Raw genomic sequence first — 144,179 nt, 5'->3', positions numbered from 1 at the left:
GACTTTCCCATCAGCAGGGATCCTCAGCTCTGGAGAGGCAGGGGCAGAGGCGTGGTAGGTGACACTCAAGGAATACACTACCCCACATCCCCCACAACTGAGAGCCTCTGCCAGCTCTGGTCTCACACACAGACCTGAGAGCCCCCGAATCCAGCTACTGTTCCACCAAAGACTCCCCACTGATTCCTCCCTGAGGACCCTCTATGCACAGGAGGTCCACTACAGGAACACCTTTCAAGGAAATAGCCCCTTGTACCCCAGAACCTCTTAGTTCACGTTGGACCCACCAAAGAGAAACAGCTAGACTTTGTATCTGGATTGGTCCCCAAAGACTCATGTGTTCAAGGTTTTCTCCCCACTGCAGCAATGATCACAGGTGGGTTTGGGGAAAAGCACTTGATGGTGGGTGCCTCCACCTTGCCAGTGGATTCATCCACTCATACAGGGCTACACTAATTTGAGGGGTGTGGTTAGGAGGTGTGTTGAGCTTGGGTGGAGGATGTCCACAGCAGGGCTGTGCCATCCAGAGCAATATATTTCTCTTGAGTTCCCCACTTCTGCATTTCCTCCTCATGAGTATAATTCTCATTCACATTTTTAATCAATTTATTGTTATACTTCTTGTTCGGCTTGTGCTTCTCCTTCTTGTTCTTGTTCTTCTTCATCTTCTCCTCATGCTTCTTATAGTCATCTTGACCTTCTTATTCATGGTCTCCTCCTTCAACTTATTTTCATTTTTCTACTCCTCCTTCTCCTCCTCCTCATCCTCCTCCTCCTAATCCTCCTCCTCCTCCTCCTCCTCCTCTCATCCTCCTCCTCCTCCTCCTCCTCCTCCTTCTTCTTTTCTCTCTCTCTCTCTCCTCCTCCTCCTCCTTCTTCTTCTTTTCTCTCTCTCTCTCTCTCTCTCTCTCTCTCTCTCTCTCTCTCTCTCTCCAAGAAAAGTTTACAAGCTGTGAAGGTTTCTATTCTACCACATACTTCTCTCTAGAAATGGCCTCTGGTCCTAAGTGGACTCAGTTTGCAATGAACAGAAAGATTGGAAGCCAGAAATGATTCTTCATTGAACTGCTTTTCTCATGTACTCGTCTAGGTCATGAAAGGCTGCCAAAGTAGGCACCCTGTGGTTGTCTGTCTTCTTTGACACAAGACAAAGAAGCCTCTCTTCTTGGCCCCACGTGGATAATAGCTTTGCAATGCCTCCTCAGGCCAAGGAAAGAAAACATGATAGGCAGGTCCACAGCCCATGGGGAACATGAAGAACCTGCAGATTTATGCCCCATCATTACACTTTGTTTTGTGCACAAGTCCCACCATACTCTTCCTGGGCATTGGGTCAATGCACACTGTGTTTTCGCTCCCAGTTATCGTGAGCCCACTGTGACTCACTGCTCCCTACCCTCTGATGGTTCCACTTACTCTGATGGTTCGAGACAATTTGCAGAAGCTCATAGTTTTCTGGATCCTCCTGCTGGAGCAAGTGTGCATCTAAGGCCCTGCGGATGATGACTGGAGTGCTGTCCTGGCAGGTCACCTGAGCAGGGTTGGAGAAAGCTCATCAGAGAGGTAATTTGGGAGTAGCTACCAAGAGGACCGTGCTCAAGGACAATCAGAGACAAGAGAGCTCTCAACACAAGGGCACCATCTTGTTACCCTGCTACCTGAGGCCTTCATGTGATCATGTGGGGTCTTCCTATGAGCCTCTAGTCCAATCTTGGTACAAGAGTTTGCTTCAACCTGCTATGCCCTACAGGGACAAGGGAATAAGGACCAAAAGGCTTTGTACAGACACACTCTAGTCCCATCAAGATGGGAGGAATGGTCCAGTGGACTTCCATATCCCTGCTCTGGTCTGGGATGCAGCTGCATTTTTGTGTGGACCAGGCACAAACCCTAGGTGCTTTGGTCATGACAGCCAGGGCACAACACACACTAGGACTCTTTAATGATAGGCATGGAAGTTGCTGGGCTCGAGAGTGTCAGTGCTTGCTGGGTGTCAGGAGGTTTGGACCCAGCAGGTGCAGTGGTTCAACATGTCTCCCCTGGAGGCAGACACCAGAGTCTTATGATGGATACTCCACACCCAGGAAAATTCTGCAGAGAGACCCACTAAATCTCTATTCACATACATGCAAACTAGGACACTAATGGGCCCCTCCAAGGCCCCCAGTTGTCTGTGACCCACACCTACCCACCCTAATCATTCTACAATAGCTCCCTTCAACAACCAGCAATATATCCCCTCCCACACACAAGAAAATGACTGCCAACTCCTCTGCTTCAACCTCCACGGTTCAATATACTCCTCCTCAATACCAAAATCAGTAGAGGATGGCCTATACCCTCGATATTTCTCTGACCTCCTCTGAACCCAGCACTCAATCCTGCACTTCTGACCTGCACACCCCAAAACACGCAGGCCCACTTGCACCCAGACCTGGCATGCTTCAGCCCTCCCGCCTCTCTCTTCCTCTTTTTATGCTCTCCTTCCTGACCTTCCGTAAGCTCCAGTTCAAGAAGACAGGCCTAGTCCAAGGTGTTTGCTGTGGACTCGCTCTTCCCCAGTGTGGGCTCCCAGGAGACTCCCCTGCTCGAAGACTCACCAGGATGCTCTTATACTGTGTCGTCCTTTCATTTTCCAGGTAGACGTGAATGAGGCACCTGCCTCTCACCCGCCTGTTGTACTGGGGCCGTGGGGAGTACCCAGTGGAGACCCCTGATGTCCTGGACTCTGGCTCTGCCCCTTCCCAGGGAGAAGGCTCTGGCTCTGGGGTTGGCTGAGGAGCTGTGACAGGAACTGAGCTTGTAGCTAGAGGAGAAAAGATGCCAACATGACTGCCTTGCCCTGAGCTTCGCACAGACAGACAATACCCCTGCTGCCAGGAAGAACTCAGGCCCTTAGCCCACACAGGACCTCTTTGCAGACTGGGGTCACTTCCTGAATGGACAAAGGTTTATCCTAATTTCCAGCCCAACACCAGGCATACAGACTCCCCACAGTGGGACAAGAGTTGGACCTTTCCTCATATACCCTTAGGTACTCACCCCGGTCCGCCTGGCTCTCAGGCTCTGCCTGGCTTGATATGCCATCTTCAGTTGGGGCCAGGAGGTGGTGTGCTTGATGCTCCAGGTACAAGCCAACCAGCAAGAGCCCCATATATGGCAGCAGCTGCTGCAGACTCAGAGAGCCTGGAGGCTGATGGGAAGCCTTGGAGTAGAAGTTCACCCAGGTCCCCAGGAAGGAAGGTGAGGCACTGTGGGGAGGCAGGTGTGGAGTCAGAAAAACCCTGGCCTTGCCTTCACCACGGCCTCCAGAGAGAACCTCTGACCCTACACTTCTGAACCGTCCCTGGTTCTGAACACACCAGTCCACCTCAGACAAGACACAGTGGCTGTACAGGCAGGGACAGGACAGATCTCTACAGGCAAAGAACCTTCAACCAAGGAGCGTTAGATCCATGGTATGACCAGCTCTCCCCTCCTCTGGGCAGGCCTGACACTCTTCTTCCCCTTGGCGACGTGCTCTCCAACCTGGAATGCACCTTCTGGGAGTGTCTGTCCTCCTGCCCACTCTTCTCGGGGCTCAAGAGACACCTCCTCCCCTGGCGTGGGCTGCAATGCTACCTCATTCTCTGTGAGTTCTCACTGAGTCCCCCTAAGTAGCGGTGGACCTCTCTTTTTCCATGAGTGCAGACCACATCTCTTTTGCCCTGGGGGAGGACAGGGAGGTGTAGTGTGGGGGGATCCCTTGTCCCAGGGGCTTCCCAGAGGACCATGACTCCACCTACAACTCCCCGCCTTATCCCTCCTACTGTTGAAGCCCCACACCTTACACTGCAGGCAGAAAACTGAATTTGGGAGAGCAGTCTTTCCTCAGCCTTCCCAAGTCAAATCACCTTGCAGGTCCCTATTCTGGAAACAGGAGCCCACCCTCTTGACCCCAAGCCCATTCCATGTTGAAGTTGGTCCAGGGGTACACCATAGTCACTGAAGAGGACAACGTGCAGTTATGCCTCATGGAGTCAGGGATGCAGTCACATGTAGGATATGTACTCATGGCACCTGCGGTTTTAGGCTGACCCCCATGAAAAGGGACACAATGGCAGTCATTTGCACCCCATTTTTCACTGAATTATGAAACGTGACTGGAAACGTGTCTTCACACAGTGGGTGCTTTCTCCATGTTCATCAGTGAATGAGCCCAAACTGCTGATTCCCACATATCTCTGGGGGTGGGAGCTGCCATGTCCAAAGCCCCTGTCCAGCTATGTCCCAGCTAGGACGCTCTGTCCCACTATGTATACTAACATGTCTTTATTAACCCAAAAGTGCTTTTCCCAAGGCCTGAGTTTTGAGACGCCTCTGGCACAGATCTATGTTCTTCACAAAGCCAACATCAACCAGAAAGGCTACCTGGCCTTGCTGAGTCCACCTGGGAATGAGCTCAGTGCACACCATTGAGCTGTGGTGCCCAGTGTGTGGGGACTGCTCCACGGACCTCTGTGGATCAGCTGGAGTCAGGATGGTTTCTCTGCCTGAGAGGGAAAGTTCACTCCCCTTGCAAGGCTGTGGCAGGCACCTCCAGGACTCGTCCCATTCGGGGCTGACATTCCACTATGAGTGTGGTCCTCTATCTCATTAGTTATCACAAACCTTTGGGTCCCTGAGAGGTACATGGCAGCCCCAAGACCCAGGCATGAGGGGGCTGCACACTTGGGCTTGGTGGTCTGGTGCTTACCTTGGGAACAAGAGATCCAGCACCTGCTGGGTGGGGATGGAATCCCAGGAGATTAACCCCATGTTGCTGCTGAAATGTAGGTTCCTCCCACCAATGACAGGCAGAAGCTCATTCCTAAGCTGATCCTTCCTGTAAGGTTCAAGGCTCTGTACCCTGAAGGGCTCCTCCGTGTTCTGATCATTTTCACCCTGGGTTGGAACGAAGAATGGTAGGTTCAAAATGGAAATGGTGACAAACAGAAAAATGACTTGTGCCAATACACTAGAGTCAAAGCACAATGGGACAGTTCCCATCAGTACAAACACACACACGCACACAAACACACACACACACACACACACACAAACACACACAGAGTAAGAATAGAAGTCTTTTGCCATTCATCAGGGATCAGACTAGAGGGCCTGCTGGGCTCACCTGCCCTGTGCTACTCACTGTTACTCTTGAGCTCCTCTGCGACAATTGCCAGAGGATCTGGCGTCTAAGATGAAGCCTCACCCAGTGTAACCACAAAAGGGCTAGTTGGCCCCCCTGAGATTCCTGGGAGCCTGAGGCTCGGCATTGTTTGCAAGGACAGGGGAACATCCTTCTCACTCGAGTGTCTCCAACCAAGTGAGCTCGGATGGCTTGGTCAGTGAAGTGGGTGCCTGGATACCAGGGTTCCATGTTCTGTTTGATCCATTGTCAAGGCAATGATGTCATTTTCTGTGCCCATACCTGAGCCTCTTTTCACATAAGACCACTTTCAAAAGCCCTATGGGCTGCTGATTTCTCCTCCATGCCTACCCATCTCAGGTGTGCAGGTGTTCAGCAACAACTACCCAAATACCCCCACCAGCATCTGCCCTGCTTGGTGCCAATAGAGTTCCAGCTTGGAGGCTTCAAAAATGCATTCACAACCAGTCCTTCCCTCTCAGCAGCTTTTGGACCCTGGTCCCATCATTGTGCAACTCATGGTGTGCCCAGTGTTTTCTGGAAAGTAGGGTAGCATCTAATCAGGGATTGGTGTCCCTGATTCATACATAGCATATGGTTTCTATGAAATCCAGTGAGGGAGCAGGAGTAACGAAGCTGATTGCACAGATGACCTCAGGGAATACTGACAGGCCAAATGAAAAATATGTTCCAGCTAACCATTGGTATTTGGGCTTCTCAGCCCAGTCCTGTTTTTAAAAAAGGTGCAGACAGGCAGTGTTCATTAAAAAAATGTCTACCATTTAAAAGTGGGTAATTTAAATGGCATCTAGTTACACATCTGATAGAATGGTCTGGCAACATATGAATTTCATCCTAACAACAACAACAAAACATAGAAAAAAACATAGACATAAAGATAAAACCTTGTCTTCACCAGGATGCCTAGAAATAGGTTTTATTTGGCTCATGCAAATATCTTTCAATAGAACTTCTAATTTCTGAATGAACTCATTCAATTTTATAATGTCTGAAACCCTCTGTGAGCATGGGAAGCACTGCTGACAAGACACCAGAGGGCTAGAGCACTTGTGCCCCCTGTATGGGTGTCTCTTGGCTATCACCAAAGACCGTTCCCCTCCCGGGGCAGCTGAGAGCAAGCTGGGCCTTGGAGCAAGGATTAGTGCTTCAGGTATAGACTATGCAAGCAAGGGACAATGTCTTTAATAAAACTAAAATTAAAAAGTCACTTTGAAAAAAAAAAATTTTAAAAGAAGAAGAAAATAAGGTCAAGTAGAGGAACGGGCAGAGGCATCCAGAGGAAGCCCATTTTCACAGGAGAAAATCCCCCAGTGAAAAGCATCAGAATAGATACCAAGAAAAATACCAACAAAAACAGTGTGCTCCCACTATGTATCTACTCCACATGCAAAAGTTAGAAAGCTAGATAATACAATCTTGGCCACAGGTAGAGCTATTCAGAAGAGCCACCTGGCAGTGCTTAGTCAAAGAAGTAAACATGCACACTTTGACCTAGAAATTCCACCTGTGTGTAAACCAGGTGGTGCTTAAGCAGTTTCACAAGGGGACATGCACAGGGAAATTTATCCTCAGGTTCCTTATAGAGTTGTCTGTGCTTACAGAAGGTTGAGGGCTGACAGGGTGCCCACAATTGGGAAAGTGAAATGCTTAAAAGGTAATGGATGCCAACCTGGATATATTAATAGAAATCAATGAAAAACAATAGATTTACATGACAGTAAAATCCCTGAGTTCAAGTTCTTGCTAGCCTACCTCCCAACAATCATGCTTGGTTAAGACACTGACATACTTCAAGGCAAAAAAAGGAGAAAATATAATGTCATTATTACTTTTCTTAAATGCAAAAAAGAAATGGTAATATTTACCCAGCCATGACCTGTTATGCATAATATGTGAGATTATTGTGGACATGTTGGTAAATGATTATCTACTCAGATACGTTCCATGACTCACCAAATGCAAAGGTCCATGAAGAATTACCGTCTCCATACATGAATTCATCGTCAAAAGCCTTGAGACAACAGGGGCTTCACAAAATGGCTTCTTGGCCAACTTGATGGCCAAGGACAATTCTTCCACCTGAAAGATGTCACCAACTTGTTCTCATTCACATTTCCACAGTGCCCCAAAAAAGAAACAAAATCTGATACTCTATTGAGTGAATCCTCAAGTGGACCAAACACCATACTTCCTTCCATATTTTAGAATTAACAAATGCAACTTCAACTCAATAACCTGCATTAGGCAACATGCAACCACAACCTCTTACACGTACTCTTTTACACACTCACGTGTCCTAGGTTCTGATCTAACTGTCCATTGAGCATTCAGAACACGTGCTACTTCACATTCCTTACAGGCAACCATCCCATTCTCTGCCAAGCTGAATACAAATCCCTGGTCACAGGAGAATGGAAGCCTATCTCCCACAACAACATGCATCAGGAAACATCGGGTTCTCAATAAAAACTCCGGGGACACCCTTTTGAAAATCACTTAACCCCTGAAAAGGCGCCTGCCATTCTCCTTGCTGTGGGGGGGGTGTATTTGAGTGGATTTTCAAACACCTCTTCACAGTTGAGAACATCACTGCACACACACAAAATAACAACAATTATTATTATTATTTTAAAAAAATCACTGCAGAATGGCACGGAGTAGGGAAGCAGCTCAGGACAGGTCACCCGGGAAGCTGAGAGAGTGCTCCCCTCACCAGGACAGAGTAGCAACCCCAGGGGCAGTCCCCAGAGACCCACCTCCTCCAGCCACACCCTACTGCCTACAGTTACCACCCAGTTAGTCCCCACCAGGGGTTCAATGCACTAATTAGGTTAAGGCTCTCCTCACTTGCACTGTCTCACACTGGAACTTTTGAGGGACACCAACAAACCATCACATCTGTGAGCTACAAACATCTGTACCCTCACCCTTTCTCATAGGATGTATTCCTGAGCTGTCAGCCCTCAGGCCTTCTGTAGTTTCATGGATTGGAAATCTCACTTATAAATGGTGCATCCAACTGAACACACTGCTCTACAGGGAGTCAGGTATTTCTGGTCCTATATACACTGGACAGAGAGATGTTGAGGTCCTACTAGGTGTCAGGTACTGTTCAACATTCCGGGATACAGCACAGACCTGGCCTTGGCCTCCCAGAGTCTGTCATTTAGCTACTTGTTTATGTGTAGCCTGAGATTAAGCAAGCTTTGAGGGGAAGGTAGGGGTGTGTGTGTGTGTGTGTGTGAAGGTTGTCACCATTCACAGATTACATTTAACTAATTAGTGTTGGGAGCATCAAAGGCAAATGAAACGAAACCTCTTCCCCAGGGCAAAAGAGGGGAGATAGGGTGCATACTCAAATTTTAGTAATTTTATAGGTTACTTCCGATACACTGTTATAATTTTCCTCGGGTCTCTGTGGTTCTACCCCTCATAAAAGAAGTTTGTATTTGTTGTAGAGGGATCTTTAAATAATATATTATGGAAAACATCAAAAGATAATGCCTTGCTTAAGAAAACAGCAGGCATACTAAAAACATTGGGGTTTTTAAAGTCAGCATCCTGTTTTATACACAGTCTACTGCTAAGAATTACACTTCACACCTGGTGTGGTGGTGCAAAAAATATGTGGTTGGCCATTACTTTTCACATCCAATGGACTGTTTTTTTTAGTGGATTGATGTTATATTTTTATGAACAAAACTTCAGTTTTCATGAAGTCCAATATTTCTATTTTTTCTAGTTGCCTGTGCTTTTGGCATCTTATCAAAAAAAAAAAAAATCATTGTCAACTCGGGTGTCCTGAATCTACTGCCCTATGTTTTCTTTTGTAGGTGTTGTATTAGGTAAGAGTTCAACTTCATTCTTTTGCATGTGTATGTCCAGTTTTCCCCAAAATGATGTGCTGAAAAGACTGTTCTTTTCCTCACTCAATGGTCTTGTGTCCCTTATCAAGAGTCATTTGATCACATACACCAGGGCTTACTTCTAGGCATTCTATTCTGTCCCTTTGGTCTCAGTTTGGCTTCCTGTCAACACCGCCCAAGGAGCGGAGGCCACACAGTGGGCACTGCGGGCCAGCCTTGTGACTGGAGAATGATGTGAGCTCTGAGGCGCAGGCCAGCGTTCTGCCAGGTTTCCACCTTAACACACTGAGGAGACTGAAGTACTTTCTCACACAGCCTGTATTTCCAGAGGTCTGTGAGGCGAGGCCAAATCCTCTGAGTGGGGTCTCACAGGCTCCCATAAATGCACGGGCTGAGCCCTGCTCCTTCCTGGAGGCCTGGGGCTGCCCCTGCAGGTGGAGGTAACAGCTTTCCAACCTGCCCAGGGTCCTTGGTGGGCTTGGAGCGGTTCACCTCCTCTTCTGTCTTCTTCTGACATTAAGAGCCCTTGGGATTCCATGGGGCCAACACAGGTCATCTAGGGTGACCTCCCTATTTTTAAAGTCACTTGATTAGGAACCTGAATTACATCTGTAAACTCCTCATTTGTCTGAAAAGAAATAGATTATACACTTCCAGGGATAAGGGATAGAATCCTTGGGGCTGTAATTCTGCCCATCTTTCTCTCTCTGACCTTGACCTTGCCAACCATCAAGACCTAGAAGATTCCTGCTGAACCATCCAGAAGGACAGTATGTGCCTACAAACCAACCAGCAGACAGACAGACAGACGAAGCAGCTGTCTCCTGACAGAGCATCGCTCAGAGAGGGAAAAGGTGGACTTGCTGTTTAATCATATTTATTGTACAAGCATTGAAGGATATAAAATTTGACAGTAATGGTAGCCTATATTTAGACGGGTTCTTTTAAAATGGAAAGCTACGAGAGGTATTTCTAGATATTCTGCTCTTAAGTATTGGAACCCACTTTCTACTCTGGAATCTTCTCTGAGTCTTGATTTAAGGGCCTGCTCTGTCTTTGGGGGGGGGGGGGGGAGCCATGGTGGGTTCTCCCAAGCATGCTTGTCGTCGTTTGGCCGCAGGAAACAGGAGAGGCAGGTGAACAGCAGTTGGCATCGCCGTACCCTTCACGTGCCAGTTCTCCGCCTGTGTGGATGCTGCAGGGGAGGAAATCCTGTGTTTCTTTCTGGCGTCCTGTTTGTTATGGATCTGCCTGGTTCCTGGGGCTGAAGTGATGGAGCCATGCTGCTCTGAGCAGAAAGCCCTTCCAGAGTGTGGGCGGGGCTCTCCCTGCACAAGTCCCTGAAGTGCGTGGGGAAGGGGAAGGCATCTGTCATGGAGTGATGGGCAGGACCCTCAGTGTGGCTCTCGCTCCTTCTGGGGCTGGCCCTGGTGAAAACATAAGCCAGGGAAGTCCCTGTCCTGCTGTGTTCTCGTGGGTCTTTTCTTCCAGCCCTCCAATCCCTCCTGTAGGAAATCCAGTTTCCATGGAAGTGGTTTAAGTGTTGCATCTCCTCCTGGCCAGGCGTTCACTGTGGGTGCCCCTTTCATTCTTGCTGACGTCGGGGGAATCTATCTGCGCCTCCCGCCATGCAGCGTGACCATGCTTCCGGTTCCCTCCATCGCTCAGGGCAGGTGGCTCTCCTCCTAGGTCTCCATAACTGCATGCGAGGGAGAGAGTTGGACAGCGACATGGCTCAGGTCCTGTCCATGTTGAATGCTGGCGCCTTCCTAAGGCACCGAGAATGTCAGAAGGGCAGGTTTGGAGCGAGCTTCAGCATTAGGGACAGGGATGGCTCTGAGGACCCTTCGCAGCCCACAGGGGAGAGGGAGAGTGGGCAGGTTTTCCAGGGCCTGTGGGAGGGGGGATGTCGCCTGAGGCCAGCCTGAAAGGCCACAGAAGCAGGATGGGCACTGGGAAACATGACCGAATCCTCCTAGGATGCCTCCCTACACCTTGCATTGGTTGTTCTCTTCGTACTTCATGACCTGCATCATCATCAACAGCCACATCTTCATGTCCATCTTCCTGGCCATGGTCTACAACAACAACCTGCAGGTAAGTGCCTGAACCTGGAGCTGGGGGCCGCCGGGAGGTGGGAGCGCCTCTGCTGACCCTTTGGAGGTGTCCCTTATTGTTTACTTGGGTGGAGCTGAGGGCTCCTTTGACGTCTTGCTCCTTTCTGCTCCACGGAAGTCTCTTACCAGTCTTCCTGGTGGGGCTCAGGATGTATCTGAGGAGATCCGAAGGACAGTGGTTAGCCAGGATACCCACCCTTTTGTGGCAAAGCTCCTGGCTCTGCTTGTTGCTTTTAATGCCTCCTGAAGCTCATGGCTCTTTGCAGTGTGCATGTGCAATGGGACTGGGGATATTCTCCAAGCTTCCACCCATCCCCCTCAAATGGAAGGGAACACTCTAGAGCCAGCCCTGTGTGCTCTGCTTGTGACCACTGGCCTCCTGGGGGCAGAGGCTGGGCAGAGGTTTCTGAGTGCCCGGGTGGTAGGGAGCTGCATTTGCCTGGAGCTGCCCAACGCCCAGCCGTCCCACTCCCTCGCTGCATGGACCTTCTTTTACTGTAAAACTTACTGCACAGAGAAACCTTTCCTGAAAGGTCAGTTTTCCTTCTGGCTCTTGACTTTTTGGTCCTGTTTTGAATTTCCTGTTGCTGAGGGGTGTCCCCACTGGGGGCAGGTAGAAAGCTGGGGAGAAAGACAGGGCTTGTGGTAGAGGGCAAGAGAGCAGTGGAACTGAGTCTCAGAGCTGGACTTTGAAGACATTTGGCTCTATCAGGGTCCCAAGGAACCTCGGGGCCTCCTGGCGCCAAGGCCAGGCCTCCCCTGGTGGAAGAGGCTGCTCCTCAAGGTCTGGGTCTCTCTTGGCTTGAACTGCTGGACAAACAGTTGATGTGCCTCCTATGCCTCGAAACCAGCCCTCCTTAACATGCATCATCCAGCACACATGTCTTAGATGTGCTTTTTGTGCCTGGAACCACCCAAGGTTCTGCCGAATCCACAGTGACTGAGACCCTTTAAGCTGGTACCTTCCAGCTGTGGGAGTCCATCACCTGGTTGCTGTGTTGCGGGACAGCCTCAGGGAGCAGTAGGACTGAGCGCAGAAGCTGGACTGCTGGTTCTAACCTGAGGGGCGTTGTTGAGTTTCCTCCCCTTCTGGAAAGTTCCCTGTGGTCAGACCAGATGGCAGCTGTAGGAGTCCAGCTCCCACAGGGGGTCTCAGGAGACGAACAGATGGTGAGGAGTCGTTGAAAGGGGGTGGAGAGACAACGCAGACACCAAGATGAAGGTGCTGAATCCAATCTTTACTTGTGAAGTTAATCATATATACTTTTCATTTTGGCAGGCTCACAGTACTTTGTGGTTACAAAACAGAAATCATTATTCAAAGAAACAAAGTATTACATAGCTACAATTAGAATAGAAGAATGTATCTTGGCTTATGCATAAGCAAGCATTTTTTACTTTCAGTTCACTTTGCTTTGAGTTGTTTCCACTTAGTTTTTAATAATAGTTAGAAATGTCCCAGACTACTGGCCTACACCTTGACTATTCTTTCTTGACTAGAATTGGTGCCACTGTTATGGTAAGCGGTTAACTTTGAAAGAGAGGCTACTAATTTTAATCAAACAAGAGCAAGAGCACAAACCATTGTGCACAGGAACAAGATCAAGTTACCCATTACTAAGCACTAATCTGTCTTCTTAACATTAATTCTTCTTCTTTAGATTTTAATTTAATTTCTCAAAAACTTCCTCGACTGTTTTTCCTACAGGGGGTTTCTCATTAAACATTAACAATTTACGTTCCACAGTTGAATCATTGCATTTAGAGCAAACAGATCTATTCTTTAGAAGTAGTTGCATTAATTGCGAAATTCATGCTTTTTCCTTCATACTTAATGGTCATATGAGAAGTCACAACTAGACTTATTAAAGGAATACAAAACCAAACCAGCCCATTCCCAGAAACATACAGCGCTCCTCCAGAGGATGGACGCCTGGCGCCATCCACCTCAGTAGGGCCTTGCCATTGCCTGAGTCAGGGGAGGCGGGCAGCAGGCAGCCTCAGCTGTCTCCTCGTCTCTCTGGCTGTCTTAATGGAGCCCTGTGTCCCTCTACCTGTGTCTCTCTCCCCTCAGTGGTGCCCCAGCCCCTTCCTTTCTGGAATCCTTCCTCTGGGGCGGAGTGGAGTCTGGAGCCTTCTGCTGTCTGTCTGTTTCTCACCACAGATTGTCCTCCACGGGTTCCCTCATTGACACTTGGTATCTGTGACTGCAGGAGTGGTCAGCAAAATTGACGTGGAGCAGGGAAGGTGACGTCCTGCTCATTGGCTGACCCATCAGTGACTCTCCCTTAACTCCTCCTTGACCTCCACGTGTTTGGTGTTGAAGAAACGGACATCTTCTTGAATCTTCTCTTAAAATACCCAACTCTGCTTTTCTAAAAACGGGGTTTGAAAACTTGCCTCCCTGAAATGTCCCCAGGTGCTGGAGGCATTCCGCCTTCTGAAGGTCAAGGTGGGCACCGAGGTTGCGGTGAAGGAGGCTGCGTGGAAGCAGCTGGTGCCCGACATCAGCACCTCCCACCTGACCTGGCCTAGAGGTGGTTAAGGCCAGAGGGGACTCAGGGATGAGACTGTTGTCACATTGTACTGAGGAGGAAACTGAGGGACAGAGAGGCCCTCCTTAGGGCAGAGCAGGAACTCCCTCCCAGGACTGGGTCTCTCTCTGTGACCCTGTGGTGCCTCCCAGAGCCTGGCAAGGGTAGAATGAGGGCTGACCAAAACCAAGGGAGTCCTGGCTGTGGCCTGTTCTGAGTGAGCAGGACCCAGTGGGGGGAATGAGAAGAAGGAGTCTCCCTCACCTGTGGACGGTGACTGGAGGACCAACACACACACACACACATACACACACACAGACACACACACGCACACACACAACACGTCTCAGGCTCCTGCAGGGCAGGGTTGGCCTTGAGAGAGGCCGCCTCCTTAAAATTTGCAGCCGGCTTGCTGGTTGTCTTCATTCCAATCCTGCATACATGACACACACAGCACTGTTGCACAGATGCGCACATACAATGTGTGTGTACACACTGCTCTCCTGCACACACATTAAACATACTGAACCATGTGTGTGCGTGCACATCAAACACTGTCCTAGGTCCTTCTCCACGAAGGCCCTAGAAGCCCCTGCTGTTATAGATGCCCAGACACTCAGCTCTGAAATCACAGGTGCAACTGAAGAGTCCCAGCTGGACCCGCAGTTGCTAGGAGAAAGTGGTGGTAGGTGTGGTAGGGCAAGTGGGAGTCCCCTAGACACAAGGTGACTGACCTGTGACCTCCCTGGTCTTGCAACCTATGATGCAAAGGAGCTCCAGTATCCCAGCCATGCCCACCATGCCCGCCATGCCCACCCTGCAGATCCAGTCCCTTGTTGATGTTTTGGACACAAGTGGTCACTGAGGCCCTGTTCAGACCTTTGGGTTCAGCATTCTGGTTTTCAGATGAGGTTGGAGGACAGTCAGTCATTGGGCAGTGTCAGCCCCTACCATTACTCTGGGGTGCGTGCTGGTTCTTCCTCCCGGGTGGACAGTGGCAATAGCAGCAGGACCCATCCTCTCCAGAATTTGGTCTCTCAGGTCCCCTGAGGACCTGAGGATGGACATCAAGGACGGGTGGCTGAGGGCTGTCTCGAGCAGGCTCTTCTGCTCAGGCCATGAGAATGTCCTCCCTAACATCTGCCTCACCCAGAATTCCCAGGAGCTCCACGCCAGGGGGACCCTCAGCTTTGGCCCCACAGCCTAACAAGCAGCATGCCCCAGCTCACACACTAAAAACTGAAGAGTAAACACGGAAGCCAACCACAGCTGCAGATTGCCCCAGCACCCGCATGAACGTGTTCACAGCTATTACACCAATATGCTGTCATCCTGGACCTCTTGCACATCCGAGCAGTCAGGGTCAGTGGAACTTCCATAAACCACTGATTCTCTCCCAGGGAGAGCAGAGATACCCATAGATGAAACCTAAAACACTAGCAGGAACAAGTACTTTTATAGATAAAATACCTTTAAATTCAAGGTGCACATTTTTCTATTTAGGAGCCACTACACCATTTTCCCCTTAGGATCGGGGATCTGATTGATCAGCACATTACAGTTTTGCCATGTTGAGCTCCCTGTTCTGTAATACTCTGTGCAGAACACATACCTTCCAGGTGCCCCATGTCCTGACAGGTGTCGGAATAGCGGTGTCAGCTTGAGGCTGGATTTGTCTGATGGCCACATAGTGATCGTAGCCCCCTGATTATGTGAAATGCTGAGCTGGACCTGCCTCTCTCCCTCAGAAGGAATCCCCAGGATACCTTCACTCACCTTTGCTTTTCCTAACCAAGGCCCCCTTCATTCCAGGCATATGGTAGAGCAGGTGTGCAGTGATCTTTTAAGGAACTCAGGTGCTTTGCTGGAGCACAGTCCATCTCAGAGTGTCCTGGGCAAATTCTCACCTTGACCCCTACCATCTCATTTACTCTATTCCTATGACACCCTCTCACCCAATTATGCATCCCCTGGCTGTGCAAACCCTGAGTTCCAACTCCGAATTGCTTCAAAGAGTGTAATTACGTGACCGTTCAGTTCAGTAAGTAAATGTCTACTGGGCCCCTTCATGGGGCAGGCATGGCATTGGGCTTTGGGGTTACAGAGCTCAAGATCCATAGTCTCTGCCTTCACGTTGACATTCAAAAGAGAGAAAAGCAAACTGGACTTTTAGCCACAGTTGGAGAGAGAGCAGAAAGACCTCAGTCTAGACAGATTGAAAATGCTGAGCAAGGGTGGAGGGAAGCGCTGGGCTGGGAGCCATCCCGTGGGACCCCAGCAGAGATGTGTGTGCCCTTGGGAAGGACAGCACTGGGGAGGTGGGCATGGTCCAGACCTGCTGCCGGGGCCCTTTACAAGAGAAGCCAGTCCTTGGCGTTGACTCTAAGCTGCTGTTATAAAGTCTCAGGCCTTTCACTGACTTGTACGTGAAACTTCCACCCTGGCTTGACCTAAGGCTTTGGGGGTTGGAATTTTCATATTCTTTTTAGCTCTCTGCCAGAGCCACCTACCTCCTGGCTGTGCCCCCTGGGCTTGATGATGTTTTTTATTAAGTAGAACAGCTGTGGCAATAATCTGTGATAGCTAGATTATTCACATCATCAAAATGTTCCAGTTTCTGTCTTCTCCTGGCCCTGTTCCAGAGAAACTTCACCTGGTGATTTTCCAAAATCATCTTAGATTCCTGTTTGCACTTTCTCTTAATCCAATCATTAACAAACATTTGGGGGCCAACTGCTGGTGTCCAATCTGACAAAACTATCTCACCTCCCTGACCCCATTTCCCACCATTTCTGTGTGCAGACCCAGGTTTCAGCCAACTGGTCCTTGTTTAAAACACTCCCACCACTGGGCCTTTGCCCATCGGATGCCAGCAGCCTGGACCACCATCCCTACGCCCTGCTCCTTCCACAAATGCTGCTCACGCTCCACCTCTCCACCCTCAGCCCCCTTCAACCTTCAGTGGCCATCCCGTCTGACTTGCCATTACCTGGCACTCAGTACTTGTAACAAACCAAGCTTGTCACTCGGCTTTTTCCAGTGACATCCTACCTCTAAGCCTAGATAAAACACCTTGTTAAGACCCAGCACCTTACACAAAATCCAATCTGGAGTGAGGACTGTGAATGTCTGTGTTGATAATTTTCACCTAATTCTCTAATAACGAGCTTTATTGTTTTACTGGTTGACCTAATTTGCCCACTTGAGTTTTGTCTGTAGTTTTCTCAATGTGAAGCGCACCTGATCCTTTCCTGTGATCTTGCTGTAATTACTCTTCTAGTTCCTTTACCATGAATGAAGAGCAGGGGGCTGAGGAAATGAGGAACAAGGCTCTTTAGAGATGCTAAGGCAGCCATCAGGGCTGGAGCTGCCCCACTATGTCCCCTCCCTGGTCCTGGGGCATCTTTCTGGCACACGAGCCAGGTGGCACACAAGCCTCAATGCAGGGTAGCCAGGTGAGGTAGCAGCGTACCACAGAAGCTGCACACACACAGATTTGTGCAGCTGACCCTGTAGGGCACTTGCCTGGTGGACATGGGCATCAACCTGGCAAGGTGGTTAGTTAGACTTCAGGTGAGGGCACCTGCGAGGACCAAGGGTTGCAAGGTTCTTGTAAGCACTGAGTAGAGTATGGCTAAGACTCCAACCATGTTCGGCGCATAGTAGACAAATACTCGGTACTTAAAAAATATCTGTCATGTGGAGGAACCGCCTTTCCTCCTCTGTCTCTTCCTCCACTCTCTTCTTTGTTTTTCTTGGCTATAGAGAAGGGTTTTTTTTTTTTCAATTTCATCTCTAATCTAGCATCAGAAACCCCTAAGACCTGTTAGTAAATGTAAGACCCTGGAAATCTGCATCCTTCACAAGCTCCTGTGGATGCTTTTGCGGGCTCTGTGATTTGAATATCTGGATTTGGATATGGTTTGTCCACCCAAGGTTCATGTGAACATAAGGGCATTGAGAGTTGGTAGAAACTGTAAGAGGTGGCACCCTGGCACGGGAGAGGTTGGTCCTCCCAGGACCAGATTAGTTCCCTCGAGAGTGGTCTCTGACAAAGTGAGACCCGGGATGTGGTGGGTCGATGCAGCATGAGCACCTCAGCAGAGATGGGCAGCCTGACTGTGCACTTTTCAGTCTCCAAAACCTTGAGTCAAAATAAGCCTCTTTTCCTTATTAGGTGCCCAGTTCTGAGTATTTTGTTTTAGTGACACCGAACAGACTTAGAAAATCCACTTTTGAGAAACTGATCTAGAATCAGAGGCCCAGTGGAGGCTAGCCGGAGGCCTGTCCCCTGTAGAGACTCCCATGAAAGTTCACTAAGTACACAGCCCTTCTCCTTGGACAATGTCTCCTGCTTCCAGAGACTTCCATCTGGTCATGGGCAGGTGCATATCAACCAGGATGTAACCTTAGATTTGCTTGTAACTGGCTATGCACAGCCTACTTACCCCTCCAAGATGCTGCTCTTGTCTATGAGTGGGGCTCCCAGGGCCACCTCCCTTGTGGGCTGTTGTGACTTCCAGCCCTGCTGCAACCGAGGCCCCATGAAGGTTTGCTAAATTGGACTAAACAGGAACCGCTTCCCCGACAGCACGTTGACAAGTCCTGTGGACATGCGGCCAGTGCAGAGCCCCCCTGCAGACTGGACCCATGTGGGAAAGGTCTGAAAAGGAGGAGAGCCTGGGTGTCCTGGCAGCCTGGGGGAACCCAGCCCAGCAGGCAAGGGTGATGGCTGCCTGCCTGGGGCTTTGTTACGCTGGTTCATTGATATTCTTCCATTAAAGAAGAAGTTGGCCACGTGATGGAAGGGTCAAGAATGGAGACCGGATAGTGGCTCCGTGGGGAGGTCATGATGTCAAGAGAAGCAGGTGCCCTGAGGGAGGGTGAGATGTGAGGTAGCCTTCAGGCCTTTCCTTCTCACTAACCTGGCTGCTAGGGAGCCACTTGGGGGGAAGGGGTGGAAGGCCAAACACCCTGAAAAGATGTCCCCTGGGCTTTCCGTGCAGGTTGAGAAGGGGTCCATCTCTGCATTGGTTGGCTAGGGCTGCCGTGACCTAGTACCACCAACTGGGGACTTTAAGCAATAGCATTCATTGTCCCATAGCTCTGGAGGCCAGAAGTGTCCAATCCAGGTGTCAGCATGAGGGGCTTCTGAGAGCTGTGGGGGGAGTTGGCTCCTTGCCCCTCCCCAGCTTCCAGGGGTGGTCTGTGGTGTCCGCCGGCTCCGGGAACATGACTGCAGTCTCCTCCCTGTCTCGCTGTCGCTGGGTCCATGTCCTCCTTTTAACAAGGGCATGGTCACGCTGGATCAGGGCCCATTCTAATGGCCTCATCCTAATGCCATCATCGGCTAAGACCCTGTTTCCAACAAGGCCACATTCTGAGGTTGGGAACTACGCTAGGAATGGGAGGGACACAAATCGATGATAACAGTCTGAGTGTGGCATGTCATTGGCTCAGCCCCCACTGGGCCCTCAGCTGCTCTGGGTCCTGGTTTGGGACTGGCAGAGAGAGGACAGGAAGCCAGTACCTGTTCTCCAGGACCTTCCCTGTTGCCCCCACAGAGCAGAGGATTCTACCTCACAAACCCAGAACCCCAGTGAGAGCCTCAAGTGTGGGTTCCATGCTTAAGAATGTAAAAATGACGAGCAATCACACTGACAAAGAACCCGCGGTCGCCTTGGTTCAGAGCACAGCCCACTCCCTCTTGCCATCCCTCCCTCCACTGTCAAGATGGCCCCAGCCAAGATGGCCCCACAGGCCTCCTGAGGTGGCAGAATGGACACGGGCCCAGGTCAGAAGACATAAGGTCTGTCCTGGCTCTGCCAGGAAGTGGACCTGTGGCCTGAGATGGACAGGTCAGCTTCTTTTCCCTCTGGGGACTTTCTGAGAAGTGTGCTGTGTGGTCACTGTGCACATGACTGCGTGCTTCTCTTGACTTCACTCCTGGATTGTCTGCTGGCCACAGCAGACCAGGGGGCCCACTGTGGGGGCCTTCCCTTGTCTTCTTACGGTAGGGCCACTTCTCTACCAGGGCCACTTGTGGTAGTCTGCTACTTGGGGCACCTGCACGACATATCCCCACAGAGCACGTCTCGCACCCCTTCTTGGGGGGGGGGTGTGGCCTCTGTTCCCAAGCCTGAGGGCAGTCCTGGAGTTGTCAGTATTAGGACGGGTGGGATCAACTGCCCTTTGGAGGTAAGGCACCACCAGCATGGTCACAGGTGACAGGGCCGGCCAAACCAGGCCTCCCAATTCTCAGCACCCGGGTTCCTCCCTGAGCGCGCAGCCTCAGGTGTGTGTCCCTTCCCGTTCCCCCTGAGCCAGGAGTGTGGCTTTGAAGTGGGAGACCCACTTTGCTATGGTGCCAGGTTCTGGGGAGACTGTCAACAGGCGTGGAAAGCACAGATGCAGTTTGGTCGCAGATCTGACTTAGGGTATTGCTCAAAAAGCTGTTCATGCGTCGGCCCCCCGCAGGCGGGTGACCTGTACCTAGTGGTGCACGGGAACAGATCTCTCTCACACACATGCAGCGGGTCACCCACACAGGCACTTGCTGTCTCTCTCAGGCTGAGCCCGCTGTCCCTCCTCCCTGAGCTGGTCACTAGTGACACTTCAGAAGCCAAGAGCCCTGGAGGGAGAGCACAGCTCACGTTATTCAGTTCCACCCTCTTGAAAAGGCAGTGTCTGTGTCCTCTGTCTCTGCGTCCTGTGACGTCACAACTCCCCCACTCCTCCCACCTCTCAGCCACCACAGGCACCCCAGCTACAGATGGCATTTCCTTCCCATCCCCTCTTCCCTTTCCTCCCTCCCCGCCCCACTTCTCTCCACTCTGGTGTTCCCTTGTCCCCACTAGGCCCTCTTCTAGCCAGCTCTGGCCTCCCTCCTTGTCCCCCTCTGGGTGACGTTTAAAGCTGTGCTCACTACACCACATTTATAGCATGGGACCTCTGAGCCAGTGGTTCACAGGATCATATATGTGACCCTAGTTGTTCATGATAGCGCATGTCATGGGGACCTGGATGGTCCACTGACCACCCCCACAGGGTCACACTCTCACTCCCAGCCAGCGGGACGGTACTCCTCAGGGCTTGGGAAAACAGGAGATAGCACGGGAACGGATTGGACATGTCGAGGTTCCCAATGTCAAGGTCATTAGCCTGTAAGACAAGTGTCTCGAGGGCCAGGACTATCTTCCACTCTGAAACCATCTCCCCGCCACCTCACACACCTACTGGCATTTTATCAGGGTGGGTGCAGCGTCCCAACCACAGGCCACCAGGTCAGGGGCACACAGCACAGTGATGTGCATGGATGCTGGTGTGAAAGTGTGTGTCCAGCAGGTGTCCCTGCTCGCTCTGAGCACAGCGCCCAGGCCTGGCTGTGCAACCAGAGGGTCCCTGCAGCCGAGGGGCAATGCCAGGAGTCTGCAGGCCTCCAGGAAGCTCAGTGAGAAGAAGTCAGAGAATGACCTCCAGTAAATCTCCAAGGAACATCTGCCAGCAAGCTCATGGTTAATTCATCAGTTAATAATTTCAGTGCCTAACTATTGACATCTACTGAGTGGATATAAACTGGACGCTCATCAGAGGAACTTTTTAAAACTACAGTTTTGGTGACATCACTCCAAAAGGCTGGGTCAACTGACCCAAGGGGAAGTTCCTGAGCTCTGCTGGCCCTTCCAGTGGGAAGCAGGAGAAGTGGTGTTCTGCGCCCTGTTTGTTGAGCTGCACCGGGCAGTAAGGCGTGGCCTGTCCAGATCAGACCTGAATAAGAGACACAGGCAGAGGGCCATGGGTGGGCCTCCTCAGGAAGGGGAGCGAGTGTGTCTCCAGCTTGGGAGAAAGTACCCAGGCTTAGCCACAAAGAAAACATGGCCCATCTGTTGTTTGGCCTACCATTAAGGATTTAAGAGAGCCGGCAGAAATCCTTGGGAGACCCCAAAGGCCAGCCTGCCCAAGGACCCCTCCTGGACTCTGAGAAGCCTCTGGGTGCCACATGTACCTCCAGCTCTTTGGCTCCTGTATGCCTAAGGCTTGCAAAATGGCTTCCTCCAGAGCAGGCCAGGCCGCAGGTCCAGCACTGCTTCTCGTGGGGAGCTTAGAGGGCTGGTGACTTTTGCAGCAGCTACATCTCTGGAAACACACACCCTGGGGTCCTTCCTGGGAGGGAGGTGACAGGGTTAATCCCAGGGCTGTGGGAGGCGGAGAGAAAGGCCTTGAAACCACCCAGTGAAGCCAACCAGATTAATAGAGGAAGAGAGAGGGGGGTAGACCATTAGGAAGACAAAGAGAAAATCATGCTGGAGCAATAGAAAGGTAAATCTAATATCAACTAGGGAAAAATAAATGGAGATTAGGGCAAACAAATTAGCTTTAATGGGTTCAATGCTAATACATTGTACCTGAAGAGTCCGAAAATTCCAGGGCTGGACTGATCATGTCCTTGACCTTGACCATAGTGTTGAGCTCCCTGGCAACGAAAACTGGAAGCCAGTTTCTTTTATACCAACTGGACAGTGGCAGACTTGAAGGGGCAGCATTGCCACTCAGAGCTGTCAAAAACTCCCCTCAGTGGGCTCTCTGGTTCTCAGGAGGAGCAGTTTGCACTCTTATCCACTGTGCCCCCCAGCTTAGCCTGGCCCTCATGGATCTTCCCCTGAATGCATGTTGACATCGCCCCAACTCTGCTGGAAACCATGAGGACAGAGTCTGTCCCCCCGCTCTCCTCCATAGAGCCTTTATCGCCAGAGTTAGAAGGACAGGTCTTCTTGGCTCAGAATGTAAAGACCTCCATTAATGACAGTTTCCCCGCTGGTGTCAAATGGAGAGAAGGCTTCTTATCTCAGCAGAACATGCTCCCACAGAACACACCACCACATCCAAGTGTGCACACTTGGCTCAGCAAGTGTGCACACCTCCAGTGTTGACGTCCAGGGCTGCGTGGAAGTCACAGGAAGCCCCGCACGCACCCCGGCTCCTCAGCAGCAGGCCAGCCTCTCTCCTCCTGGGCTGTGGGATCTAGACCTCCTTCACTTCGAAGAGCACACGTCAGAGGAAGCCAAGCTGCTGGAGGCCAAGAGCGTGTGGGCTTCACTGACTGACTGTGGATCTGCCTGCCTCCCTGCCTCCCTCCCTCTTCCCCCTGCCTCCCTCTCTGCCTCCCTGCATCCATCCCTGCCTCCCTCCCTCTTCCCCCTCTTTCCCCCCTCCTTCCTCCCTTCTCCCCCTCCCTCCCTCCCCTCCTTCTTCCCTCCTCCCCTGCCTCCCTCCCTCTTCCCCCTCTTTCCCCCCTCCTTCCCCTGCCTCCCTCCCTCCTCCCCCTCCTTCCTCCCTCCTACCCCTCTTCCCTCCCTCTTCCCCCTCTTTCCTCCCTCCTCCCCTTCCTTCCTCCCTCCTCCCCCTCCTCCCTTCCTCCTCCCCTGCCTCCCTCCCTCCTCCTCCTCCTTCCTTCCTCCTCCCCCCTCCCTTCCTCCTCCCCCTGCCTCCCTCCCTCCTCCCTCTCCTTCCTCCCTCCTCCCCCGCCTCCATCCCTCCTGCTCCTGCCTCCATCCCTCCTCCCCCTGCCTCCCTCTCTCCTCCCCTGCCTCCCTCCTCCCTCCTCCCCTTCCTCCCTCCCTCCTCCCTCTGCCTCCCTCCCTCCTCCCTCTGCCTCCCTCCCTCCTCCCTCTGCCTCCATCCCTCCTCTCCCTCCTTCCTTCCTCCTCCCCCTGCCTCCCTCCATCCCTCCTCCCCCTGCCTCCCTCCCTCCTCCCCTTCCTTCCTCCCTCCTCCCCCACCTCCATCCCTCCTCCTCCTGCCTCCATCCCTCCTCCCCCTGCCTCCCTCCCTCCTCCCCTGCCTCCCTCCCTCCTCCCCTGCCTCCCTCCTCCCTCCTCCCCTTCCTTCCTCCCTCCTCCCTCTGCCTCCCTCCTTCCTCCCTCTGCCTCCATCCCTCCTCCCCCTGCCTCTATCCCTCCTCTCCCTCCTTCCTCCCTCCTCCCCTGCCTCCATCCCTCCTCCCCCTCCTTCCTCTCTCCTCCTTGCATCTCAGATCACCTCAGTTCCTCCTTAATACTCTTATTTTTCTCCAACACCCAGAAAACCAATCCCCTGTATTAAAGCCCTCTCCTCCTCCTTGTGGACCTACCAAGAGAATTAAACTAGCACATGAAGCCTCACCAGCCACTGTTCTCCTCCCCCAAGTTCCCTTGACTATAAAACTCCCCTCCTATTGTTTTCAACCAAATTTCTCAAAAAACAGTCCTATTGATCCTGCATGTTGATGGAGGCTGTGGGAGAAAGGTAAAGGATATTGTGAGCACATCTAAACAAGACCCTGACCTGCTCTGCAGGATGAAGCAGAGCCCCTGGAAGAAGTGACCTAGAGCTGAGCTCCACAAGATGCACAAGAGTCAACAGATAAGACAAGAGGTCCAAGCCAAGGCAGCAGCATGTGCAAGGGCCCTGCAGTAGGGGATCCTCCAATAGTTCCCAGGACATGCAGAAGCCAAATCCAGAGGGTGCCACAGAAGGTGACAAGCTCAACGCTTGCAGGGCACTGCGGTCACCAGCCAACACAAGAGAAGCAGCCTCTCTATTGCCTAAGTGGATATTTCCAACAGGAAGCTGAATGTGCAAGTGGCAGGAAGACCTAGAGACACCTGGGACACCCACAATGCCTCGGAAGACGGGTGGTAGTAGAAGAGTGAGAGTGAACCGCCAAGGAGAGCCTCGGAGTGGAGCAGCCCCGAGATTTGAGAGAAACCTGGGGGCGCAACAGACATGGTGGAGCAAAAGCTGGAAAAAAGATTGAAAAGCCCAGACTGAAGGTCCAAGGAGCCAGTGGACAGCCTTGTGTGGAAGCCCCTTGGAAAGAGAGAACATGGCCTCGGGCAGCCCCCACCTGGCCATGCACTACCTCCATGGCCAAGTGCGGATGCACATGCCCAGCAGGAGGCAGCAAGGCCAGTGGGAGGAAAGAAGGGAACGGGAGCAGCACATTTGCCTGCTTCTTAAAATGGGGTTGAAAACAGGAAAGTCAGATGTGGTGCACGCCTGAGACTGAGGCAGGAGGATCTCCAAGTTCAAGGCCAACCTCAGCAATTAGCGAGGCCGTAAGCCACTTAGCAAGACCCTGTCTCTAAATAAAATACCCAAAATGGGCTGGGGCAGGGGCTAGTGGTTAAGCACCCCTGGGTTCAGTCTCATGTACAAGTTATATATATATAAAGAGTATCATGGTCAAGAAAATAATTTTTTTCCAAGGCAAGGGCTGGGGAGGCAACACGGAGTAACTTAATTGCATTTGTAGCTGCAGAGGAAGGACTGAGTAGAAAGGAGATAGACAATATAAAAGAAAGCCTGGCCCCATGGGGCATATCTGTAATCCCAGCTCCCAGAGGCTGAGGCAGAAGCATCGGAAGTTCAAGGCCATCCTGGGCAACTTAGTGAGATCCTGTCTCAAAACAAAGACAAACACAAACCAAAACACCCTGGGGGACACTTTATGGAATCTCAGGTTCTAGAACAGGTTGGAGGAGGAGGAATCAATGAGATTCTGAGGTCTGAGCTTTCCTCAGACCTTCTCTTCTCCAGTCCCGTGAGGAGGACAAAGGGAAGCACAGAGATCCCCAGGGCCACCCAGCACACTGGGGTGCAGCAGACACAGGGTGCTGCTTTCCTGCATTTCTGCTCTTTTCGTCCCAATCTGAGGATCTGTGTCTAGGTGACCCATGACCTCATGGGTGATGGGCTAATCTGCTCTGCAGGTGGGGCCCTGGGGTTTCACGGTTCTGGGACACTTTCTTTGGGAGCACATTGAAGCAGAAGGCATGGACTTGACTCTGGAAAGGGAGAAACTTGGAGGGCGTAGAGACCACAGACCTGCAGGTGAGCATTCGGGGAACGTTGGAACACAGGCCAGGCTGAGATGGAGACCAGGGGTGGTGCTGGAGTCTGGGACTTGGGGGTCACCACAGGAGATCCCCGAATCACTGCCACCACCCCGACAATGCAGAGCACGTTTTTGTCTCATGTGTGTGCAGGCGTTGATTAAACTGTGCACCAGGTGTTAGGGAGACAAAGACAGGCCCTGCCCTTGAGGAATGCACAGGAATCCACACTAGATAAAGCTTCTGTTCACGCAGTTGATCTGTGACGGGAACGTGAGCAAAGAACTCCAGGGCATGGGAGAAGTCTTCCTGCATCTTGAAGGTTTGATATCAGTGCATGTAATGAGACTCTCGGGACATCAGCCTCCTTTTTCTTCTCCTGTCCCTGCTCTTTAGAGTCTTCTAAGTGGTGAAAAAATTATAAAGATGGCCCTACACCTCTCTTAACATCACCTTCCCAAAGGAGAGAGCAAGCCCCACGTAGAGCTAAGGTTAAGTCCCCTTGGACCTGAGAAAGCTCTGGCCCCCTGTCTGCAGCATCCGGCCAGGGCCACAGGTCTTCCTTCTCCACACCCACCCCTCCCCACCCACGCCCCTCTAGAAGGTAAAGGGTCTTTGCTTAAACCTCAGATCTCTTACTGGCTCACACCTTCCCTGCACCCGCCTCGCGCCCAGCCAGGGGCTCCTATTCACTGCTGGCTTCTGGCCTCAGGCCCACCCGTCTGCAGAGCAGCATAGACAGGGGGTCAGCGCAGTGGGCACCAGGCCACTCCCCAGGGCAGGAAGGAAGCCTGCACCCACCTCTGGGTGTTTGGTGGTGACTCACCTAGAAAAGTCCACTCCCCCACACCGGACACAGGAAAGATGAAAGTCCTTCCATTGCAGGGACTCGGTTCAAAACCTCAAACCATAGGAGCCATTTCATCCGCAGCTGCCAGCCCTCTCCAGCTCACCTTCCTGCCTGTCCATGCCTCTCAACTTCTCCAAGTCACCAAGACTTTACACATGGGATTTGCTCCTGCTTCCTGTGGAAATGCCTTCCTGGGTCACCTCCTAGTCTCTCCTCCCTGCAACTGCCCTCCGATCACTTCACAGCTGGACTGACCTCTCTTGGGGACTTCTCCCTCTGACATGGCAATTCCCAATTTATCTGATTGTATCCACTGAAAGGGTTTAAGGACCCAAGGGACAGCATCAAGGTTTGAGCCTCAGCACTTGGTATCTCAGTCATGATTGGCACTTGGTGGATGGGTCATTGAGTTTAAAAGAAATGAAATCCAAAGTACAAGCCCAGCTTGGTGGCACACACCAGTAATCAACGGCTCCAGCGGCTGAGGCAGGAGGCTGGCAAGTTCAAGGCCAGCCTCAGCAATTCATCAAGGCCCTAAGCAACTTAGAGAGACCCTGTTTTAAAATCAAAAACCAAAAAGGGCTGGGGATGTGGCTCAGTGGTTAAGTGACCCCGGGCTCAATCCCTAGTACAAAAAAAAAAAAAAAAAGAAAGAAAAAGAAAACCAAAGTACATAAAGAATACTTGTTAGGAGAAGGGGTTGGAGGAAAGGGGAACAAGCAGAGTCATTCTCTTAAAATTGTCTTCACCAGCCATTACCTGGCCTAAACCAGGGACCTCCGTGTGGTCTCAGACTAGTAACAGTCACACCTTCTGGAAACTTCTTAGAAACACAGATTCTTGGTTCCGTCATAGACCTACTAATTCAGAAACAGCCTTGAGTCCAGCCATTTTTGCCAACCTCCTTAGTGATTCTGACACACACTTACGTTGGAAAGACCTGGGGCCTTGCCTGGGTCAGAGCCCTCGGCCATGTGAACAAAAAACAAAATCAGAAAAACATTCTCATTTCTATCAGGATTTTCAGCCACCCAACACTTCTCCACGTCCATCCTCGTCTTCTTGTGGCACTTGTCCCAGGACAGCAGCAGACACGACGAGAAGTCACGTTAACTGTTCAATAGACAGAAACACTGGGGTGGCAAACCAACCCCAAACCCACCTTCTCAAAGGATGAGATTGGAACGGGTCAGGTGGAGGCAGGAATCGTGGTTCTTGGCCTTGGCACAAACACCCAAGCCTCCTCCTCGTATGGGCATCGGTAGTTCTGGAAAATGGGGGCAAAGCTGGACCTAGCAGGTCGTGTCTGTTTGGGAAATTGTCCAGCACCCCTTTGGTTTAGCCTCGGGGCCCAAAAGATCCAAAGGGCAGTACAATGGCAAGTGGGGGAGATGCGTGGCCCGAGGGGCCAGCGTGAGGGCCGCTCTTCCCACTGTCTGGGCCTCGCTGAGGCTCACAACCCTTTGTTTTAAGAAAGCTGTTCTGCTGAAGGCCGCTGGAGCCCCTGAGGACATGGACAGGCAGCTCAAAACATGCTATCACTGGGCAATGAAAGGCACTCGGTGCCCAGCTAAGACCCTTCCCGCCCGCAGTCATAAATAGACTCCACTGGCTCCCACAGGGGCCTGGTCATGGCTCCTTCTTGCCTGCCGGCTCTCTCTGACTCCCACCCCGGGGTTCTGACCACCTCCAGGTCATCCACCAAATCATGCTCTGGTGTGAAAAGACCTTCCCTACCCAGGCCACAGCACCTTCAGAAAGGACTGCAGGCCAGTCCCACACCTCACCGGCCAGCTCTGGCCACTGAGCCATTGGGTAGCCTGGGAGCAGCTCCAGTCTGAGCCTCAGACTTCGGGTGGATCCTGGCTCTTTCTGGTATAGTCTTGAGTCTCAAATGAGTCATGTAAATCAAGTCGCTAAAATTCTCCTGATCCCAGTCCCCTGGTTGAATAAGTGGAGATCTGAGTCCTAAAATTAGCCCCACTGGGTGGTTTCATGGAGTGGAATATGTCAGGGAGTCTGACCGATGGTGCTCTCTGGCCTCAAAGCCTTTGCATACGCTGTTCCACTGCCCGGAATAGTTTTCTCCTTCTTCTGCCACTCGGCGGGCACCTCTTTACCTTTGGCCTCAGCTTCGACTTTCCAGAAACCCTTCTGTGATTCCCTGACAGGGGCCAGGTCCCCTCCTCTGGTTCCAAGGGACTGTTTGCTACTTTGGGATTCTACTATAATAAAGCCATGAGGCGAGAGCGGGCTGGGGTCTGCCATATTTACCTCAGTGACCATGAGCCTCCCACCACGGCTGGCACAGAGTGGGCACTCAGTCAGCTCAGGTCTGCTGAGAGAATGGGCTCAGAATGGAGGAGGACCGAGGCCAGAGCAGGAAAGCAGCTGAGAGTCTGCGGCCTGACGGGGCCGTCCTGGAGCCCATGGGGTCCCCAGCCAGGCCTCTGCCCACCATTTTAGTGCTCTGACCTGTTAGAGGAGAAACCCTGAGGCTCTCTCAGGCAGGACACCCGCCGTCAGGGCTGGGGTCCACTCCCCCCAGCTCAACCAGAGAAGCTCTGTGTTCATTCTTTGGTGTTTGTTTGTGACCGGGTTTCAACACCATTTCTGTGGTTTAAAGAGAAATGGGGAGACTATGGATCTCCTCCTGAGCCCTCATTTCATAGAAAAGGAAAGGAGACCCAGGGAGGAGAGGGTCCCCCTAGGACACCGAGGACACAAGGACACCCTGAGTATTTCTCCTTACCTGCCTTCAGAGGAAGGAAGGGGCTTGGTGTCTGGAGTGAAGGGCTTGGTCAGAAGGAGACAGGACAGGCCCCAAGGGCCCCCAGGGCATGCTGCTCCCCTCTGGAACCAGCAGTGGGCGTCGGGTCTGAGCATAAGGACCACTGGTGCCCCGTCCAGGAGGTGGGACTCCAAGTTGGAGCTCAGTCACGGCGGGGCTCAGTCATCGGGGCTCAGTCATGGTCGCACACCTGCGGCCTATGCTTCCCCACCTCCCCGCCTGATCCTGACCACTCTCCCCGGGGTGTTGTGTTTCCAGGCCATGGTGGGCTGAACCAGCTGGGAGGGGCCTTTGTGAACGGCAGACCCCTGCCCGAAGTGATGCGCCAGCGCATCGTGGACCTGGCCCACCAGGGCGTGAGGCCCTGCGACATCTCTCGCCAGCTCCGCGTCAGCCACGGCTGCGTGAGCAAGATCCTCGGCAGGTAAGCTCGCAGTTCAGTGCGCCCCCACGCTCTGCAGAGCTGGCCTCCCACGTCCAGCTTCAGTCCTGGGACCCGGACAGGGTGTGGTGGCGCCTCTGCCCGCTATGGCCTCCTGCTGTTTCCTGTCCTCGCTTCCTTCTCTGCCTGTTTCTCCTTCCTTTGGCTTCTCTCTTTTGGGGGGAAAGGGGGTTAACAGGACTGAACTCAGGGCACTTGACCACTGAGCCCCATCCCCAGCCCTATTTTCTATTTTATTTGGAGACAGAGTCTCACTGAGTTGCCTAGCGCCTCACCACTGCTGAGGCTCGCCTTGACCTCGCCATCCTCCTGCCTCGGCCTCCTGAGCTGCTGGGATGACAGGGTGCACCACTGCGCCCGGCTCCTTTTTATCCTTTACCCATGTCTTGTTTCTGCAGCCGTCTTTGCTCTTCATACAGGAGACTCACCCCCCAGTTCCTTCTCTGGTGACACCTAGGGAAATGGGGCCCCTAGGAAGGCCCCACAGTAGAGAAGGCTCCTGGGGTCTAACCACTGCAAGGGGGACGTCTGGGTTTGTGCCCCTGCGACAGAAGCAAGGGAGTGGCTTGCTCAGTCTCCAGGCCCAACTCGGCCTCCCTGAGTAGCCTCTCTGGGAGTCAGGCCTAGAGGCTGGGATTCTTATGAGGTGACACTCAGGACCCCTGGGCACTGTTGCTCTATAAGCACCCAACATGGTGGCCCTCAGCCCCAGCTGCCCTGGAAGAAACTTAAACATAACAATAAAATTAAGTGTCTGTGCTCCAGCTCAGACTGATTTAGGGGACTGGGTCTAGGCCCCCACCTTCCCCCTGCAACCAGGTGGGGAACTACTTCAGGGGGGCAGGGGCAGCACAGGCTTCCAGCAGAAATGCCTCGCCCTGGAGGACTCTGGGTTTTGAGGTAGTTCCATGCACCCGTCCCCCTCCTCCACCCCGCACGTGGATTCAGGGGGACCCCGGGTGCCAGGAGGCAAAGGGCCTGGCTGTAAGTGAACCCTGCAAACCCCGACTCCCTGCCCTGGGCTGTCAGGTTGGGGTCCAGGAGAGGGGATTTCCGAGATGGCTGTGGAGTCCCAGACAGGAGGGGAGCTCTGGTCACTAGTGACCAACAGAATTTGGAAGAGTTTGGCCCCGATGGCAGAAGAGGGTGTCTACAGCAGGGAGGGGAGGATGTCCTGACCCAGGCCACCCATCTGCCACAGCAGAGAGCGGGGCAGAGGCTGGATGCCAGCAGGCTCAGCTTGAGGGACTGAGCCTGGCCAGGGATCCCCAAGGCTGGCCTCCAGAGTCCAGAGGACCAGCCTCACACCGGCAGTGGAAGCAGGATGGTCAAGGAGAAGATCAGTCAGCCTTCAGCCCAGAGAAACCGCCACTGTGCCCCACGGTTCCCACTGGGCCCAGCCAAGATGCCCCTCCTTACAGGGGATACCTCATGACCCTGGCCCTGATGGGGGCAGGCAGAGCCTGGACAGAGGTAAGGCAAGGAGAGGAGCCGGGGCGTCCAGCAGAGGGCTCTGGTTTGGAGGCAGCATGAGCCTCCTCAAGAAAGGGATGTGGACAGTTCTGGCCACGCCAGGTGCCGGAGGCAGCCTTGGGCACCTCACTCCCATGGCCCTCCCCAGAAGCTTCAGACAGACAGAGGCGGGGAGGCTCTGGAGACATCCCCCCCCAAAGACCCCCTGCTTATTGGGTAATTCTTTGGGGTTCTCTATTGGAGTAGGTACTACGAGACTGGAAGCATCCGGCCTGGAGTGATATGGGGCTCCAAGCCCAAGGTGGCCACCCCCAAGGTGGTGGAGAAGATCGGGGATTACAAGCGGCAGAACCCCACCATGTTTGCCTGGGAGATCAGGGACCGGCTCCTGGCCGAGGGCATCTGTGACAATGACACCGTGCCCAGTGTCAGCTCCATCAACAGGTGAGAGACTGCAGCCTCTGGCCTTGGGTGGGGGCCTGGCTTTGGGATCATGAAGGAACCAAGCAGGGGCCCAACCCAGAGGGACTCGGGCCTTGGGCTGCAGAGTTGGCAGGACCTCTCCGTTCCCACAGTTGTTCCCCCACCTCCTCTCTCCACACTGGAGGCAACCTCCCCCTGCCCCACTCCACAGGGACCCCCATCTGCACCTTCCTTCCTCAGATACCACATCCTCTTTCATTGGACCAAAGAATGTTCCTGAACTGGTCATCTCCTGACCACTCTCCTGGCCCCATTCAAGCACCTGGTCATCTGTTCAGCCCTGCAGATAGCTACAGCCCATCAAGCGCTTACTCTTCATCCATTATTCATCACTCACTCAGTTACCAGTCACCTGCAGCCCCGGGGACACAAAATTCCTCCCCTGTACAGCTTACAGTCTAATGGGAGCATAGATGCAAACCCAGTACCCACACAGACACTATAAAAATGCAGTTCCAAGTCCTGCTAAGGACAGGAACATGGGGGCATGTGGACCAGCACAGGGTGACTTTATGGGGTTATGAAAGGCTTCCCCTGAGTAAGAGGCAAGGAAGAAGAGCTGACTAGTCAAAAAGGAGCAAAGGAAATGTCTGAGACATTCAAATGCCCTGTGGCTAACACAGTCTTATACAAAAAGCTAAAGGAGAGCCAATAGACAGAGGGAAGGGAACCTGAGGCATGCTGAGGGGTTGGTGCCAAGTTATATACTCTTTGCTTTTGACTTCGGAGCCCTTGTCAGATTTTAAGCAGGATGCTGACTTGCATTTCAAAAATCTCACCTTGCCCCAATAGGGTGAGTCGATTGGAAAGGGTCAAGAGTGGATGGGGTGGGCCATGAGTGCCCGTGGTGGGAAAGAACACTGTTGGCATGCGCTGAGGTTATCAAGGAAGGATCAAGGCTGGAGAGGTTATCAAGGTCAAATCCACAGAACTTGGGGACGAGCTTGATTGGGAGGGGCAGGCAGATGCCCCTTCTGCACTTGACCTTGAGTGACCGATGTTTCCAACATGACATGAGGACACAGGCAGGGCCGGTGTGAAGACAGAGATCGGGGATTTGGATGTTGTTCTAGTTAGCTTTCTCATTGCTGTGACTAAATGACCCGAGCATCACCTCTATAGAGGAGGAAGAATTATTGAGGGCCCACGGTTTCAGAGGTCTCAGTCCATAGACAGCAGGCTCCATTCCTCAGGCTGGAGTGAGGCTAAACATCATAGCAGGAGAGTGTGGTGGAGGGAAGAGGCTCACATGGGGATCAGGAAGCAGAGAGAGACTCCACTCGCCAGATACAAGTATGTAACCCAGGGCCAGCCCCATGCCCACCTGCCCAGCCACACCTACCACCTCAGCTGCCATCAGCTCACCCCAGCAGGGGTCAGTTCACTGGCTGGGCTGAAGCTGTCACCCCAGCCATTTCTCTTCTGAACCTTCTGGCATTGTCTCACACCTGAGCTTTAGGGACACCTCGCATCCTCACCATAATGGATGTGGACTAGCTGAGGCGGAAACCCCTCTGAGGTGACCAGTGGAGTGTCAGAAAGGCCACCCACCTGGGCAGCGCTGGGGCCTGTTTCCTCCTCTTTCTCTAGTGACGTTTTGTTCTTCCTCGCAGAATCATCCGGACCAAAGTGCAGCAACCGTTTAACCTCCCCATGGACAGCTGCGTGGCCACCAAGTCCCTGAGTCCAGGACACACACTGAGTGAGTTCTGGGGGCTTGGAAGCTCACAAAACCCCTGGCACACAGATCCCCACCGCGTCCCCCAGGAGCCCCCAGATGCATCCCAGCACCCACGCCACCCACCTGCCCCAGCCCCTGCGTGGACGGAGCTGTCGAGTTGACAAGCCTGTCTTGGTCCCCATGGAAGGTCCCGTGGACACAGAGAGGTGGAAAGGACAGGCATGGGTGACTCCAGCTGCCACCAGGGCTCAGGGCTCGGGTCACCACGTGGCCAGCTGGTCCCTCCAGGATGGCTGCAGGGGCTGGGGACACTCCCTCAGCTTGACACTCTCCCTCTCGCCCACTGCAGTCCCCAGCTCCACCGGCACGCCCCCTGAGTCCCCGTAGTCAGACTCCCTGGGCTCCACCTACTCCATCAACGGGCTCCTGGGAATCGCCCAGCCTGGCAGCGACAGCAAGAGGAAAATGGATGACAGTGAGTCCTGGGGGATGGGCGGGGACACTTGGGGTCTGACCCTTGCAGGGTCGCAGGCCCAGACCTGGAGCCCGGCTCTTGGCCCCCGGGATGGGTGGATGGGTCCCCTGAAAGCCTTCTCCCTGCCTGGCCACGCAGGTGACCAGGATAGCTGCCGGCTCAGCATTGACTCCCAGAGCAGCAGCAGCGGGCCCCGGAAGCACCTGCACACGGACGCCTTCAGCCAGCACCACCTGGAGCCGCTAGAGTGCCCGTTCGAGCGGCAGCACTACCCCGAGGCCTATGCCTCCCCCGGCCACACCAAAGGCGAGCAGGTGAGCCAGGCTGAGTCCGCAGAGCTCTGGGGCTGGGGGCTGGGGCACCTGCTCCACGCAGCCTCTAGCCTCGATTTCCCTGGGTGCTCCGGCAGCTCCACTCCTGGCCTCTTGCCTGCCCTCACCTTGGAGCCTGTCCCTTTAAGGGTGGGTGGCATAGCCAGGGGTGCCATCTCTGTGCTATCAGGGCCGGACGTTGTCACTGTCAAGTGGCCTTCCCACTATGACCTGAGCACCCTTCTGGCCCCACCTCCCCTTGCACACCCCATGAGCCTGCATTACTCATGTCCCCAAGCATGCCACCCTCGTCCACACCCCTCTGCCCTGGCACACCATGTGCCCTCCTCGGAGAATGCCTTTCCTCCTACTTCTCCTCCTGGAAAAATACCACTTGGCCGCTATGACTCAGCTCAACGCCGCTCTGCAAATCCACCCCTGCCCCTCAGACGTGCTCCGTCCCCTGTCTCTGGTCCTGCGACCCACACGTGGCTCCTGGGGACTTCTCAGGTGCATGGAAAGGACCTAGTGGGCGCAGCGAGGCACAGTGGTGTCTGGAGGGTGGCACAGGCTCTCGGCCGTGGCTGTCAGCCGTGGCTCTCGTCCCCAGCACCGAACTCTGTGTGCCTCTTGGAATAGCCACTCAAGGCTGTCCCAAGAGGGCACAGAGGCACCTGGGGAAATCGGGACAGTAGGTCACCAGCTGCTGGGAGTCTTTCTTCCCAGCACCCAGGACAGGTTGGCCTCTGGGAAAAGCTGAGCGAGATGTGAGAGGTCCCTTCCCGAGGCCAGCAGAGCCTCTGCCTCGCTGGCAACCACTGAGCCCTGGGTTCATATTGTCTGGGGAGCATTGAGTCTGGCCCCCAAGTCAGCCCGCTGAGGAGCATCTCTGGGGGGCCCACGCTGATCCAGAACGGAGGCGAGACTATGTGTGTGTATGTACACCTTTAAGATCTAAGTAGGACAGTAGGGGGTGCCGCCAATGATCAACTGAACAGTCGCCAGTGGCTGGCTGGACTGCTGGCCCCCAGCCAGCCCCACAGCTGGGCAGTCGATCTGCGTCAGCGATTTTATCAGCCTTGGCTGTGACAACGATGAGGGGTGCAGAGAGAGCTGGCCATCGGCAGACCTGGGAGAGGGCCTGGGTGCTCATCCAAGGGTCGGCACAGCTCCAGGAGGGGACAGGGCATCCATAGTGGCCTATCGGATGGCCTCTCTGTGGGAGCAAGCCTGCAGAAACCAGAGTGCAGCTCCAGCTGCCCCAGAGAGCAAAGAAACCCCCTGATAACACCTGGGCACCTGCTGGGTCCCCAGAGCCATTTCCTGGCTCCAACCTCACACCCAAAGGACTCTGCCTGGCTACAGACAGCCCCTGGACCCTGCTGGCATACATATTCGGGAGATCCAGGAATGAGAGGCTCTCAGAGCTAGAGGGGACCTCAGGGACCACCCAGTCCTGTGTGTGGAGATAGCCCAGACCCAGAGAGCAGGCAAAGGCTTGAGGAAATAGATGGCTGCCAGGCTCAGGCCTATCAGCCCCGGGTTTATTCAGATGGTGCCACTTTACCTGCTTGGAAAAGATGCTTCCATATACATCCTGGTTTGAATGAAGACCAAGCAAAAGCATCTGAAAACCTTCAAACTGCCACCACCAGGCAGCCTACAGAGGAGGAAATCCAGGTGCAGACTGTGAATCACTCCTTCTCTCAGGCACCTGGCTGGGTGGTGAGAGGCACGGAGAACCCAGCCTGTGCCCAGGGCTTCTTAGGTCTGAGCCCCTGCCTCCCCAGCCTTTGGTACTGACTGTGCTTCCAGAGTAACACTGTGTTCTCACACATGAGCACAGAGAGGCCCTCTGGCTGGGGGATCCAAGAGCAAAGCACTGATTCTCACACTTGACCTTAGCATGGGGCAAAGACACTAGCTTCTTGTCTGGAAAAACAATCGGGGGGAAAAGTTTAACGGGAACTTCTGGTGGCCTCTGTCCTGGTTGCTGTTTTACTAGGGAGCATCATCAGAAACCCGTAGAGCTCTCCTTCTGCTAGTTCACAAGCCCACCAAGAAGCGGACCAACAGAGCGTGGATATTATGATGCCAGAGACCAAGAATTTGGCAGCTTCTGACTCTTCCCCAAACCCCCAAATAATATCTATCATAACTGCTCATTGAGCATCTGTTGTCAGCAAGCATTCTGGGATGAATGTTGCATATAAGTTTGTAGATAATATCTCATTCACTCTTCACATCAGTCAAGTAGATCCTAGGTCTATTGAAATAGGGGAGTTCAGGACTAGGTCTGATTCCCACCTGCTCACACAGGTGAGAGCAAGGATGCAGGAAGTCAAGTAGACTAAACGCCTTGGCTTGCCTGAGTTCTGAAGCATTGTGCAGCTGTGCCCCAAATCTAGGTTCAACCCCAGAAAACAATCCAGTCATCTCTGAGATGTTTAAGCTATTCAAAAACGTTAGACTCTAGTTGTTTCTTTTTTCTTCTTTCATTGAATAGCCTGGTTTTTGGAGACTAGAAATATCTTGAGTAAATATTTTGATATCAAATCAACTCAACCAAAGGCCTTTCAAATTTTTCTTACACTGTCTAGAATTTAGGGATTTTATTCAATTTCATTAAGCCAGGCCAGGCTCTGAGCAACTCCGCCCTGCCTGGGAGTTAGAGCCCTCGGAAGGCATGGAACCAGAGCACCACTTAGTCAGTAATTGCTGCTACATGCTAATGGTGCCCTGGTGCCCTCCAGAATTGCCTGCAGCTTCCAAAGGTGCCCAGCATGCAACCAGAAAGTGCTGCAGCTTTATGGAAAGCCCTGCTCAGTGGAAATAACCAAGAGCACCTGATAAAGATTTGCAACCAAAATGAACAGCAAGCATCTTTCAAGCAGAATCTGCATGCTGCTTTTGGCTTGGCTTTGGAGAGAGAATGCACCTGTCCTGTGGACCAGAGTCAGACTCTGATGTCCTAGGTTTAGGACAAAACAGGGACATTTACCCTCGTGGTCCAGCCTCTACATGTACCAAACAGACATGGTCACATGCACTCATGTCAAGGGACTGGGGAGGGGGGGACTCCATGAGATTGACAGGCAAAACCCCAATATTAGTGTAAGAAGTGGTCAGGATGTCATCCAGTTTAGGGCAGCAGGTGACACAGCAGGGCACTGGAATCTGATCCCGTCTCCAGCCCACAGGGGAGGGTGTGGAGTTTCTGAACCTCTCTGTGCCTCATTTTCTTTTCTTTTCTTTTCTTTTTTTTTTGTTGTTGTTGCTGTTGCTGGGGATTGAACTCAGGGGCACTCAACCACTGAGCTACCCCATTTTGTATTTTATTTGGAGACAGGGTCTCACTGAGTTGCTTAGTGCCTTGCTTTTGCTGAGGCGGGCTTTGAACTCAAGCCACCCTCTTGCCTCAGCCTCCTGTATGCCACTGGGACCCACTGTGCCTGCATTTTCTATTTGAAGGTGAATACATAAATAGTGGTGTGCAGGACTGTGAACTGCCTGTTCCAGCCACTGGCATTGACCATGCTCAAACCATGTGAGGGGACAAGGAGAGACCAGTGTCCAGCCAGGACACAGTTCCTTAAAGGACACCAGCCATCCTGTACCTGGACTCTCCTTCCACCAGCCAACCTTGAACTCTGGGGCCTGGAAGAGGCACTCACACTGTGGGACTTGGAGAACAGCAGGCTTTGAGTTGCAGAATAGGAATTCCTTCAACAGGCCACCTGGAACAAGGGACACCAGGAGCCAAGGAGGAAAGGGGCCTTTCCTGGGGGAGATTAGGGCCCTCATGTGCAGAGACAGGCTGCAGGCTCTGGAAAACTTAGCCAGGGCCTCCCTGTGCCCTACTGATTCCTCTTTCCCCTGCAGGGCCTCTACCCGCTGCCCTTGCTCAACAGCACCCTGGAGGATGGGAAGGCCACCTTGACCCCTTCCAACACGCCCCTGGGGCGCAACCTGTCGACTCACCAGAGCTACCCCGTGGTGGCAGGTAGGATGCCAAGGTGCCTGGGCCACCCGGGCCCAGCTGCGAGGGCGGCTGGAGGGCAGGGGAAGGCAGATGTGGCTGGTGTCAGGAGGAGCGTCTGTGGCCCCAGCCGGGAGAGGAGAGGTGGGCTGCAGGCTGGGCCTCCAGGGGGACAAGGGGGCATGCCTCAGCCCACCTCCTGGGTCTCCTGGCGCCCTCCTGCGGGCACAGGCGGCACCTGCGGGCCCACGGCCACCTGCCGCCCGCCCACCCGCCGCAGGCCGCATCCATGGCTGTTGTGCATGTGCCCGCCCCGCCATCTCACACCCCTCTCTCCTTGTTGTCTCCCTCCCTCCGGCAGATCCTCATTCACACTTCGCCATAAAGCAGGAAAGCCCCGAGCTGTCCAGTTCTAGCTCCACCCCTTCCTCTTTATCTAGCTCCGCCTTTTTGGATCTGCAGCAAGTCCGCGCCCAGGGCCCCGCGGGCGCCTCGGTCCCGCCCTTCAATGCCTTTCCCCATGCTGCCTCCGTGTATGGGCAGTTCACGGGCCAGGCCCTCCTCTCAGGTACGACAGGGAGGTCCCCGTGCAGGTACGCGGGGGGAGGGAGGGCCTCGGGCTGGCCCAGGTCCCCTGCCCCACCTGGGCCAGCACCGCGGCTTTGTGTCCCGCGACTTGGCGGAGGTGGCGGCGCCCAGGCGCGGTTCCGGTGCGGTCTGGACAGGCTACGAAGGGTCAGGCGCTCTGGGGTTGCCAGGGAGTGGTGCAGGCCCCCCAGGACCCCGTGGAAGAACAGGGACCCAAAGGCAAGGAGCCAGATGCTGAAACTGGGGACATTTGGTCTTGGTCTTAAAGTTAAAAAAAATGGGGGAAGAAGAAAACTGCATAGAGCAAAGACAGTGACCTTTGATCCTTTCTGGATCAAAGTCCTCAAAAGGAATGGGGGCCAGTTCCATCTGGGCCTCTGTGATGTAGCTCTCCCCATTTGCACAAGGCAGGGCCAGCAGAGAATGCTCCTGCATCGTTCAACCGAGTAAGGGGGGGCCCTGACGGGCCTCCTGTTAGGAACCTCACCTGCTTTAAAACACTGAGAGCTAGAAGCAGGTTCAAGCCACCTGGAGAAAACCTTGCCCTGCACGGAAAAGGAGAAGCTTGCCCATCCACAGGTGGGAGCATGTATCCTGCATCCGAGGCTGGACCTGCATCCCAGGGCCAGTCCTCAGGTTCTCTATATCCCTGACAGAAGGGCATCCACCCAGCCAGCCAGGGCCTGTGCTGTGTGTAAAAGTCCAGGTTTGTCTTGGGCAGAGACAGAGACTCCCAGTGAAGTCTGAAGGGCATCCACAGAAACGAACTACTTCAGATGTGGACCAGCCAGGCAGGAGGCCAACCAGGCAACTATTAGCTCAGCAGAGACCCGTCTCCCTTGTGTTGGAGCTGTCTCCAAGGTGTGCAGGCATTTAGGGACAGAGAGAATGCCTCCTTGCCCTTGCTCCCATCCTGACTACCCTGAGAGGCTAGAGCAGAGACCAGGGCAAGAGGGCAAGGACACCTGGTACAGAGACAACCCAGAGTCAGACCGGCCATCTGCACCGTGCTTTCACATATGCTGGACCTCACAGGTTGTCTTGAAATGAAGTTCTTTATGGGCACCAGGTATCCCAGCTAGCTCAGTGAAGGGCTGTGCTGTTTGAGTAGGCTTTGCCCCTAGAGAGCCTTTGGATGTGAAGCCACTGTCCCAGAGGGCCAGCACCTCTACCAGCCCAGAGAGATCTCTGAGTCAAGTGCACGGATCCTTTCTCGTAACCCACCCTGTGTTTACTCCCTAGCACCTAGAATTTTTTCCCTTCCCAGTGCATCCCCACCTGTAAGCCAGGAGGTCCTGTTGGTGGAGATGGACATTCAGAGAGTGGGCAGAGAGGCAATGTTTAAGGGCTGATGTGAGGGAAAAAATGTTGACTCCAGAGTTTGCAATGTCAAGAGGATGAATTCAGCAGAGATGGGTCATTCGTCTTGACCAGAGGACTAAAGAAGAAAAGCTGTGGTCTGAGTGAAATGGTGTCAGACAGACAGTGGAAGGAAAGGAGGAGTAGAGGAGGCTCGAATGTGCTGTGGGGTGGACGGACCAGTCCCTGGGCAAACTCAGGTGCCTGTGGAATGGCAGGAGGTAGGTCAGTGGAGAAGTAGGTGGGACTGGGAGAGACGATGGGGAACAGTTCTTTCCTGTGTGAGCTGCAGAAAGGCATGGCAGGGCTAGTGAGAAAGAGGGAAGGGCAGATGGAGGCTGGATGCTGGTACATCAGAGCCCACACAACAGCCCAGGGCCAACTCCCTGATCCTAAGGCCCCCTCCACACTCTCTCCCCTCCCCAAGACCTCCCTTTTAAAAATTATTATTATTATTATTATTTTGGTACCCGAGATTGAACTCAGGGGCCCTTGACCACTGAGCCATGTCCCCAGCCCTATTTATATTTTATTTAGAGACAGGGTCTCACTGAGTTGCTTACACCTCACTTTTGCTGAGGCTGGTTTTAAACTCGCTATCCTCCTGCCTCAGCCTCCCAGGGATTACTGGTGTGCACCACCATGCCCGGCCTCCCCAGGACCCTTTTAAGGAAGGCTGCAAGTGCAGTCAACCAACATTTTATTGGATCTTTGGCTTTTCATTTAGTGGACAAGCCCACTCAAGCCAGCTGTGGGACAGGGAGCTGATCCAACCCACAGGACCAAGCAGCTGGCAATAGACAGCAGGTGGTCCCTGAGGCAGCAGGCAGCCAGATATACAGCACTGTCATGTCCTGGCAGGTGACCTCAAAGCCAGGCCCAGATGCTGTTGCACTTCAGGTGTGAGCACTCATGGAGACCAGTGGCTGGCCCCAGAGCTGGAGATTCAGCACAGAGGCAAGGGCCCCAAGAAGGGCAAGGGGTGTCCAGGCTTGGAGGGACTGGGTCCAGGCAGGTGGCTGGGAGCAGGAAGCAAGTCAGGGCTGCTGTTCAAGGAGCCAAGCCAGTCCTGCAGTTGAAGGGCAGGCAGGCAATGGCTGGCAACCGTGCTGACCTCGGGGTATTGGCCTGGAGCTCTTCACACTGTCTAGCTGAGGCCTATGGTCAAAGTTGGACCTATATTCCTAACAAGGCTGAGCCCTGGTGGGAGGTCTCAGAGGACAGGATAGGACAGAGGAGGACCAGAGGGGCATGAGCTCAAGGGTCTGGGGGGCTGCAGACCTAGAAGAGGTGAAATTTGAAAGAAAGGAAAGGAAGCAGACCGAGCTCTCCTAGGAAATTCTGCAGACAGGGAGAGGAGGGACCGTCTGGAAGTTTCCATTCCATAATCAGCTCAGCTGTGACCTGCATGGACCTTCCTGGCTCCCCTCTACTGTGTGTCCCGAGGACCTCCTGCCATTTCCTGCAACCCCTTTACCTGCTTCCACTGAGCAGCATTCCAAAGCTGGTAGCTCTGTTAGTGTGATGTCCAGGGTGACTTCCCTTCTGAGTCTCAGCTTCAAGAAGGAGGAAGCATTAGGGATCCCGCAGCCCGGCCCTGCCAGTAACATCAAGGCCAATCTTGCCCTGCTGCTCCAAGGCTGACTGCAGCTCAGCTGATCAGAAAGCTTGATTTAGGTTTTATCATCAAAGAGCTCATTACCCTCCTCCGTCCTTTTGTGCAAAATTATATTTAGTCCTGCCAAAGAGATTTCTGGGTTGCCATAATTCTCCATGCTATCAGAACAAGATAAGGAATTGAAAAGGGGTCACACAGAGGGCAGACATCAAAGGGGGCAAATGAAATAGTCTGAAGTCACCTCTACCCTCTGCATTCCTCCAGCTAAGGTCTTCCCGCCCAGCTCTGCCACTCTCTAGAATACATACCAATGATCCTGGGGTGCTAGAGATGTCTTAGAGAATCCCACCTCCCAGCCAGTCAACTTGGGCCTGGGCCTATGTCAACTTCTTAAAAATAAGGCCACATTGGAAATATGTTGTATGCAGAGGAGATGGAATTACACAAATTAAGGATGAAGAGTCTTAAAAAAGAGAGAGAGAGTTAGGCTGTTCTGGAACATATTTTAAGCTCATGGCATCTGCTGTTTGGTTTCTAAGAAGGAAGCAAGGTTGTTGGCTTTCTGGGAGAAATATTATTATTTTCCAGTGCTAGGGATGGAACCCAGGCCCTTACACATGCTAGGCATGTACTCTACCATGAGCTAACTCCCAGCCTGCACATCCCCAATTTTTTAAGGAGTTGGGGCCAAGAGGGTTCTGGGTTGCTGGGATAGGCTAGGGCTGCACAATTGGGTGAGGGCCACGGGAGAGCATTTTCCAGGAGGGCCAGGTATCATGGGAGGAATGTGTCCAGTTCTGCTCTGGCAGGTGATCCAGAAAGGAAATGAGGTGACTCCAGGGAGAGGAACATTAAAATATCAGAACATAGGGGATGGAGGACAAGGAATTCCATTTGCAGGGGCAGTGTGGGGACTCGTGCTGGGGGAGGGGTACTTGTGGCCTAATGGAATGTGTGCCCCGGAGTCTGCCCACTGCACTGCACAGCTCCAGAGCCCAGGGTCAGCGGAGGGAAAGCCCCAGGATGAGGTCTGGAAGGGGGGAGCAGGGACCTGAGGCCGCCAGGGACAGAAGAGCACTAGCAGAGAGGTGTCCTGTGAGCCCAGACTGGTCCCCACCACCCTGTCCCCAGTCATGGCAGACACAGGCTGCCTCCGTGTCCTTCTTAGCTCACTGTGCTGGGACGCCCCTGCCCACCAATCCAGGAGAAGGTGAACCCAGTCATCAGCTCTCCCAAGTTAGGCCCATGTGACAGGCAGGAAGACGTGGTTTGGAGGGATTTTTCCCCCATCCACAGTCTGGATCTAGAGGACTCCCCATCCCCCTCTGTGGGGAAGGAGGAGGGAAGAAAGTGTCAGGCCTGGTCGGCCACCACCACCCTCTTCCACCTCTCCCCCATGCCACCACCCCTCCACCTTCCCACTCTCCCTTCGTGGTCCCCACTGCCTGGCTGGCCTCTGCTCCCTGGGCCCACTGGTCTGAGTCTGAGGGTCGGTCAGATGGCACTGTCCTTCCCAGGAAGCTCAGGTGTCCCCATGGTATGCTTCTGCCCGTTTCTCTTCTCCTTCTAAATATGCCACTGTTCCCTTCTCCTTACTCTGCTCCAACCCTCCCATGTTCCCCTGATGACCCTGGGTCAAGGTGAATAGAGCCCACCTCAAGGATCCCAATGGGTCCCACCCTGTTTGGTCCAGCATCAGACATGGCCAGACCCTGCAGTGAAAGTCAACAGGTGAGGGGTGGCGTTCAGGTAGGACCCTCCCATAGCTTCAAATAGCTGACAGCTCATTGCAAAGAGGGTTTATTCTGCAAGGTCTACTGATGTGGCCATTTCTAAGGTGTGCTCCCTGCACTGATCCGAGTCCATCTGTAGCATGGAAACCTGGGTATGGCGTATGTTGACAACTTCAGGGGAATGGTAATAAGGCACGTGAGGTTTATTCGATCCCATTTTACTTGTAGATCAATAGGATTAGGGCACATACGTGCCTGGCAAGGGCACGCAGAAGATTGGATACAGAAGTGAGATGAGGACCCCCCCAGTCCTCTGATCCCCAGGCTGAGGGCACAGGGTCTTGTCCGTTGGCTCCTTGGGCCTGGCTCCAAATGCCCATGCCAGCCTCTTCCCCATCTTGACTTACTGCCTGTCCTTGATACATGGTCACTCTTGCTGTCTGCTGTGTCCCCAGGTGCTTAGAGGTTTCCTGGCACACAGCACTTACTCAGTATTGTTGGAATGTTGAGATGTCCTTGGGGAATCTCCGGAGTGAGAAGTCAGGGAGATGAGGTCACTGAGGAGTTGAGAATTTACTGGGCTCCATGGACAGACCTCCCATCCCTCATTACCAGGCACCTGTCCAAGGGGCTGCTGTGTGAAGGCCTCAGGGCACCCAGGGGAGGAAACCTGGGCAAGTAGTGGCCCTGAGGAGGTGGCCCTGGGAAGGTGGTGGGCAGGGCTCACAGGGAGCCCATGGAGCCTGGGAGGAAAACTTGGCCTCCATGAGGGAGGCAGAAGGCATCTGGGTCATAACCTAACACAGAGGTCTCAACCTGGAGTGTCTTTGCCCCGGTTCCTCCCCGCTAGTGACACACGGCAGTGTCAGGAGACACTGGGTTGTCACACAGGTGGGAACTGCTACTGGACTCTAGTAGACAGAAGCCAGGGTGCTGCTAAATGTCTCCAGTGCACAGGACAAACTCACAGTGAATAATTAACAAGCCTAAAAAACCATATTGCTGACACTGGGACCCTGTAGACACCACAGAGACCACGGAGGGCCAAATAATTCATCACGCAACAGCAGCAGTTTGAAAGTGAAATGGACATTAGTAATAAATGTGCTTGGATACGGTCAGCACCTGGTTCCCCCTGGGCAAACCGGGCTATGCCATCTCTGTCACAGAACCTGGGGGTGAGCCAGATGCTGACCTGGAGTGCAGCACCTAGGGGTGGTAGCAGAGGGGAACAGGTGAGGGACCCTGGCTGTCAGGCAGGGGGTCGGTGGGGAGAACATCACCAGGTCATCTGCGTCTCCTAAATGGAAAGCTTTCACTTCCTGATTCAGAGGAGACACAGAGCCAGGGAGAAGGGTCTTCACAGAGTTCCCCTGGTGTCACCACAGCATGGTTATGTCCCACAAGTTCTCTGTGTAACAGATAACACAGATGTCCCAGTAACATCCGTGTCGCTGAGAAAGTTTTCATTTTTTTCAGAAATGCAGGTGACCGATGTGCAGCTGGTGGTCACCTGTAAAAGCTAATCATCCCTCAGCCATGTCTCCTCTTAGGTTAGGGTTAGGCAGTGGGTTTTGTGTCCCTTGCATCTCTGATAGATTATATTCCCCTGGAAGGCCAAGTCAAGGAGAAGAACCCCACTCTCTGGTTCAGTGGAAAGGGTGGTGGTTGATGGGTAATGTCTGCTCTTAACCCTCTGAGCGGAAGCTGGAGAAGATGCTGAGACTCTGGTCTCTGTGCACACACTTAGGCGGGGTGTGCCGACGGCTGTGCTGGGCACAGGGATCAGGAAGACTCGCAGACTATCCCCTGGCCTCCAGGATCATGATATGAATAACACTCATGGCGATGAAGCCATTGGAGAACAGGGAACAGAACAGTGCTGTTCAAGTCCTTGCTGCCTGGAGAGCCTCTGTCCTGACAGAGGCAAGGGCTTGGGCTCAGAGGAGGAGGGCAAAGGCAGGAATGGCATCAGGGCCTTGCTGAACTCAAGGAGAACAGACGTCGAGCCCAGGAGCCCCACTGACGGACTGATGACTCTGCTGTGTTTTTCCAGGGAGAGAGATGGTGGGGCCCACACTGCCCGGATACCCGCCCCACATCCCCACCAGTGGACAGGGCAGCTATGCCTCTTCTGCCATCGCAGGCATGGTGGCAGGTAAGGGGAGGGGCCACATGGGGGAGGTGCAGGGACATTGCAAAGGAGGGGCAGGAGACAGACCGTATCCCATACATAGGCTTGCCAAAGGGCACTGAAGGGTGATGGACCCAAGGGGCACCTTGTGCACACCTGGAGAAGATGCCCCTGTGCCCTCCTGGCTCCTTCTCTAGCCCCCAGCTTGGCCGCCTCCTTCCCAAATAGCCCATGTCCCCACCATGATGGAAAGGGCGGGGCTCAGACAGACCCATGTTCAAGTCCAAGCTCCCTGACCTCTTCCATCACTTCGATGGATAATAATGGAGTGTGCTTCGGGGACCAAAGGCCCTAAGCCAAAACTGAGCCCGACCTCGGAGCACCCTTGTCACGGAGTGATTTAATTTGATGAATTGCAATCTCATCCCTTCATGAGATCCGAACATTGATGATGGTGATGGTGATGGGATTGAAATACAGCCTTCTCATCTCCCACTCACTCATTCTGCATGAGCAGGATCCTGGTTCCCAGGTTCTAGGTCTAAGGAGCCTGAGATGAGCTAGGGGTTTCCATCCTTGGTTGAACTGGCTTGGAATCTGCGTGCCAGGCATTTGGGGTTCTTTATCTGCCAGTTGTCATCCAGTGGTGACTTGTAGTGTCAAGGTCTGAACAAATGAGGACAATGGGGATTTCTTTGAGAAAGTCTCTGTCATCTAGGAGCCTATGAGGCAGACCCTGGGGTGAATGGGCTAGAACGGAGATACTTCCACTGCCCAGAGAGGTCCGGGGGACTTTAGCTCATGGAGGGGACTCTGAACTCAGGGCATGTGTGAACCCCATGCCAGCCCTGGGTCTGCTTCCCTGGCTCTGCACCCAGAGACTTGGCACGTCCACTTCCCTCTGCTGACCACCTGCTCTGGGCACCCTGTGCAAGGCAGGTGGGCTGGGCTCTCCTGGGCAGAGGAGGGGCAGGAGAAGGAGGAGGGAAGCAGACCCAGTGCTCCCTGGGAACCTGCTGAGCTGGCACTTGTTGCCGCCTGGTTACCGTGGCGATGTGCTTAATGCAGCGTTGAAAATACAGAATACTGACTCCTCTCTCCCTCCTGGCCCCGGACTCCCTCCCTCCCTCCCTTCCTCTTCTGGAGCGTGAAATGAGATTGGTCAAGATAAAAAAGGAAAAGATTCAGTTATTTTTTTAAGAGTGTGGATAATGGGGCCTCTAAATCAAAATCCCAGGCTCCAGTCTGCTCCCCCATCCCCCTGCCACCCCTCCACCTTCCCCTCCAAGGAGGAGGAAGACACAAGAGAACGAGGTTTTCCTCTTAATTATGAATCATTCCTTGAGGGCAGGCCCAGGGCAAGGGGTTCCTGGGGCCCAGAGTCTGACCCGGGAGGTAGCTGGACGGCTTGAGCCTCTCATCAAAGGCTCCAGGTCATTTCCAGTAAGGCCTCATCCAGAGCCAGGCTGTGGAGAAACACACACACACACACACACACACACACACACACACACACACACATGACCACCCTGACTACAAGTGGATTTCGAGAGGAAGGGACCTTGTCTTGCACATGAAGGGCAAATTAATTTTAAGAAAATGTGACACTATTTAAGTAAATCAGCTGGCTCCTAGATATGCCCTTGTGTGGATTAACTCTTAAAAGAATTTTATTTTTGTAGAAAAAAATACGCATCCATCTCTCTTACCACTGCTCTTGTGATCTCCCAGTCATAATTGAAGGGGGATTCCTTCAATTAATGTCAATAAACTCATCAGGCACCTTCTGCATGAATGTAAGGTCATAATAAGCACATGAAGTAAGGCATGTCAATGACATTCTTAATCCCTGTGGAGAGGAGGAAGTGGTCATTGACTGTGCACTTGTGTGTGCCCAGACATTCATATGTAGGACTTTGTTTCCCATGGAGTCTTCACCATAGACTGGGAGGCTGACGTTACCTCTGTTTTATAGACAAGAAGACTTAGAAAAGCAAACAGTGTGCTCTGGGTCTTCACAATACTCAGCAGCTGAGTTGCTCACAAATCTTCTGATTCAAATCTAGGGCTCCTTCCGCTTCGACACGCTGCCTCCAGCCACCCCAGAATCAAACGTAAGCTCTAGGAAGTAGCACAGGAGAAGGGTCAGGATGCAGATTCCTTGGTCCATTCACTTTCCATTGTGTCTTTTCTGTCTCTCCCTCTCTGTGTATCTCTGTCTTTTCCTGTCCTCTCCTCTCTCATTTATTTTTATTTTTTGGTTCCAGCCCCACTAACTCAAGGACCCTCACATCAGTTCTAGAGCAGAACCAACACCTCCAGATAGATGGTCCATCCAGCAAACTAGCCAACTTTCCATCCATCCATTCACCCACCTTCCTTCCTTTCATCCTGCCTACCTGTCTGTCCAGGCAACCTTGCATTTTTAAGCCCTCTCTTGATCCATATGTTTTTCTATCTGTCCATCCACGCTTTCTTTAATCCCTCTATTTCTCCATCTCCCCATCCAGCTATCCATCCTTCCACTTTTTATCCTAATTTCCATCCACATGTCTTTCCATCTATTTATCCATCCCCCATCTTCCATCTATCCATCTGTCCATGTTCTCTTGTATTCAGCCTTTTATCCACCCATTTATCTTTCCATCCATTTTTCCATCTGTCCACTCATTCATCTACCTATCCATCCCTCCATCTGTTCAACTGTCCACCTTTCCATCCGTCCATCTATTCTTCCACCAGTCTATCTGTCCATTTTTCCACATAGCCATTCTTTCATCTAGCCATCTTTCCATCTGTCCCTCACACCTGTCCTCCCATCCATGTTGTTGTCCATCCATCTGTCCTTTTCCACACCATCTTTACCTTCATCTGTCCACGCATCCATTCTCCCTGCCTCCGTCTTCCCACCTGTCATCTCCTCATCTTGGGTATTCTCATCATGCACACACCATCCGTCCCTGGGTCTCTCCATCTGTTCACCACTTTTCCACTTAACAGATATCATGGAGATTCTCTTGGAGGGGATGCTGGGGATGCAGGAGCCCACAGGACGTGTTCCTCTATTCATGGAGCTCACGACCTAATAATGGAGAGAAATGAGTGATGAACAAGTCAATGAATGAACGAGCATAATTCCAGATGGTTTTAAGTGTGCGGAAACCAGAACACGGGATGATGTAACAGAGCCACAGGGAGAGGAGATCACTGCTTTAGATGAGTGATCAGGGAAGGCCTCTCTGAGAAGGTGTTCAAAGTGGTCAGCCACGTGATAAACTGGGGCTGACCATCCCTGGCCCCAAAAGAACATCCTGTGCAGAGGCCGTACGGTAGGAAGGAACTGGTTTAGCCTGACAGCACACAGAGGGAAGGCCACCCAGATGCTGAGCAGCTGGGCGCACTCCAGGACAAGGAGGTGTCACAGCAGCAAGATCAGGTTTTAAAGGACAACTCAAACCTTCTGGGAAAACAGACTGTAGACATGAAGAGAGGATGCTCAGAGGCCAGTCAGGGTGGAGTTGCAGTAGTGCTCGCAAGAGATGCCGGTGGCTTGGATAGCAAAGGAGGAGAAAGGAGATGCCGGTGGTATGTTTTGGTGGTAGAGCCGACCCAAGCTGCTGGGGAACTGGCCATAGGCATGATACAGGGATCAGAAGACAGGAATCGGGGGTCCCTCCGAGTTTGGCCATGGCAAGCCCCATTGGTGATGGTGGGAAGCATATATGTGGGCAACGAGGGGAGGAAGATAGGAAGTGGGTGAAAGGTGGGACTCCAGAGTCCTGTGAGGCCATATTAGGATTGAGACACCGTGTGAAATGCCCAGTTTAACATGCCAGCAGGCACATGACACACGTCTGAGGTCAGAAAAGGATCCTCAGTACCCTCTGAATATCAGTCTGTACAACCCTCTTGTTTCGAACCAAGGAATTAGATGAATTCTCTTGAAAGAATAGGAATGGAAATTCACAGAAGGTTTCTCCAAAATACTGTAGAGTTCTACCAGAGAACGAGCCAGCAAAGAGAGTGGGGAGCAGAGACAAGCCAGAAGCAGACCAGGACTTGGGCCTCATGGAACCCAAAGGCACAGAGGGAGTGGTGAGCTGGAGGGGCAGGTGCCTGGAGACAGAAGTAGCCATTGGCTGTGGGACTTGCAGGCCTCCGCATCGGCATGATTAGAAGGGCATAAGCAGAGGCCATGGGGCAGAGAAACGGGCAGATGGCTAGAAAGGGCTCTGGGGTAGGAAGAAGTTGTGTTTTTTGTTTGTTTTTGGTACTGGGGATTTAGCCCAGGGGCTTTTTACCACTGAGCCACATCCCCAGTCCTTTTTATTTGAGACAGAGACTTGCTAAGTTGCTTAGGGCCTTGCTAAGTTGCTAAGGATAGGCTAGAACTTTTGATCCTCCTGCCTCAGCCTCCCAAATCACTGGGGTTATAGGTGCATGCTGCCACCCTGGCAAATTTTTTGCAGGTAGAAAATAGCAGAGCCATGATCATAGGCTATAGGGCATGATGAATGGGAAAGGAAGAGACCACTAAAGTAGAAAGAAGGGGACTGTGCAGGAGGACTGCACATGCCGAGGGAGGAGGACAGGACATTCGGTCTTCCCTGGTCCAGCAGGTGGACATATCTGGTGGTGGGAATAGGACACACCCAGAAGTGTTCCTCCCCGAGCCCCCACCTCCACCTGGGCTGCCCTGGGGCTGAGGCCCAGGTGCCCAGTGTGTTCAGTAACTGAGTCCCTGTGCAGGTGAGCGGATGCATGAATGAGTGGCACTGTGAGGGGCAAATATAAGGTTTCCGTCTCTTCCACGTCCTTTGGAGCCTGCAGCGCTCAGCTTTGAGAAGGGTGGGGTGAAAGCCAGGTTGGGGCCATGCTGTGAGGCCAGGGAGATGGAAGAGAGGGGCAGTCAACAGGGTAGTTCAAGGGCGGGTGCCCACCTCCGCTCCTCCTGCACTATGCCTACTTCTCTGCCAGGAAGCAGCCCCCACTGGCCCCAACCTAGCTCTAAGGCTGGTTGTATGACAGATTTGAGTGGAACTTTATTTAGCACCTGTTTCATGGGAGACTAATTAAAAAGCTAACAATTATTGAGTGCTTCTTATATTCCAAGCACAATTATGTATTATGTATTACCATGTTTAGCCCCATGAGTAGGGGGGCAATAATTTGCTCCATTGGACAAATGAGGGAAACGAGGCTCAGAGAGGCCAAGTGACTTCTCCAAGTTTATAGAGCCAGGAAGTAAGAGACAGGGATTTGACTTCAAACAGCCTGGGAAGAAGATGCGGAACCACAGAAAGCACTTAGCTCATAATCGCAGATGAGTTTCCAAAAGGCTGTGAGTCATTCACTGGATCTCAGGGTTGGCGGGAACCTATCTTTGTAAATGACATTGTCTCATAAGTGATAAAGAAACTTTCTGGAATTTAGGGTCAAGAGTTCTAAGGTCAAGTCCTGCCTTGCCATTTATCAGCAGTGTAATTTGAGGCAAATGACTTAATCCGGCTGTGCTTCAGTGTCCTGGTCTTTAAATTGGCTGTGTGGCCGAGTGCCCCATGGGATGATTGTGAAAGCAGAATTGTTGCTGCTATGTCAGAGATTTCTTAAGTAATTCCTCTGGGAAATAAGTCCTGTGGGGAAGCCATGATCTACTCACGGAAGGAGGTGATCTGGTCTACTCTGTGTAAATAAATTCATGCCCTGGGGTTTGCTTACAATGGTGACAAATTCTCAGAGTAAGTTCCAGAACACAGCATCCCCAAGAACTGGATGCCCTCCAGGCTCCTCCCTCTTCTCCGGCCTTCGCCTTCAGCCCTGGATGCTACAGAGGGATACACCCTCCCCAGACCTCCACCTGGGAGGATAGCCAGTTCTCAGATCTTCACGGCTGGCTCCTCTTCCGGCCCCCTGCCATGGACCCTCTAGAGCCCCTGTACAGAAGGTCCAGGCAGCAGTAGAAGCAGGGGTAGAAGCTGGGCCCTCGAGCCCAGTACAGTGTTCACCCTCCACTAGGCCCTGCAGCTGCGTGAGCTTCTGTGGGTCCACAGCCTCGTTTCTTTGTCTGTAAAATAGGGTTAGTGATAGATAGTGTCTGTCTCCTGGGGCTCCTTCAAGGGCTAGGGTGTTTCCGTGTGTTAGGGCAGCCCCTCTGGTGCCTGGAGAACAGGGCACAGCCCCAAATGACCCCAGACTGTGCAGTTCCCGGTGGGATGCTGGAGAGGCCTCTTGGCCCTGCCCCTCCCCCTGCCACTCACCCACTGCCAGCCCCACAGGCTCCTCTCCCCCAGCCCCAGCTCCACCTTGGAGCCACCATCCTCCTCACAGACCTCTCACCTGTGCCTCCACAGGAAGTGAATACTCGGGCAACACCTATGGCCACACCCCCTACTCCTCCTACAGTGAGGCCTGGCACTTCCCCAACACCAGCTTGCTGAGTAAGTCCAGCCTGGCAGGCCCCCTGCTGGGCAGGGCGGGTGGGAGGGACCAGGCCAGCAAGGAGACTGAGCACTGGGCGGCCTCAGGTTAGACAAGGCCTGGAGACCTGTGTCCCCTGGAACAGGACATAGCAGGAGGGCAGTCTTTGCCGGGAGAAGGCAGAAGCCAGGTAATTCTTGACTTTGATCTCCCTCCCACTCCCTAAGGCCCTAAATCATGGTTTTGCATAAGATTCAGAGCCCAGGACTTGAGGGGAGGAGAAGGACGGATTCAGGAGAGTCTAAGAGAGGCCTGCTGCTGCAGGGTCACCGTCTTGTCCCCCTGGCCACGCTGATCCGGCCACTGCAGGCCACGCTGCTGTGCTTCTTCCTGAGAGCTGATTTCAGAACACTGTCCTGACCCTCATCATCCACCTAAGTGGGTCCCAGATAATCCTGACTCTGTACCAAAGCCCTTAGCAGGGAGCCTTGTTCCTCCAGGTTTGGCCTATTTGGTTTGAGAACTGGACAGCATGCAGAATTGAGGTCCAGAGAGAGATAATGGCTTCAGCAGGCTTCAGGGCCACTGTCCACCCTTGTCTAGCCATGGGACCTGGGCTAGGGAGAAAGCAAGCCCACAGTGGGGAACTGGAGGGCTCCCACTAGGGCTTCCCTGAGTGGTGGCCTTGAGGGTATCAGAGCAGACCTGAACTGGAGAGGAGCCCTGGCAGACCTCCTGGGAACCTCTGCTGCTGTAACCTCTGAGCATTCTGCCCTAGGCTCTGCAGATGTCTACAATTCCAAGCCACCTCTTGGTTCACCTCAGCCAGGAAGGACAAGGGCAAGGAGACATGCAGGGGGTCAGGGGTCAGGACAACCTCCTGCTGAGCCTCCCCAAGCTGCTGTCCAGCAGGGGCTTGGAGCCTGCTGCAGGCCTGGAACCCAGGCCTCCTTGGCCCGGTGGGAATCTCAGTCTGGGCATCAGATTCTGCGACCTGCTGTTGTCGGGCAAGTCTGGTGCTTGGTTCTTGTGCTCCCATGGGTCACGGCTCTCTCTTGCCCTCTCCCTGCCCCCAGGTGTTGAAGGTCAAGAGAAGGGAGGGGGCAAGACAGGCTCTCATTCTGGCCAGCAACTCCGAGGTGAGGTTGGAGAAGGAGGAGACAGGGCTGGAGAGGAGTTAATCTTTGATGATCAGGTAGGTCGGGGTGAATGATTAACTGCTGCTGTCTTAAAGGTCAGCAGAGGCCGGGAGGCCGAGCCGCCAACTCCCCTCTGACCAGCAGTGTTGTTGTTTATTTCGATGGTCCAGGTTCCCCCTATTATTACAGTTCCACCTCGAGGCCGAGCGTGCTGCCCACTTCTGCCACAGCCTTTGACCATCTGTAATTGCCATGGGGACAGTGGGAGCGACCAGGCAGCAGGAGGACTCGGCCTCCACCACTGCTGGCTCTTCCTGCTCTGTCTCCCGGGCACGGGCTGAGGGCTGCTAGTCTGTCACCCCACTGCGTGGCCAGCTGACCCCCACTCCACCTGCTGCTATGCAAGTTCCAGCCTCTCCTCCGGTGGCTCCTCTCTTTGGCAGCCACCATCAGCCATCCAGAAGCAGCTGAAGACACGCATTCCCCAGGGCCTAGGCCCTGGGAGGGAAGGTGCGGCCCTGCCCAGGGCAGAACAAGGCCGAATGGTGGGAAAAGCCAACCGGAGGACACTTCCCCTTCCAACTGCTCTTGCCAAGTCACCTGAGCTACTGCAGCCTTCCTACCGCAGCCAGAAGACACCCGAGGCAGCCCCCGAGGCCCAACTGTAAATACTGTATATGAAGCTCTGGTGGGTCCTGCTTCCCTCTTTCCACCCCAGACTTGGCCTCTGAATTGTCTCCCGGCACCTTGGGCTTCTCTCCTTGATGCTTCTTTCTTTTTTAAAGAAACCCACCATTGCCACATGACTCAATAAACCATTACTCTTCGTCTCAGGCTTTGGGGTTGGCTCCGGGGTGGGGTTGTGCTTCCTCCAAGAACCTCAGCACGTGCTCTGGGGCGGGGGTTGGAAGGGGCCATCAGATGCCCCATGGCCCTGACTTAGCATCTCCCTGTGCTCTTTTTTTTTCCTCCTAGAAGACAGAATTTATTTAGGAAGATAGGAAAATTCACAGAAAATTACTTACGGTGAAGATCGATATTATATTTGACCTTATAAAAACACTTTTACCCTCGAGCTAAAATATGACGATTCACTGTTCTGCTAGATGTCCACGGCTGGGGAAATCGGTTTTCCCAAGCTTTGAGTTCTTCCACTCCGAGTAAATACGAGGCCAAAACAAGCTCCTGCGTGGGGCAGGGCCATCCTGCGCTTCCCACAGACCTTTGCTGTTGGTATCCAGAGGAAGCCTGAGGGTCTGTGGGGCAAATGAGGAAGGACCTGGGGACAGCTACAGAGTGGGAGCCATGACCAGCTCTCATGGGCTCTGTGGTGCTGGGGGAGGAGGGGAAGACTGGGCTCCCTGTGCCAGGCCAGGGCGTCATGCACACGCAGCTGGGACTGCATGTGAGGGCCCCAGGCCTGGGGCAGAGTGAAGTTCCCCTTGTGGAAAGTGTGGATTCAGTCAAGCCCTCTTCCCCTGTGTCCAACATTTCACCCAATACCACAGGCCCCCTGTCGGGTGCCAGAGCCTTTTGCACCCAAGGGAGGTTATAGGACTCTCATGGAGGGTCTGGTTTCTTTGGGTTCCGGTCTAAAGATTTGGCTGGGCAGAGGTAAGGGACAGGGTAGCGGGGTCAGGAGTGGGTAAGGGAGGCTGCAGGGCCCGAGGACAACCCCCTCTGGGAAACTTGGGAGAAAGGAGGGAGATCCAAGGAAGGGCTGTCCTAAAAGCCCTCTGGGGGCTGTCTGGGATCTGCATGGCTCTCTTGTCAGTGTGGGACCCAGCTGGAACGCGGGGCCAGGCTGCAGCCAGGGTGCTTGGGTTAATGTCGATGCCTGGGCAGAAGGGAGCTGGGCTGGAGAGGATGGGAGGGGGACTCCTCGCCCCACCCAGGGGTTCCGCAGCAGGGAGGACAGAGGTGGGGGCAGCGCTGTCACCTCCCCGGGGACCCTCAAGTAGAGGCCAGGGATGCCATGAGAATAGGCCATGAGAAGGGGACCCCTCCCTTGAAGAACACCTGTCCACAGGTCTTTAGAGGCAATCTGAAAGGAGGCTGGGTTCTCAGCAGCAGGCGGAGAGTGGCCGGAGGCCCTGGAAGCCCATGATATCTGAGCTCTTCATGACCCTGAACCACTGGGTGCCCGAGGGCCCTAAGACAGCCCCCAACCCAAGTCACTCTGAGATGTGTCATGTCCCCAGGAGCCTACCCATCGATCCTTGGGCACCAGCCCTGGAGACCTACCGTGTGTCCCTGCAGACCCTCTTCAGGTCCCAGAGTGGAGGGCCTGGAGCAGTTCTTCTGCAGCAGTGACCTTTCTCTGAATTGAGCTGGTTACACCAGGAGGCCTGGCTCAGAGCGGGTGTTTGTGGCTGTGCTGTGTGACCCAAGGGCACAGGTCCTGGCCAGGGTCTACCCAGATATTCCACCCCAGTCAAACCACGGGCCCCTTCAGAAAATATAGTCATGTGAGAGGCGACCTGAGATACCTTGGCACTGGGAGTGGCATGGGGAGAAGTCTGGTGGCACATGAGAAAGGACTTGGGAAGGGGGCCAGGGGGATGTAGGAGGCTGCTGGGCTGGAAGGCCACACTCACCCTGCACATTCAGGAGCCTGGTTCACTATAGTCAGGGGCCCTGGTTTCCATGGGGCATGTGAGAGGGCATTGGCAGGAGAGCTGGGAAGAGCTTGGGCCTGAGACCTTCCCAAGGCATCTTGTCCCCCATCCCAGGCGCCTAGAACAGTCCCTTCCAGTGCCCACTTTCCCAGGCTGCCCCCCCTGGTCTGGCATTCCTCCCTCCTCCCCTCTGGGCCTCCCTGCCTCCTAGCCTGGACAGGTGAGCCCAGGAGCTGGCACAAAGTCCATATGAAGGGCAGGCTTGCTGGAGGACAGAGCTGCTGTAGCCCTTTGACCCCTGCCTGAAGCCCTTGGGTTGGGCAGAAGGGACACTCTGGGAGTCCCCACTTCCAAGGCCAGCCTCCAGGCAAGACCTAAGGCTTTCCCATCCCACTTTCCCTCAGTCTTCCAAAATCCTTGCCATGGGTTGTTCCCACCCTGTGCCAGGCAAGAGCAGTGACAGCCACAGACCACACGCCCTGAGGGAGGACACAAGACCAGAGGTCCAGGCCCTTGCTAAGGTGTTCAAGGCAGGTCCTTGGGGGCTGGGTGCAGGAAGGGCCATGGGGACCTCCTGTCCACCATTGGTGGGTTCGTGTCTCAGCATCGTTGTGAGTCAGGGGCAGGGGCAGCATTGGTCACTGTGGCTCCCTCCTGGGTCCCTCCTTCCTTACTGCTGAGCAGGCCCACCCTCTCCCAGCCTCAGTAGTGACAGTAGACCTCCCTGGAGGCCTCCGTTCTTCCTGCACATGAAGCTCAGTCACATGTGCTAGTGTCTTTGATTCTGATCACTGGCCTCATTTTTTTTGCTCTTGGGGAGACAGAGGTGACTTTGTCCCGGTCAGCCAGTCAGCAGAGGAGCTAAGACCATAGCCCAACCCCTGCCAAGGGCCTGATCTGCATCCTGTTTGAGGTCTCAGGGACCTGGATGTGAACAGGCCCCCATCTCTAGGGCCTGAAAGCACTCCCACCTGTGGGGGGCTGATGGCCCCCTGGAAAGCATTCTGACATCAGAGAAGGGGTTCCAGAGAGACGTCCCCTTGTCCCACAGACCGCCTGCTCTGGCTCTCGACTTCAGTCCGAGCTCCTCTCCCATCCCTCTATTGCTGAGTTGGAAGCCATTACTGCTTCCCTCCCGTGTGACAGAACTTTATGACTCCAGGCCTCCCATGCCTGAAGGAGGAATCAAATGTTTGGGAAGAGCGTGGAGGTTGGGGAATGGCAGGAAACCTTCCTCTCCCCTTTCCCTTTCTTTGGCCTCCTGTCTTTTCCGTGCTGTCTTCTCTTCCTTTGCCCCTTCAGGGTCAGAACTTTGTGGACAGCAGACCCCTGTGTCCAGGGTTCCCGCCTCGCGCATGTGCGCACACACCACATCATCAGCCTCGCTCCCGTGCCTCGCTGTTCACTCCAGCTCTGCCGGGTGCAGGGCCTCCCTGGGGAGGCCCAGGAGGCAGCTGGGCAGGTCTCCCCTCCCTTCAGGGCAGCCTTTCCCCTGGACAGCCCCCTGCCCCACTAGAGAGCAGCCCAGGCTGCGGGAGGCTGCCCTGAGGTCTGGGTGAGGGTGCAGCGCGGGAGGGTGGCAGCGGGCCAGGCTGGGGGCGAAGCGCAGCCTGCAGCTCTCCCAGGGAAATGTGATTTCCCCTGAGTGAAGCGGACTGTGCAGTGTGGAAATTGGCTCTTTTCTGAGCGAGTGGCGGCTGTTGCTGCAGAGTCGGGCGGCTGAGGCCCGCGGGAGGCCTCGCTGGCCCCTGGAGTGAGCCGGGAGCAGCCATGTGCTGAGAACTCATTAGGGATAAATCAAACTAGTAACAGCATGAAGCCAGCACCGCCCCCTCCTCACGCCTCCTTCCCCCCCAGGCCCCCACTTAAATCAAACTAGTAACAGCATGAAGCCAGCACCGCCCCCTCCTCACGCCTCCTTCCCCCCCAGGCCCCCACTTCCCCTCCTCCCCCGGTGGTCGTCTCCCACCCGAGTCCCTCCTCCTGCCTTCTCCCCAGCCAGGGTGCCCTCCCCACCCCCACCCAGAGAATCCTCCCCTCCAACCAGGGCACCCTCCCCTCAACCAAGGCATCCTCCCTGCCCCCACCCAGAGAACCCTCCCCCAACCAGGGCACCCACCCCTCCAGCCAAGGCACCCTTCCCGCCCCCACCCAGAGAACCCCTCCCCCACAGCCAGGGCACCCACCTCTAACCAGGGCACCCACCCCTCCAGCCAGGGCACCCTCCCCCCACTTTCAGGAGTCAGAGCTCACACAGGTGTGCACACCCACCTGTGCATACACACTGACACCCACCTGCTGCCCAAACTCCAGGAATAGTCCTTGAATTTACAGACCCAGCCTTCTCTCTCTGTCTGTGGTGTCACTTGCTCCTGGGGGAGGCGAGGCGCTGGTGACAAACCCAACTACCCAACTGTCAGTGCCAGGTCCTGCCAGAAGCATAGGCCACTGGGCTGTCTTCCCACACCAGGGCATCTTCATCTCCACCCGCCTTTTCACCCCTGCACAGCTCCGTGGGGACCTATGTCCCCTGGGGGCTGAGAACATCCCAAAGGCTCACACAGCAGGAAAGAAAATCTGCATGAAGTGGACGAGCTTGGTCAAAATGGAAGCTCATTTCCCACAGAAGGAGAAAGGCGGAGAGAGAGGAAGGGGACAGTGTCTGCCTGTCATCCCAGGGACTGGACCGTGGGTGGCCCTGGAGCCTGTGGGTTATGTCACCATGATAAGGCCCCGTCATCCCTTCGTCTCCCCAGGGCCTTTAGTCACAGCAAGTGCTGTGACTGAAGGAGCCCGGGCCTGGAGTGCAGGGTGTGACCACCTTCTGTCCCTCCTGCTGGTGACCCAGGAGGGTCCTTCTCAGTTTCCTCAGCTATAAAATGCATGGCTTGTCCCAAAATGACATCCCTTTAATGGGGTCAGTGAAAAGCCCTGAGGGTCTCCTCTGACCACTCCAGGTATGAAACCCTCTTTCTCCCCAATTCCCCAGGTAATTTTCCATCAGGCAAACTCCACAGTTCCATATTTGGAATCCAGTTTCTGTTTGGCGTGTGGCCAGAAGCCACCTCACCCACTCAGATGGACACTGGGCTCTGACTCAGGTTGGAAATCCGTGGCCAGGCTTCTCAGAGATTCCAGAGAGGGGCAGAGCCGGGGGCTGAGGACTGAGCTGCATCCTCACGTGAGCTGGCAGACGCATGCCTTCACATGGCTTCCTTGGGCCACCGACCCTGGCCAGGCCACCTATTTCCGGTGGGCCCCTGGGGGAAAACAAGATGAAGGCCTCAGGACCCCCCACCCCAAAAAGAACACCTCAGCACTTAGGACCCAGACCTGTCCAGAGCCATGGGCAGTGTGGGAAAGTGAGGGCCAGACCTCTAGGCCTCTGAGCACATGCACACTCCGCACGCCCTGCCAGGCCTTGCCCTGGCATCCCCACCTCTGCCACAGCGGCCGTGAGTGAGGAGCACGGCCGCAGGTAGGCCTCAGGCCTGACCGTCCCACCTCTTCCTAGAAAGGGCTGCCACCCTGTCCTGTGTGTTTGTGTCCCAAGGAAGACCCCAAAATGTCAGTGCCCTCCCAGACACCTCCTGGCCCATCCCACGTACACCTTCCAGCCTTGGCCGGTGGCTCGCTGGGCAGGAAGCCGGGCACCGTGGCCTGCACCTTGGGGAGCTGCTTCCTTCTCCTACTCCTGGGTAGGGAAGGGGCAGGGGTGCTCAGAGCCCAAACACACACCTAAGGTGCCCCTGGCTGCATGTGGGGCTGGTGCCCCTGCTTCTCTTCTGAAAGACCCTGCTCTACCCAGGGTGAGGCTCGCCCAGTCCCTGACCAGAAGTTCACAGACCAAAGGGAAGAGGGAGAGAGAAGGGCAAGGGCGGAGGTGGGCATGCCCTGGACAGCACCGGGCCCTGAGTTCTAGGACCCTGGGGATGGTGGCAGTGACACAGGCCCTGGGGACAGCCCTCACCTCATGGTCCCCTCCCCAGGTGCATTTCCTCAGGGTTCTACTTGGAAAGTGGAGGGAGGGGGATTTAGGGGCTGGGATACAAAGATGGCAGGGGTTTGCTGCTCCGAATGCCCCCAGGGAGGGAGAGAGGGAGCCAGAGAAGGGGAGCAGGTGCCATCTCGAGCAGCCAGCCTGGGGAGGGGTGTGGGGGGTGCCCAGACCCCGGCCAAGGCTCAGGGCCCATCTGAGCATGTTGCCTGCTAAGGAGGAGCGGGGGCGGGGGAGGGGAGGGTGGGGAGGTAAATAAATAATAGGAAATAAAACTTCATGAAGCAGAAAATAAAAGGCAGATTATACAGATGTGGCAATTTGAAGGATCATTGCCTCTGTCCTCTTTTTAACTGCTGCATCTGGAGTTTTGAAGTGGCTTATCCTCTCCCTCCCTCTGCCAGGTCCCTGCCTGGCTGGAGGCCCCCGCAGGGCCAAGGCACTAGTGGGGACAGCCCCTCGATGTCCGCCAGTGGCTCTTCTTGGCTCCATGCACAGCTGCCCAGCTCTGGTCAGCTCCCAGGCCTGGGTGGGTGAGGGTCACCAGGCAGGGGTGAAGCTCTGACCAGGTGAGGGTGTGGCTGTGCCTGGGACAGGAAGGGCAGCCCTGTGAGAGCATTGGACTGCCGGTGAGGACAGGGGTTCTACGGTGAGAGCGGGCCAGCAGGGCCAGCAGCACAGCCCTGGGTTCTGATCCGGGAGATGGCCAGTCTGAAAAAGAAACCCTGGAAAGAGAGGGTGTGGAGGACTATGTGGAGGGTCCCCTGGCTTCTTCCCCTCTTCATCAGAATTCATTCTTTAGGCCTCAGTTTGACACTGTGCCAGGTGCTATATAAACAGCCATGGTCCCTGCCCTTAAGGAATGTCCAACCCAAGACACAGACACACGGACATTTTGTTGATTTTATTTTAAATAGTAATGTACTCCCCACCTTGCTCCAGGGAGTTCACACAGCTCAGGGGAAATGCATCCAATAAATCCGTAAGATGCGATTTTAAAAGAAGGTTTTAGGGCCACAGGAAACAGGGCTGGTTGGAGGGTCGCAAGCGCCAGCTAAGTCAAGCTGAAGAGTGGCCTTGATATCTCAGCAGTTGAAGGGAAAGGCCACCATGGCCACAGACAGGCTCTGGTGCAGAAGACTTGTTACAGGCCTCAGGAGCAGAACTTTTGTTAGTGCTCAGTTCTAAGTGAAAAAATCCACCTTGACCCTGGTGTAGGGGACTAGGTGCACCTGATCCCTCAAATCCCCAAACTGGCTATTCACCAGGACCATCCTGTGCAGTGTTCAGCAGGGAGATCCCTGTGGTCACTCTCCAGGTTTGTCCAAGTGAGAGCATTAAAATCCAGAATGTCCTGAGCAAAGAAGGACTTTGTATCCTCCAACCCTGCCTTCCACAGGGGACTCCTTGGTCCAGTGGGTTGGCTTGTTTGAGACAAGATCTCACTAAGTTGCTGAGGCTGGCCTTGAACTCACAATCCTAAGTTTCAGCCTCCTGAGTTGCTGGGATTACAGATGTGTACCACTGTGCCTGGCTTTCCAGTGGGTTTTGGACCACAGATTTGGCACCTGGCCATGACTAGAATCTCAGAGGAAATACTAGTAGCTGAGGTCAAGGTGACAAATCTGGTCTGGCTCAGGGTGAGGCCAGTCCCTGCATATGGGAGGTGGGAGACATGGCAAGACTATTCTGCAGACCCTCAATGAGGGAGTCTTCCCTTCCCTGTCCATGTGCCCCTTACCAACTCTGTCACAGAGACAAAGAAAGCAGAAGCCACAGTCTCTATGCCGATAGCAAAGGGGAGGCAAAAGCCCATCTGGGTCCGATCTCCCTGTGGGTCCTGGTGAGTTGTCTTTCAAAGTAAAGGTTGAGCCATCACAGAACCAGACGAAGGGACGGAAGAGTCAGGATGTCACTGTTGGGATGCCAGATGAAGTCCAGGTCCTTGTTGTACTGAACAAAGCACTGAGCAAGACACACAGAAGGAACAGATAAAGTACAGACGTACTGAAGGTGAAGGTGGCACTCTATAGGGTAGGCCAGAGGGGGTAAGCAAGAAGGAGGCTCAAGAACCCAGTCTCTGGAAATTAGGGTCTTATATCTTAAACCACGAGGCATGCTCCTCCTATGTGGACCGGATTGAAGACCTTACCCCATCGTCTCCCACTGGTCATCTTACAATACCTGATTAAAATATTTTCCAATTTTCTCTCCATTGGTTATTTTAGAAAACCTAATTAGAATACTGTCCACTTTACCCACATTGGTCATTTTAAAATTTGAACCTGGGGTGGAAGTTGTCATGGTGATAAGTGCTCCAGTGGCGGGGAGCTGTCCTGGTGATCTCCTTGGGGGCAGAAGTTGTCATGGTAATGGTAATTATTGTAAACAGGGACAGGACTCCTTGTCTCTTCGTCTTGTCCCCCAGTGGCTTCTTTCTTAGGCCCTGTCCCCGCCATCTTGGTGTCCCTGAACTCCTACCTAACAAGCAGAGAAAGGGTCTGGGGAGAAGACACCAAGTCCAGTCCTAGGGGTAATGAGCTACACCTGTGCCTACTCACACCTGCCGGAAGGATTCACCGAGACCCAAGACTTGCACACAGAGCTCGAGGTCCAAACTCCAGGACAGAGATCAGGGCTGAGGGCTCTGACTTGGACACCACTCCTCCATGAGTTGTCCCAGAAGCCTAAAGTGGCCGGGCAAGACCTCTTGTGTGGAAACACTAGGTGTAGGGGATGGAGGAAGAAAAGGATGGTGGGAAAGGCAGAAAAAGAACATGCAGAGAAGCCCAGAAGGAAGAGAGAGCAGGGGTCCTAGAGGCCCGGAGAGGGTGAAGATGGGAGATATGCATCCTCCAACTCTGATGCCAGGCCCTAAAGCAGCCTGGAGGAAGCCAGGGACACCAATCCCCAGGTCCTGAAGGTTAGGCTCTTCTGGAAGCAGAGAACAAAATAGAGAGAGGAGAGAGGGGAGGGGAATACCTGGAGGAGGAGGTCAAGGTAGGCTTCCTGGAGGAAGTGGCAAGTGGATAGCAGTTGGGTTTCCTCTCCATCATCCATTCCTCCCAACCTGTCCTCTGGCCATCAGAACTTCTCCATGGCTGGTGCCAGTCCCTGTTCCACCATCCCCCCCCCCCCAGGGGACCTTGGTTTTAGCACTGGCTCATTGTGCACAGCAGGCAGCACCTCAAGGAGGCTCTATTTCTGGACTTGAAGTTGAAATGTCCAGGGTGTAGGTCATTTCTATCTGCTAGATTTGCACCAAGAGGAGGGATGTTGGGAGCCACTGAGACCATCTTGCTACCAATGAGGGTTGCTTCTGCCCTCAAGGCCTGAGAGATGCAGCCCCTGAAGAAGGAGAGAGAAATAGGGTGCTGGTTCTATGTGCATCCTGGATTCAACCTCCCCGGGGCATATGCATGGTCCAGTCATAGGAGCTGATGGACGTCCGACTTTCTGAGCAAGAGCCACTCCTGGCAACCTCCTGGGGGAAAGCCCAGGGCAGAGGCTCAGCTTAGAACAGAGTGGTGTGTCCTAGGGCAGGACTAGGCTGGAGCCCAGAGAAGGACGGGTGGGTGCCCAGGGGAGTCTGGCCGGGCAGGGTGGTAATAGCTAACCTGCCAGGCTCTCCTCCTGGGCCAGGCATTGTTCCCAGGTGTTTACATGCGTGACCTCACTCAGTCCCTCCAGGCTCCAGTGAGGTAGATGGTGGCATTGTCCCCATTTTATAGAAAAGCAAACCAGAGGCCAGGAAACTGGCCCACAGTCACACAGATCACGCTCAGCAGGACGCAGCCCCAGGCAGCCAACTCCAGGGCTCCATCACCCAAGCCAGGTCATCCAGGCCTCAGGCAGGGTTGGGCAGGCCTTGTGGCTGATAGGGATGAGGGTTACTAGGAGGTGAGGAGGGAGGAAGGCTCAGAAGACATCGAATTTGAAGGTCATCAGTGTTCCCTGGGGTGGCATGGCAGAGAGGGGTGGGGTGGAAGCTGGTCTGTAGATGTGAGTGACAGTCACTGGGAACAGGAACCAGTGAGAGAGGATGGCTGGCGAGGATCAGCACCTGGGGCATTAGGTCATCACAAATGAGAAGAGCAGGAAGCAGCCGACTCTGACTCAGATTCTTGGTGTTTTTCCTTGTGTTGGTGACACTTGGTGTTTCTGGGGCGAGATGAGGAGTGGCAGACAGCACAGCAGGCCAAGGAGCCCCGTGGAGCCCTGAGGACAAGGGGTCACACAGGCAGGGCAGGGGCCAGTGCTGCCTCATGGGGTGGCCAGGCACGGCATGCAGACAGGAAGAGGTCTTCCTCCTGGGGAGAAGGGAAGAGGAGGCGACCAGGCAGGGGTGTACACAGGAACCCAAAAAAACCGAAGTCTTGGCAGTGGTAGGGAGAGAGTGCCCATGCAGGAAACCCTGACATTTTTGTGAACATGCACTCGGGTAAGGTGGGAGGGCGAGGACAAGGAACGGCCAGCTGAGGTGCAGCCAGATTGTCCTTGACCCCAGACCGTTGTCTCCACTTTTACCTTTTTAATTTTTGAAAAACTTGAAACACTTTTAGATTTGCTTGAGAGTTTCACATAGTCCTGACCCCATCAGACCCCACCCATGGCTTTGCTTGATTTCATCTTAAAGCAAAGCTCCTAAGCCACAAGCCGTCACTCATCTGGGCCCCTGAGCAGCTCCCCCCGCCTTCCTTGGCCACACTGGACATCCTTGCCTGTTGGACTAGTGCCCCTGCTGACCCTGCTTCCCTTAGCTTCTCACCCTGACCCTCCAACCCGCCCCTTGAGTCCCTGCACAGCCCCCTCTTTCCTTCTGCTGGGGACTCTGAGCCCCGAGGAGTGGCCCAGGCCTCGGGCCACAGCCATCATAAGATTAAGGGCTACTTGAACTTGGAGTCTTTCCTGACAGTCTCACTTCCCTACCATGAAATGACCCTCCTTTGGGTCTCACTTTTTTCTAAATACTCACACAGAACCTTTAAATCTCTCCTGCACTTATTGGCATTTACTTTGTATCAGGTACTTTACCCCCCCCCCCCGATATTAACCCATACAACCTTTGCAATATCCCTGTGTGCTGTAGCCCCACTTTGAGAACACTGAGGCACAGAGAGAATTAGAAACTTGTCAGAGCATCACAGGTAGAGTCTGACACAGTTGATTTAAACCTAGGTGGTATGGCTTCAATATCTCTGCACTTTTTGTGTTTTGTGTTCATTAAACTACTCCCATGTCTCTGTCCCCCACTACATTGTAGAGAAAGGATCACATCTTAAATAGACCTGTGGGTTTTTTTTTTTTTTTGGTGCCATACCCAGAGGCTGGCATATAGAGATTTCATGATAAGTTTTTATTGAGCACCTGTCACTTGCTAGGCATTGTTTCAGACCCTGAACCACATAAATAACAAGAAACATCAAGATGCCTGCCTGCACTGGTGGGAGCTGCCCGACTTGGATTCTAGTTAAAATGTCAAGGGCACATTGGGTAGATGATGTGGGTATTATTTAGTTGACATTTTTGCTTCTTTGGTATTCATGCTTCATATTCTCTTATTTTAAATTTAGGGTATAATTGGAGGCAACTGCTGTCCTGAAATTAATGAATCCTTCATTTCATATCAGAACTCTACAGCTGATCAAATATAAGTGAGCCATCAGTGGTCACATCATGACCACTTGATGTTTCTTGATGCTTCAAAATGTTTTTTTTTAATGTAATGCATATCGGAAAATATAATCTTTCTCTCCTGTCTTTATATTCTTCATTCTTACCTTTTTCAGTTTATTACAAATGCTTTGTAATAAGGACAGGGTCCTACAGAAAGATGGAACGTGGCCTACACACCCTTTTTAATGGAGATGTGGAAAGAACCAGATTATCAATTCCAGACCCCAGGATGGAGTAGAATTTGCCATGTCTCCCCAAGCTCCTCCGCCTACAAAATGGGCAAAATAAAATCTGCTCCCGCCTCTTCACCTAGTGGGATTATTGTGAAGATAAAAAGCAATAATTGGTGTGAAAATGCCCCGAGTTGCCTAGATGAAAGCTCTCTGTGATCCCAGCATCTCATTAGAAAGGCTTTATTGGGATTTCAGTACAGTTTGGTGGCTCATAGAAGAAGCTCTTCCAGTTGGCTGGATGAAGTCCTAGGCCTTTATTTCCAGAAGAGGATTAGTTGCTGCAAATATGGGCAAGTTGACACTACCCAAGACAGGGACAGCCTAGAGGGTGAGGACAGAGGTTGCATCTTTTGGGAAGTACTGTCTGGCCTTCCTTGACAGGCTCCTGTGATGGATCCCTGCCTCCTGCAGCAGCCATTGAAGATGTTATGGTGCACCGTTTCTGTTGGGCCTGGACTGCCTGGAACACATCCAGGCACATTCAGCCCAGGCCTGCCCAGATGTTATTAACTCAGTTCCTTCAACCATGTCTAACCTGATGAGGTTTCAAATCCTCTATTCTCTTCCATACCTATCCCAGTCCTTCCTTAATCTTAGAACGGGGTACCTAGAACTTTGCCTAAATAGTCCATCCAAAGCAGACCACCACGTTATTCTGCAGACATAACTGAAGATGAGAGTTTCTTGGTGGCTTTGTCCTTCTTCAAGTACTATTGAGGTTACACCAATTATAATTTCTACAGCTGTATCATAAGTACCTCACTAGGTTGTGTCTCCTCAACATTAGCAATGCTTTTTTTTAAATAAAAAAGATTTTCAGCAAAAAATTATACTTACCTCTCTTAAATTAGAATTTTATCAAATTTCATGTTAGGCTGTCAGATCTTTTTAAATACGCATTTTGCCATCCAATGTATTATTGACTTCATCCAGGTGGTAGTCCGAGCTTCTAAATTTTTATTCTACAAAAGGGATAGAGCATACTTCCTGCAAATATGCTAATTTTAATTTGATCTGTTGTACCTGGACAGTTTAGGTACGAATACTCTCTGCTTTTGGTTAAATATTTCCTGGGGTAAGGCCAAGAAATGTTTCCCTAAAACTAATTCATGTCTATTGTAAATGTCAATCATCAAGTTGTTCACCTACTTGATTGGACTGATTTCTGTCCTGTGTGTTATAATGGCGTCCTCAGTTCTTTGCTAACTCCATCTCATCTGCTTCATTTTCTCTGATCTCCCGATTTTGTGGCTTTATCCTATTAAGAAGTGACTGGCCCTAGTATGAAATGTTCCTAGGGAGACTGACTTGGCTCCTTGGCACCACCAGGCTCAATTCCCTTTACAACCCGCTCTCCCACCCCACTAAAACTTTCTGGGATCAATTTCTAGTCCAACTACTTATATCTTGGAGAAATCTTGTTTCTTTCTTTTCTTTCTTTAAATTAAATGGAGACTTTGTTTCTTTCCTTGTTTCTGGCCTCCCTCTCATGGATGGGGAAGCTGGAAGGCCTCGATGGCAGGTTGACCATCTCATTTGAACATTTCCTGTAAGCGTGAGGTGCCGCTCATCCAGGTGTCAGATTTGAGTTCATTTAGAGTGTTAGAAGTTTTGGTCCTCTCCAGTTTACCACACAGTAGCTTCTGTTTTCTCCTTTGCAATTCAAAGACTATTCTCCTTGGCAGGGAAGCCAATGTCAATTGGAAAGAAACTGTGCCCTCCTGTGACATCCATCAACATCACATATGGATGCCAGCCAATGGACTCAGGCCTTCTTTGATGTTTTTCTGGTTCTGAGCCTCCCCAAATTCTTTTCAATGCTTCTTCCCCTCTGTGAATGACCTTTATTAAAATGCCAGCATGTCAGAGGAGGGGTGTACTTTGGAGCATAAAACTAACCAACGAAGTGCCAACATCTTTATTAGATGTACCCTCTAATTCAGTTGCAGAGAAGGAGATGGATTTTGAAGGAAGACACCCTGAATTGCCCACTAGGCTGGCCTGAAATATTTTAGCTTCTGGAACTACTGAGTGGAGAAGAGCCATACTCCATCCTGGAGTGTTGTTTGCAGGAATGAAGAGCAGAAGAAATGCAGCAGAAAGAAATTTGGGTTAGGAATCAGGAAGGTGGTCCATGTTCCTAGGATCTGCTTCTAAAACACCTCCAAGCTTCTGTATCCTTCTCTGTAAAATGAGAACACCAACTCAATTTTAAATCATCTGTAAAGTTCTTTCCAGTACATAATTCTGAGGTCTTTTATCCTGATCATATCCCAAATACAGAAACACAGTTGGCTCTGTGTCTTATACCAAAGTTCCACAGCCTGGGCTCCACAGAAGCCTTCGGCAAAGCAGGGTAGGAATCAGGAGGAGGGACATCTGATTTCCCCTCCCTGTTCAACCAGAACAACCCCAACTTTACCTTTTGGTCTTTCACATAAGTTTTCATTTGAAGACAGATTTTGGTTGTCCTTGCTTTGTTTCGTGTTTGCCTGTTATGGACTGTTTCTTGGAACTTGTTCATGTAGTATGATTCCTAGATGACCCTGAGGCCCCCATGTAGCTCAAGATTTAGATAGTAAGTTCCTTGAGAGTTCTCCATTACCCTCAATATGCCCTATAGATCTCCATATACCCTAATGTATAATAAATAGATGTTCATTAATGTTTGTTGGGCAAACAGAATAAATAGTGATAAATAACAGAGAGTTCTTAATTCTATGTCAGGCATCCAATGTTCTAGTCAGTGACCTCAATTAAACCCTTAAATTCAGCCTATAGGGCAAATAGTATTTTATCCCATAGCACAGGTACAACAATGTAAATATTAAGACATGGGGGGAGGGAAACTGATAGAAAGCAGAACCAAGTCTTTTAATCACCTTGTTGCATGGCCTCATTTCCATCTATGGGACATGAGGACCAAAATCAGGGATGAGGAAGCTGGAAAGCCAGGCCCACAGGAAGAGGAGTATCATCTGAAGATAATCCCTGGAGAGAGAGGAATGATTCCAAGGTGTAGGAGAAAAGGCCTTGATGTGAAGTGGAAGGTGGATTCCCTACAGTTTCCCATACCAGGAGCATCAGTATCACCAGGAACCTTATTAGAAATGCAGAATCTCAGGCCTCACCCCAGAATTCCTGAATGGAAAGGACTGCAGTCGCTTTTCAAAAGTTTGTATTTTAATAAGCCCTGGACACCAAGGGATTCTGCTATAGGCCAGTATTCCAGAATGGCTTCTGTAGAACAACTCCAGTGACTGATTTTGCTCCCTGAAGAGTGTTGACGTTTCTGGCTTTCTCACTTTTGTAACAAAAATTCTGAATCTACAACAGTATTGACCTCTTTGGTATTTTGAAGGTAAAGCTGGGCAAGAAGTTTGCTTGGTCTGAAAGACTCTAGGTATCAGATTCCTTTTTCCCAACTTCTGTTCAGTCTGTGATCTGAGGCCTAGGATCTGCTTCTAAAACACCTCCAAGCTTCTGTATCCTTCTCTGTAAAATGAGAACACCAACTCAATTTTAAATCATCTGTAAAGTTCTTTCCAGTACATAATTCTGAGGTCTTTTATCCTGATCATATCCCAACTACAGAAACACAGTTGGCTCTGTGTCTTATACCAAATTTGCACAGCCTGGGCTCCACAGAAGCCTTCGGCAAAGCAGGGTAACTTAACTCTTAACTCCTGATTCTTTGCCTGTTCAATGTGGTTAAGGATGCTGCACTTCCTTATTTGGACATCCAGAGAAATGTCTAATTAGTGGTTGAGAAGCATCTAGTGCCCAGAGCACCATATAAATACTGCAGGATAATAACTAGTTATGGCCTTAAATGCTGCCTACAACTTGACACATTTAAATTTTCTTCCTTGAATTTGTAAAGTTTGAAGTTAATCTCACATTTAGGTATTTGCTCTGATTTTTTTATTCATTCCATTGCCTGTTTTATTGTTGTTGTTGTTGTTGTTTGGTTGGTATTTGCTTTTTCTTTGTACTTCTTTTAAAAGTCCAGAGAAAGTAGTTTAAGAAAATCAGAATCTTCAGAGAGAATAACAATCAAAACATAAAGTTTGATTGTTAGACATGGATTCTGCACAAGTTTTGAACAGAAAAGTGAGAGATGCCTCATGGGTTCAGAGGTCATTGGCACCTAAGATACTACTCGGACTTTGAGGTTCCAGGCTGTGAATCTTTAAAGAGAGCTCACCATATCCAGCATTTTCATTTCTGCTTGATTTTGTAGTGACCCTCCCTTTCCTATTTGGAATCTGAGAAGTCTGCACAGTGTTTTCTACCTGGTCATTCTTTACTCGACTTTAGCAAACACTTTCTTTTTATAAGAAACCCTACTTGCTCTGCATATACAATCATTTGAGATTAGATTTATAAGCTTTCAGGCTGGTGTGTTTTCCTCTAGTGTGAAATCTGTTTTCACCTTAATCTTAAGCAACTGAATGGCCAAAATAAAGACCCAGATGAAGACCAGTAAGAACAGTCCTTTTGAGAATTTGACAAGGGCTGAATTCATATGGAAAATAGAAATATGGATAGACAAAGATAAGGACAAAAAACAGCTTTTATAGTGACTGTGTGGTATGAAGAAAAATACTAAATAACCATGGATTTTATTTTGTATATTTTAACTTTAATATCAGAGCATAATTACTGAGCAGGAAAAAACCTCCACCCTTTTATTACCATTTCCTGGCATTTTAAAATACACACTATTGATGAATTTAAAAAATAAAAAAAACCAAACAGAACAGCAGAATAGATTATCCAGACCCTGAATCAACACACTAATTTATAAACTAAGTCTAAAGTAAACAATCTTATTTCTCCATGTGCCTTATGCTGGAGGTCAAATGCTCACCATAGCTTAAAATAACAGGTTGAGACATGTTTTCATAATTGGAAATAAAAAGGAAGTCCCACCATCTGCTAATAAAAAGAAAAGTTTTGCAACGTAGCTAACAGCTCCTGTCATTTCTGAAGAAACATCTTTAAATCCTTCAGAATTTGGAGCTATGGGAGCTGAAATCACCAGGATACCATGAACTGATGACAGATTACCTGGAAAAATCATGCTTATACTTAGAAGGCCCACGTGGAATCCTTTTGGTAGTTGGTCCAACTTTCTGTGTGGTGCTATTCGTTGCAGACTGAAAGTTGAAGCAGCATAAGCCCCCCCACCAGAAGCCAAGCAGATACCACACCATGCTCTTGGACTTTCCTACCTCTGGAACTATAAACCAAAATAAAACCAAACTTTATAACCCACCATGTCTCTGGCATTCTGTTAGAGCAACAGAAAACAGACTAAAAGAGTACTCTTCAGGATATTGCAGTTCATGCTGCTTTTCAATAATCATAAATACCTCATGCCCTTATCCTCACCCACATTGACTTCCTTTGCACTATAGACCAGAAACAGTGGCCTTTGTTAAGATGCAGACTCTAGTGGACATGGTTATTTTGCTTTTGTAAGAAAGCAGTTTCTTCAAAAATACTTAGTGTGGTGCATGCCTGTAACCCCAGCAGCTTGGGAGACTGAGCCAAGAGGATTAGGAGTTCAAAGTCAGCCTCAGCAACCTAGTGAGGCCCTAAGCAACTCAGTGAGACCTTGTCTCTAAATAAAATATGAAAAAGATCTGGGGATATGACTTGGTGGTTAAGTGCCAATGGGTTCAATCCCCAGTACCAAAAAAAAATTAAAATTAATGCTAAAAGTAGACCAAAAAGTCTCCTTCCTTCTCACCATGCTCAGAAGTGAAAATGTCATTCCAGCCCTTTCCCCTCCACCCTCCCTGCCTTCCCAGAGCATCCAGCCTAGAAACTACTCATCCTTCACTGCCCAGCTCCACCGTTGTCTCCTCTCTGACGTTTGTCAAATCAGTGTCCCACTCACTGGTGCCAGGAGCCTGGCTCCTGCCTTTGCATTTACACAGACCCACCCCAATGACCCCCTTCACCTCTGTTCCTCTGGAAGCAGGAACTGCTGGAGGGGAAAGACCCTGCCATCTATGTGTCCCTAGGGCCTAATCTGGGATCAGGAACAGAGTGACGGGTAAATGTTTGTTAAGTGGACAAATTAGGAAATGAGCAAGTGATCTTTTAGAAAGGCGTAGGTGTATAAATACACAACGGCTCCTTATGACAGTGGCGCCGAACATAGACAAACAGAGGTTACCAGCACAAACACCTTCAGATAGGAGCTGTTAGAGAAAGGTTTGTTTTAATATTTGGTTTCAGCTTCTGGTAGTGGAAGCAGGAACTTTCACATGCTTAAATTAAGAAGACAAATGTCCTCCTGGGCAAACAGGGAAAGGATGTGACTCTGCCACCAGTATATGGCATGGCAGTTAAAGCCTTATGAAGACATGCAATGCCAAGATAACAGCAGGGAACGGGCAGGGGCCTATTCTTGCTCTGTTATGCAATGTAAATACTTTCTCTTGCAGAAATCATTGAGACCACTTGTTGTTTTTCTTAGCCCTTTAATTATAGACTCTCTGATGCTGTCACCTACCCTGCTGCAGGACGACAGGCAGGCTTTCCTTCCTGCATACATTGCTCAAGCACTTGGCCTTGAGGTGACAGTGTTTGCTAATGTGAGCCTAATGTGAGTTCTGCATTAGCATCTTGCAGGACCTCCTGGAGCTCTGCTCCAACCGCAGAGTCCTTGTTTCTCCCTCCTGGTGTCACAGATATGCTTCTGGAACTGTTTTCTTGTTTTGCTTTGCTTTGTAGTGTGGTTAGTGAGGTGTTTGAAGTGTTGCTTTTGCATGTGTTTGTGACCTTTAGAAATATTTTTTTGCAAGAAGCTATTTTTAAAGCAAGTGATAAAGAAACCCAGAACACTGAAGCAAAATCTGAGTCTCAGGAGGTTGCTCATCACTGAGCCAACTTGTCTGCTAGCCAGCTGACTGGGCCCCATCTATTGTTATGTCTTACTCAAGTAGGTCAGGATTGGTCTGCTTATAAATGAAGACAGAAAATAAACTTGTAGAGAGACCCAATAACAGCTTTAATATTAAATAGTAAATGTAATTCTCACAATAAAATGTGATAGGCCAGCCTTCTCAAGATGACCACTGGGTGACCAAGGACTGGTCATAACTTCTTCTTCTTTTATATTTATTTATCTATCTATGTGTCTATGTATTTATTTATTTATTTTTACAGTTTAATAAATAGTTCTCTTAATGACTTAATATGTAAGGCTGTTTGGTAGTATTCATAAATATCACAGTTATGGTGGCTTTTCTGATGGATTTGTAGTCTTTAATAATTATAAGGAGTGTAAAAGTCTTTCAAACCAGTAAGACTGCATTTATGCATATATTTTTTTCAGGATTATTGGTAACCTGGGTCTATTTTCCCTAAATAACTTTGCCTCCTTATCTTACAAGGCCCAACTCCCTCACATTCACCTCGATGACTATACCCAAAATTGTATATTGTAGGGATGAAGGATTCTTTTTCACCCCAAGTATTGGGTAGGCAAAAGGTGGCTTTCAGTTCAGGATGTGTTCCATGGGCCTTGTTGAGATGTAAGCCCATTGGTCTGATGAATCTGTCATGTTTAGGTGTTTTCTTGTAAAGCCATCTCCAACAGAGCAGACTTGAGCAACCCTCCTCTTCCAGGCCTTCTTTATTCTCTTTCCTGTTTGAGTCACTTTTAAGACTTCTGTTTCTTCCCGGGCACCAACTTTGGGAAGGGGGGCTTTCCCTCCTTCCCCCCTTCTCTTTTCTTTTTTGTTTAATCATGTTGGAAAGTACTTTTGCTTGGGTCTGTCCCTCTCTGTCCAGGAAGTAGGCTGGTACTGCTCCCTGGGGAGTCTTTTCAGCCATTCTTTTATTTGGTATTTCTCTTTTCTTGCATCTTTTTCATTTGTATTTTCTCCACATGGTGCTGTGTGTGGTAGAGTTTGGCCTTCAGACCAATCTTATTTTTTTCTTTTTTTTTGCCTTCTTTGAAATGTTCTCCACTTTCCTTCTTCCTCTTTTTCTCATGGTAATCCAAATGATATCCATATTCATGGTGTAATTCACTATATTCATTTTGTGGCATGGTGACAGCCACAGAGCTGTGGGCACAGCCTCCAGGGCCAGAAGCAGCTCTCGATTTCCAGGTACCAAAGACCCAGGAGCTGGCTCCTTGCAGCGCAGAAGAGCAAAGAGCTTTGAAACTGCAGGGTGAGGAGCTCTCATGTGCATCCTTTCTGAGCCTCTCTTTAAACCAGCTGGCCATGATTTATTCTTTTTTAAAAAAATATTTATTTCTTTTAGTTGTACACAATGTCTTTATTTATTTTTATTTATTTATTTTTATGTGGTGCTGAGGATTGAACCTAGGGCCTTGCAGGAGCCAGGCAAGCTCTCTACTGCTAAGCCACAACCCCAGCCCGTGGCCATGATTTATTCTGATGGGATAAAAATGAGTTGACCAGCTTTGGGAAGACATTGTGCTCTTTGGTCCTCAGGTTCCATATCTGGGAAGTGGGATAATACAACCCCCACACAGTGTTGATTTGGAATTCAGTGTGATAGTGTCCAAGGATATAGCAGGGACCAGTATGAGAGACAAGATTTTAGAACAGAAAAATGATGGTTTTTCAAAGCTGGGCATGGGTAGATTTGATGACTCAGCTCTACTACTATTAACTATGAGACCTCACTCTTTATTTACTCACCTGTACAGTGGGACCAACATTACCTGTTCTACAAGTTTGTTACTAATATTAAATAAGACACTGCATCCAATGATACAATGTAACAAAAGACTGACCATGAAAGTTAAAATATCTAGATCTATATGGTATCCGCCTGAAATGATCTTTCAGAAAGGAGCCACTTAAATGTTATTTTATGTAAAGTCTTTCCTACTATTGGGTTACTTGATTACTTTGTTTTGAATCCTCAACTATATTCTGGAAAAGAAACACTAGACCTGAAATCACCTTCACCATTGATCATTTTGTCTCCCTGTACAGGTCACTTAACAGAATCACTTTTTTGAAAAGGAAGCTCAGAAATCTAACACAGATAGTCTCACAATTGCAAGAGTTTAAAGGAATTGTAAACAACCTTTTTAAAAGCTTCCTCCCTTCCATTTCAAAAGATATGAAAGCATCTATAGTGCACACCAAGTCTCCCACCTCACCTGACACTCAGAGCCACCCAGATATCCACAGACAGTATTTCATGGTGGCCTTTTAAATGTCCACCATGGAATATGATGAAGGCACTGAAAAGAATGAGGTGGTTGCATGGAAAGTTCTCCAAGATTCTTAATTTTAACAGCGAGGGCTAGCCCAGAGTTTGCAATACACAGTGACACTTTAGAAGAAATGGCCAGTGGCTGAGACTGTGCCTGTCTGTGGAGATGTGGGTGGCTGAGTGTCAAGAGAGATGGGGGACTTGGTTTTCACTATTGATGCTTTTATATCATTTGAAATGGAAGGAAGGAAGGAAACTTTTAAAACAATTGTTTACAATTGCTTCACTTAACATGATATTCTTCAACTCCACCCATTTACCTAAAAATGCCATAATGTCATTCTTCTTTAAGACTGAATAATGCTCCCGTGTGTGTGTGTGTACCTCATTTTCTTTATCCATTCATCTGTTGAAGGGCATCTAGGTTGGTTCCATAGTTTAGGTATTGTGAATTGAACTGCTGTAAACAAACATTGATGTGGCTGCATCGCTGTAGTATGCTTATTTTAAGTCCTTTGAGTATAAACCTAGAGGTGGACTGTGTAGGGGTCTGGACATATAGCAGACCTATTCTGAGCAGTCAGAAATCAAACATAGTAGTCAGGTATATAGTAAGATGGTACTGTTATTATGAAAGGCAGATGGGAAGACTATTTGCCCTGTCGGCTTGCTAACCACTGAGCCCCAGAATTAAGCAGGCTTACCTGTGCCCAGGTGCTGCAGGGATAGACCACCAGAAAGCAACCCTTTACCAGCAGGACAGAGCCCCAAGGGCTGGCCAAAGCCAAGACAAATCATTTCCACCTTTCCAGTGACACAGAATAGGCCAGGCAGAGAGAGTCCCCAAGTTCTCTCTCTGAGCAGCAATACTTCCTAACACTATTTTTGAGAAAAAGCATGTGCTCATCTGGACTAATTCTCCCCACATGAAGATGAGGAAACTGAGGCCAGTCTGGCTTGAGGTTGAGGGAGGAGCCAGCAGTCATCCAGGACACTGAGAGTAGAGCAGGGACAAGAAACCCATCGCTGCCTCTCAAACTTCTCTTGGTGTGTTGACCAGAGTCAGTGATCTGATCTTGCCTGGGCCCTCAGTAGAATTCTTTCCTTCATGTTTGGACACAGAGCCTGTGACCCTCAGAGGGGCAAACTCCACCACCACTGGCTGCTTTCAGCCTGTCAGAGGAGCAATGAGCTGGAGAGCGTTGACCACCGTAAGTGAGCAGCTGCCCACATGCCCATTCTTGATATGAACTGCTGCAGTTATAGCAACCACACCAGTCATCATGTCCAGTGCCAGTTGTAAGGAATGGCTGTGCGAAATCCCAACATTCATTCATTGCCAGACCAGTAGCAAGTTGACAAGCAGGCCTAGGCATGGGTGGAGTATGTATTGATAATGAGTTCTGGGGAAGAGTCACATGCAATACTGGTCCTACATAGAGGGCCCTTTCAGATCAGCAGGGAGGCATGCAGGGAAGGACAGGAGGCAGGAAAGTAGGGAGAGAAAGGGGGAGGGAAGAAGCAAGAATGGGAGGAAAAGGGAATTTTAGTTGTCAGAGTTTACTTTTCTAAAAGATGGAAGAAAATTGAATAATGTCACCATTATTCTGATTTCTCTAGTACTACTTTTTACAATGCTTAAACCATGTTTTATCATTGAAGCAAACCAGAAATAAGAAAGACCTGAAATTTTCACTTTGGCTTCTGTGTCACTGATTCCTCTATGGGGCTGAGGCTTTGAGGAGAAAAATCATTAGGCTCTGAAGCAAAACAGATCTGGATTTGAATTTCACTTATTCACTGGGCATGTGACCTTGGGAAAGATAACTTAATGTCTTTGAGTTTCATTTTCCTCCTCTCTAGGAGAGAAAAACATTTGTTAGCCTCAGGACTTCTTAGGTGCCTCCTTAGCACCTTGAACTTTCTGTATAACACTTTTCAAACTAGTTACTTGCTTAATGTTAGTTTGACTTTGTTGCTGGACTAAGGCAGCTTGAAAGGGGGACTGTTCTGCCTTAGTCACGACTCTGAATTTGGAATGCTGTGCCCAGCATAGATGTATTTGCTGGAAGGATGATGGGTGGATGGGTGTGTGAGTGGATGATGGGTAGGTGGATGGTTGGATGGGTGGATAGATGGGTGAATGAGTAGAAAGACTCTTCAGGAAAATGATAACCATACAATATAATATGTCTAAAGGGACTACCCCAGGATCTGGAACATTCCAGGCACTTAAAAATTCTTTACTGCTTTTGGTGGAGGACCTCACCTTTTCTTCTATCTCTGTATTCCAGGATTCTCTGACTCTCAGTATAATAATGGGCAAATTTTTTTTTTTTAGCTGGTCAGTAGCAACATTGATGGGGACATGGTATGTGGGTTGCTTTCATGAGAATTTAGTCTATGATTGCCACAGCTCTTCTATATCTGAAGAGACACCAATGCCCACAGTGAACTCAAGCTATTCAGAGGATATTATTATAATAGGAGGAAAAGCTGGTTCTTCTCTCTCTCTCTCTCTCTCTCTCTCTCTCTCTCTCTCTCTCTCTCTCTCTCCTCTCTCTCTCTCTCTCTTTTTAACTAGAAATTTTACCCAGGTGTGCTTAACTACTGAGCCGCATCCCCAGCCCTTTTTAATATTTTTATTTAGAAATAGAATCTCACAAAGTTGCTGGGGGCCTTGCTAAGTTGCTGATTCTGGCTTTGAACTTGGGATCCTCCTGTCTCAGACTCCTGAATTGCTGGGATGACAAGTGTGCCCTACCATACCTGCCTCAAGAGTGGCTCTTCTATATGGCAGAGGAGAAGATGGCTGGAGGTACAACCAAATTTCCCCTTCTCTTGGAGCTAACCTCCTCAGGAATTATAATTATCAAGATGTAACTATGTAAAATAATCTCTTTCCTTTCTATTGCAACCGTACTTCAGGCTACTTGTGCTCTGCCACGTGCCACTTTGACCTTATGTTATAATGGCATGTGTGTGGCCAGGGACCTGACACTCAGCAGGCAGCCAGCTCGTGCTTGTGGAATGAACGAATAAGTTTATGTCTTATTCATCTCCTGATTCCTCGTGGTTCCACTCTGATCTCACATTCATATCTGCACCAGTGTCTAGTGCAAAGGCAGTAAAGATGATACCCAAATTGGAGCTCCTCTGTCTTTCATCCCCCTCACCCCTTTGTTCCCCTTTATTGCTATCATTTGTCTCCATGTAACTGCCAGACCTCCCACTCACAAGTTCCATCTTCTCTATTTCCATTCACCCTTCATCTCACTTGACTATGGTTTCTATCCACACTAATACTGCAAGATCACCAAACCCCCTGGTTGCACAGTGACAGGTCCTGTCCTGCTTATCTCCCTGGAACGGATTCTGAGTTGTTGACCACTTCCTCCTTATGACTCATACTTTGCCCCCGTGTTTTCCCATCCCATGGTTTCTCTCTTATCTTGCTGGTCTCTGCTCATTTCCCTGCTCTCCACGTGCCTCAAATTTTGATGCTCCTGCAGGATTCTGCCAAAGGCCTTCCTGTGCCACTCTGAGTATCCACCCTCTGTTAGAACCTGTATTTTGGTATCTGCAGCTGCTATCTGTATGTGGGTTTCCCTTCCTAGAACCCCAGCCCAGGTGTCTCTTCTGGACTGCAGGCCTCTTAGATATGCCCAATTGGCTGTCCCAGAGTCATCTCTTTTCAAGAGTGGAAAGCCATAGCCATTGCCATCTGCCCAACCTGTTTCTCCTCTCTGCTCATTTCACCCTCTGAAGCCAGAAACCACTCATCTTCCTCTGCCTATGCCCCAAATCATTCCCCACCTGCTTCTTAATGTGAATTCTCTCTTCTTGGTATCTTTCAAATACCATTTTCTCCCTCTCCACTGACCCTATCAGAGCTCAGATCATGGTGTCACCCACCTAGGTTACTGAGCAGTCAATTGGTTTCACTGTCTCTTCCTCCAATCCAGTTTCACACTGCAATAGGAGTGACTTTATCACATTTCAACTAGATTCTGTATTCTCCTTGCTTACCTTTTCCCTTGACTCTGGAGCAAAGGTAAGCTCTTAACATAGTTTTAAGCCTTTAATTATCTGACCCCAATGTACTTGTCTAATTTATCCTTAGCTGCTCCGGAATGTCTAACCCACCCCTACAATCCTCCACCAACAGCTGTAGCCAGCAGGCTGAACTCCTTCAGCTCTCAGAGTTACATTCTTCAGGCTCATCTTGATTTCTGCATCATGTGCCTTTAGCCAGTTTATCCACAGAGGCCCTCCTTACCATTGGCTGCTGCATTCAGTGTCTGGGTGACAGGGTACTTTTTTGACTGGGCTCAAAATTCTATGGTACCTGAAGTCTCTCATTCTCCTCTTTATCTTTGGAAACCTTAGGTTTTGATGTTAGATCCTGCTCTTGTGGGACTGCTTTGGAAGGAGTCCTGGACAAGGCTACTCAAGGTCAGAAGTAACTGGCAAAGACATGGAGAAGAGCCCAGCTGCCCCAGGCCAAAGGCCAAAAAGTCCCACCATCCACACTTTTTACCCATTCTCTTCTTCTGTGGCAGCTCCCTCCTTTTGGTATCCCTCAATAGAATGCATGTTTTGAGTTTCTATCATGTATCCAATGCTTTATTGTGCATCTACTATGCCATAGAATACAGCAGCAATTCCTGGTTTTTCATTTGTGCCCAGCTGAAGGGGACAAGTGAAGACTACATTCAGCCCTGGTCTTCCCTCACAGGGCCATGTGCGGTGGCTTGGGGTTGTGTCTCCAGAGGGAGCCTCTTCTTCACAGACAGGTATTGTGCAATTGCAAAATCATCCATCTAAGAAGGACACCTTGTTCTAAACTCACCAAGGGTAATAAGCTCAAGAGAAAGAAAAATGAGATGCTTGGTTTCACAGTGTGGTCTGTCCAGTATGGGGAGGTAACATGAACAAAGAAATGGATGAACACAGAGAGTGACAGGGCTCTTCAAAAAATTGAAGAGTCTCTGAGAAAGAGGAAACTGGTCTCTGGGGAGGTCTATCTGAAGAGCCAGGACATGTAAGCTGACATTTGGTTGATAAAGGATCTACCCATGTGTCAGCCGGAGGGAAGAGACTTCACAAGACCTCTAAGTCTGAAATGATCTTGATGCAAAGGATCAAAGGAAGGCCAAAGTGGTTGAGGCAGACAAATGGGGTGACCAGGGAAAGATAGCCAGGTGCCAGATTGAGCAGGGCTTCCTAAGCCCTCCACACCTACACTGCCTGCCTGTTTATCATGGCAACACCTAAGGCCTGGATCCATGTTTATTCAGTAAATACCTCTTGAATGGGAGCATCTCACCAAGCCTCAGTGTACAGAATACTGACCCAGGATAGAAGGTCTGTGTGGCCCCAGTGCCCTCTAGTGACCACAAACTCCAGCCCAAGGCTCTTGGTGGCTTCATCATCTTCAGATAATATCTGCATAGCCTTGTCCCTTGAACTCAGGCTGAGGGGCTAGCAAATTCCACCAAGTTTCTGAAATTTGTCTCATTAATTATTCTCTGCAAGTTGGACTCAATTACAAACATCTCTGATACTGGATCCAGAGTCACGTGCACCTCAGGCCTTTATCCCTTACCCAAGAAACATTTCCAATGAGAATGATACACAGATGTCTAATTTCCCAGGGGAACGTGGGAAACTGATACAGGGGATAAGCAAGAACAAGGAAGCTCTCCAACTGCCTCATATCTCAGTGTTCTGCAGTGGTGAGGATAATCTCTAGATAATCTTGCAACTTGGGTCAGGCACCAAGTGACTGCAGTGACCTGGTAAGACCATAGCCATGGGCTGCATACTTTGAAGGCTTCTGATGGTTGGGGACAATGTGTGCTGCAGACATATTGCAGCATGTGCACAGACACAACACCCCACTCCTGCTGTTGTTATTTGCTTTCATTTGGATCCTAACCCATTCTGGGCCCATTACGCTAATGACCCAACAAATTCTGAGCTCTCATCTCATTGTGAGGCTGTGCCATGCCTGATTGAAAAACCTGTTTTCACCCAACTTCCTTGGAACAAGCCCACTGAAACCCATTTGCAAATGTGTGTATCAGTAAATCAAAAGCAGGGACTTGGCTTTTCTGGGAAAGTAGATGACAAAAGACAGACCTAGTCCTTCCATCATCTATTTCCCAAAGGATCCCACCACCCCCAACACATTATGTGCAGCTTTAGCAGAAATATTCTAAGGAATATGTCATCTCCAAGTTGGAAGATCCTTCTCCGTAGCCATGCACCCTCCTCTGCTCCTCTGGTTTCCTAAAGCCCCTGCGTATGTTTTTCCACTACCCTAGTCATCCTCCACTGAGCCAGGTGAAGGCAGCTGGCAGTCCTTGATGTTTACAGATATTTCCACTCCAGTTGTCACCTACCCAAGTGAAGCACATGAGTTCTTTGATTTTTCTTCATTAATCAGTCCCCAAATTCCTTTACACTTGCTCCTCAGGGGATTCCATTAAATCAATATATTTCTGGAGTTCAAATTGCCTGGAAGAGGATTGCCTTCCAGCTACAGCCCCCAAACATGTGATTCCTGTATTCTTCCCTTACTTCCAGGTCATATGTTTCTATAAGTTCATTCGCAGGAGTGTGTACGGCCTCCATTTGCGACCCTGCAAATGCACACTTAATCTCATCTCTAAACCTTCTCACCTAGTCTTAGAGGCTTCACAAGTTAAGATGTACATCAATAGCAGAGAGTGTTGGCAAGTCTGTGGGGACCCAGGTATTCTTACACACACTGACACAATTTTTTAAAAAAATTTAACAAAAGCTTTTAAATACACAGTCATTTCGCTTATTTGAATTCAACTTCCTTGAAACTAGACTACACATAACAACATTGTAGCATTGCTTAAAGTAGCAAAAAGTTGAAGAGTCTAAATGTCTATCAGCTGGAAGTTATTACATAAATAAATAGATTAAGTTTTGGTAAACTCATACTCATGGAAAACCAAGCTGCAGTTAAACAAATGAGCAAATACAAACATAGATCTGTGTGTGTTGACGTAGACAGATGCCTAACAAATATCATTAAATTAAACCGGGTGCAGTGGCAGCACATACCTGTATCCCTGTGGCTCAGGAGGCTGAGTCAGGAGGACCACGAGTTCAAAAGCCAGCTTCAGAAAAAGCGAGGTGCTAAGCAATTTAGTGACACCCTGTCTCTAATAAAATACAAAATAAGGATGGGGATGTGGCTCAGTGGCTGAGTGTCTCTGAGTTCAATCCCTGGTAGCCCCTCTCCCCACTTCCTGCTGTTGATATATATGTTGAACCATCAAATTCACAAAGCAAATTTCAGAACCATATATGGGTATGAGACCATTTTTGTAAATTTTTATTCTAGCTACATCACAGAGCAGAATCTGCAAGAATTCACTTAACTCTCTTAATGGTATTTTTTTCAGAGGCAGGAAACTTCCTCCAACATATTTTTAAATTATTGAACTTTTCCTGTATTCAATGATAAGTGTGTATTACTCATGGTTAGTTAAAACCAGAGTGGTGTTATCTCTTTTAGCCATGCTCTTGATCATGTAAGATGATTTTTCATGGCTTATGCTCTTCATTGCCCCCTTGTCCCCTCAGGCTGCCTCACACACACAGAGCTTTCTATGGATGAATCCCCAAATGCCTTGTGGTCCCCCCAAGACCAGAACAGCAACACCAGCTTTCCAAGGATTAGTTAGTTTAGCACAGAAAGTTTTCTCAAGGTGGGTTTCAACTTTTAACTTGCACCTTGGGTCCCTTTAACCTGCTTTATTTTTATTTAACATATTCATATTCTTTAGAGATTATTTCATCTGAGTAGTCTATTACCTGTTTTTGTAAACTTTGGATCATTTTCTAAGCATCTCTCTCTATTTTTTTTCTCCCAAGTTTCCCATTCTCCTTAGGATTGCTCCTTAGTGCTTATTTCTCAGTAATTTGTAGAGAGCCAAGGGTGTTGAGCATGGACTTTTGTATAGAAGCATTTGTCTCTTTCCTTTAGTCTTCATCCTTCAGACTTTTTACACTAATACACACATGCTGTGTATGTTAGTATAAGATTTTTGAGGTCTCTTTACACCTACTTTATTTTCAAGGTGTGATTTATTTAGAGGATGAGTTTTTTAAAAAAGCTAACACCTAGCACTTTTGCAAATTTATTTCTTATTCTTTTTTTATTTTTATATGAGCAGTATGTTCAGAAAATTATAAGAGGCAGAAAGCAATAGAAGAAAAATAAAATTCAGCCATATTTTCACTTTGGGATATAACAACTTTTAATAATTGAGCTTATAGCCTTCTGAGTAATTTCTATGTTTGTAAATATTTCCATTTTCTTAAAAATGGGATCATGTTTAGTAAGCTGATTTGTAACCTGATTCGTTTAGCTCTTGACAATGTGGCATAAATATTTTCCTGTGGTTAAAGAGAGACTATAATAATAGAAAGCATTGATTTTATTGGATTTCAGGCACCAGACTGAGCATTTTATTTTTATCTCACAATTTATCTTATGTACATCCTTCAGTTACATTTTCATTGTACTCTTTGTATGCAATGAATTCTCTCTCTCTCTCTCTCTTCCTTCCTCCCTCCCTCCCTGTAAGTGTCTTCTCTTTTAACTTTCTCCTGCACATGACTATTATGAAGGGTATTTGTTACTTTCTCTTTACAGACTAAGCATTTTATGCCTATCAACCCATCCAGTCCTCACAATGCTGTATGTTGGATGGTATTATTACTCTCATTTTTTAGATTAAAAAACTGAGACAAGAAAGATTAGATAACTTGCCTGTGGTCACACAGCTAGTAAGTGGCAGGGCGGGGTTTTGAACCTTGGCAGTCTCACTCTTGACCACAGAACTATGGTCCAAACCATCATTTCCATGGCAATATCTGCAATAACTATTTGATCTCGACTTGCTGCACATTTAGGTCTACTACTATACATAGAGCAGCTAGTTCATTATTTATCTGTGTGTATGTGTTCAGTTACTACCCAAGGCTAGATTCCCATGAATAAAATGTCTGAGTCAAAGGTCAACATATATTTTTAAAGGTTAGATCCACATTAATCAATGCTTTTAAGCAATATGTATATTCTAAACCTCTCTTGTCCTTAAGATCCTTAGGCTTTTCTGAAAATGTATTACTGTCTTCTAAGTTCAATGATAGATGTTTATTTATTTATTTTGGGATTTGGGCCTTCTTTTTCTACTTCCTCTACTTTTGTTTTTTGCCCATATCTCCAAAATGTTTAGCAAAAATCATATATTTTCAAAAACCACCTCATTTATGTCCTGGGTGCTCACAGCAGCTCGTGTCTCTTAGACTTTATTACATGGAAGGACAGAGACAGATCAAATCATGTCCCACCCTTGACCTAATGGCAATTTTTCATAGCACTAATTTTTTCTTTTCTCTATTTCATTTTTCTTTCAGGCTTCACAAGAACCGAAGTAATAAATCTGTTATATGATAATTTTGTTTTTGTGACTTCAATATATGTAAATGAGGGGGGCTGCCTGGCAGGGATGACTGATGTGTCCATGGCCTGGAAGACAAAGCTCCCACCTCTGCCTTTAACTTGCTCATGACCTTGAAGAAGCCCCTTAATCTTTCTATGTTTCCTTTTCCTCATTTGCCAAATGATGAAGGTCAACTAAATGGCCTTGAAAACCCATTCCTGTTTTTTTTTTTTAAAGAGTGTGAGGCTATTCAAGAGTGAGGCAAATCACTGAAGAGTGTTGTATGAAGTCAGAACAAATAGTGTGTGTCTGGGGGATGGTGCTAGAAGCAGCTAAAGATTTGTTTCAACATATTAAAAAATATTTTGTGCTCTGTCACTTGACCAAGCCTCCTATCAGTGCGCTATAGTGGTTTGTGAAACGTGTCTCTAAGGCCAAGGTAATTATAGTTGTTCCACTGGAGCATGACAAATGGCCTCTCAATTTGAATTCTTTTATGGCAAAGAAAAGCCTTTTATGAAGACAGCACTGGAACTTAATTACAGGCTCCAGATCTGGGGGCAAGACTGGAGACAGTCATTGGCTCCGTGGAGGGAGCAAAAACAAGATCAGGGCAAGGGATGGCCCAGGAGTGGTGCACGTTTGAGGGGCTTCCTTCAGAACTTGCTGTGTGCTAGGCAGACATATGCAGTCTCCCTGAATTCCCACAATGCTCCAGGAGGGAGGTTAGGACTTGAACCCCGACAGTTCATTCTTTTATAGAACTCATTTTAGTTTTAGTTTTTAAGACTTGTTTTATGCCTGCTACTCTTCTAAGGACTGGAATGCAAAAGTGAATGAGACAAAATTCCTGCTTTTATGGAGTTTGACAAATAGTGGAGTGAAACCAGTCCCAACAAATCAACAAATCAATAAATAATTTCAGATGGTAATAAACATTATGAAGAAAAATAATCTGTGTGTTGCGAGAGGGACTGGAAGGGAGGGGGAAGGCCACTCTGTGAGGTTGGCAGGGAAAGCCCCTGGTTGGTGATATTTGAGCTGAACCCTCTGTGGCAGAGCAAGTGAGCCATGCCAAGATCTATTGCAGGGCTTTTTACATGGAGAGTCCACAAGAGCAAAGGCTGGAGACTTGGAAGAGCTTGACTTGCTCTAGGAACTGAGAGGAAGCCAGCAGGATTGGATGAGAAGTAGAAAGGGGAATGTCTGCATGCAGCAGTCATGGGTAGCTGCAGATGACACTGTGCCTTAGGCCACAGGAGGGTGCTCAATTTTACTGTAGCACAGAGGGACAATATGGAGTGGGGTGGATTTTGTGCAAGGGAGGGTTCTAATTTCCAGTTTCTGTAGGTGCTCTCTTCACCTCCATGTTGTGTTACCAATAGGGAGCAGCTGGAAAGGGGAGGGTGATTTATGGAACATTCAGGGCAGCCTCTATCAAATTTAGGTTAGGGCCCAAACATTTCCATTGAAACCCATTCCTAGGTTTTTCTCAGAATAATAAGACTGAAATGGAAAGTGAGAGGTCATTTATTCAAACTTCTGGCTTTAGGTAAGAAAACCTCAGCAGATCCAAGCTGAGCAGCTAGACTATATTCAAAGATCTGCATAAAGGGGACTGACTACCTCCTCTGTCTTAGGGATGCCAACCAATATGTAGAGAGTGGTGCTTAGGTCATGAACAGTCCTGACCACTTTGGAGTCTGTGGGTTGTACTTGCCTCATAGAATAAATGTCCTCTGAAATGACAAGACAATATAGTTTGGGGTAGATGGATAAACATTTCTGTGCAATGTGTCCATGTGGTGTGTGTTTATCTTAATCTTTGAAAAAAAATGTTTTCAAAGATGTCATCCACACTTTAACACACAGGGTCTGGCTTTTCTGGTAAGGTATCATGGGATAGATGATTCTAGAATTTTATTATAAGTTAATCAAATTGATTTCTTTTATTTAAATAGTTTTTTTTTTAAAGAACACTCATGTTAGCCCATTAAAATTGGTTTGTTACATATGGGATGAAATTAATTGATAATTTAAATTACAAGCTCACTATTATAAGATAATTTGACAAAAATATTAAGAGTGAGCACCCATATTTATTCAGCAATCTGACTGAACAGCATAAGCCATTATCAGTGTGCTGTATTTGTGTGTGTGGCTACTCAGCTGATTATTCATATGTGGGTTCCTGACCCTACAGGGGTAGCAACAGACTCATTTATATGAATTGACCTTTGCAGGCATTGATTGAGTGCTGTGATATGATGGGCCCAGAGAGCAAGATATTCATTGTAAAATAATTTAAGCTACACAAGTGTAACTAAGTGGGATTTGGGAGAAGTTACCACTTTTGTGTTAGTTTTCTTTCTCAAATAGGAAAAAACTCTCAATCCATTTGCTTGCCTGAGATTAAGTAGCACAGGAGCCAAGGATGGGGACCCTGTAGGGACAGGCTGTGGGTTTTCTGGGAGTGGAGGATAACACAAGTTGAATTAGAGAACTCTTCATGTGCCCTGCAGATCTACGCCTTGTGATTTGGGGGAAAGGATTCTCTCCCCTGGCTATCAGGCTGGAGTATATTTTACAAGTCTTCATAGCTGTTAGCCAAGAGGACTCTATAATCACCGCATCAGAATAATAAGCTCAGCTGTCAGTGCAGCGTTGTTGAGTCAACTGAACAAGCAAATTTTTCTCCCATTGTCCGTTTTCTGGAGTGATGAATACCAATTTCATCCTCTCCATTTTGCTGTAACTCTCTTGCTCTGACACTTCTGATTGCTGAGAGGTTTCTGAAAATTTTCTAAGTCACACATTGGAGTTAATTCAAGGAGATAATGCAATTCCAGTTGGATCATCAGTGTTCTGCTGTCAGACCCAGGATTTTTAGGAGCTCAGTGAGTTGAGTTGTTCAACTTTCCACATTTAATATTCCATACTTGCCACTTTCCATCTTGCCCTCAAATCTTAATAAATGGGCTAAAGTTCTGATTGGAAACTCTGAGGTAAATTATATGTTTATTATGCCAAGTTGAGTAAATAGTGTTTGAAAGGATTACTAGAGGTACAATCAAGTTAATTGCTTTAAAAATATTTTTTGATTTACTGGGCTCTATAAAAATTGTTAGGCAATTGATGCTGTCACAGTAAGAGATCTGAAGAAAGTGGTGTTGGGTCCACAAGGTTGCCATTCACATTCCCTTCCTGGTGCCTGAAACTGTCCCCTAAATTACAGGAAAGTCCCCTGGGACTGGATGGCAAGTACTGATGACAGTTACCCCTCCAGAGAAGATACTTATTGACAGTTTGATGTGCAGACCTGCAGAGTGATTTCTTTCTTTTTTTTCCTAGATGCTGAAGAATACCAGCCTCCAATATGGAAATCATACTGTGAGTACCTGAAATGCAAGCCTCCTCAGAAGTCTTTAGCCAGCCTGCCTTCTCAAATGCTGGTGGTGTAGAATACACTCAGTCCCACGCCATAGCACCAAAACCCGAAAGCCTTCTTTTTCCACCAAGGAAAGAATTAACTCAGCACCGCTCCCACAACCTCCGAGACTGGAATTGTAGAGTATATACTATGGGTTGCAGAGTCTCTACGACCTCCAAGACCCACTTCAGGAATTCTTTCTGAAGGGAGGTGTACCTTCTGACTTTCAATATGAGGCTTTATTTTTATTTTTTGCACATTTGGTCATCAAGAGTAAAATGTGTTGACTTCTGTAAATTATGCTCTTTGCCATAATTCAGCCTATAGTATCATATGCAGTTATCCACTAAAAAATTAACAGCAAATAATAATGTTTGGTCACTAAGGATGACTTCTTAGGAACAGAGGTCATATCTGAGCATTAGTGGCCCAATCAGCTCCGCTCGTGAAGAAAACAATGGCCATCACTTCAAACTCATGTTCTCTTTTCTTGGTATCATCTTCCTGACTCAGTAATTCTCCAGAGAGAGAAGGAGGAGTGTGGTGGGTTGGAAACCGACCGTACCGAGGCCAGAGGAGGCAGGTTCTCATTCGGCTCTACTAGGTACCAGTAAAAATAATATAAAGTATTATAATATAAATATTAAAATAATATGCTATAAAATAATTATTAATATGGTTACTGATGTTGCTGTTATTGCTAATGTCCATTGAGAACCTGCCTTGTGCTAACCAGTGCACTAAGCAACTGAACCTTAGATTCTTATTACAGCCCTAATTGATGGGTACTATTATTATCTCCATCTCATATATAAGAAAAACCACAGCTCAGAGAGGCTAAGTAACTGTGCAGAAGTTTCACAAAAAATGGTGAACTGTTATCCAGAGTGGAACCCAGAAACAAGCCTGACTCACAACCAGAAAGTCTCCAAGACTTTTTCCTATGTATTTAAAATAATATATACATTTTTAAATATATGTATATATGCATGTGTACATATACACATATGCACATTTATAATCCATATAAATATAGACAGATATAGATGTGTGTTGCACAACAACACTTCAGTTAACAGTGGACTGTACACAGGATTGTATATACTCTACAACCCAGGTGTGTAGTGGCCATACCAAGTGGGTTTATGGGGATGTTCTCTGTGATGTCTGCACAACATTGAATTCACTTGGCAATGCATAGCTCCTGTCTATCCCCCTCATTAGGTGATGTGTGACTGTATGTATATTATAAATACATATGCACAAGCACACACCTGTAGATTACTTGTTACAAAAGCAACACAAAGCTGCAAAGAAGATAAAACATTAGAGAAATAAAGAATAAAATTTTCCTGTAACCAACAAACCAGCCCCCAACTCATATTCCAATGCCCTTTCTCCCTTCCCCATGGATGGCCTCTGTCAGTTTTCTAAGGCATTCCCTTCCCATTGTTAAAAAAAAACCTAGCACCAAGCCATCTGTGGCTGGGACTTTGTTTGGCCCAAGTGGTAAATGCTGCTTTGTGTTCTTGAGCTTGCTTGTTTCAGCTTCACAAATATCTTATTTTTGTCTTCCCACGTCAGCACAAACAGAGGCACCTCGATCTTTCTTTACTGCACGAGTCTGTTCTTCCATCTGTGAAATAAAGGGGCTGTGCTGGGTCTCTAACGGTTCTTGCAATCCTACACTCTGTATTCCCATCTTCGATTTTAAATGACACTGCTAATGACTTAGTAATTGGATGTTTTTGTTTGTTTCTTTCCTAATGGAGTGTGAAGTGCTCTGACAGTAAATCAACAAAATACCTGTAGAGAGAGGTGCTGGGTGTTCCATGACTTGCCCAGCCTTGCACACAACCTTGCATACATTAACTACCCAATAAATATTTGTTGAGTAAATGCCACCATGGAGAGCTTTACTGAAGCGAAAAGATGGCATAGGCTCAAATTTATTTCATCTTTTTCTAAGTGACCTTGGGCCACCTAATTTATCTCTTAAAAACACTTTTATGTCCTAAGGAAGCTAGAAAGAACATTGCTAATTACATGTCCACAATATCAATTTTACCCTTGGGTATTGGGTTTAAATTTGATTTTTGGATCTAAGTTACATTTTAAAAATTTGTTCTAGAATCATAAAACTTTATTAGGAAAAAAGGAATGGCTTAGGACATTTAACAGAAACATAATAGTATATAAAATGTTCCTCTTTACTCAACCCAGATAACGGTCAATCAGGCTCTATTTCAGAACCCCTAGTGATCTACATCTCCAAAAATAAGGAGAGTGTCATTCACAGCACCAAAAATATACCAATCAATGCCCTACAGGACAGCACTGAGAAAGAACTCTCTTTTGATTGTCCTGAATGCATGAATTCTTTGAGTTGGGATATTGGAGCACTTACAAAGATATTTCATACTATTATTATCAGGTTCATAGTACACCATCTCATTCCCAAGATCATCTCCCATTCATTTGTTTGATCTTGCAGCAAACACTTTCTGAAGGCCAGAGAATAAACATTAGGAATCAACAATGAATGAGGTACTTCTAAAAATCTAAATATACTAAAACAATAGCATTTTTTTCTGAAAGTCCAAAAAAGCTATCAGAATGTTAAATTTGTTCCGTTTGAAATAACCTATTGGAAAATCCATTCTGAACCTCAGGAATCACCTTTGCATTTCTTTTCGAAATGCTCAGAAATCATCCTTGAGAGATTAATTTTGATGCTGATGCAAACTCATTAGTAAAAACTAATGCTATATCTTTGCTCTCATTGATTATTACTGACTATAACTTTCATTTATTTGTTATTATATATTTATCATGCAGCATTAAACCCAATTATGATAGCATACTAAGAAAAAATGAGTTTAAAAAGCTGATTTTAAATTGTAATGCCATTTGCAATGTTCTTGGCTCTAAGTCACACAATACCCCACTCAATCACATTGATTGACTTAAGCAAAAAATCCAGAGATACTGGCTTCAGACATAACTTGCTCCAGCAACTAAAATAACATTACCACAGTCCTTTATGTTATCTCTTCTTCCTTCGTTGGTTCCACTTTCCTATGTTTGGTACATTCTTAGCATGTTCTTCCCTCCTGATCCCCAGATAGCTACTAATAACCCTATTGCTTCCTCTTTCAAGAGCAGCTGGTAGTGAGACATTCTGCTTAATTAACACTTCAAGCAATATCTCAGAATTAAGTTTCAGCCTTGATAGACCTAGCTTACCTATTCCAGAGTCCATCACTGTGAATGGGGGAGTTGGGGTGTGCTAACTTTCCTAGATTGATCAGGACCCTCCCCTGGAACTCCAGGAAGAACCAATCCTATATAACACGATTGGAAAACTTAGAGTAATATTGGAAAGGGGAAGATGGACATGGATGCTGGGCAAGTAACCACAGATGACACACTTTGAAGCTCAAAAGAATAAGGAACTGGGCCCGGATTGTGGCTCAGTGGCAGAGCGCTTGCCAAGCTTGTGTGAGGCACTGGGGTTCGAGCCACAGAACCACATAAAAAAATAACAAATAAAATAAACTTATGAAAAAAGAGTAAGGAGGTGCAGAAATCAGTTCTCCCAAATTACATATTATGTTCGTTAATTTATTCATTCATTCAACCAGTGCTTATTGAGTCTCTGCCTTAAGTCAGACACTGGGGCCGAAAGGATACATAAGATGAACTCAAGGAGCCATGGTGTCATGTGGCCACCCTAAGTTCCTGCCCTCTCTGTTGTCCTTTGCTTGGAAGCTAACATTATCATTTATTGAGCTATTTCCACAGAGTAATCTTACCCCAAAGAATCATGTCTTCAGCTAATCCTCAACTCTCAAGACCAAATCCCAGAACATTGAGAAAGTCACTGAGAAAAAGTTGGTTTGATGCCCTAAAAATAAATAAACAAAACACTACTTTTTAAGTTTGCTTAAAAATAACAATGAAACCACCTTCAAAATTTAAGCCATAACTATATGAACTACACTACCCAAGCAGACAGGCTCAAAAGCCAGCCATCTTGGGTATACTCAGAAAGATTTTTATTTGAAGATGCCAAATGCCAACTGGGCAGCAGGTGCTATGCCTGACTGACACTGTCCCATGAGACTGTCCCAGGCAGGAGGCCAAGCAGTTGCAGCTTGTGCCTGCATTCCTAAATAGAAGTTTTGCTACCTCTAATACCTGCCAAATTTTAGATCAAGGGTTTTGGTTTATTTGTTTGCAATCCATGCCACAGAGAGTCGAATCCTCCTCTGCAATGCATCCTGCTCTGTGAACTTCAGCAACCCCTACCTCTCAATGCATTTATGACTCAATTCTCCCGTCGGCCATAACTTTGATTAAATCAATCTCTCTCTCTCTCTCTCTCTCTCTCTCTCTCTCTCTATATATATATATATATATATATATATATATATATATATATATATATATATATATATCTCATGTCTCTATAGCCTTCTCTCTCATTGTTCTGTCCTTCTTTGGGATTATCGTTTCTGAATTTCTAACTTTTGACTGCAACATGGTTTTTTAACTGATGATAAAAGCCAAAATACTTAATCTTTCATTTGGAACTAAAGTTTTTATTTTCTTGTTAGTAGTGATGTCTTCTGTTTTCTTGATTTGGTTCAGGAATTGCCTTTCAGTGAATGAGTTGTTATACTTTTATGTACATGATTTCTTCTGGGATTTTAAAAGACCTATATTCTATTTTTCTTTTTATTGTTATTTTAAATTTAAGATAATGTCTTCATGATCTCTATTTATTACTATAAAAGATGAAAAAATCAGATTTATTTGTACTTACTTATAGTTATCCTTCAAACTCTTTTTCTTTACTGTTTTTAGTACTTTTCATGGCCCTTTTCAAAACCATTAAGAGGTGTTCTTTTTTATTAACTTTAGATGCTTTTATGTCTAAAAATCTCAGCAAAATGTGAAAAATTATACAATTACATCATTTCCATTGTCTTTCTGATTTATTTGCTATTATATTTAATTCTCAATGTCATAATATTTATATTTTATTGCCAATGATTTGATAGTTGAATACTTTTGGTTCTAGATTTAATGGGTACAACAATCTGTTCTCTATATAGCTTAGAATTTCCTTCACAATTAGCTTAACTTTAAAATCATCAAATGCAAGCATAAATGGGTTAGCAGAGGGAGGAAATGAGAAGAGGTGAAAACTACAAGTACTGCCTCCAGTAAAAGAAGAGACAAATATTCCAAAATTACAGAAATGAAGAAAAAGGAGTAAGAATTCAGAGAATTTTGAAGACTGATCATGAAAATTTGAGGGAGAGTACTTTTAACTATTTTTAATATGAAAATAATACCACTAGATATTGATATTTGTGGGCTAAGATGAACAGAGAATATGTAAAAAAAGAGAATGAACATTAAGAAGCATTGTATGGTACCTCAATACACATTTCTCTAAAGAAGGGAAAATAAATAAATTAACATAATATAAAACAAGTATTTCAAAAATGCTCAAATCATTAATCATCAGGGTAATGAAAATCAAAACTACTGGTTCATATCATCTCACATACATCACATTGAATCTTATTGAAAAAAAGAATAAAGAAAGGAGAGATACTCAATAGCAACTAGGATGTGGAAAAAGTAAAACCTTTTTACACTGTAGTTGGAGAGGTAGATTACCTAGATTGTTTCTGCTATTATATAAAGAGTATGGAAGTTCCCAAAGACATTTAAAATAGATTCCTGCTTACACCTTTTCTGGCTACATACACAAAGGAAATAAAAATCAACAAGACATAAGGATACCTTCATTCTTCTGTACATCACAGCATTATTCATACTAGCGAAAATATGGAAAAAAATGCAAGTGGCTGTTGATGGAGGAATGGATAAAGAAAACATGGTATATACATACAATGGGGCATTCTTCTGACTTAAAAAGGGAGATTTGTCATTTGCTATGAAATGTATGAACGTGGAGAACATTATACTACGTGAAACTGGCCAGATGTAGAAAGAAAAATGTTACATGATCTCATTTATAAATGAGTAAAATAAAACAAAATAAAAACAAAAGTAAAAGTATGGCTGGGCTCAGTGGTACACACCTATAATCCCAGCAACTCAGGAGGCTGAAGCAAGAGGAGCTCAAATTCAAAGTCAGCCCCAACAATAGTGAGTCCTAAGTAACTCAGACCCTATCTATAAATAAAATACAAGAAAAAAAGGCTGGGGATATGGCTCAGTGGTTGACTGCCCCTTACTTAGTTCAATCTCCAGTACCCCCACCAACAATGTCAAAGTCTTTGAATATGTAGATTTACATAATAAAACTGGTTATCATGGAAGGCTAGAGAAGAAAATGAAGAATTATGCCAAAGAATATAAAAATCCTGTTATATAGGATCTGGGTATAGAGTTCTAATTAATATAGTGTATTATACTTGAGACTTTTGCTAAATAAATAGATTATAGTTTCTCTCTTCCACCAAACATGATTCTTACATTAATTTGCTTCACTATAGTCATCATTTTACTATCTATATGCATTGTATTATATCATGTGGTGTACTTAAATATGTATAATAAAATAATTGTATTAAGTTTAAAAGAACAAACTGGTAAGAAAAATATAATACTAAATGGCAGAATTTTGGTTCTTTACAGTGATTATACCCTTAAACAAGATTTTCTAATACTTCTTTAAAACCATACCTTAATGTTTCTATTTATTATGACAGATACTTTACAACTATTATTTCACATCTCACAAAGATTCTATCAGCCTGTTAGAGTAATTCTAATTTTATACATAAAAAATTAAGGCATTTATTGCTAAATTTCACAACATGATAGAGGATATAATATTTGAAAATAAAGAATTGAAAATGATATGCCTCTAAAAATATCTATTGTTATTTTGAAGAAAAAAAGCCTCGTGCTCCCTTTAGTTATAAATGAAATTAGAATACATGTTATTCTTGTCAGCTTTTTTGCTGCTGTGACTGTAAGACTCCCCAGAACAATATTTAAAGAGAAAAAATTTATTGAGCAGCTCACTACTTCAATTCCATTCCTTAGGGTTCTAGGTGAGGTTGAATATCTTGGCAGAAGAGCGTGGCAAAGGGAAGCAGCTCACATGATGAGCAGGCAGCAAAGAGAGACTCCATACCCAGAATCTCAATATGTATACTCCAAAGCCACACCCCCAATGCTCACCTCTTCCAGCCACACTCTACCTGCCTTTAATTATCACTCAGTTAATCCTCATCAGGTGATTAATTCACTGATTGAGTTAAGACTCTTACAACACAATCATTTATCCTCTAAACTTTCTTGCAGTCTCTCACAGAGGAGCTTTTGGGGAACACCTCAATTCCAAACCATAACACATATCAACAAAAACAGAAAGTAACTAAGGTAAAAATCTTCCAAAATAATTTCCTGAAGTGAATTTTATTGGCACCAAAACACAATATACTACATACAGTTTTTTTTATTTGTCCATAATTCAGAAATTTGGCTGAATGTCTGTTATCTACCTCCACCACTTGAATACATACAAGATTTAGTCATTAAATTTTGATTAATTGGTTAACTTAGATGAGTCTTTCTTTTTAATTACTTACAAAAAGAAGGTGAGCCAGATCAATTTTATGCTTCATATGGTGTTCATAATTTGGCATTCTACAATCATGAAAAGACCAAAATCATGGGGCTTTAAACAGATGTCTTAATTTTATAGGTCCATAATACATTGGTGGGTTTTTCATCATGAACTCTAAGACTTCTTGCTTTTCAGTTAGATGGAAGAAAAGCAGACCTGATAAATTTCTAGGAGGAAAAAATAAATCAGTGCAGCTGTGATCCTGGTAAAGTTTATTCTTTTTTTTTTTTAAAGAGAGAGTGAGAGAGGGGGGAGAGAGAGAGAGAGAGAGAGAGAGAGAGAGAGAGAGAGAGAGAGAATTTTTAATATTTATTTTTAGTTCTCGGCGGACACAACATCTTCGTTGGTATGTGGTGCTGAGGATCGAACCCGGGCCGCACGCATGCCAGGCGAGAGCGCTACCGCTGAGCCACATCTCCAGCCCCTCAAGTTTATTCTTAATATTCATAATTAATTTCCAGAGTGCAGCTTGTGTACAATATTACCAGCTGCTCCATTACAAATATGTGCACATTTTGGCAACTACAGATTTAGTAATTTGCTCTACTCACATGAAAAACAAAAGGGGAAATCATCTTGAATGTTTTTCTTTTTTTTTTCCAGTCCCAGTTTATTTTATAATGATAATGCTTTTTAGCATATGAACTGTAGGTTAGACTTAATTAAAATGATGTGCACCTGAGCTACAAATGAGCTTCTTTTAAGTCATAAGGCATGTCTTCATGAAAATCTGGATGAATGGTCGAGATTTCAGTGACTCTTTTTTCACTTTTGAATGCTTTTAAATTTTTTTATTTCACTTTGTTAATCCATTTTGTGCTCTGTTTAAAGTGTAGATGCCAGGTGAAATTACTTTATTTCAGAGTCAGTCATGAATGACAAATTTGCAATGAAAAGGCAGCATGTTTTTTGGATTTTTTAATGGAGGTGAATAGTAGGATGCTTTATATGAAATTTCATATGTAAGTGGGACTACTCTTTCATTTCAAATCTTTTTAGAACTGAGTCTTATAGATTCCTTCCATGAGCATAGAGTAGGGACCTGACACTGAAGATAAACCAATTAAGAAATTTTAGTAATTCTGTTTTGTCATTATTTTGCATTCAAAGGGGGACAACTTAAATAACTTAATTTAGCCATTTAATAATACATCAAAATATCCTTTTGTATGCTAAATATATATATATATATATATATATATATATATATATATATATATATATATGATTTCACTTACCATTTAAAAATTAATAAAGTAGTTCATTCTTATTTATTTATTTTATTTTTGGTACCAGGAATGAACCCATAAGTGCTTTATCTCTGAGCAACATCCCCCCACCCAATTTACTCTTTATTTTGAGTTGATCTCATTAAATTTATTAAGGCCTTGATATGTTGTTGAAGCTTGCCTCAAAATTCGGTTTTCGTGCCTCAGTCGTCCAGTAATTTGGATTACACCCAAGAGCTTCTGTGCTATGTAAAATAATTAATTCTTAAAAGGGAAAGCATTTTATATAATAAAACAGAGGAGTTTTAGAACAATATGTACTTTGTTTTATTTACAACATTTATAAAAGCTATGTTTAATTAAGCGATCTAATACTTCCAAGGTTTATTTATAAAAATTAGATTATATACACGTAGTTAATAGGATTACTGAAATTACAATTTTTAATGTCTAGCATCAAGTCTCCCACAAATTTTGTGCTTACAAGAGAAAACATATATGCTATTGTGCTCTAACATTGATTAAAGATACCTTAAATTCTAAGTGGAGTCGGTGAAAATGGGGGGGAGGCACTCATCACAGTCACACCAACAAACCTAGTGTAAGTAGTTGTAGATGTACAATAATCAAATCAAACTTTATTCTGGACATGTGGATATTCAAACAAAAATGGGAAGGAGAAATTCAAATTTATATTTTATTTATTTTAAAATGATATATTGTATTAATTAAAAAAGAAAGATGTGCCAAGTTTTTTTTTTTTTTCATTGTTGACTTTTAGGATGGACATATATTTTCAGGTAACTTCTATTTTCATTAAGATATATTTACAATATATAACTTTTTATTTGAATTAATAATTAGAAGATGAAACCAAATTTTCTTTAAAATCCAAATACATTCAAGAGCTGTGTAAGTTTGCTTGTGCTGCCATAACCAATAGAGATTATGTGGCTTGAATGACATGTTTACTTTCTCACCATCCAGGAAGCTAGAAGTCAGAGATCAAGGTGTTAGCAGGACTGACTCCTTTTATGGTCTCTCTGGCTGGTTGGATGGCCTTGTCTCTGTGTCCTCACACAGACTTCCTTCTTGTGCTTGCCTGTGTACTCCACTCTTTTTATGATAATAGGATTCAAAAGTCATCAGGATCCCAACATTTGACCTCATTTAGCCTCCTTTACTCTTTAAAAATTCTGTCACATCTGAGATGCGTCCTGATGATTGCCAGTGTATTGAATATTTGTAATCCAGAGTATTGCAATACATATTAAAGTTTTATATATGAAACATTTTAGGAAAAAAAACTTGATGGCTTTCACATTACATATTAATCATTGTAAAATATTGATTTATGTCATTCTCTATTGCTTTAATTTTCAATCCATCTGAATAATATTTCTACCAATAATTTTTCCTAGTTTATATTCATCTGACTGTTCTTTATCCATTACATAGTATTCAATAATGTCATGTAATTTTTATTTTAATATCTTAACAAAATAATTTTGCTGATTTTTAAAAACTGACTTTTTTCTTTTTCATTCACTCTTTTATCATTTAATAATTTTCAATGAATGATTTGACCAGTGACTTAACATTAGAATTATATCCTATGTCTTAACCTGACCCACCTGTCCCCAACTGTTCTAGTCTATTGCTTATATAGGCTAAGTTCATTTCTCAACACTTTTATCCTTATTTACCATCCTTAGGATTTTTAGTTCAGCTTTTCCATATGCTATGTCCAGAATGTGTGCATGGTATTAGATCTTCAGAATGACTGTCCACAGGTTGGTGACTGTGGACTTGGTTTAACCATTCATATTCCATCTTGTACATTTTCCTCTCACAAAAGCATTCTGTAACCTCACTGTTCATCACTGTGCCTGCCCCCACCTTTTAAATATTCCTGTAATATTCTATTACATTGTTCTCCCTTATTTCCATTACAGCCCACATTAGTATCTAAATGTTTCTATTTGGTCATGGTTTATTTCTCCTTTAGCATTATCCAATGGAATGTTATTAAAGTGTCCTAAGTTTCCATTGTCTAATATAGTAGGCAATAACCACATATATCTATTAAGCATTTGAAATGTAGCTAGTGAGACAACAGAACTGAATTGCTCATTTTATTTCATTTTAATATATTTAAATATAAAAACAATTATACACATATTGCTTGTGGTTACATTACTTGGTAACATATTAGTGCTTCCTCCATTAAATCCCCAAATCCATGTCTACAAAAAGTTTTTTTTTTCTGTGTCAAATAGTAAACTTTATATTACAGTACTTACAAAGTTCACATCTGATAATAGTGAATATATAGAATATTTGTTAAATTAATAATGAATAAGTGATAGGAACATATAATCTATTCATATTTAATGTAGTGTGAATATATTATATTAGAATCCTATCTTCTTATATAAGATCTTAGGAACATTATTCTTCATTCTTCCTTGCCCTCTCCTGATTTTAGTGGAATCAATCAAATCTTCTCCCTTTTTTTCTCTTATACATTTGGGAATTCTAATGCATCATCCCTAAAATAAAGGTAACACATTATGTCCTAGAATGACCCCTTTCTGTCACCCTCATCTGTTGAGAGCCACAGTTTAGTCACAATGATGCCTGGCATTTTTGCCAGAGGGAATGGTTGAAAGGTTACCCTGCTCTGGGATTAGGGTGTATCCTGCTGCCTGGGTGCCTGCTACTTTGGAGTTCCCATTGTGTTCTCATGGGGTTCTGAGAGAATTGGCGTGTGGAGCCCAGTGGATGGAGTGTATTCCCAAGAAGTGTGTGTAGAGTGCCAGTGAGAGTTCAGGAATAAAGAGTTGCGGTTTGAACTGACAAGGCTTTGTTGTGGCTTGGTTATTTTGTGCCCAGACAGACTGCAGCACTCATCAAATTAAGGGAACAATGAGAGCAAGTTTGGGTGGAGGTCCAGATATGTAATATCTTAATGAGCAATTGCTTTCTTACATGCACACTGGTAACCAGCACAAATTAATGTTTTCTATAGAAAGCTACTTTCTTTCATGGACTCTGAGACAATTCCTCCTTTGGATGCAGGTCAGAAAAACAAACTAAACATGTTAATGCTCATAATATCACTCCTTGTGCAACCCAACATGTAAAACCTCTCTCTGAGTGGGAGGGGTACATAATTGAGGACATTGTGGAAAGGATATGTGTCATTCATCCAGCTGGCTGCCACTAGACAAAGCACCATGAGGGAAATGAAGCATTGGTTGGCAAGATTCTTGAGAGACTGATGAGCTATCTATCAGCTTGTTACTACTGAACTCTTTTTGCTGCAATCTGTGAACTCTTAGAAGCTTTCCCCAATAAATTATATGTCTCCCATGCTGTCTCTGGGCATTTTTTGGCCTGTCTGCAACCTACCATGCTTCCATGGTTCAATCGGACTGTGGCAAAAACATCTAATAATTATTAGAATATATTTTTTTTTAAATTAAGGCCAGACCTTCCCCTGGTGCTTTATATCTATTCACACATTTTTCTCTTTATGGGCAATTCTACAAAGAGGACTTAATCACTCCTCCCATTTTATAGATAGTAAACCTCAGGCACAAGGTGTCTAATTAACCAATCCAAGTTACCAAGCTTATCAGTGAGGCTCCAGAGTCCACTCCTTTAGCCATTATCCTAGGTTTCCTTTCATTCATAATTTTTTTTTATTTTTTATGTTAGAAGCTACTCTTAAATTAGCAAAAAATATTTGAAATATATTCAACATTATAATAAAATACAAATAACATTAATTAAGGATATTGACAAATTTAGATTATATCTTTATAGCACTTTTCTTCCTTGCTGTTTCTTTTATGCTAACCCTCATTCAGAGTCTGACAGTTGTGATTATATAATTTGGAATTGAAAGAGATTGAAAAAGAGAGACAGAGAAAGAGCTTAACGTTGACTCTGCAATTACCTTTGCCTCTGGGCAGGCATGACCCTAAGGGGAATGCTAGAAGAATAATCTAAAACACTCGCTAACCCTGAGAGACCTTTACTGTCTGTCAATAGGGCGACTCCTGCTGCTTCCGATGCCCACTACCTTGGAGTTCCCATTGAGTTCTCGCAGGGTTCCAGGAGAGTGAGTGCAGCCTGGTGGAGGGTGAGGGTGTTCCCGGAGAGCGTGTGTGGAGTGCTGGTGAGAGTTTGGGAAAAAAGAATTGCTGTTTGAACCTACAAGTGCTTCCCGGCAGCTCAGTTATTTGTGCCCAGCCAAACTTCAGAATTTGGTGGCCCATGTGGGGGACGCCTGAAGCTTGGAGGTAAGTGAAATTGCTTGCCCCTGAGGAAGAGTGAGAGAATGGGTGACCATTTAAAAAAAAATGTGTTCTTGTTTCGATTTGTTTTGTTTTTGTTTCAAGCTGCCTGTCCCTAGAACTTTCTCAGGCAAACTGGGGAAAATGGTTGGCTCAGAGTTTGAAGTTGTTTGGCCCTGAGGAAGAGATAGAGATAAACCATGGATACACATATCAAGAAAATAGAAAACTGATACAATTATTTTTTGTCTGTTTTTGTTTCATTCTGTTTTGGTTTTGTTTTGTGTTATCTTGTTGGGTTGCGTTATCCTTGTAGCAGAAATATGGGGTCAGAAATTAGCAAAAAAACAAAGTGAAAGAATGTTAAGTAAATTGTTAGAGGAAGGAGGCACCCAGTAAAACCAAGAACAGTCAGGGCATACGTTGATACAATACAAAAATGTAGCCCATAGCTTTTTTAGGAGGAGTTGTTGAATATATCACAATGGGACCATCATGGTGAAGATTTAAGGGAAAAGGAAAATAAAAACCCAGGAATTCTGCCATTGGCACATTACCATTATGGACGTTGGTACAATTTTGATTGCCTAGTCCAAAGACTTCAGTTCAGACTATAGTAGAAGATCAAGTAAAAGAGAAGGTATCTCAAGCTAGTCGGACAGAGGAAGAAAATTTAAAGGAAGAAGGGCCATCAGGAGGGAAAAAGTTATAACATGAGGCTGGTACTAACATGTTTCTATCATCAGAGGGCGTAAGTGTCCAACCAACAGCTCCACTTATGGAGACAACATATGCTGGGGTCCCCCAACCCCTGTAGTTGATAGATGGGACTCTGAGACAGGACCTCAAAGATTAGCATGCCCTGTACTTGAGCAGGCAGGAGGGCAGTGATTTCACCATGCTCTAGATTTCAAAACAGTGAAGCAGCTAAAAGAGGCTGTAACAACCTATGGCCCTCAAGCACCCTTCAATGTAAGCATAGTCGAATCCATTACCAACTTGAACCTGACACCAGCAGACTGGGCTAGCATGTGTAAAGCTGAGCTAAATAGAGGGCAAAATTTATTATGGAAGGTTGCCAATCAGGAATTTTGCATGGAGAAGGCTAGGCAAAATGCAGCAGCTGGTTATCCTCAGAGAAATCTAGATATGTTACTAGGAGAAGGACCTGATGAGGGTCAGTGGAAACAAGTTGGATATGATCATGCTATATACTCACAAATCACTTCAGCTGTGATTAGGGCATGAAAAACTTTACAGGGGTATGGAAATTTACAAGGTCAATTATCTAAGGTAAGACAAGGAACTAATGAACCTTATGCTGAATTGGTAGATAGGCTTATTCAAACAGCTACCAGAGTTTTTGGGAATAAAGAACAAGCAATGCTATTAATAAAACAACTGGCTTATGAACAAGCAAATCGTTGGTGCATGGAGGCCATTAGATAGACCATGGAAACTTGAAGATTTAAACACATGTATTAAATTATGTAGAGACATTTATGAACAGGGGCAAGTTTTGGCAGCTGCAATACAACAGGATTTAGATGCCAGGCCAAAAATATGCTACAATTGTGAACAAAGAGGACATTTAAAAAGAAGTTGCCCCATAGGAGGAGGGTTTAACAAAACTAGGTATCAAAGGGGTAGAATATAGGGTATTTGCCCATGATGCCAAAGAGGGAAAAAATTGGGCTAATAAATGCCATTCTCAAACCACTATATAGGGTATTCCATTATCGAAAAATTGACAAGGACCAGGTGTTTACCCACAATATCATGGAGAAAAGCATGGGGCTCCATTGCCAAAAAATGGACAGGGGGCCCAATGCTCTGGGGTCCATGACCACAAATATACGGGGCACTGGAAGAACCCAGCAACACCACCAGGGTAGTGCCCAGGACACATTATCCATTAGATCTCTCATTAGACAAACCAGAGGGAGTGCAGGGTTGGACATCTGCACATCCGCTAGAGCAGTACTAACTCTAGAGATGGGAGTTCAAATCATTCCCACAGGGGTAAAAGGACCTCTTCCCCAAGGAACAGTAGGCTTGTTATTAGGACACAGTTCTTCTACTCTAAAAGGACTTATGATAAATCCTGGGGTAATTGATCCCAATTATGAAGGTGAAATAAAAATTATAGCTAGCTCTCCAAGAGGTATATCAGGAAATAGAATAGCACAGTTATTAATAATATCCAGCCTGCATGATAAATTTTCCAGTAGTACTATAGAAAGAGGTTCCAGGGGATTAGGCTCCACAGGTATAGATTGGGCTATGCTGTCTTTAAATTTAGATTCTCACTCAATGCTAAAGCTAAATGTTCAAGGACATGAATTTAATGGGCTAGTGGACACAGGTGCAGACCTTAGCATCATCTCTTGTCAAGAATGGCCGAAACATTGGCCATTACAAGAAGCCACTCAAACGCTTGAGGCCTAGGAGTGGAGACAAATCCCCATAAAACTGCAAACTTATTAGATTGGAAGGATGTTGATGATGTGAAGGAACTATACAGCCATATGTATTGGATCATCTTCCTATAAATTAATGGAAATGAGATGTCCTAATAAATAACATCAATCTAAATGTGCCCACTATAACGGCTAGACAAGGTTTTAGGAAAGGAAAAAGATTAGGAGAACAAGAACAAGGTATAGCAGCACCAATAACTTGATCAAGAAATAGATAGACATGGATTGAGTTTTCAGGAGGGGTCACTGAGGAAATAAAAAATTACTTGGAAATCAGAAAGACCAGTATGGGTTCCTCAGTGGCCCATGACTAAAGAAAAGTTACAAGTAGCCCATGATCTGGACAAACAACAATTAGCGGAGGGACATATATAACCTTCTGTATCTCCCCATAATACTCCAATTTTTGTTATCAAAAAGAAACCTGGTAAATGAAGATTATTGCAAGATTTAAGAGCCATTAATAATGAGATGGTTATTATGGGACCTGCTCAATCAGGGATTCCTCAATTGTCTGCTTTGCAAAAACCTGGTATGTTTTAGTTATAGATATTAAAGATTGTTTTTTCAATTCCAATTCATCCTGAGGATAGTCCACGTTTTGTATTTACTGTCCCTGTGTTGAATCATGAAGGTCCTGATCAGAGATATGAATGGAAAGTACTCCCTCAATGGTTGGCTAACAGCCCAACTATGTGTCAAATTTATGTTAACAAAGCAATCCAGCCACTTAGAAATCAAAATTCTCAACTACAAATATTACACTATATTTGATGATGTATTATTAGCACACAAAGATAAAAACACATTGCTAGAATGTTACACCACACTTACAAACTTATTAAAAATTATAATCTAGAGATAGCAATAGATAAAGTACAATTAAATTTTCCAATTAATTATTTAGGAGTTCTATTATCCTCAACCATGGTCCATCAACCAAAAATTCAAATACAAATAGATCATCTCAAATCACTTAACGACTTTCAAAAGTTTTTAGGAGAAATAAATTGGATAAGGCCTTATCTAGGCATACCAACAGGAGAGTTGAGACCTTTATTTGATATCCTAAAAGGTCCATCAAATCCAAATTGACCCCGCATGTTAACTCCTGAAGCAAGAAAGACATTAAAAATCATTGAAACATATATGGAAAATATGCATTTGGATAGAATTGATATGTTTTCCTTTATTATTTATTGTACTACCAACAAAAAATATTCCTACATGAGTGTTTTGGCAAGAAGGTTGAGGATTGTTTTAAAATGTGAACAAAAAAGGAGGTTAACAGATCTGTTTGTTTACTTTCAGCTTTCCTTTTCATTATATATAATTCTATTCAGGATACTAAATTGTTTAGAAAATTGCTTTTTTTTAGTGCCTGCTGGAATGTTACATAATTTTTTTAGCCATCATTGCCAGAATTCCTATCTTCATCCCAGTGCATGTGAAGACAAAGATAAAGCCAAACTACAGCTTCTTTGATAGCTATCACAACAAACTGTATAAACTGACACATCAAATGAATAATGTAACTCAACACGTGATGCTCAATGAAGGAGTTGATTTACTTTGGGAGGAAATGGACATATTAATGGATTCCTCTGCTTTCAACTGCTTGCAGAACTTGCCTGGACTTGTATGCATTGTGAACTATCTGTTGGTGCAGCGTATTGTGGTACTGCTGGGGTATCTTTGCTGATGGTGTCATCGGTGGTACAATTTTTCCAAAAGGAACTGTCATTTGCCTTGGTGTAATGGCATTTTGCATCCTCCTCCCTTCTGCTTGTGATGGTCTAAAATTTGGGGGCCAACAGAGGTGAGGCAAAGAACCTAACACCCCCACTGGTATTTGGGGGCCAACAGAGGTGAGGCAAGGAACCCGCCCCCCACACTGTTGCAAAGGCCTATCCACAAGTATGGCTGTATGCTGGACCAGTAGTCAATGACGGGTAATATCCAATTGCAATGGTACCAACCTAAGACAGGAGGCTGACTCCTTGAGGTCAGCTCATCTGATGATGGGTGAAGAACATATGTAGTATTGGACAACCTAAGACAGGCACGGTCCATAAGCCACATGCTTGTTGTTTAATTAAACAGAAGGTGGGAGATGTTGAGGGCCACAGCCATGTACAGATGGCACGAGGCATTTTGTCAGAAGGAGTGGTTAAGAGGTGATGCCAGCGAGCCATTGAGATGATGTTGGTTAAGTTAAGCTGTGTATTCAGTTATATATAGACCTTTGCTGTCCGGCAATAGGGCGGCTCCTGCTGCCTCAGGCGCCTGGTACTTTGGTGTTCCTGTTGAGTTCTCACGAGGTTCTGGGAGAGTGCTCAGAGCCCAGTGGAGGGTGAGGGTGTTCCTGGGGAGCATGTGTGGAGTGCCAGTAAGAGTTCTGGAGTAAAGAGTTGCTGTTTGAACCTACAAGTGCTTCGTGGCAGCTCAGTTACTTGTGCCCAGCCAGACTGTGGCAAATAACCATATGACTCATGGATGAAAAGAAATGAAAAAGACAAACTCCCTATTATCTTTGTCTTCAAAATTCTTGTGATCTAGTGAAAGAAGACAGGAACCTCACAGATAATTTTTAGCATCAACTTTGTCACCCATTCATTCTATCAGACTAATGTGATATATCACGTCTTCTGTGAAACCTACCTGGAGTTTGGTTGTCAGTTGTCACAGATAATGTAGGCACTATGGATGCCACTATTAATCCCTAAAAGCTTTGGGTGGAGAAAAAAATAAAATTTCACCCTCTCTGAAAAAGAAAAATAAGTGAGCATAGCATAAAAATCATGTTCCACTTTTTTTTTATTATTCGTTGTTCAAAACATTACAAAGCTCTTGAAATATCATATTTCATACATTTGATTCAAGCAGATTATGAACTCCCATTTTTATTCCGTATACATATTGCAGATTCACATTGGTTACACATCTACTTTTTTACATACTGCCATACTAGTGTCTGTGTTCCACATTTTGTAATTAAGCATGTATGTGTGTGTGTGTGTGTGTGTGTGTGTGTTATATAATTTTAATTCAAATAAAAAAAGAGAAAATATTAATGGATATGTGTGATATGCTGAGGGCAGTTTGTTGAGAGTGAGAGAAATATAATTATTTTATATGTGTTGTAAAATTAAGACTACTTCATCTCTTAAAAAGATATATGGAGAGTAATATTTGTACACTTTGTTTCAAGTTATCTAGGGATAATGAGAAAAGAAAGGGTAACCATTTAAAAATATGTGCAACTATAGAGTATAAAATGCTGAAGTATGAAGTAGATAGTTCTTGTATTATTAATCATATCTCCTGACTAAAGATATTTCAGGCTACTTTCTCCCAATCAAAGGCCTTTATTCCCACAACTTCATTCCCAATCATTCAATCATTTTGAGTGGAAAAAAGACACATACTTATATACACTAATATCAAAAATTCAATTATTAAAGAGAAATGGATCATAGGTTATATTGATAGGTCAAAAGACTCATCTTTTAATTGGTTATGAGATTAAACTGATAATTAAAGGAGTGTCCATGTATTAACTTGTTTTTGTTATTTACTGAAAGAAACTAGACATTACTATAATCTCTTGGAATTTAGATCATGACTTTAACACTATGTATATTCATGTGAAGTCTCAGAAATTGTTTAACTCTAAATTTGATCACATTCTTTAGTTACAGCTGAATAGCATAAATTAGCTTATAAAGACTATATTCACTATTTGCAAATATATGCTTCACAGATAGTATTCTACGGGTTGTTAAGCATAGTGTTTTTGCAGAAATATTCAAAGAGAAGTCTACTTTAAAATCAATTATGAAAGTTACAAATATTGAATAGAAATAACCTGAAGTTTGACTTTATTTTTAATGTAAAAGTTTCCAAAACATGATCCGCTTTTTAAAATTTATTCAGTAAATATTTATGTACCTAAAACTTAAAGTTTACTTTTATCCTGTATATAATGCTATTGGTTCTATCTGTATGGGTGTGTATCTGTATGTTTATGTTTGGTGGTTGGGTTATTGAGGAAACATTTTCCTCTTGAAAATCTCACAAGCCAGTACTTTAAAAAAAACATGTAAATTGAAAACAACACAGACAGAAAAACTGAGGTGTGTATTCAGTGCCATGAAACTACTGATAATTGGGCAGTTTAATAAGTCTCTGGAAAAAAGTGAACCTTTCATGGTGGTGGTAATGGAACAGACACTTAAGGTTTGTCAGACACTGAGTGGACATTAAAGGAATATTTTAGGCTATTTTCTCCCAATCCAATGTCTTCATTCCCAATTATTCAATCATTGCTCTGCTTCTCATGCATCTATTCTTTCTTTAGTGCTGAGGCTCAGTAGCAAGTCAGATTTCTATAAGCAGCTTGGTGGTGTTAATGTTCTATTCCAGAACATGACTCTTACCAGTTTTTAACTACCTTTTTCTTCTACTTCAATTTTTCTGCATCTTTCATTCATTTGGTTGTCCATAAATATCAGGATTTTAGCTGTTCAGTATGGATACAATCACCTAATGTTCCCTTTGATGCCTGAAACAATTCAGAAATGAGTGTCTAGAAATTCCATAGAGCCCTATAATATCTAGCTGTTCTTTCCATAAGCACTGTGACACATTTATTGTGGTAATATTGCCCTGTTACACTTTTAGTACTAAATTTAGTATTAAAAGCACTAAATATTAAGAAGTAACCATTTAAAATATGAGCACCTATAGAATATAAAAAGCTGAAGTATGAAGTAGATGGTTGTTGTACATATTAATCATATCTCCTGACATTCTAGCCCTACATCCTATGACCCATGCTACTTGATCTTACTTCTTTCCTATATTTTAATATTATCATTCATAAAAGTAATGTATTTATGATATGTGATATACTTTATATATATAATATTGATATATACATATATGTGCATATATATAGATTTACATATATATGTATATCTTAGATTTCTGTATTCCTCATGGCATGCCATGTGTGATCAGTAATTTCATTTATTCTCACAGAATTAAGCTTGATAGCATGAATAACATGTGTTTTGAAATGCCACTAACATTTCACTTTTTAAGTTTATCACAAAACAGTTCTTATAATATTCTTTTGCTATAAAATGAAAATTTTACTATTTGAATTGAGGGGAAACTTTACTTCTAAAGGGTCCAGAATACTAAGCAAAATAAACTTAAAAAACAACTTCCATTAAGATAAAGAGTATACATAAATATTTCTTTTTTCAAATGATTCGCAGTCTAACTGGGTCAATATACCATTACTTTTTATCCCTTAATCAGGAAATTTTTGCATTTTTTCCTTATTTGGACACATCCATATCTTTTAAGGCAATGAACTATATAGATAAAACTGGACTTCACTGTAAGAAGATAGACTGTTGAAATGATTGGGACTGTTTGGGTAACATAAATCAATTTAATTGGTGTAAAGCAGATCTCCCCATCAGGGTTTTCTGGTACAGGTCTTTTAATTTCCCTGTAGATTTTAACTCCGTGATGATCTTTTTGTAATTAAGAGTTATGTGCTCAATGAAATGAGTCTCGCTCAGCCTAGTGCCACTGCCCACACTGCTAGAAGCCAGTAAAGAGAACTCCCTGAAAGACTGCCTCCATTTCTCAGAGTTGAAAGCAGAGTAGATGAAGCCTTCCTTTTGAGTAAATATGCCATGCTCTCAGACCTATAATTTACCTGACTCATGAGCAAAGGTTTGTACTTGATAGACCAAATAAACAATATTATATTGTTGAAAGTTTTCAGATATGTTGGAAAACTACACAAAATTTACCACTACAGTTATATTGAGGCATTTTTCAGTTGCTACTGCTGCAAGAAATGTCTGTCATAGGCAAAAGATTAAAGCTTAAAACAACAACAAATTAAAAGGTTAAAACAATGTTCTAAAGTAACCAAAGCATAAATATGACAGAAGGTTCATAGTACTTTGCAGTGCTTCATAAAAGGGGATAATTAGTTATTATTATTGCACATTGCACATTAAGGTGGAGTTGTGTAACCACAGCACTCCTAAAGGAACAAGTTTAAGAAGTGACATCACCAAGATGGCAGGCTAGGAACAACCACCCTATGCCCCTTCTACTAAAACAATGAAATAACAACTCCCAAGACAAAAGTAGCTCTGAGGTAGCTCTGGACTTCAATTAAGAAGCTGCAGCTAACCAGTGGAGCACACAACTTAGAATGATTGCATAGGAAAATATAGGAGGCATTTCACTTTTAGTACCCAATTCTTATATTGGTATAACAACATAGAGCAAAGGTAAATGTTCTTGGCTGTAGCTTTCCTCTATGGAGGAAAAGGAGAGCAGTGGGATGCAGACAGTCTGGGCACTGAGGAATTAAGCAACTCCCAATACTACTATGGACAGTTGCAATACAGGCTGCCAAGGTCTCCCAGTCCTCACCAGTACTGAGCCCAGACAACAGAGCAGCTGAGGTGCCTACTGATGAATTCTCATCCCATGAAGCCAAAGACACTGCTGTTATTCCGTGGGGTCAAAGTCCATTTTTTAAGCACACAGAGATAATTCTTTAAGGTAGAGCATATGTTATATCCCCAAGCAAAACTTAACAAATTTTAGAAGATCAAAATCATTTTGAGTATTTTTTTCATTAAACAATTAATGGGAAAACACTAGAAATCATCAACAGCAGGAATATATATTTTTAAAAATTTCTCCAATACTAAGAATTACAGGGCACATTCTTGAACAAACTGTGGCTCAAAAAGGGAAATTCAAAGGGGTTGAACAAGACTCTTGTGAGAAACAGATGAAAAAACAGAATGCTAAAAACTATGAAATGCAGCACAAAATTCCTAAGAAGGACTTTTACAGCAATGAATGTCCACATTTTTAAAAATCTGAAATAAAATACCTTTTTATGTAAAGGAACTAGAAAAACAAAATAGCAAGAATAAAGTTAGAAGAATAAAATAAATAATATGAGCATAATTAAAGAATAGAAAACACCAGACAATTTTGTCAAAATTAAGAGTTGCATTTTTGAAAATACAAAAATTAATAAACCCTTAGTCTCACTACTAAAAAATAATGAAGACTGAAATAAATAAAATAAGAAAATAGAGATACAACAGATGCTTCAGAAATAAAATGGACCATAAAGGACTCTTGTGAATACATGCCAATATATTGGACAATCTAGAATTGAATATATTCCTAGAGATATGCAGCCTAACAAAATCAAAACAAGATGAAAAGGAACGGACCAACAATAAGTTATTTAATTAGTAATCCAAAGCCTCCTTCACCTTCCAAGAAAAAGTGGAAACAAAAAGAAAAGAAATAAAGAACTAGAATGACCTCATGGGTAAATGCTGCCAAGAATTCAAAGAATTATTACCAATTCTAAACTTTTTAAAAAATATAGAAGAAACACTTTCAAAATCACTTTATGAAACAGACAGTAATCATCATCCAAATCCCAAAACCTACTAAGAAAAGATCACAAGAATACAAGCCAATATTTGGTGAATATCAATGCAAACAAAAATACTCAAAAAATACTACGGAATTGACTTAAAAATCACACTAAAACAGGAATTTCTCCCAAGGATAAAGGACATTTCAACATATACAATCAATAAAAGTTATATATATATATATATATATATATATATATATATATATATATATATATATATAATGTTATATGTATATAATGCCATATATATGTATCTATGGATACACAGATATATATATATATATATATATATATATATATATATGGAATTTTTATTTGATTTTTTAGATATACATGATGTTAGAGTGTATTTTGACATATTATACACACATGGAATATAACTTATTCTAATTAGGATCCCTATTTTGTCATGTAAATGATGAGGAGTTTTACCACTTGTGTATTCATAAATGCACTTAAGAAAATTCTGTCTATTCACTCTACTGTCTTTGTTATTCCTATCCTCACTTCCTCCCTTCATTTCCCTTTGTCTACTCCAATAAACTTCTATTCTTTTCTCCCACAGCCTTACTGTGTGTCAGAATGCAAATATCATAGAGAGCATTCAGCCTGTGTTTTGGGGGGATTGGCTTATTTCACATAGCATGATAGTTTCCAGTTCCAGCTATTTACCAGAAAATTCCATGAAATCATTCTTCTTTATGGCTGAGTAATATTTCATTGTGTATATGTACCACATTTTCTTAATCCATTCATTTATTGAAGGACATCTAGGTTGGTCCCATTGCTTTCCTATTGTGAACTGAGCTGCTACAGACATTGATGAGGCTATGTCACTGTAGTATGCTGAATTTTAATCATTTGCATATATACAAAGCAGTGGTACAACTGGGTCAAATCATGGCTCCATTCCAAGTTTTCTGAGGAATGCCCACAGTGCTTTCCAAAATGTTTTCAACAATTTACATTTCTATCAGCAATGTATGAATGAAACTTTTCCCCACATTCTCATCAACATTTGTTATAATTTGTATTCTTGATAACTGCCATTCTAACTGGAGAGAAATGAAATCCCAGTGTAGTTTTAATTGACATTTCTCTAATTGCTAGAGATATTGAGCAGTTTCTCATATATTTGTTGAATATTCCTATTTATTCTTCTGTGATGTGCCTGTTTAGAACATTTGCATATTTATTGATTGGGTTATTGTTTTTTAGGTGTTGTTTATTGAGTTTTTTTTAATCCTGGAAATTATCTGAGTTATAGGTGGCAAAGATTTCATCCCATTCTGGTGGGTCTCTCTTCACACCCTTATTTCCTTTGCTGTGTGGAACCTTTTTAATTTTATGCTACCTAATCTATTGTTTCTGGTTTCATTTTTATACTTTAGGTGTCTTGTTAAGGGAGTTGGTTCCTGTGACAACATGTTTGAATGTTGTGTCCTCAGTTTCTTCTAGGAGGGGTAGAGATTTTGGTCTAATTACAAGGTATTTGATCCATTTTAAGTTGACTTTAGTGTAGGGTAAAAAATAGAAGTCTAATTCATTCTTTTACATAAGCATTTCCAGTTTTCCCATCATTTGTTAAAAAGGCTTTTCATCCAACCTATGTTTTTGGAAACTTTGTCTACTATCAGAGAACTGTATGTATATGGGTTTGTCTCTTTGTCATATATTCTATTCCATTGATATTCCGGTCTGTTTTAGTGCTAGTACCATATTGTTTATACTAGCTCTGTAGTATAAATTGGTGTCTAATATTATGATTTTTCTTACATCACTTCTTTTGCTCAAGAGAGCTTTAAATATTTAACAGAAAAAAATAATTAATAAATGGTCAAAATAACTTAGGAGACAATTCTTCTTTTGGGGGGTGGGTACCTGGGATTTTACCCAGAAGTGCTTAAACATTGAGCCATAACCCTAGCCCTTTTAAGAAATATTTTGTTCAGAGACAGGATTTCATAGAATTACTTAGGGCCTCACTAAGTTGCTGAGGCTCCTTTTGAACTCATGATCCTCCTTCCCCAGCCTCCAGAGCCTCTGGGATTTCAGATGGATTCCACTATGCCCGGCCTAAACAGTCAGTTCTTTAAAGAAGAAATACAAATGGTCAAAAATATATTAAAAAATGTTCAACTTCTTTATCAATTAGAGGAATACAAATGAAAACTACATTGAAATAGCATCTTCAGTCAGAATGGCAATTATCAAAAATTAAAATAAGTGCTGTTAAGTATGTGGGGAAAAAAGTTACACCCAGACATTGTTGGGGAGACTTCAAATTGATGCAACCACTCTGAAAAGCAGTATGGAGATATCTCAAAACCCTAGGACTAAAACACCATATAATCCAGCTATCCCAAGTCTTAGTATATATACTAAAGATCTAAAATCAGCATACTATAGGGATATAGGCACAACAATATAGCCACAATAATTGAATAATCACAATAGCCAAGCTAACCAACCTAGGTACCCTTCAACAGATTAATGAATAGTGTTGTATACATGCATAATATAGTATTACTTGGACATAAATAAAAATAAAATTATGGCATTTTTTTGGTAAATGGATGGAACTTGAGAGTATCATGCTAAGTGAAGTAAACAAGTAAACAGATCCCCCAAATCAAAGGTAGAATGTTTGCTATAATGTTTCTCCAAAATACAGGGATAAAGGGGAAAAAGTGCAGAGGGGAATTCCATCAAAATAGAAGAATGTATGGGCAAGGTGGTGCACGACTGTAATCTGAGTGATTACTGAGACTGAGGCAGGAGGATCGCCAGCCTCAGCAATGGTGAGGCACTAAGCAACTTAGTGAGACCCTGTCTCTAAATAAGAAAAATACAAAATAGCTCTGGGATGTGGCTCAGTGGTCAACTGCCCCTGAGTTCAATCGCTAGTACTGCACACCCCTCCAAAAACTAGAAGAATGATCAGTGAAGTAGATAAAGGGGATTAAGTGAAAAGCAGGAGGGACCAAATAAGGGAAGGACAATGGGATGAAGCTGACCTAACTTTCCTGTGTACACATATGAAAATACTACAGTGAATCTCACCATTATGTATATCCAGAAGACACTAAATAAAATAATTATAAATAAATAGCAGAAAGATCACTGGAATAAAGGGAAGGAAATGGGGAGTTAGCAGGGGAGTAGAAGTTAAGTACTGGGGAGTAAATTAGAACAAATTATATTCCACACTTTTATAATTATGTCAACATAAATCCTAACATTATGCATAACTAAAATGAACCAATGAATAAAGATGATGTGAGAACATAGACATACACAGGGAGAATGCAATGTGATGATGAAATTGGATGTGCTGCCATATGCCAAGGAATATCTGGGGCTAACAAAAGGTAGAAAAGGAGGGAAATTTTTACCCCCTAAGAGGCTTCAGAAAGACAACACCCCTGCCAATACCTTAAGTTTTAATTGTAGCCTCCAGGGCTGGGGATGTGGCTCAAGCGGTAGAGCGCTCGCCTGGCATGCGTGTGACCCGGGTTCGATCCTCAGCACCACATACCAACAAAGATGGTGTGTCTGCCGAGAACTAAAAAATAAATATTAAAAAAATTCTCTCCTCTCTCACTCTCTCTTAAAAAAAAATAATTGTAGCCTCCAAATCATTAAGAGAATAAATTTGTATTGTTTTAAGCCACCAAGTTAATCGTATTTTTATAACAGACATGGGAAAGTGATATATTCATCAGATCTCAATATGAACCATACATGTATGGTTTATGAGCAAATAACCCATTCTGTCCTTGCCTATGACCCTTAAATTCTATAATATGGACACTTCTTCAGGTGCTCAACTCTGAATTAGGACAAGAGTTCCCGCATTCTCTAACTCCTGGAATACATTTTCAGCCCACAAGAGGACGATTGCCAGCATTTCTAGTTTTCCCAACTCTGTGTAGCAGAAACTGTATTCGCAGTGAGCTCAACATAGAGTCCTGACTCAGGTCTGGAGGTCTACATGCGTATACATCTGCCCACACTCAAGTTCACTCGTGGGTTGATTTATTTTTGTACATCGAGGTACAAATCAAGAAGACCAAGGGAATTGCCAGATGCATCAGCAACTTTGAGTTAGTGGGGGAATTTAATACAGGAGAAGTGGGTTTTATGGCTGCCTTAGCTCTTTCACTTTTATTGTACTATACATGTTCTTTCCTGTAAAACAGCTGGGTGCTAAGAATAAAGAGCTCTGTAGCTGTGTCTGAAAGGTCTGATCTTGTTTGGAACAAAGTGTGAGGATTACACATCTAAAGGTCATTGTCAAAATAACAGAGGACTTGATGGAGATCAATTAAGGGGGTGCTCATATATCCATGATAATGGCAGTAATCAGAGAAGTAGCAAAGCAATTAGAATTTATCAGAACCAGGGAAAGAGCCAAGAAGAGCTCTTACGAGATTACTTTCAATAGTCCACTGCTGAATTAATAGTCAACTAAACAGTTGACTCTGGTTAGCTGTTTTTTAAGAAAAAAAAAGGTAATTTAAAAATTGGTAAAGGGTTTAAATAGAAAATTTACCTAAAGAAGATACAAAAATGGTCAATAAGCCCATGAAAATCCAATTATTAACATTAACTATTAAAGAAATACAAATCAAAACCACAGTATAAAGAAGACAGACAAATTGTCAAAAATATATTAAAGCTAATTTGAAAAACAGTATGGCAGTATTGTTGTCTCAGGACATGGTAATTCAAATATATTTTCTACCCAAGAGAAATGAAAGCATTTGTATAGCCATAAAAGTACATAGCACCATTATTCATAAAAACCAAAAGGTGGAAGTAACCCAAATGTTCTTCCATTGATGAAAAAAACAACCGTGGTAAATATGTACAGTGAAATATTATTGGTCAAAAATAGAAAACGGGTGAAATATCATCTATAACATAGATGATCCTTGATTGATTTCGGCAAAAGTGACATAGTAACCATATTTGATGCAATTTCATTTATATGAAACATCCAGAATAAGCAATTTTGTACAGACAGAAAGTAGACTATTTTTGCCTAGAGATGAGGGTGTGTGGATAATACAGAGTCACTGAAAATGGGTGAGGGATTTCTAATGGGGTAATGGAAATGTTCTGAAGGTGAATTGTGGGGATGGTTGCACAAATATATTAAGAACTACAGTAAGTAAATGAATTATGTCAAAGAGTTTAAAATTATATTTGCAAACAAATTATTATTTGTATAGAATATTCTCATTTTTGTGTTCACAAAATGATGTCTATATTTTTGAAGTTTTTAATTTAACTTTTGGATATGAAAAATATTTTTAAAGAAAGAAATGGTCTGAGTAATGCATTTTATATATCCATATTTTTTTCTTAAGTATTTCTCTTAAGTAGTTAGGCAGGTAATGAATGCTCATATAACTAAGGTTCTATATTTTTTTTTCTTAAGAAGAATTATTATACCCAGAAGTTTAAAAAAAAAAGAGTAAAATTTCTATTATCAAATATTCTTGAAGAGGTCATGGGTCTTTTTCATGCTACATTTTATTTTAGGCCAATTTTTCTTAGAAATCTTTCAGTAAAAATACCACATTCCTTAACAATCCATTACATCCTTCTGCATGAAAAATGTAGATATTTTTGTTCCTTGGTGATTTCATTGTATCTTTTATATATCACAACTGTTACCAAATCATTGTCATTTATTTGTCAGCTCCACTAGATTGTCAGTACCATATAGTCAGAAAAAAAGAATAAACCAAAAAAAAAGACAAGCCTTTACACCAAAATTAAATAGGCACCTGAAAAGACTCACTTGCCTCTCGTGAACACTTTGCTGTTTTCTAATTTTATCAGGGTTCCATGATATATGAAATAACCCCTACCAACAAAAAGAAGATAAAAATGATGGCAAACAAAAGTGATAGATGTCCAAAACAAATATATGTATAGTAATAGTGTTTGATCATCTGTACATAATATTTATTAGAAAACATATATTATTAATAGCATATTATTTTTAGGTATAACATAGTACATAATGAAATGCTATAATTTATTTAATATAAATCATGCAAATTAAAGTGGCACAACAAAAATAGCCATTGTGATAAAATATTAACAATAAACTATTAGATATATTTAAATATTATTCATGGGCATTTCAAGTAATTCATTAATGTTCCTTCCTAGCTGACTAATCATTTGGATAAAGTAAAATTTATACTTTTAATTATTTCAAACAATATTCCAGAAGAAGCAGATTCATAATAAAAATGAAAAATATTATAAAAGAAAGACTATGTGAATTTTATTCTCTAATATTTGAGTGTTGATGTTTTAAAACAAAATATAAATTTCAAGAGCCTAAAAATAATTATTAATTTCTCTAATTTTAAATTTAAATATTTATATTTAAATAGGTGCATCCCAGTTTGACTTTGGACTAAACCCTGATTTGATTTGAACAATGGGACATTAAGGTACATAATGAAAGCACAGTTTTGAAAAGTGCTTAACTTGTGTCTTTTCACTTTGGAATCACATAAGCAAATGTATATGTCCTGCTAATATGCCACAAGAGACACATGGACCCCTCATGGATAAATGCACTCATTCTTGTTTTAAGAAACTACAATTTGGGCTGATTAGTTACTTAGCAATACAAAGTGTTCCAGAATTTGTACCTGAAAGAAATAGGGAGTTTACAGTGCTGGCTTCAGTAAAAACTGCTTAGTAGAGGTTGCATAAGATGCAAGAAAATTATTAACAAACACTAGAATAAGTATAAGAGAAGTAATGGTGAAATATGTGGAAATGTCAAGCAAACTGTGAAGAGAAGCTGGAATTCAGGAAAGGCACTGTAATTTCGTTACAGACCTTGCAGATCTTTACAAATCATGCAAATTAAAGTGTTACTTTACAGATATTATAGGCATTGAAAGTATAGTGATTGAATGTTATGAAAAACTTGTGCGGACACATTCAACAAAAAAGCAAAATCAAAGGCAGGTGAAGACTACAAATGTGTAATCCCAGTAACACTGACTGGGGAGGCTGAGAAAGGAAGAAGATAAGTTCAAGTCTAGCCTGGGCAAATTGCAGATCTTGTCTTAAAATTTAAAAAAAGGGCTGAGGATGCAGTTCAGTGGCAGAAACTCCTGGGTTCAAGCCCCAATGCTGCAAAAATTAAATAAATAAATGTTAAACATATTTAATTTTTTATTATTTATGCAATGAAACCACTAAAAATAAGGAAGAACAACTTAATTCTATAGACTCATTCATAAAAAAAGGTTTATAGTTTGTTACTATTAAAAAAAAACATATAGAATACCATTTCTTTCCTGTGATAAAAATAAGACTCTTTGTAGGTAGGCAATGATATATATATATATATAAAGGCAAAATATTCTCCAAAATATATGTCATGACTCTGGGAAGATACAGCATATTACTTTTTATTTTCCAAAATTAATTACTGTGTGATTTGGGTATATATAATAAGTGAATTTAAAAATAATTTCATTGATTTTACAAAGATTATGTTAGTTTATTTTAAATTTTGGAATTTTTTAAAAATAATGCTAACTGCACATTCTCTGATGTAATAGAAACTATAGATGTTAGTATACATTCATGGTGGATACTTGCCTTAGAAAATTTCCTTAACTTCAAAATACATAAATCCCTCATTAAGAAAATGCTGCATCATGTTCAATGGAAAATAAGAAACCATGTCCTCCACATCACATAAATGCAGACACAGCTTTGATGGTCTAACTACAAAAGAGGCTAAAGCTCCCAGCAACAACATATATTTCAAGTGCCCAACCTCAGAGGCAGTTTCTCAAGAAGTCATTAGGCCAGCAGAGCTCCAAGTTTGTGGAGTGTTTAATCTGTCCCTTACTTTTGGAATCTCCTCTACTACCTCCAAGGCTGTGAACTCCTGAGCATTTTCCATTACAGATATGTATTCACAGATTTTCTTACTCTTCTTTTCTAATTGTGTCTTACTTGGGTCAATGTTAATGTCAAGGCATTGTTCTGGATGAGAGTGAAAAGCTTTTTGTGTAGCACATGTTTGCATACACATTGGATTCATTTTCCTATTTTCCTTTCGAAATACTGAATCCCTGACACTAACCCATACACTATTAGACTCTAACTACTAATTCTAACATTATGGAGAAAAATAAACCTAACAGAAAAGAAGTACAGGCAGTTCCTAGGAGGCATGGTGTATACTTGGACTTGCCTTTTGCTTTATCAAGTCTGTGTGTTATAAATCTAGTCAACTTTTCATTGTAATTCTTCTCCATGAGTTTTTAAAGTTAACAAATATGTAAATCCCTGTCTCCCTTTCACTGTAGCCTATTTAGCACATGTAGTTTTACATGCGTATATAGAATCCTACCTGGTATCACACGTACATTCTTGTGAGGTTGCTGACTTTGGCAGATACAAATTGTGAGAAGAGATCACTCCCCCTCAGTGCTGATGGAACTGAAAATTCAACCTATGGGTGAGCTTACTAGTTGAACAACATTAAACATAAAACCATGTTTAGTGAAATGAATATTTTTGGATCTGTGGATGATATATATTGCATGATGAATTTCGATTGGAGTATATATTGCTACTTTTATATATTATATATATATATATATATATATATATATATATATATATATATATATATTATATATATAAAATCTCCAGATTTTTCAAAATATGAAATATATGTATCATATTATAGACTCCCTAAATTCATTCAAGTTTATGTATGTGGATTTATAATCAACTTTTTACAAGATTATTCTCACAAATATTCATTTTCCTGAAATGCATATTTGTTTCCTAGTACTGAAAACTAATTTCAGTGCATGGTGCATAGGTATCCTAATATTTCTACAGTAATTGACCCCAGTTTAACATCAATGCAAGTAGATTCTTATGGGACATGATGTGTATGTTAACATTAATTTTTATCCAACATTGGTACATTACTATTTCTTCAGTTTATATGCATCATAGTATATATGCTTCCATCATCAAGTTCACAAATTTATAGGAATTTGATTGACTTTCAATCACTTCCTGCTTCAGAACACAAGTATTCATCCAAGTTTCTTGACTGGCGTTTTCAGGAGACTTCTTTCCAAACAAATTATTTTCGATTTCCCTAATCATTTTTGAAGCTAAACTCACACACTCTTCATGATAAACTGTAACTCTAATATTACCTTTAGATGTATAACTGGTTGGATTGAATGTATGTATATTAATATTAGATTTCATGTATATTTTAAGATATCAATTCAATCCATTATTTAAAGGTGGAACCAGTTATATTATTTATTCACAGTATGGTCTATTCATGCATCATCTCTATATTCATAGACACAGGGTTCACCAATTTGTATCTCCAATACTAATTTACAGGTATTCAATAAATTGCTCCCAGAAATGATGGAGGAAATACCAATTTCACCTGATCTACATATTCATTTCATCACAGTAATATTCTTGACACAAAAAGCAAAGGTCACACTTAGGATTGTACCAAAGCCTAAATTGAAGGTGAGCATGGATTACTAAAAACATCCATATCCATGTTGACTAATGCTTTCAAATTTCAATCCTATTGATGACTACATATTTGTTTCTTCCTAAGATTATATATTCAACCTCCCCCTGTTGAATCCTATCACTCACTTTATACTTTGCCTGATTTCCTAATGTCTATATTGATATCTGCTTTCCTACATATTTTCCCCAGTTCATCATTGTGACTGACTCTTCATATGTGCTGACATTTACATTCACTCTCTAACTGAAACCCTATTGCAAAAGAACTTTTGGTCCAAATCCTATACTCATTCTTCTTCCTAAACCTACCGACTATCTTCCTAATCCTACCGACAATCCCTTTTTGACTGGATGTTCCCTTCTACATTCAATAATCCGAGGTACAACATCCTATGCCATTGTATATTGATTTATCTGATACAGCTGGGCAGAGAGTAATTCAAACCTATGTATCCAAATCAAGGGCCCAATGCACTTCTGTGCTTTAAATCTTACCTAGATTTCTGTTTTCATACTTATATTTCAATGCAGGGAAGATGAACCGAACCAGGCCTGTGTGGATAGCTGTTCCTGGGTGACTATGGTTTATATATCACTCTAACTTGTGAAAGTGTCATAGGAAGATGGGGCAGCCTCCATCTCATGGGACCTTTGGAAGCACCTATTAGACAAAGTGGTTGCCAAGGCAGTGACCTCATTCAGTTCCTTGAAGGAAGTGTCCTGACCTCACTTTCTTGGTGATGGAACTCTCTGAACTTGGGATCCAGGTAGTGAGGCACCCAGAGCCATTCCTGTTTCTAGTCCCAGTGGGCTCACTTGTTTGGATTTACCAAGGACAGAGTGAGACTTTCTTTGTACCTACTGATGTGAAAATAGCCAAATGCCAGAAAAGCTCTGAACCAGGGCCTTTTCTGAAAAAGAAGGTAGTGGCTCATCACTGGCTCCTGACAACTTCACAGCCTTGGCCAAGGAGACCAGATCTGATACAGGACAGGCCTCTGCTGGGGAACATAGTAATGCCCACCAGTCAGAGGACACTCCTGATAGTTGCAGACCTACTTGGAAGAAGGAGGTGCCTTTGTGAGAGTGTGTTTGATTTTGTGGTTTTGTCTCATGTTCTGAGAATATGTAGGAAAGGTTGTTTGTTCACTTTGGAGTGGACTGTTTCTGGTAAGTTGTTTGCTCAAGGTGAGGGGTTCTATGTCGATGTATGCCACTGTGTCTGTGGTCTTAGACATTAGAAAACAGAATGCATAAATGGATGTGTCCTGTCTAGTGGAAAGCTTCCACAAATTCATCCTGCCTAATTTTTGAATGGACTGTGGCTTGCCTTATTGATGGGCAATGCCTACTATCTTCCTAAGTTCCTGTATTCCTCCTGAATTCTGGCCACTCTCCAGAACAGGCTCATGGATTTGTGTCCAAGATATGTAATACTTCCAATCTCTGTGACATGACCATGTAATGGATAGTTGAAGGGAATGCCAAGCAATTCAGAAAACTGAGATATCAGTGTGGCCAGTAAAGTCTCAGTGGAGAAACCCTGCTTTAGGCCTTTTTCTTACCTTTTGTTCTGTTGCCCTGAACGTCAGGAAGGTCTTTGCCTAAGGCCACCCCTTTGTGAAGCCTGAAGAAGAGTTTCCAAATGGAAATAAAGGGGCATCACCTGTGGCTCTTTGGTTAATTGCTTTCTAAAGGAATGTGTCTGAATCAGCCTCTTGGCCCTGTGTGAGGCTGTCGCTTATATTCTCAGCACCCAATGAAACTAAATAAAGATCCCATTGTGCATCCAAAACAAAAATGGCAAAAAGTGCAGTCATTGTGGATGAAGTCTCTCACCTTCCTCTGTAAGCTGCCTGACCTCCGTGAAGTGAGATTAGGGATCTTTTGGGTCAAATAAGTTCTTCAAAGCCCTGCAGAGGCTAACCCACAGTTGCTTGTGTTTTCTCCTGACTCCAATTCACATAAAGAATCTATACCCTACAGTCAGTAGGCCTCAAAGTTGAGAAGGGGAGCAGTATTAATGGCAGGCCTATTTGATCTCTCCTGGTTCTCAGGAAGGGTGTCCAGGCCACAATGACTATAGGCAAATGAGGGGCATGAGAGCTTATTTTGGACACTATCTTGGGCTTGCCCCTCCTGGAAATCTCCAGCCAGAAGTGCCACAGTCTGTCTGGGCACAATTCATGAGCCACTTATCAAGCAGAAACAAATTTTATTTTTAGAACACACATGCCGCACCACAGGAGATCTTCAGGAATTCCCTCATAGCCCATCTGCCACCATCGGCTTCCCGCAAGCCTCTCAACCCCTCCACTCCTCCTGCTCTTGAGGCTGATTGGCTGGGTCACGTGGGAGGTGCCAAAAGAGTCCCCAAATGAGCAGCTCCGTGGTCTGAAAGGGTGAGGAAACAGCCCAATGAGCATTACTGCAGAGGAGCCAGTCAGCTGGCTGTTGGAAGTTTGCTGGGGCCGCTGTGAGCCAATCATCATCTGGCAGGTGGAAGTTTTCTGGGGCCCCTTAGATTGTGCCTCTCAACATCTCCGCCTCTCTGTTTAAACAGCAAGCATGTGGCTTAGGGACTGTGCCTGCCTTAGGTTGTCCAATACTACAAATGGTTCTTACCCATCATTGGATGAGCTTACCTCAAGGTGTCAGCTTCCTGTCTTAGGTTGGTACCTTTGCAATTGGATCTTACCCATCATTGACCACCGGTCCACCATACAGCCACACCTGGTACATAGGCCTTTGTACCAGCGGTGGGGTGAGGTTCTTTGCCTCACCTCTGTTGGCCCCCAAATTTTAGCTGAACGACCATCTTAAGCAGAAGGGAGGAGGGAGGAGGATACACCAAGCCAATTGATGGCTCCTTTTGGAAAAATTGTACCACCGATGACACCTTCAGCAAAATTCCCCAACACTACTACAAGTCGCTGCATCAACAGATAGTTCACAATGCATACAAGTGAGTTCACAATGCAGACAAGTGATACATGGGAGCTCCCCCCCTGACACCCAGGTCAGAGGGTCCTCACCCCTGGAGGGGGGGAGTGCCCCTCTCCCTGAGTGCAGAAGGGGGGAGCTCCCCCACACACACACCAAGGTTAGAGGGGCCTCTGTGCTACCTATTTTTAGAGTGGTAAGATGGGACAAGCTTGGTCCCATGATCAACCAGACCAGGGCCTTCTGTGACACCTGTTTTATATCTTGAAGATGGGACAAGCCAGGTCTCATGACAAATCCAGGTCAGGGCCCCTTGTGCCACCTGTCTTAGAGCTATCAGATGTGACAAAACATGTCCCATGACCAAACCAGTTTAGGACCACCTATGCAATTTGTTTTAGAGCTGAAATATAGGACATGCCTGGTCCCATGACTGAACCAGGCCAGTTCCTCCTGTACCATTTTAGAGCTGTAATATAGAACAAGCCTAATCCCATGATTGAACCAGGCCTGGACCTTTTGTGCCATCTGTTTTAGAGCTTCACAATTGGGAAAACCTGGTGCCATAACCAAACCAGACTAGGGCCTTCTGTGCCACCTGATTTAGAGCTGTAAGTTGTGGCAACCCTGATTCCATGACTGAACAAGGCCAGGGCCTCCTTTGAAACCTGTTTAGAGCTGTAAGATGGAACAAACCTGGTCAAATACCAAATAAAAAAGCAGCGGCTTCTGGGCCAACTGTTTTAGAGCTGTAAGTTTGGACAAGCCTGATCCCATGACCAAACCAGGCCATAGCCTGCTGTACCACCTGTTTTAGAGCTCTAACTTAAGACAAATCTAGTCACATAACCCATCTTGGCCAGGGCATCCTGTGCCAACTGTTTCAGAGCTGTAAGTTGGGACAAACTTGGTCCCATAACCAAACAAGGCCAGGGCCTCCTGTGCCACCTGCTTGAGAGCAGTAATATGGGACAAGCCTATTCCCATTACTAAAATAAACCAGAGCCTCTTGTACCATCTTTATTAGCACTCTAAAATGGGAGGCATGTGGCCCCATGACTGAACCAGGCCAGGGCCTCCTGCCACCTCTTTTAGAGCTGTAAGATGGGACAAAACTAGTCCCATGACCAAACTAGGCCTGGAATTCCTCTCCCATCTGTTGTAGAGGTGTAAGTTGGAAGAGCCTGGTCCCATGACTCAAATGGGCTAGGGCCACTTGTGCCACATGACTTACAGCTGTAAGATGGGACAAGCCTGGTCTCATGAATTAATCAGGCCAGAGCCTTCTGAATCACCTGTTTTAGTGCTATAAGATGTGTCAGACCTATTCCCATGACCAAAACAGAGCAGTTCCTTCTGTGCCACCTGATTTATAGCTGTAACATGGGACAAGCCTGGTCCTATGTCCAAACCAGGCCATGGCTTCCTGTGCTACATTTTTAGAGCTGCAATATGGGACAAACCTGGTCCCATGACTGAACAAAACCAGGGCCTCTGGTGCCACCTGTTTTAGAGCTGTTAGATTAGACAATACTGCTCCCATGACAGAACCATGCCATGCATTCTGTACCAGCTGTTTAAGAGCTGTCAGATGGGACAAGCCTGGTCTCATGACCAAACCATGCCATGGCCTTTTGTTCCACCTGTATTAGAGCTGTAAGACTGGAAAAATCTTGTCCCATGACTGAACCAGGACAAGGCTCATAATTTGATGGAATTATTAGAAGGTGGTAGAATCTATAGAATGTGGGTTCTAATTAGAGATATGTCTTGGAATGCTATATCTGGTCCATGGCCCCTTTCATTTTTCTCTCTCTTCTCTCTACCACCCCTCCCGCTCTCTTTCCTGGATGTTCATCTACCTGTTTCCTGGATGTCCAGTAGAGCAGCTTTTCTTTGCCATTCTATTCCAGCTTGATGTTCTGTTTACTGTGGGCCCGAAGCAATGGGGGGGGGGAGATGACAATGAATTGAAACCTCTGAAACTGTGAGCCAAAAGAAACTATTCCTCTTTTAACTTTTACATGTCAGGTATTTTGTTCACAGTGGAAAAAAACTGAATAACACAATTAACTTATTGAATATTTATGTTAACACTACACATTTTGTATTAAAGATGGGGAATTGAGTTCCTACTACTAAAGGATATTTTCCAAGTCCTACAATGACAGAGTTTTGTATAGAGAGATCTTAAGTTGACTCTGCTGCCAATTAGGAGTTTATGATCATTGTGTACAAAAAGTCAAATTTGCTTAATATTCCTGTTACTCACATTCAAATAATAATCATTATTCATATGTACAAATATTCCACAATGAAACCCATTCTCTATAATTAAATTGTACAAATAAATATTTAAAAAAGAGTAAATAATAAGTTTGCATTTAAAATAAAACAAACTAAATTCACATTATTGCATTCTGAAAGAAAAGCTGCCACACAAGCAGAAAATTGCCTACTTTGCAACATTACTCAGAGTAGGAGGCTAAAAAGTAGTCCTAGAAAACAAAACATTTACTCAAAATATATTAAGCTAAGTCCTAGACTTTTAAGAACAAATGTAAGCAAACAATCAAACACATAGCTCTAACAGCCCAGAAATGGTCACCAGAACACATACAGTTTTATTTCTAAGTATTGTGCACTTTGGGTATAGTCAGATTTATGAACTGATCAAATTGTATACTATAGTATAAAGTCCAAAACAGGTGTGCTGTTTTGGAATGTTAAGACTAGAAATATTTTATGACTAGATATTGGAGTGTTGATTCTAAATTTCAGCCTTCCTTGCTTCTATGGCTTTAGGCCAGGAGCTGAGCTTCTTGCATTTACTTTTACTATTTCTTAAATTGGTAAAACAAAACCCAATGTGACTTGACTGAATTCTGCCAATATGCCTATATAATACCTAATTCTTAGGATTCCATTGTTCTTCTTGGCTTTTCAAAGTCATCATCTGAGGCAAGATATTTCTACTTCCCTCTTTGTAAAGTTAACTTTTAATGTATATTCAGTTTCTGCCTTAATTTTGAGAGTGTTTAAATATCATTCTACTTATTAATTCAATAAAAAATAAATAACACAATATATTATGTATGCTAGTTCCAGCTCTCTCTAGGCCTATTCTACATATCAATCTGAATGTGGAGATACATTTATGATAAAGAGGAAGAGGACTTCAAATTAGATGTATACATTGGCAAATTGTTAACCAATTTCCCTGTGAGCCAAGTTGAAATAAATCCCATATTCAACCTTGAAATAATTACCTTGCACAATTGAACTGAGACAGATTGTGTTTTTCCTTCTTTATTCCTGAACAGTCAGTCATTAGTTGCTGTAATAAATATCGATATGGAGTATAATACTCCAAAAAATTTATTAAAAAATAATTTTGAAGTCCACAGTGGTTTTGTTATCCTGGGTTGAGCCATTCACAGAAGTGTGATGGGTGCTTCTGTGGTTTTCTTAGATTTTGTTTTTGAGTTGTTTATGGCTCTGACAATATTTTATACAAGGATTCATTAACAATTGAAAAATTTCTGATATGATAAAGTACTATTGTCAACTTTGGCTCCTAGACACATGAAATGCATCATTAAAAAGAGGGGTTGTGACTGATAGAATTCATATTCATTAGACACATCTTCATGATTTAGTTTGCTTGACTTCTTAAACGTAAATACCAATTTTCTTTATTTTTAAAAAAATGTTATTTTACTGGATCAAACCTATGTTTCCAGCCTTTCATTTTGGATCGTCGGTATTTTATATTATGCAGTCATCATCAGTTTGAGATCTTTGCTATTTACAAATGCCATGAGCATCTTTTTTTTTTTCTATGTAGTCTTTTTTTTAATTTTTTTATTATTGGTCTTTCAAAATATTACATAGTTCTTAATACATCATATTACACGGTTTGGTTCAAGTGGGTTATGAACTCCCAATTTTACCCCGTATACAGATTGCTGAATCACATCAGTTACCCTTCCATTGATTGACATATTGCCTTTCTAGTGTCTGATGTATTCTGCTGTCTGTCCTATTTTCTATTATCCCCCCTCCCCTCCCCTCTCCTCCCCTTTTCTCTCTCTACACCTTCTACTGTAAATCATTTCTTCCATTTGTATTATCTTGTCTTACCCCTCCTTTCCTCTTATATGTCATTTTGTATAACCCTGGGGATCGCCTTCCATTTCCATGCGATTCCCCTTCTCACTCCCTTTCCCTCCCACCTCTCATCCCTGTTTAATGTAAATCTTCTTCTCAAGCTCTTCGTCCCTACCCTGTCCTTGTTGACTCCCCTTATATCAAAGGAGTCATTTGGTATTTGTTTTTTAAAGATTGACTAGCTTCACTTAGCATAATCTGCTCTAATGCCATCCATTTCCCTCCAAATTCTATGATTTTGTCATTTTTTAAGAGAGATAAACAGGGAGCCTACATCCTGGGAACAAATCTTTACTCCACACACTTCAGATAGAGCCCTAATAACCAGAATATACAAAGAACTCAAAAAATTAGACAATAAGATAACAAATAACCCAATCAATAAATGGGCCAAGGACCTGAACAGACACTTCTCAGAGGAGGACATACAATCAATCAATAAATACATGAAAAAATGCTCACCATCGCTAGCAGTCAGAGAAATGCAAATCAAAACCACCCTAAGATACCATCTCACTCCAGTAAGATTGGCAGCCATTAGGAAGTCAAACAACAATAAGTGCTGGAGAGGATGCGGGGAAAAGGGCACTCTTGTTCATTGCTGGTGGGACTGCAAACTGGTGCAGCCAATTTGGAAAGCAGTATGGAGATTTCTTGGAAAGCTGGGAATGGAACCACCATTTGACCCAGCTATTCCCCTTCTCGGTCTATTCCCTAAAGACCTAATAAGAGCATGCTACAGGGACACTGCTACATCGATGTTCATAGCAGCTCAATTCACGATAGCAAGACTGTGGAATCAGCCTAGATGCCCTTCAGTAGATGAATGGATAAAAAAATGTGGCATTTATACACTATGGAGTATTACTCCGCCATGAGCATCTTTATAGAAAAGAGATAAGGAGAAGGAATGGGCAATATTAGAACCATACTATAAACTGTCACTCTCTGATTATGACTGCTGAACTCATTAACTAGTGACACAGCCTTCAGAAGGGAAATTCCCATAGCTCATGCCTCTATTCTTTGTGATTTGCAAATGTTTATTCAAGAGGCAAATAATATTTTCCTATTTTTAGCTCTTTCAGTTTTTACATAATAAAATCATTAATAATTTGGTTTCTAAGTGGATGTCTTCTAAAGAAGTAACACTGGTCAAGATCTTGATTTTTATTTTGCAGAAATAGAAATATGTCCTATAACATCCAGTGTCTTTCCTTGCTCAGTTTTTGTGATTTCAGTGTACTTGTATTGCAATTTCTATATTAATGAATAGCCACATGAAATCATATATACCGATTAGTGTAGTTTGTTAATAAATACATTAGAATGCATGAGATGTAAGGCTTTCAAATTAAGCATTTAAATATAATTGCTGTTTAAACATCATTTGACTTAACAGATGAGTATTTTTTTTTATAATTCCATGTTTGGAAAGGTATATTGTTAATTTATCTCTACACAAAGAAAAAATACAATGTGTTGCTTAAATTTAGCTGAACCAACCTATTTTTAATGTAATTTGTTTATATTTATATAAGTGTATTTGCACATGTTCAGCCCCAACTATTCATTTCCACTAATTTGAATCCTGAAGGAGGAGTTTTGGTTTTTGTACAAATGACTAAGTTAGTATTATTGAAAATTTGAATCTACTTTACAGTAGAAGACCATCTTTCAATTTTCATTGTTAACATTAATTAAGAAAGGAATGTACCAGAAATAGTAGGGAGCTCAAATCCTAAGCCTGACAAGTCCTGAGTTCATGATTGACACTGTGCCATTTTCTATCTGAGGCATCATGAATAAGTTATTCTGTGCATTTAAACTCAGTTCCTCATTTGTAAAACAGACATCAGGATGGTGATGAATACCTACCTCATAGCATTGTTTTAAAGACTACATGGAATAAATTCAAGTAAAGGTCCTACCACATTTCCTTACACACATAAAGTGTTGGATAATGTGATTAACAATCTCTTAAGTTAGAATGTATGTTGAAGAAAATAAGAGGGGGTACATTTTGTACATTGTTCATATTGCTCTTGTATGAATTTCATCCCATTTCATATTCCACATTCAAAAAAAATGTGATTCATCAAAAACTGTAATTGTGTTACTCAGCTCTTCATCACTATAACAAAAATACATGACATAAACAACTATCAGGAGGAAAAATTTATTTTGACTCTCATTTCTGAAGTTTTAGTCCATGGTCAATCAGATCCAAAGCTCTGGATTTGAGGTGAAGCATAACATCATGGTAGAAGGGCATGGCAAAGGAAAGTTGCTCATCTCAAGACAACATAATAGCCAGGAAGCAGGGAAAAAGAAAACCCTTCAATGGTACAACCCCAGGGACCTACTTCCTCCAAGTAGGCTCCACTCTCCTCAGCTTCTACCACCTTCCAGTACACCATTCAGCTATTGATGAATTAGTCCACTGATGAGGTCAGAGCCCTCATGATCCAATCACTTCCCAACAGATATTGAGGGACATTCCTGGTCCAACCTGTAACAGTTAACTCAGTTCCCTTTCACTGAATCTGTGTTTATTTAAAATTGTCAAAGAAAATACAAGAAGGCATAATTACATACTTTCAACTGATAGCTCATTCTTACCATCAAGAAAAATAATGAAGCTGAAATTTGTGGGACAGGACTTCATCCTAAGTAGAGGATTGAAGATAACTTAGTGTGTCACTCACTGATGACAATGATGCAATATTCCATTTGAAGTTTTCAATTCTTCATTACACACTCAATGATTCCAAAAGTTCTTATCTGATTTGCTTTCTGTGATAAGCTATAATAACATTAAGTAACTATCACTTCACTTGAATTAACACATGTCTTTGAAGAGTTGAGTGTGTTTTAAAATACAAATATAGTTTAATTGTTTGGTATATGTAAACTACCAAAGCAGCAACCATTTCCTGAACTCCAAGCATTAATTTCCAATTAATGCTAACTTTCACACTTAAAATAGAAACTTCAGCTGAATAAATTCTAAACAGTTTAATATTTCAACTCCCCGTTTTCTTTTTAAAATTGTTATATTAATGTTGTGTTATTATCTCACTCACCAAGATTCAAATCCTCAGAGTTGCCATCATTCTGCTTTCTCAAACAAACAAATCTCACTTTTTAAATTTGTAATTATTTCTTCCTGCTCTTTAACATTCTAATTATTTTTCTATTATTATAATTGCTGATATAGAAATTTTTTAAATTTGCTCTTATTAGTTATACATGACAGTAGAAATATTTGGATATATTATACATATCTCTCTCTTCTGGTTGTACATGATATAGAATTATATTGGTTGTGTAAGCATATGCATATAGAACAGTAATGTTTGATTCATTCTATCTTTCCTATTCCCATTCCCTCTCCCTTCCCTCCATTCCTCTGTCTAATCTAAAGAATTTCTATTCTTCCATACACCTCCGCCCCTTCTTGTGAGTTAGCATCTGCATATCAGAGAGAATATTTGGCCTTTGTTTTTTTGGGGGGATTGGCTTATTTCACTTAGTATGACAATCTCCAGTTCCATCTATTTACCCCCAAATGCCGTATTTTCATTTCTCTTTATGGTGGAGTAGTATTCCATTGTGTATATATACCACATTTTTTAAAATTATTCATCTGTTGATGTGCACTTAGGCTGGTTCCATAGTTTAACTATTGTGAATTGAGCCACTTTAAACATTGATGTGACTGTGTCATTATGCTGATTTTAAATCCTTTTGGTATAAACCAAAAAGTGCATAACTGGGTCAAATGGTAGTTCCATTACACATTTTCTGAGGAATCTCCATACTGCATTCCAGAGTGGTTCCACCAATTTGTAATCCCACCAGCAATGTATGAGTTTACCTTTTCCCCACATCTTCACCAACATTTATTTTTGCTTGTATTCTTGATAATTGCCATTCTGACTGGAGTGAGATGGAATCCCAGTGTAGTTTTAATTTGCATTTCTCTAATTGCTAGTAATTTTAAACACTTTTTCATATATTTGTTTACCATTTGTATTTCTTCTATGAAGTGCCTATTGAGTTCCTTTGCCCATTTATTAATTAGATTATTTTTTGATGATAAGTTTTTTGAGTTCTTTATATACCCTGGAGGTTAATGGACTATCTGAGGTGAAGGCACCAAGATTTTCTTTCCATTCTGTAGGCTCTTTCTTCCCATTCTTGATTATTTGCCTGATGGGAAGAAACTTTTTTTGTTTCATTCCATCCCATTTGTTGATTCTTCAATTTACTTCTTGTGCTTTAGGAGTCTTGTTAAGGAAGTCAGTCCAAAGCCAACATGATATAGATTAGGACCTACTTAGTCCTCTTTTAGGCACAAAGTCTCTCATATAATGGCAATGGTTTTCAAAGAAAACAAGATTGTCTACTGAAGAAAGAATAAAATACATTCTACTATCATGTATAATGAAATAAATACATATCCCATTATTCAGAGTTAATTCTAATTTTTTTTAAATTTACACCTTAAAAATCCTTTTTCTTTTCTACTTCTACATGTTTACTATAATTGGCAGATTCAGAAATATGTGATATATATGATTTGCATGTGTGTGTGTGTGTGTGTGTGTGTATGGGGGTGTAACACTAAAATTTTACTAAAGATGCTCCATCTAGACTGTCTCCCAGCCATAGTATGACCCCTTTCTTATTCTCAACTAGATTGAACAGTATTGGTTGCACTTTTGGTACTCTTAGACCTATCCCCATCCTCTTTACTCTTACTATTTACCAACTTACAATATCCTTCCCATTCCACTGACACCTGAGTCACTTTACACACTCCTTCAGAATTCATTTCAGGTGGCCCTTTTTAATCCAACTTGATGTGATCTTTCTTCTGAACACTCATGAAAAAGATATTTATACCTCAGTATGGCAGGCTTTGTAGTCAATAGTGATTTATTTTTAACTAATTTATTAAGTAATTAATCATGAGCTCCTTAAGGATAAAGTTCATTTCCACATGTTTCCACACCCTTAGTGCAGACAGAGCAATGCCTTTCACATAGTAGGTACTCAATAAATAACTATTTAATTAAGTAAATAATTAAAATTATGAATAGCAATATTGCTAACTTCCTCCAAGTTACAAAGCAATTTGTGTTTTCTTAAGACTACTTCTATTTTTAACTACAGTATATACTTGGTAAAGGATTTTACAACTCTCTAAATTAGCCCATGGTGATTACCCCTACTGTGCAATTTACCACTATTTTATTAAAGCAAGATTAAAGATAATACTTAATTGGAAGAAGTAACAGCGGCATTAACCTCTATTTACCTTGACATAATTAAGCTTTAATAAAACATGGGCAAATTGTATTGAGGGGGATAATTATTCTAACATAAAATTTAAAGCGAACTTAACTTCTTATTCTGCATGTGTAGTGCTTTAAGATTAGTGTCATTAATGTCCTTTTTTCATTTATAGAGGATACATAAAAATATTTAACGCTCTCTAATTTGTTTCTTATTAAATAATTTTGAATTTATATTCAAGTTTACAAACATGTAAGGACAATTTTAAAATATAACATTTTTACAGAAATAAATATCCTTATAGATGGTCAGGGCAGGAAGAATACTGTGGGAAAGATTTTACCTTAAGCCAAAAAAAAAAGTCAACCTTGTATAAATTTTTGAGTGTTGAATCAAGAAGATTCTTGTTTGTTTTATACCCTCTGGCTTTATTACATCAGACAAGCTTCAAAGGGGCAGAGCACATAGTATTGAAAAATAACACAGCTGCATTTTGCAATGGAGTGTTTTGCCTCTGCCTGTGTTTTGTTGTTAATGTAATACTTTTCAATAAACAAAGATGTCAATCAACTCTCTTTGCAGCACATCACATTTCAGATTTAAACCACTTCAGACACATCACTGCCCCAAGCTCACACATTTAACAGATAAAAATTCATCTTTCTGTCAAGGCAGAATGCAGTATTGATTGTAGGCGGTATTTAGGCAAGAATGTGGCAGAACAATATTACCTTCACAGTCACACATAGTCTACTATAAAGATATAACATAAATTGCATTATGGTCCTCATAAAATTCTTTTCCTAATTCTCAGCAATGATTAATACCCATTTCCAAACACATTCTTAAAAAAGGCTACATGCAGCAAATTGTGAGGGTAGCAGAGGGGGGTTAAGAACACATGATAGCAATCATGAAAACTTTGATCACTTGATTTGATTATAGTGTTTGTAAATTAGCAAAATTATTCAAACATGCTTCATTAAAAATCATGACTGTACAAGTCCTTCAGTTTAATGATCCAAGTATACATCATGTGAGCTAAGCTTTAAATAAGAATACAACTTGGTGTTAGGAAGCTATGAGAGATGTTTTTCAAGAGAAAGTGAAAAAATACAAACTCCAAAATCCAAGACAGACTGGAAAAAAATCTGAAAGTCAGATCAGCAGTGTATGTGGTATGTTATATTTTTGTATTTATCTTCCCACCTATCTGAATGTCTCTTGGGGTCACTAAAGTTTAGATACCACATCACTTCTAATCTACTGGAAGATTGGCATACAATCCTTGTAAATCTTGATCTAATTGCAAGTAAATTTTAGGTATCATAGCTAGTTTTGACCTTTGAAGGATGGCAGAAGAAAAGTTTGACAGGTCTTGAAGTGTTCTCAGGTACTAAAAGAGGATGTTTCAAATTAATGAAAGAAGGGGAGAAAACTAAATTAATGATGCCAACAACATTCTGTCACTATGAGAAAATTATATATAATTAAAATTATAATGACCATTATATAGTCTGTCTACTATGTTTATAATTATTTATATATATGGGTATATGTGATTTTTTTTAGAAAAGGTCATATAGAAAAATTAGGGGGAAGTGAAGGAGATTTAATTTATCAACTTTTTAATCAAGCATTCTCATTAAAAGCTAAATCCTTCTTTGGTTGATGTTTTATTTAAACTGGTTAAGATAAATAAGGCCTAGTTTGGCAAATTTTAATGTTTAACAATAGATATGAATCAAAAAAGTTCTAAGAAAATAATATAAAACCATAGTAATCATTTCAAGCTTCAAAGAATACCCTGCCTTGCTCAGTGTGGTAACCTATGACTGATCAGCCAGAATTTGATTACACATGGAGAAAAACTAGAATTTCAAATAGGAACAAAATTCATGTTAGCACTGCAGCTCTATTTCAAAAGAACATTTAGATGCTAGAGTGGAAAAAATAAATAGTATTACAAGAAAATCTTGAAACCATCACTGGAGAATTTTTTTTAAATAGTAGAACAGTGTTTTACCAAGGGAAAAAAAAATGGTAGAGTCACAGAATTCCTGTAAGAGAGAGTGTAATAGTAACCAAAATTCCTCCAGATTATCGCAGATTGCTTTAGGCTCCCCTGGTCAGCAGGAAAGTACAAGGAGAATCAGAGCAATAAGAAAAATGGTGTGAAATAAATAAAAATTCAGTTCTAAACTTCAAAAGAAGAGCAATGATAGACTTGAATGTAAACTCACCATTTCTCAGGGCCCATTCTACCTTAGAAATCTCAATAACTCTAAACTGTTATTTTAAAGGTTTTAATTCCTTGACTGCTACGCAGATGTTCTTAAAGCAACAACAAAAATACAAGAGACCTACAAGAGTTAATGGCTGAGAAACTAGTGTTTGATTCATTTTTTTTCCAGAAAAATACCTTTAGTAATCTATAACTATATATATATATATATATATATAGTTATAGATTTAAAAAAAAAAACTTGTCCATTTTTTTTAAAGAAAATTTGAGAGTCTTTATTATCTGGCCAGAGACCCCTGACAGAGTCCAAGCAACCCTATGGGAGAACAGCTTCAAATTGTCTGTGGCCCGAGTATTTAAGGAATAAAACCACATCCTATAGAATCTGCAAGTTGTAAGGAAGCAGGATACAAGTGCTGAGAAAGTAGGGAGCAAAAACAGACAACTACATCCTGAGTTCGAGAACATTTATGGGTTTACATCCTGTGCTCAAGTACAGAAAAACAAATATTTTTAGCATCTTAAAAATAACTTATATGAGAGTTCATAGAGGAGTTATAAAAATTGAGTCATTATGGCTATACGGATCTATATTTGTCTATGGCTATATTGATTTAACCTTATCTATATCTGTTAATCAATTAGCCTATATTTATCTATAACTCTACTGGCCTACTGATTTATCACCTCACACTGTTCTATATTTTATGTCCTGTAGCTTAAATCCTAAATCTTACAGTTACACGATTTACTACTATTACTTAGGCTTACTCCTAATGAACTTATGTTTTATGCTTACTTCTAACTTATTACAGGGCAATTTTACATTATTTATCCCATAGTACTTATTTTTTAAAATTTTATCTTATTTATTCTGCTTATCAATATCTTATACCTACAATCTATAATCTATATTGATTAGACTCAAACCATAACACTCACCAGTGTGTTTGTTCTTGTATTTGAAGGTAGAAAGATCAATTAAAGGCTTTCACACATTTCGACAGCCATAATACTTCTATCCATTATGAATTTATGGTTTAAAGCTGATAAGAATAAGTGAAACCTTTCCTGCATTGCTTACATTATACTTGCTCAGCAGTATAAGTGCATCTGTTCTTGAAGGTGAGTGGAAGTACTAAACTTTTCCAGACTGTTTACATTCATATAGGCTCTCGGCAGTATGAGTTCTCTGGTGTTTTCACACTGAATTAGAATAAGCAAAGGGTGTACCACACTGTTTATATTCAAGAGGCCTCTCTCCAGTATGATTTATTTCATGTACATGAAGATAATCACAACTTGTAAATGTTTTGCCCTACTGTTTACATTCAAATTACTCTTCTTTCGAATAAATATATGTATGTAAAATCCTCAGGAAGAAGTAAAGGCTTTCCTTGTATACATTCATAATGTTTTTTCCCATTGATATTTCTTATGTATTTGAAGAAGCCAAACTATTGAAATTAAAACCACATCACTTATGTCATAGGGCCTTTCTCCTCTATGAGATTGTTCACTTATATTTTAGGAAAAGGGAGAAAATATGAAAATTTTAATACATTATTTATCTTCATAGAGCTTCTCTCCAGGGTAAGTCTGTTCATGCATGTGAAGATGAATGGTAAAACTAAGTTTGACCACAATGTTTACAGACATGAGGCTTCTCTCCAGTATCAGTTTTTTCATGGGACTGAAAGCCATCAAATGAAGCAAAACCTTTCCCATGTTGTTTACATTCCTAGCATTCTTTCCTGTATGAATTCGTTCATGTGGGTGAAGTAGAATGGACTGCGTGAAGGCTTTGCCACACTGCTTAAATTCATAGGGCTTCTCTCCAGTATGAGTTTAATTATGTATTTGAAGGTAAGAGGACCTAGTGAAGGCTTTCTCACTTTGTTTACATTCGTAGGTCTCATTTCCTATATGAGTTCATTCATGTGAGTGAAGCTGACTGACTGTAGCCAAACCTCTTCAAGGTTGCTTACATTCATAGGGCTTCTTTCCTATATGAGTTCTTTTATGTTTGTGAAGCTGACTGACTAACCCAAAGTCTTTCCCACATTGTTTACATTTATAGGGCTGCCTTACAGTATGAGTTATTTCATGTGAGTGAAGGTAACTGGATGATGCAAAGTCTTTCCCACATTGTTTACCCTGATAGGGCTTCTCTCCAGTATGAGTGTTTACGTAGTTGAAGGTGAGAGGACCAGGTGAAGGTGTTCCCACATTGTTTAATTCATAGGGCTTTTTTCCAATGTAAATCTATTCATGCACATGAAGTTAAGGGTAAAAAAGGCTTTGTTTACATTTATTTATATTTGTATACATTTATAGGAGTTCGTTCACATGTTTGAAGGGAAAAGGGCCAGGGGAAGGCTTTTCCACATTGTTTACATTCATAGGGCTTCTCTCCAATATGAGTTTGCTTATGTATTTGAAGGGAAGAGGAAGAAGTGAAGGCTTTTAAACATTATTTACATTTATAGGGCTTCATTCCAATGTGAGTCTGTTCATGCACATGAAGATAAGTGGAACAACTAAAGGCTTTCCCACATTGTTTACATTCATAGGGCTTCTCTCCAGTATGAGTTCGTTCATGAATTTGAAGGGAAGAGGGCCACGGAAAGGCTTTCCCACATTGTTTGCATCCATAGGGCTTCTTTATACTATGATATTTTTCTTGTGAGTGAAGGTGACTGGATGTAGCAAAGGCTTTCCCACATTGTTTACATTCATAGGGCTTCTCTACAGTATGAGTTTCTTCATGTGAGCGAAGGTAACTAGATCTACCAAAGGCTTTCCCACATTGTTTACATTTATAGGGCTTCTCTTCAGTATGAGTTCGTTTATGTATTTGAAGGGAATAGGGCCAGCGGAAGGCTTTTCCACATTGTTTGCATTTATAGGGTTTCTTTATAGTATGAGTTTTTTCATGTGCATGAAGATTATTGGATGCAGCAAAGGCTTTCCCACACTGTTTACATTCATAGGGCTTCTCTGCAGTATGAGTTTCTTCATGTGAGGGAAGGTGACGGGATGTAGCAAACGCTTTCCCACATTGTTTACATTTAAAAGGCTTCTCTCCAGTATGAGTTCATTTATGTATTTGAAGGGAAGATGGCCAAGCAAAGGCTTTTCCACATTCTTTGCATTCATAGGGCTTCTTTACCGTATGAGTTTTTTCATGTGCGTGAAGGTGACTGGATGTGGCAAAGGCTTTCCCACACTGTTTACATTCATAGGGCTTCTCTGCAGTATGAGTTTCTTCATGTGAGCGAAGGTGACTGGATCTAGCAAAGGCTTTCCCACATTGTTTACATTTAAAAGGCTTCTTTCCAGTATGAGTTCGTTCATGTACTTGAAGGGAAGAGGGCCAGGGGAAGGTTTTTCCACACTATTTACATTCATAGGGCTTCTTTAGAGTATGAGTTTTTTTATGTGAACAAAGGTGACTGGATCTAGCAAAGGCTTTCCCACACTTTTCACATTGGTAAGGATTCTCTCCAGTATGTGTTCTATTATACTTTCAAAGGGAACTGGAACAAGTTAAGTCTTCCCCAGGTTGCTTACTTCCATATATCTTCTCCCAAGTATGAGATTGTCCACATTTTTCAAAACTCCTGAAACAATTGAACTCTTTTCTACAGGTCAAATATCCATAAGGTCCATTGACATAATGCACTGACACTTGTCTTTGAACACTGGTGAAAGAAATGAAGGAATTCCTGTTCTGTTTAACTTCATATGGCTTCCCTCCACACTCCTCGTTCTTATATGATTTGTTTGCACAGTGAGATTGAGGCAGAAGGATCTCGAGTTCAAATCCAGCTTCAGCAAAAAACGAGGTGCTAAGCAGCTCAGTGAGACCCTGTCTCTTACATCTCTCCCAGGATTTGTGTTCTGATCTTCAACATTTTGGTCCTCCCATATGACTCCTATAGAAGCCAGGTTTCTAAGGACTTCCTGCATCACATCTCTGTGGAGATTCTTCTGGGAAAGATCAAGCAGAGCCCACTCCTCCTGGGTGAAGTTCACAGCCACATCCTCAAAGGCCACTGAGGTCACTTCCTGCCTTCTGAGGAGACCAGACATCCTTCCTATGGATCTCAGCCAGTGTAGGTCACAGGGAGACAGATCTGAGACACAGCCACTTGGGCCTCATGCAGCAGAGAAGACACAGTCTTTCTGCAACCATATTAGAAGAAATCTTCCCTGTTTCTTTTTCCAAGTAGCATCCAAAAGGCCAAGCCCTGGAATTATATTTTAAACCACTCTTCCATCCCCATTGCAAAAAAGAACACATCGTTTGAGGCCACCGGGGTGACCCGCCGTCCTCCGGAGGAATATCCTGGGTACCCGAGCTCCTCGGGGACTCAGGCTACGCAGAGCACCTGGGGATTCGGGAAGAAGACGCGGAAGCAGTGGGCGAAGAACTCAGTGAGCAAGGAGGAAAACAAACTTGTCCATTTTTAATAAAGTTTAAAAATGAACTATTTTAAGAAAATAAGGGCAATAAATAGGAAAATGGATGCTGAGTTGGTTTTTACCAGTGTGTTCAACAAGTGTTCCACAACTGCATAACTGATGGTATTGGAATAGTGGTGCAGAATATACAAAGGTCGTTAGATGCTTTCTCTTAAAAGAAACTTATGATCATTTAGATCAAGCTAAACAAGCTAATCAAAATTCTGAGTAACACTAAGCTCACCATAGCATTGGCTGTCAATAAAATATGGAAAACTATCTAAAAAATAATAATTTAAATAAATCAATTGTGTAATGTTGAATAAGATGAAACTTAATGTAAATAATGCTAATTTTCATGATTATGTTTAAAAAAAGAATATTACCTTCATAGAACAGGCATAGTATTACTTGGTAAGATATTACAGCACAAGGCCTATTGGCACACGCCAGTAATCACAGTGGATCTGAGGTTGAGGCAGGAGGATCACAAGTTCAAAGCAAGCATAAGCAAAGGCTAGGTTTTGAGTAACTCAGTGAGACCCTGCCTCTAATTAAATACAAAATTGGGCTGGGGATGTGGCTCAGTGGTTGAGTGCCCCTGAGTTCAATACCCAGTATCCAAAAGGACAAAAAAAAGGTATTATAGGGAAGGCGTCATATTGTATTCCTCTTGGGTACTTTGGGTTTTTTTCTTTTTTTTTGTACTAGGGTTTGAACTCTGGGACTCTTTGCCACTGAGCTACATCCCAGGTCTTTGTTTTTATTGTAAGATGGGGCCTCATTATGTTGCCAGTGTTTACCTTGAACTTGTGATTTTCTTGCTTCAGGCTTCCAAGTTGTTGGGATGACAGGCATGTGCCACTATGCTTGGCTCTTCTTATTATACGCTACAGTAGGATGCAAGAACTAAAAATTTTAAATCAGTCTCAGGCTAGAAATCCTACTATATTACCATAGTACTATGTTCAATTTCACATAATCCATTTGTCAAACCAACAGATACTGAAAAACTTGTACATTTTAAGATGTTAAGATACCTTTGAAAAAGAATTAAGAAAATTTTGTATAACTGTCAAGAGATTCAAAATTAAAGCTTAAAAGGTTCCTGAAAAAGATCTAGTCTCTCTGTCTCATTTGCAGTCGCCATTGGCCTGGAAGTGATATACTGAAATAGGAACACTAATAAGATACTTCAGGCTTGATACAAGAAAATTTTCTGTATTTTATTTTATAAGTCTATGCGTAAAACAAAATGCTTCTAACATTTGGAGTTATCCAGACATGAAACACTGAAACTGTTGATTTCCTCATTGTATCTGCACCACCTTGTGCAAGTTTAATAAGTGCAAGCTAAAATAATTAACTACATGGGATTTGAAATGACCCAGTTATCAACATCCCAATGCAACAGTATTCCAAGGGTTGACCTCTTAGCTCTTAAACTTTCAGATTACTTTAAGGTTCTAATTAACAGGGAATATTTGGAAACCCTTCACAGAAATGTTTGAAGTACAATATATAAACGTCTTTCTTCCAGAAATGAAAAGAACATAATTTCTTTAACTGAAAATAGGCCAAAAATATTTTATATGTATCATATTTCCTAAAATTACATCTTGAAACGTGGATGTCTGCCATCATGTAGCTAAAACCCTTGAGACAGTTGGTAAACTACTCTCTGACCTTTCTGTTAACTGAGATTCATGGATACAAGGGTCATCTTTTAGATCTTATAAAAAGGATAACCTTTTTCTGCTGTCATCAGAATTTTTTAACCTTTCTGTTTCTCCCCTCAAGAAACTGGTCTAGAATTCCAATTTTATCTTTATATTTTAAGTATATAAGTCACAAACTCTTTTTTCCTTTAACTGAAGCACCTTTCCTTTCCTGGTTTGCAAATTTTGTATATTTTTGAATCTTAGAAAGTTGGAAAAACATTTACAATGCTTTCAAATACAGACCAAAAGTTTCTATAAAAGCAAATATCTACACCAGATGTAATGTTTTAATATAGATCTGACTTTGGATATAATATGAGAAAATGAAGATTTGGCATATTTTTTATAAAGTTTTCCTTCCTGTGTTGATATTTTATTAATAATTGCATATTTCTCCAAAAATACCACTTAACATATAATATGATAAAACTACCCTGGATATGATACTCCTAGTCATGTTTTCCAATTATGTAATGACAGGGTGGTACAGAGAAAGTCATGGAATTCATTCTGTGAGAGACTCTAACTTCCTTTTATACTCTTGATCAGAATCTGTGTGGAAATACAGAATACATTTGCCTGCTAGAGAAAATAATGGATATAAAGAGACATTTAACTGATATTTTGTCCTCGTTGAGCTATTTCTAACATATCAGGCCCAGTCTTGGGAATTTTAAAGATAAATGACTACTATCCCTTCTTAATATTTTCCTATATGGTATTGTCTATTTGATATTTTTTTACTTAAAACTTTCATTAAAATTTGGCTACAGACAGATAGCATATTCTTCTAAGTGTTCTCTGTAGAAAGAAGAAAAGTTTTCTATACACATTTTTGATTGAAAAAAAAAGATCCAAATCTAGATTATTAGCACTACAATGATGTTCCAGTCACCAGGCTTATCCTGACACCTGACCTGGGAATAACTTTGCATTAATCTTCCCAAGGAATTGTTATGTTCTGCCCATAGGCATGTGGACAAACAGCAGGAAACAGCAGATAAATAGGATTATACAGTTTAGGGATTTAATTGCTGGAACATTGAATATGCCTGGTAATCTGCTTTTGATACTTACTATGCTTACTTTATATAGTTTTTGTTTTAAGACCATACAGCATATGGATATGAAGATATGGAAAAATCTAAGGAAGGATGAAGCAGTTAATGGGAGAAAAGGAATATTTTTAAAGAAAAATAATTAAAAATTCTATGTAGCAAAATAGTATCTAACCTGCCCTATTAGTTCCCTATTAGTTATTATACTCAAAATAGTTTTTCAAATGTCCCAAGTATAAATGAAGTGAGATTAATGTAAATGTCCATCACAAGGACAAATGGCTACAGAAAATATGCCATAAACAGATCAATAGCTATAAAGATACATACACACTATGGAATATTATTTGACCTCAAAAAAATAAACAAACCTGTCATTTTGTGACAACAGATGTACCTGGAGGACATTATATTAAGTGAAATAAAAAAGAGAAATACAGCATGATCTCAATTGTATGTGGAATATAAAATAGTCAAAGTCATGGAAGCAGAGAATAGAATGGTTGTTTCTAGAAGGTAGGAGGAGGGGGAAATGGGAGTGATATTGTCAAAAGTAGAAAGTTTTTGTTAGAATATAAGTTCAGGAATTTATTGTATAGCAGGTAGACTACAGTTGATAATGTGATGTACAGCTGAAAATTGCTATGTAGATCTTAAATATTCTATCAAAACAGTGAGCTAAATAATGTGTTAAGTATCTTCATTTAGTCACCTTATAATGTATACACACATCAAAAGATTGTTTTACACCATAAATATTTACAATTTTATATGTCAATTCAACTTTAATACCGCTGGAGAGGTACTTATTTTAAAAAGCTGGAAATTATTCCAAGAGTTTTTCATAATTAAAAATATAAAGAATAAATAGCATCATCCTAAAAAAATCTAAAAGAAACATAATATCAGATGATATATCTAAAAGATATCATAGGTTGATCTATTGTCAAAACACAACTTTCTAATCAAAGTACAATGGAGACCACATACATAATTTTCTAGTAGCCATGTTTTAAAAAATTAAAAAGAAAAAGGTAAACTTACTTTCAGTAAAATATTTCAATTAAGCCAACGTGTTCAAAATAGTGAATTTCCATCATATAATCAATATAAAAATTAAGAAAAAGAAACATACATCCTTCATTTCATATCAAGTCTTCAAATTCCCAATCTGGAATAGCAACAGCTGAATAATTCATTTGGCTAGTGGCTGATTTACTGGACAGCATCCATTTAATATGTTCCTATGCTGAAATTTGTTTGCTCTTTTCTAAACAAATCATTTAAGATGATAGTTGGATATTGAATCAAAATAAAATCAGGTGCCATTCTTTTTTTTAATGTGAAGAAAGGAAGTTCCTTTTTTAAAACAAAACAAAAACAAATTTTTTTCTGGGCTAAAGGCAAATGTTAGTGTAAGCCCATTAGAAATCCTTTGTGGGAAAATAGAAAATAAATAAACTGGCACACATAAAGAAACAGTTCAAAGAATTCTTTTGCTGTGTAAATGGTTTCTAAAAGCAAAAGCATGGATCATGCTATTAGCATTGAGTTGCAAAACAAAAAAAGCCTAAGGAAGTCACGAAGCATATCAGTTTAGCAGACCAGTCACAGGAAGAGCCTTTCGCATCATGCAGCTTATTTCAAAACTGAGAACTGACAATCTCTCCAAAAGTTGAAAACAGCAGGGCACATAATAATTGGGTACTTCATTACATGCTAATGACTCAATATATCTGTAAAATTTTGTAAGGT

At 44.6% G+C, this 144,179-nt stretch overlaps 3 pseudogenes; 1 reads left to right on the top strand and 2 right to left on the bottom strand.

Moving 5' to 3' along the window:
• Positions 1 to 24,572: 24,572 nt before the first annotated feature.
• LOC144251616 (paired box protein Pax-8-like) lies at positions 24,573 to 53,301 on the top strand (annotated as a pseudogene).
• Positions 53,302 to 72,891: 19,590 nt separating this feature from the next.
• Positions 72,892 to 73,652, bottom strand: LOC144251619 (ribosome biogenesis protein NSA2 homolog pseudogene; annotated as a pseudogene).
• A 63,999-nt stretch (positions 73,653 to 137,651) lies between these two features.
• Positions 137,652 to 139,273, bottom strand: LOC144251611 (uncharacterized; annotated as a pseudogene).
• Between the last annotated feature and the right edge of the window lie 4,906 nt (positions 139,274 to 144,179).

This window comes from Urocitellus parryii, unplaced genomic scaffold (assembly GCF_045843805.1).
Source record: "Urocitellus parryii isolate mUroPar1 unplaced genomic scaffold, mUroPar1.hap1 Scaffold_125, whole genome shotgun sequence".
NCBI lineage: Eukaryota > Metazoa > Chordata > Mammalia > Rodentia > Sciuridae > Urocitellus > Urocitellus parryii.
The sequence above is the reverse complement of the archived record's forward strand: the minus strand, read 5'-3'. Positions and strand labels throughout refer to the sequence as shown.